Raw genomic sequence first — 144,179 nt, 5'->3', positions numbered from 1 at the left:
CTCGCTCCATATTCGCTGTAGCAGCTGTGATTTCTCTCTCTCTCTCTCTTTCTCCCTCCCTCCTCTCTCTCTGTAATATTAGCAGGCCAGTTGGCTGCAGTGTGATTAATTGGTGGATAGACAGACAGGCTTCTGGTTGTAAACAGAGATGTTGTACCCTCCTGTTTGTTTTCCTGCGTTGGGAGACGAGAACGAATCACAATGCAAACTGAACACTGAGCAGCAGGACACAGAACAGGTACTTCAAGCCATACGCACAGTTGGTTGGGGATTCAATCTGATTGCGCGTGATAGTCAATGCGCCATTTAAAGGTTTAAAGGCACTTTCCGATTGAGCTGACATCTGCAGCTTTTTACCGTGAATGCAATCTCCAGTAATGCGGATGTAACACTGCCTTTATAAGCCACGATCGAGTTGAATCCCATTCTAGGAACACTGGATATACAATAGAAACATTTTGTCTCTCTATGAGAAAAATGATGGCTGTTAATCCTTTCTATTAAGATATACCAAAACAATAAAGGAGTGCCTTTGAATCCAATTACCCTCGAATCCAAAGAGCACCCTCTCTACTACCATCTAACATTATGAGCTAAGTAGCACTTCTACCACCAACCATTCTGTACAGAAACCAGCCACGCTCAGCTCCATGTACAACAGTCAGTTAGTGTATAATGTATTTTAGCCCTGGAGGTGGCCATTATAGACTGCTATCCCAGACTGCAGTGCCAGCAGGCCAGCGGTTGACACAGGTTGTTTTTATTCATGAGTCATGGGCCTGAATATACTGTCAGTCCTGTCTAGTGACTGACTGGCAGGTGGTGTGTGTATCCTGTTTCAAACGGGATCCCATTTACACCAACGCACACAGTACCTAGTCCGAAAACAATACAGTAAGTCAATTAGCAGAAGGGATCCATAGTTTCCTATATATCCATATACGGGCGTATCTTTACATGACACCTGATACTGTCAGAAATTTGATCAGGTGAGGTAATGGACACAGAGAAATGGCAGTAAAATCCTGAAAATATATATTCTGGTAAATATAGACAGTCATACTGTATATAGCCACATGCCTATTAGGACAAGATGTAAGAGGAGAGAGCGAGGAAGATCAGAAAGAGAGAGAAGGAAAGAGAAACAGATAGAAAGATAAAGAGGAGAGAGTAAATATAGAGTGTCTTCCTACTCTGATGGATCAGGGGTACACTGGATTACTGTTGTTGAGTTCCTCTGCGAACATTTGAAGATGTCCCCTCACACAATCCCCCCTCCTGAGGCTCAGTTTGTGGTCCACATGTCATGTGTGAGGAGTTTGGAATGTTGGTTGCGTGGGCCTGCCTGCTTGGCCAAAACGCCCTAGAAAGCCGCCGACCTAGTTGAAGGTAATAACGCTCACCCTTGACCCTAGTGCCGGTCTTGAATGCAATTCTAGACGTTGTTGGAACCTGGAAGGACGTCTAACTTTGACTTCAAACTAGAGTGATCTCCCTGGCATGGGGCATCAGCTCTTCACTGGCACCACAGCAGCTGTAAATGTGTGAGATGTGTGTTTGTTCTCTCTCTCTCTGTGTGTGTGTGTGTGTGTGTGTGCGCATGTTAATGTGAGAGAGGTGCAGAAATAGAGTTGCTGTTGTTGACCAGAGTTGTCCATGAATCACCCTCTGCTCTCCCTTCAGTTTTACATCAAATCTCTCTCTCTCTCTCTCCCTGGAAAAAAGAACCTAAGACACCACTTCACTGCATCATCACATGACAGGGGTAAAATAAGAAGTAGCTGCAGTAGACTGGTCTAGGGTATGGACATGATTGTGTCAGTAACTACCATACACCTCTAAAGACACAAACTCCACATAATTCTCCCTCAGGCAGATTGGTTTCTATATGGTTTACAAGCCTGAAAAGATTGTCTTTGAATTCTTCCAGTGTAGCTCATTTAGTGAAATGGGATTCCAGCCCAGCTGAAAAGCAAGTAGAGTCAATCAGCTATAAACACACAATCTTTCCATAAATTGTATTTCCGTTCTGCTGAGCCCAGGGTCCCATGGCTAATTCATCCAAGCAAGATGGAAGTATCAGTGGCGTTCACTGTATTGATTAAACTGTCTGATAATTACAGCCAAGGACTCTGTGTTTCTGTAGTGCAACTTTATGTATTTCTTATCGTCCAATTTATAGCATGGCTTTGCCGCAGTACCACTTACCAGCGCAAACTGTGTATGGTAACAACATAGTTTACCGACGCAGTATGCAGGGGCGGAACTATGCATCTTTCTCTTTGATGCTACAGCTCCCATATGCTTCACATACTGTGTGTTTATATACTGTTCTGTAGCCTGAGACTCCATTTAACCACTGTGAGTGGAAGAGTGAGTGTGTGTAAGTGTTGTGTTCTGTTGTATACCATCTCCTTTGCTTTACTCTGTACAGAAGGTGGCCATAGGTCACTACAGAGTACAGACTCTGTCTTGAGGAAACACTGGCTAATTAGATCCCCACACAATACAAGCTCAGTCAAGCGTTAATATCAAACACACACGCATGTGCATGCACACAGGCACACGCACACGCATACACAAACACACGTACGCAAACACACACAGACACAAACATATGCACACAGACACACATGTATGTGCACACACACAAACACACATGCACGCACAGTCGCACACACAGACACATACTAGGACACACACGCACAGCCTTATCCATTGCAGGAACTGGAAATTAAGCCTGATTTGACCCTACGTTTCTGGAGGGGTGCTATAAAAGGGAACACTCCTGGAGTTGTTGATGAGATTGCGTAATGTCTGTGATGTCAGCACTCTGCTCGTCACGGTATCCAGTGACGTTGAATGGCAAGAAAAAGCAGAGTGAAACACACACTTAGATGGGGGGAGAGAGAGAGAGAGAGAGAGGGAGAGAGAGCAAGAGAGAGAGTGAGAGTGCCTGTGAGGTAGATCAGTGAGTTGTATATAGCTAAGTCAGTAATCTGTATGGGTTAATGAGCTAAACTGAGCGTGGTTAGCCATGGCTGCTGTTCAGTCTGACTGGCCACTGACACCACAGAGGAAAGCTTCATAGAAAATCCTCAGTGGGACAGTTGAGACACACACAAATAAGAACGTGAACGTCACTGACTCGGCATTCATTATGATCTCTATCTCTCATTCTCTACAACTGTGTTGAAACGACAGTGTCATATACTACATTTAAAACCAACATCTTATCTATGTCATATACATTTTATTGCTGTTATATTAGGCAAAGTGCATACACGTTTCAACTCAGTGTAATTTGTGAAATTGTGTTGTGAAAAGTTGTGAAATTGTGTAAGGTCATTTCCATTGTTTGAGTGCTGTGGAGATCAACATGGGGTCTTATTATGAAAACAGCTCTTTTTTGTTGACTGGTTTTGCACCCGATAAATAATCAAATTCTCACTGTGTCAGGAGAGACAAAGCATGCAGACACGCATAAAGAAATGTGTTGCTAGTCATCCTTTAAAAAACTTCTGACCACAGCCAAGTTACAAGAAACTTGCAGAACATGTTTCATATGTCATATACAGACGTAGGATCTTAATTTGAGCCAGTTTGCTACAGCAGGAAAGTAATCCTGCAGCCTCGGGAAATGTGATCGTTATGTGGATTATACTTAATGGCCATTTTTGTAGGGGTTGATACATTTCAAGTCTTCAAGTGTAGATGACTAACTTCAGAAGCCTTTTTAAACCTCAAATACACTACAAGTTTTAAATGTCCTGCAATGCTGGAATGTTCTCTTGCAACAAGGTTATCGAATTAAGATCCTACTTTTGTACTTATATGACAAATTTGGTGTATATACCAGTATGTCGCAATCCTCTGGTGACCCAGACAGTAGAATTAATCCTTATGATAACTATGTATGCAATATAACCACACAACAAAGCCAGACAAATATGTGAACCAAGTAGCATTGTCATGAAATGGTTTGTGCCAAACAAGTGACGTAATCACTGGGTTGAACACCCTGATGACACCCTGATGACACCCTGATGACAGCTGGTTGAGTAAAATGCCTATTTTCCCTGTGTATGCTCAGTAATCTCTCCATCTCTATACCTCTCCACTCCTCTCCTCTTCCCAATTTTAATGTTTGACTGAAAGCCTAGAGATAAATCCCAAAATAGAAGGGCAGGAGAGGGGGATGAGTGAGTCATCCAGATCATCTGCACTGGGGTGTGTGTGTGTGTGTGTGTGTGTGTGTGTGTGTGTGTGTGTGTGTGTGTCAGGGGGGAGAACACGGTGTACCCTGACAGTTTTCCTGGCCCGTGTTCAACTACAGGAGTCTGCATGCAGCTATGTGCCTCGGGGTCACCGACACTCACATCCTCACCTCTCTCTCCCATCTCTCCCCCTTCCTCTGTCATCCTCCCCATCATTACCCCTTTCAACCCCCTGCTCCCCCTCTCCACCTATGTTTCCATCCCCCTCTACTTACCCCTTCTACTTATCTCGCCTTCTCTCTCCCTCTTTGTCTCTCTATCTCGTTCTCTCTCCGTCGTGTCCTCTAGTATCTGAGTGGTGTAGTGGAATAGGTCATGTGAGGAGAATGTCGTTTGCTGTGCCAAGCTTGCAGGCTGGCGCCGGTAGCACAGAAACAATGCTTAAAACTTTTCCACCAGAACACCACACACGCACGTGCGCACCCACGAACACAATTATGTGAAGACCTGGCATAACCTAAACACTCTCTCTCTCACACACACACACACACACACACACACACACACACACACACACACACACACACACACACACACACACACACACACACACACACACACACACACACAACTTCCACCAGCCAAGGACTCTGTGGGAAGGGAACACACTGTTGTAGTCTAACCAGACTCTAACATGGGAGCATGAGGTGTGTTGGTGAGTACAATCTGTGTACCTTCTGTTATGGCCTTATGAAGCTGTATGGAAGCCCGTATTAACACTTATGAAGGTGAATGGAGGCCAGTATTAACACTTATGAAGGTGAATGGAGGCCAGTATTAACACTTATGAAGATGTATGGAAGCCAGTATTAACACTTATGAAGATGTATGGAGGCCAGAATTAACACTTATGAAGATGTATGGAGGCCAGTATTAACACTTATGAAGCTGTATGGAAGCCAGTATTAACACTTATGAAGATGTATGGAGGCCAGTATTAACACTTATGAAGCTGTATGGAGGCCAGTACTAACACTTAAGAAGATGTATGGAGGCCAGTACTAACACTTATGAAGATGTATGGAGGCCAGTACTAACACTTAAGGTCCAATTCCATGAAACCAGAAGGGTGGTCAATTGTTTGAATAAAGCATCTTTATTTTGTATTAAATTACCTGACAGTCCCAAATTGCCCCTTATTTAAATTCCCTTTTAAACTAGGTTAAAACGGGAAAGAAAAGCCATGAAACAACTAGGATGGAACCTCTAAGCGACGCCCCAAGTTTTTGGTCCATTTTCAGCCCCATTCCACAGTCATGCTTCTGATTCCTCTAAAGTCTCCCACTCTCTGTTCTTCAAAGCCGGCAATACCCTCCTCAGTGTGTGTGTGTGTGTGTGTGTGTGTGTGTGTGTGTGTGTGCGCCTGTGTGGGTCTCTGCTCAGTGTGATCACTCAGAAAGAGGCTGTTCACCTGTTCAGAATTCTTATGTAATTCTACTTCAAAGCTTCTGATCCGAATGCTTCCTCCCTCCTCTGAGCCCACTCTCTGGTCCCTAGACAAGACTAATAGGGAGGGGGGAGGGAGGCCGAGGGGTAGGGTAGTGAGTGATACAGAAAGATAGAGAGAGGGGGGGAGAGGATGAATGATGGATGAACAAGGGAAATCAGGGTTTAAGAGCTTTGCTGTTCTTTAAAGGGAGCAAATTATGCGTAGCCTCAAAACAATGGGAGAGAGGGAGAGAGGGAGAGAGAAAGAAGTCAGCCGAGATGTGACCATGTAGGAATTAATGAAGTTCTCAGACAGACGATACACCAATGAGGGATTTTACAGGCTAAGAGCCGAGCCTGAGCCCCACTCCTATAATTGTATTTGGATAAAAATGTCATATTCCTTTGCCTCGGATCTATTTTGTATTATAATTACTGATTATAAATAATGATTTTTGTCATGCAATTATAACTGTGCAAATCCATAAAAGTTGAGTTATTTAGTTACATAGGTACTAAGGCTCCATTTCTATTACTTATTCATACTTCATTCATACAGAGCCTCAAATCAGACCCTATGAGACTAGACCAAAGATAGCAAATACGCTATATTATACTGTATACCACTAATTCACATTCATTGCCGTCACCCAAAATGAAGAAAGCCAATAAAAAACCAAGAGGGTCAGCCGACACCTACGGTATGCCTGTGCTTCACACATATCAATTCACTTCAGATCTCAAGGAGTCCCTGGAGGTGATACAGTAAACACATAAAACACAAACAAAGCGTTAGGAGAGGATTGTTGTGGTAGCTAGGATGTGCTAGATTTCTCTCCATTCTGAAGCTGGACTGACAGGTAATCAACATAATGAAAATGTTCTCGTCTGAAGAGACAAACAACACATCTGTGAATTCCAAGGAAAGTGATACAGAAGCGATAGAACTGTAAGTAGAGAGACTGGTCTGTATTAGACTGAGCAGGACCTACCACAGGACAGGTAGATTACTGTGTATTAATTGTATCTTCCGTCTCTCTCTCTCTCTGTCCTCCTCCCTCTCTTTATCTTGTGCATCAACACCAACAACTGATAAAGCAGATTGCATAATGCATGGAACAGGAACAGGAGCAGTGGAGATTTAGAGCAAATCTCTCTCTCTTTCCCTCCATCCCCGTCTCTCTCTCTCTCTCTCTCTCTCTCTCTCTCTCTCTCTCTCTCTCTCTCTCTCTCTCTCTCTCTCTCTCTCTCTCTCTCTCTCTCTCTCTCTCTCTCTCTCTCTCTCTCTCTCTCTCTCTCTGTTTGTGATGGAAAGATTACATAAGAGAGGAGTAGAGATGGATTCAGGTCGAGGGGTGGAGTGCTGGTGTGACTGATTAGACCAGACACTCAAATGGACAGGATCCGGCTATGGAAGAAGGGAGCGAGATGAACCTTGTCCTGCCCAGGGCCAGAGGCATGGCTGGTTGTAGGAGCTGTTCGGTCCATTCCACTCTACTGGACTGTTCTATCCTAACCCCTGTGTGCACTGCTCCAAAAATAAACACCATAAAGGAGAGGGAGAGTGCACACACACACACACACACACACACACACAGGAACATATATGCACGCACGCACGCAGGTACATATATATACACACACACACACACACATTTATGCACGCACGCAGGAACATGCACACACATACACACACTTTGTGTTCTATTGAAAATGTATCTTTTGAGGTAGCATCTTCAAGCAAAACTTAAAGCAAAAAATCCCACTAAGAGCCACACTCACACTCTAATTTCTACTGCTCTCATAAACACCCATACTTAAATATTTCCCTGTTACCTCTGTGATGTGTTTATGTAATAGAGCTTACTGTAGCAGCTCTGTTGACGTAGTCCTGGACTGTTCAGTGGATCACCACGCATGCAAGGCCTGCTTTATGAGTCACTCATGCTTGAAAATGCTCTTCAGACGTTGATGAAACGTCACAACTATGACTTTTGACATGCGTTTTGAATGCCTTGGTGTTGCTTTATTAAGCTAGTAGCTTAACTACTTAAGTAAAACCAAACGTCTTGCATGTATTTTAATTCACTGCTTTAGTTGTAATCCTTTTCTGGTTAACTAATGCGGTTGTACAGTCACTTAATGGCATAGGGGCATGTTAAAGTGATGTCCAAATCTCGGACTAAGTTTTCACCAGTCATTGTTTCTAGTACTAAAGGTCGAGGGCAGTTGTGTGTGTGTGTGTGTGTGTCTCCGTAAATGCGTTAGCGTATGTGTCAAGTGTGTGCGCCGTGTGCATGTGTGTATGTATGTGTGAGACAGAGAGTGTTGTTTAGGTTATGCCAAGTCATCACATAATTCCATAATAAGGACAACACCAGTGAAGTGGAAGTGACCATGGGCTCATTAACTTAAAGGGCTTAAATAGTGAGGTCCTTAGGCTGCGTTTACAAAGGCATCCCCATTCGGATTATTTTTTCATTAAGAATTGGGCTGACTGTGTAAACGAAGCCTTATTGGTGTCATCTATCGTCTGTGTACACAGAATACATCAGAATATATCAGTCCTACACTGACACCTAGTGGAGAAAAATCCTCATTGCATTCCTCTACTGTACGTCAGAAAGTTCTGCGTTATAGCTCGATTGAAATGTAAAGGCGATGTTCGCCCGTTGGCGGAGACCACGTTCACAGTAAACCCCGCATATGTCTGCTCAATCTTGAAATTACCTCTACAGTTTAACGAGGATCTTCCGCGATACGGATTGAATCCAGCACTTAGTTGACTTAGGTAATATTGTTAAAATATTCTAGATCATGTTTGATTGCTAATTAAATATACACAGCAAATAAGATACATTTTATGCGTATTTATGGTGAGGGGGGAGGTGGGGGGGTTTGTTCTCTACAAACCAAACTTTTATTCTCAAATTAGGTTTTACGTTTCCCAAAGTTGTATTTGTCCTGTTGTAGATTTTTTTGTTTATCACTCCCAAAATTACAATTGTTCATAGAGAACAACGAGATTGGATGTTCTGAGTCCATGTCAATAGTTAAATAAATCACATCAGAAGGCCTGTTTTTTGTTGGTCTGGAGGAAAACGAACAAATATATATTTGATTGTAATTCCCCTTTAATTGTGCCTCTGGCCTTTAATTGCGAAATGTGCCGTCTAATGTTAGTTCTGTACTGCTGCTGCTAATTTCATGGCAAAGTTTCCAAACACCAAATAATAGATACATATTATATACTTACTCATGATTGCAGTTAACATTTAATTGAGAAGGTATTGGGGAAGTATTTCTGTCTTCCCACCAGACAATTATCACATCAACTGGCTACACACAGAGTGGTTGACAAACGCGCGCACCACAGACCGAGGCAATATTGCTGGACATGAATAGGCAGATATTGTGTTAGGTTTGGCTTTTTTAAGCCAATAGTGGCTAACCAGGGGCGGGATTTGTCAATGTTGCATTGATTATAGTAGCTGGGACCTTGCGGTGTTGGATGCGTGTGAGATTTGTTTTAGATAGTTTGCAATGGAACACATGAAAAATTGCATGTACTTTCGGGAATTGTTTGCCGAGCTACTGATAGAGCTACTGGTAGCTTGCGATCGACCTGCTGGAGACCCCTGCACTAGAGGATGCTAGATGGAAGCAACTCTCTCTATAGTCAGACAACAGCACCAGCAATACATTATACTTAAGCAAAAAGGTCCGAATGGGTGTGGTATATGGTCAATATACCATGGCTAAGGGCTGTTCTTAGCACGACACAACGCGGAGTGCCTGGACACAACCCTTAGCCGTGGTATATTGGCCATATAGCACAACCCCCTTAAGTGCCTAATTGCTATTATAAACTGGTTGCCAACAGAATTAGAACAGTAAAAATACATTTTTTGTCATATCCATGGTATACGGTCTGATATACCATGGCTGTCAGCCAATCAGCATTCAGGGCTCAAACCACCCAGTTTATAATTAAGCATAACCCTAACCCTTTCTTTTGTTCCTCATTGTTCCACCAAATAGGATTAGGAATGGATCCAATTTTTATCTAATTTAAACAGCACCTGAGTAACATTAGCTACTCCACAGTATATTCTCAGTAGACATCATTTTTCTGCACCTTTTCAATATTTCATAATATTGCCATACCAGATGAGTTAACTACAGTATTTTTTCAACAGAATTTGTCAGTAATATGGCCATACCAGATGTAGATGATGAATCTTGGGGGCCAAAACCACCCTGCTAGTTGATCTGTTCTGCAGACACTAACATATCCCAGGGGAGAATGCAGAGGCAGATAGCCATGTCCTCTCTGACCTGTATATTTCTATCAAATCTTCATGACAGGCAATCATGTACATTTTGTTTCATCTTTATCTGTGATGTGCCTCATTAAATTAGAATACAATACAAGTGTATTAATCTCCTGGGGGTAGTGTTCTGTTCTTTCATCTTGGTCCTGTAAGCCCACACAGGGTGTGCAGGCTTTTGTACCAGCCCGCACTAACTAATCTAATTCAGATAGCCTCCACACCCTAGAACTTGGCTGGAACAAAAGCCTCCCTGTGGATTCCCAGGACCAGAATGAAAGAATACTGCTTTAGAAATGTTTGTTTCAGGGCAGGAGCATCTGTTACAGCCACATGGCAATGCACAGATACTTGCAACAACATTGGCTGCGTTTACACAGGCAGCTTAATTCCGATTTTTTTCCCCCACTAATTTGTAAACAGAGTAAAACCCATGGAATCTGATATTTTGACTTCCAATTTATATCACCGCAATATGTGGATCTGAATCTTGATTACAAACCTGATCCTCCATATGTGACCTCTGTCTGGACACTCAGATCAGATTTTTTTGTTCTGTGTTTTTTGTTGTTGTTGCACATGACCTGTTACCATGACAACCACCCCAAAAGGAACAGTGGCAGAAAATGAGCTTTGCATCTGTGTGCCACTTCAGAGGCCACATCAATGTGAATGCTACAAATCTGATAAAGGTCCCATTTTAAAACAGTGTGGACAGTCAGAAAAAAAGATTGGATATAGATTTGGGTTCTAAGGGTGGCTGTGTAAACACAGCCAGTGTGAGTTGCAGTGGGCTTTTGAACCCAATCAACCCAATAAGAGTTGCTAATGATTATTACAAACCTAGCATACCAAAATATAACAATAACTAAATCAGATGTAGAACAAATCACCTGCAGAGAAAATAGTAAAAACTAGGCACTATAAAAACAAGGTTCACACGTGTTCCTCATATGCCGTCCTTTAATTGGAAATAAATAGTGCTATTGTAGATCCAAACCATGCATTTTTGTTTTTGAAAGTGTTGTTTTAATTGACGATTTGGAAAGAGAGAAGGATAAAAACATAATTGGTGGTGGTTTTACAATTGTTCTATCTGGCTCACTGGCTACATTGAACTGGTTTACCCTTCAATAGGTTCCCACAGTGCTCACACTGGTTAAATCAACGTTGTTTCCATGTCACTTCAATTAAATTATGTTGAACCAACATGGAATAGATGTTCAATTCACATCTGTTCCCAGTGGGTTGTTCCCTACATGTTCTCCAAAATTCCCATAAATGCTATATAATTCATTAGTTGGAGACGATCCAACTAAGTTTGGCTTGTTAGCAGATTAAGTATATACACAATAAGTGGTTTCTATAGAATGATATGTATCCTTAAAGAGGTTGCATTTGGGGGAAGGTGGGCAGTGGGGAGGAGGGGGGGCAGGATGGAGAGTTGCTCAATCGATGGTCTAAGTTTGGCAAGTGGGGGAGAAAGAAACTTGTAATGGTGGGAGGGAGGATAGGTGGTTGGCGGGTAGGGCAGAGGGAGGATGGGTGGCGGGTAGGGCGGAGGGAGGATGGGTGGCGGGTAGGGCGGAGGAAGGATGGGTGGCGGGTAGGGCGGAGGAAGGATGGATGGCTGGCGGGTAGGGCGGAGGAAGGATGGCTGGCGGGTAGGGCGGAGGAAGGATGGGTGGTTGGCGGGTAGGGTGGAGGAAGGATGGCTGGCGGGTAGGGCGGAGGAAGGATGGGTGGTTGGCGGGTAGGGGGGAGGAAGGATGGGTGGTTGGCGGGTAGGGCGGAGGAAGGATGGCTGGTGGGTAGGGCGGAGGAAGGATGGGTGGCGGGTATGGCGGAGGAAGGATGGTTGGCGGGTAGGGCGGAGGAAGGATGGGTGGTTGGCGGGTAGGGCGGAGGAAGGATGGCTGGCGGGTAGGGCGGAGGAAGGATGGCTGGCGGGTAGGGCGGAGGAAGGATGGGTGGCGGGTAGCGCGGAGGAAGGATGGGTGGCGGGTAGAGGTGAGGAAGGATGGGTGGCGGGTAGAGGTGAGGGAGGGTGAGTGGTGGGTGGACAGCCAGGAGGGATCTCACTATCTTCCTGGCGGGTGGAAGCTGGAGAGTGGGGGTTGGAATTGGAAGGGATGGGAAGGAAGGTGTTCTTATGGTCTTCCACAATGTTTTTATTTTTCATGCATGCTATGATTAAATTGTACCATTTGAAACATAAAACAATGTACTAAACTTTGCCTTTGTACAGTACCAGTCAAAAGTTTGGACACACCCATTCAAGGGTTTTTCTTTATTTTTACTATTTTCTACAAATACTAAGTCCATAATATGGCAAGAACAGCTCAAATAAGCGAAGAGAAACGACAGTACATCATTACTTTAAGACATGAAGGTCAGTCAATCTGAAACATTTCAAGAACATTGAAAGTTTCTTCAAGTGCAGTCGCAAAAATCATCAAGCGCTATAATGAAACTGGCTCTCATGAGGACCGCCACAGGAAAGGAAGACCCAGAATTACCTCTGCTGCACAAGATAAATTCATTAGAGTTAACTGCACCTCAGATTGCAGCCAAAATAAGTGCTTCACAGAGTTCAAGTAATAGACGCATCTCAACATCAACTGTTCAGAGGAGACTGCATGAATCAAACATTCATGGTTCAATTGCTGCAAATAAATCACTCCTAAAGAACCCCAATAAGAACAAGAGACTTGCGGGCCAAGAAACATGAGCAATGGACATTAGACCGGTGGAAATCTGTCCTTTGGTCTGATGAGTCCAAATTTGAGACCGTTGGTTCCAACCTCTGTGTCTTTGTGAGACACAGACTAGGTGAACGGATGATCTCCGCATGTGTAGTTGCCACCGTGAAGCATGGAGGAGGTGTGATGGTGCTTTGCTGCTGACACTATCTGTGCATACGCCATCCCATCTGGTTTGTCCTTAGTCCCACTATCATTTGTTTTTCAACAGGACAATGACCCAACACACCTCCAGGCTATGGAGGGCTATTTTACCAAGAAGGAGAGTGATGGAGTGCTGCATCAGATGACCTGGCCTCCCCAATCATCCGACCTCAACCTGATTTGAGAACACTTTGGGGTAAGTTGGACTGCAGAGTGAAGGAAAAGCAGCCAACAAGTGCTCAGCATATGTGGGAACTCCTTCAAGACAGTTGGAAAAGCATTCCAGGTGAAGCTGGTTAAGAGAATGCCAAGAGTGTGCAAAGCTGCCATCAAGGCAAAGGTTGGCTACTTTGAACAATTAAACATTTGTTTTAACACTTTTTGGTTACTAGATGATTCCATATGTGTTATTTTTGATGTCTTCATTATTATTCTACAATGTAGAAATAGTCTAAATAAAGACAAGCCCTTGAATGAGTAGGTGTGCCCAAAATGTTGACTGGTACTGTATACTCTGATGTTTGCATAGGAATTACTGAGGTAAAGAGACAGTATATCTTTCAAACATAAGCTGTCTATTATTATATGTACATTTCTCCCTTGGGGAACATGGAATTGTCTGCCAAGACATTCCTCAATGTACAGGCTATCCTTTTCCTGCTTTTGCTGATGGAATTGAGAGATATTTGCCAGAGGGGGGACATTATCATCAAGTAAGTGGTATTTATATTGTCATCTAGATCCAGGTGCTTCTGTAAACTGTGTTTTCAGTGCTCCTGTAGCATCCTTTTATGGCCCCACACAGATTGGTTGTGAAATTCGGATGTACATGCATTTTAATACCAACGCATATCCCAACGTATATCCCAAAGGTGGAGAGGACACTCTATTCTCAACATCCGTTGTAATAAGTCCATACACACACACGGAGAGATTTGTTAGGGCAACAGGTAGCCTAGTGCAGTCTTTCCCAACTCCGGTCCTCGAGTACCCTCAACAGTACATATTTTAGTTGTGGCCCCTGGACAAGCACACCTGATTCTAATTGTAATTTAATCATCAAGCCCTTGACCCATTTGAATCAGGTGTTTTTGTCACTAAAACAAAAATGTGTGCTGTTGGGGGTATTCAAGGATCAGAGTTGGGTAACACTAGCCTAGTGGTTAGAGTGTTGGGCCAGTAACCAAAAGGTCACTGGTTCAAATCCCCAAGGTAAAAATCTGTACAGTAGATGTGGCCTTGAGTAAGGAACTGAGCACTGTACAGAAAGCTGCTGTAGGTCACTACAGAGTACTGACTCTGTCGGGGAAACAATGGCTAATTACAGTGAGTTCCAAAAGTATTGGGACAGTCACACATTGTTTGGGCTCTGTACTCCAGCACTTTCAATTTGAAATGGTGCAGACTGTCAGCTTTAATTTGATGGTATTTTCATCCATATCGAGTGAACCGTTTAGAAATCACAGCACTTCTTGTACATAGTGTGTGTCCCCCCCCCCCCCCCCCCCATTTTAGGGGATCAAAAGTATTGGGACAAATTCACTTGTGTATTGAAGTAGTCAAAAGTTTAGTATTTGGTCCCATATTCCTAACACTCAATAATTACATCAAGTTTGTGACTCTACAAACTTTTTGGTTGCATTTGTTGTTTGTTTTGGTTGTGTTTCAGATTATTTTGTGCCCAATAGAAATGAATGGTAAATAATGTGTGTCCTTTGAGTCACTTAAATAAATAAGAACATAATAGTTTTCTAAACACTTCTACATTAATGTGGATGCTACCATGATTATGGATAGTCCTGAATGTCATACCCCCCCCCCCCAAAAAAATGCAGGACAGAGTAAAAAATAAATAATAATAATCCCTGTCCCAATACTTTTGGAGTTCACTGTATATCACACACACACACACACACACACACACACAACAACAAAAAACAAGCTAGTTAGTTTCTTTGTGACATTTTGTAAAATATTTTAGTTTTGCCAGAACCATTGCACGACTGTTTTTGAGCACACACACTCATCAAAACATTGGTTGTCCAGTTCTGTCAAACTTGTCGTAAATCTGAATTCCAACACCAATGTGTATGGACGGGGTCTATGGAAGTGTACTACAGCCATGCAGAGAGGTCTGGACCTTTATGGCACAAAACATCAGGTAATGTGCTTGTCCTGCCATACTGCTGGCTCAATCTCAGCTCTTTGAGTGGGCTGTGAAAAGTGTGCAGAATAATTATAGAAGGAACCACAAAACAATGTTTTATTAAGTCAATGGTGAGAATGAATAAATAAAGCAACAGGTAATAGATCCTGCATATATCTCTTCCTGATAGATAGCTCTAAAGCTCACCGTCTCCTTGTCCTTCTCTAAACCAACAAAAGCAGTTCCACAGTAGGCCTGAGGTCCCAGGTGATTCAGCCTGTACTGGTGCACCATACCTGGGGATATCTACTGCTTCCCTCCCTCTCTGGGCTCAGAGCTGAGATGGGAGAACCAGAGGAAGGCAGCAGTGGAGGAACACCCTTGTCGAACCCCAGGCCCAGAACAGGCTTCTGGCAGACCATGAAAGACATAACTCCTGAATGGGAGTGGACCTGAGGTTTACGGCTGAGCTGCTCTACCCAATTACACAGGAATTGGAGAGACTAAACAAAACACAGTGGAGTTTTTACTATGCCACTGGGGGCTGTGTGTGTGTTTGAGGGGGAGGGTGGGAGTCGAGGAAAGTGGGCGGAAAGAGGGGCGAAGGAGAGGAGCGACCAGGGTGGGCTTGGGACACGCTATTCCCCTCTCTCTTTCATCACTCCTGTCAGACAAACCACCCAGGTACAGCACTTTTACTGTATAGACGCACGCACGGTCTCTGTTGCTTTACAGTCTGAGTGGCTCATGGCGGTGGAGAAAAAACAACTGGAGAAATGCTGTCTAACTGCTACCTTGTTTCACCTTTACAATGTATGCATGTGGCAGTGTATATATAGAGTACCAGTCAAAAGTTTGGGCACGCCTACTCATTCAAGGGTTTTTCTTTATTTTTACTATTTTCTACATTGTAGAGTAATAGTGAACATATCAAAACTATGAACCAACACTTGAATGAAACATGTACTAACCAAAAAATTGTTAAACAAATCAAAATATATTTTATATTTTAGGTTCTTCAAAGTAGCCACCCTTTGCCTTGATGACAGCTTTGTACACTCTTGGCATTCTCTCAACCAGATTTATGAGGAATGCTTTTCCAACCATCTTGAAGGAGTTCCCACATATGTTGAGCACTTGTTGGCTGCTTTTCCTTCACTCTGCGGTCCAACCCATCCCAAACCATCTCAATTGAGTTGAGGTCGGGTGATTGTGGAGGCCAGGTCATATGATGCAGCACTCCATCATTCTCCTTGGTCAAATAGCCCTTACAAAGCCTGGAGGTGTGTTTTGGGTCATTCTCCTGTTGAAAAACAAATGATAGTCGCACTAAGCGCAAACCAGATGGGATGGTGTATCACTGCAGAATGCTGTGGTAGCCATGCTGGTTAAGTGTGCCGTGAATTCTAAATATATCACAGACAGTGTTACCAGCGAAGCCATCACACCTCCTCCTCCATGCTTCACGTGGGAAACTTCATGGGGAGATCATCTGTTCACCTACTCTGCGTCTCACAAAGACACAGCGGTTGGAACCAAAAATCTCAAATTTGGACTCATCAGACCAAAGGACAGATTTCCACCGGTCTAATGTCCATTGCTCGTGTGTTTCTTGGCCAAAGCAAGTCTCTTCTTATTAGTGGTTTCTTTGCAGCAATTTGACCATGAATGCCTGATTCACACAGTCTCGTCTGAAGAGTTGATGTTGAGATATGTCTGTTACTTGAACTCTGTGAAGCATTTATTTGGGCTGCAATTTCTGAGGCTGGTAACTCTAACTTATACTCTGGGTCATCCTTTCCTGTGTTGGCCCTCATGAGAGCCAGTTTCATCATAGCGCTTGGTGGTTTTTGTGACTGCACTTGAAGAAACTTTCAAAGATCTTGAAATGTTCCGCATTGAATGTCCTTCATGTCTTAAAATAATGATGGACTGTCATTTCTCTTAGCTTATTTGAGCTGTTCTTGACATAATATGGACTTGGCTGCAATTTCTGAGGCTGGTAACTCTAACAAACTTATCCTCTGCAACAGAGGTAACTCTGGGTCTTCCTTTCCTGTGACGGCCCTCCTGAGAGCCAGTTTCATCATAGTATTTTGTGGTTTTTGTAATTGCACTTGAAGAAACTTTCAAAGCTCTTGAAGTTTTCCCGAATGACCGACCGTCTTGTCTTAAAGTATTGGACTGTCAGTTCTATTTGTTTGACACTTTTTTGGTTACTACATGATTCCATATGTGCTAGTTCATAGTTTATGTCTTTACTATTATTCTGCAATGTAGAAATTTTACAGTGGCCTTTTGTCCCCAGCACAATGTGCACTTGTGTCGTGATCATGCTGTTTAATCAGCTTCTTGATATGCCACACCTGTCAGGTGGATGGATTATCTTGGCAAAGGAAAAATGCTCACAAGCAGGGATGTCAACAAACTTGTGCACACAATTTGAGAGAAATAAGCTTTTTTTGTGTGTATGGAACATTTCTGGGATCTTTTATTTCAGCTCATGAAACATGGGACCAACACTTTACATGTTGCGTTTATATTTTTATTCAGTACAATTATAGCTGAAATGTGTGAAGTTATTTCCTCATTCTCTCCTGTAATTTTCCCCTTTACTTCCTGCGGTATATTCCAATAATTTCTTTGTTTATGAAACAGTAAAATATCAAAGTAGAGACAGAATCTAATATTTTATTATATATTTACATGACAACGCAGGGATATGGATATCCCTGTTTGATCTTATACAAGACATCATAAAATATTACACAAAAGACAAACAAGGAACATACGTTCCAACGAGAGAAACAAATGAAGAGAATGTGCTTTGGGAATAGGTATGAAAGCGAGTCAACAGCAGAGCAGAAAGATTACGGTACAATAAATAGCAACATATCAAAGGGAAGCATTAACGTGCCTTATTGTTGATAGATTATTCTGATTCTTGGAAAATGTAGCAATCAACCACTGAGAGAATATATTACAACTTAAATCAGGTGTACTGACAAAACTTAATCACACAGGATATTACACAGACACACTGTCATCGGTTCTACCAGAGAGGTAAGGGAACAGCTTCATCATCCACAGTGACAGATCAATAACACGAAAACAAACATCAAAAACAATCTTAAAGTAAAGTATATACACAAACATCAGAACATGTCGTTTCTGTGCAGTGCTTCCAACGAGCAAAAGTCTGCTTGGTCGATTTCCAGATGCACCAGGAGAGGCGGAGGAGGAAAAGGCCCGAGTCTATAGGGAATGAGACAACTAGAGGGTTTGATGAATGTCTCCTCTGTTCTGATACATGGTTTTTCAATTAGAAGCCAACAGTCAGACCACAACAGAGAGCATTGGGATAAACAGACAGGTTGGCAGGGCGCATCAAGAATGTTTTGTTCAAGTGAAACTCTCAGAACAAGGTACATTATGTACAGAGCTGTGTTACATTTTTTCGGTTTTATTTACTTTCTGCTTTGAACTTTGACGTTGCGTTGAATGCAATCTTGTGGGTAGGAAAAAGGATAAAATATTTAAATTAAAAATAAACGTATGTGTGTGTGCAATTGTCCTCAAAGCACCCCTATCCCTCTCCCCCTGGTCTACTGAATGACGGGGAACTCTTTGAGAATGTCACAGGTGTTCTTAGTAATGACCTCTCTGAGCTTCCGTACCCGGCGTGTGTTCGACGCTCCCACATAGCTGTCCGCCTGCAGCACGGCCATGCCATCCCTCACATCTCCCATGACGATGACCTGACCTTCGCTGATGTTGGGACATTGGCAGTTCCAGTCCATGTTGGTGAAGGTCACCTCCAGAGGCTCCTTGCCAAAGAACCGGAGGCCCATCTTCTCATCCTTCAGGATCTCCTCCACTGTGACTAGGGCTTGGCCCGAGTCCCTCTCCTCCATCAGTCCAGACAACCTCCCCAGGATCACAAAGTCACTCTTACAGAAGCTGGTCACCATCTTGCCTCTGGGTTTACAGGTTTTACAGTGGTGGTTCTTAGGGAAGGGGCACATCTCTTCACAGGCCTCTCTGGACTCAAAGTTGTTGTCGTTGCCACTGCAGCCTCCGTAGATGAAGGACTGGCACTGCCTCTGGCTGCTGCTGTAGGCCCAGCGGGGCTCGTAGGCCTTACAGGGACCCTGCAGGCTGGGCAGGCCACAGGGGGAAGACACCTCCGGACCACAGCACAACATACACACCTCATACGTCTCAAATGGTTTCCTGTTGCTGTTACAGCTGCCATGGGTGAAGGAGAAGCAACTGTTCCTTTTGGGCTCATAGTACCAGCTCACCCTCTCCTTTCCATCACACTCCTCCACCGTGTCAGGGGGCCTCTGGCACTCCTCGGCCGGGCAGCGGGTCATGTTCCTGGGCTCTTCTCTCCTCAGGGGATCCCTGGGCACCACGGTGAGGGCATGGTGGGCATGGGCCGTGCCAGAGGGGTTGTTTGCAGTACAGGTGTAGACACCAGAGTCCTGAGGCTGGGCGTTGTAGATCACCAGCTGGCCAATGTTGGTGACCACCACATTCCCCCTCACATGATTGGGTCTCATCACAACTCTCTCCCTTCCATCTCCCTCCACCTGGTGCTTTTGCCAGCTAATCTCGGGCCGCGGGTGCCCCGTGACGTCACACAGGAAGCTGGCCGTGTCTCCCACGGTAACCAACTGTTGTGATGAGCTGCTGGCCATGACTGGCGGCTGGGGTTCTGTCAGGAGTGGGGGCGTCTCCTGGAGGGGGGCTGTGGTTGGTCGGAGGGTGGTCTCCAGGGGCAACGGGGGGCTGGTGTTGGGCCAGGTGAGGTGGAAGCGACAGGTGACCACAGAGAGGGCGATGCCCTTGGAGCAGGCCTCAGCATCCATGTAGCACTTGTTGTAGTAGGTCATGCCGTCGGAGGCGCAGGTGAAGTGAGGTTCTCTCTCACAGCGGTCCCTGCACTTACACACAGGCTGGCCTTCCCAGATGTCACACTGAGAGCCCTGCTGTGTGCACATGAAGCTGGCACAGGTAGCTTCTTTGGGCATGCCCACTGGACCCTTTTTCCCATTAACGTCCATGTAACGTGCCGCCACGCAGCTCTGGTTTCCACATACGTTGGGACAACACTTCTCAAACTTCTCACACTCCTGTGGGGAGAGGGGAGGGATTAAAATTATTGGTTACTGTAGAATTTTACATGTTAGAGAAGCAATTGTAAAACATATGTATTAAAATGATTAGAATAATAATAATAATGTAATGTTTATTCTCATTTAATACAAAAGCAGATGTTGAGTGACAAATTGCAATGCACTTTTTGAATTATACATCATATAGAATTACAAATTACTCATATTCCATCATTAATTAATTATTTTAAAACCTGTAATTTAACAACTTGAATTAAAACAATATGTTATTTCTCACTGAGTAGAGTAGGACGTGATGACAGGGAACACTCACCTGGTCAGATTCGCACTCCCGCATGCAGGTACTCATGGCGTCTACCCAAAGGTTGGGGTTCATCTCGTTGGGGCAGATGCCGGCATGGGAATAGGCTGCTCCGGCTACAGACATGGCCCTGACCCGCTGGTCCAACCACAGAACCAGGCACTGCCCCAACAAGAACCAGATCCACCGGGGAAACAGCATCCACCACATCGCCAGCGTGTACCAGTTTCAAAGAAAATGTAGAGAGAAAAATGTATGTAGCCTATTTATAGATGCAAAAATATAGATTTTTCAATGTCTCCGCCGATTATTGAGGTTTGAAATTCAAAGTTCAAAAGATTTAAAAAAAACAAGTCTCCAGTAACCTACAAGTTAAATTGAGTGAAATTAATCTGTCGAGTTCCTGTTCGATCAGGTATCTGATCTGTCTTGAGAGATGAAGATGCTCTATTTATACTTCAGAACTTTGCTCCAAAATATCCAATCGGCTTCTTCCCAGGCGATCTCCTGACCACATAACTCGCCCTTGCTCGCAAGTGACAGTTATGAATTGCTTGTGAGATGTTGAAAGAGTGGTAAAGCTGGGCTGGGACTGGCGGGGCACCTGTCTGTTAGAAGGATTGAGCTGGTATCCCCATTTAACCCAGTATGCGCCTTGTATGCACCGGGATACAGACTTGCGCACTGGAGGAAAAAAGACGCACGAGTTACTTGGAGAGATTGAAACTGTAGGCCTACTTCTATAATCTTAACAAAAATCCACTCTGTGAAAAATGTATTTTCTAAATAAAATACATTTTGTTGATACGTTTTGCAGACTATTTGTTCCTTGCGTGTGACTGCTTTTGATGAGTTTTGATGACAGGCAGCCTAAGTCTACATGAAACTACTGTCTGTCATCCCCTCTAACCGTTAATGCCAATACTTCTGCGATATTTGAATAATCAATTATTTTGTATAAAATTATTAGGGGACGAATTCATTTATTCATTTGGATAACAATGACTGTCAATGTGCAATTATGACCTTAGTGTAAATTATCCATTTGAATACAGAACAAATGGACATACTTTTTGCATTACTTGAATCCGTTTTAATGCATCGACTAGGCCTACTGTGATTTATTTTGGTGAGAGAAGAGGGACTAATAGTGCTTGTCATTTATCTAAATGAGGAACCTCAGTGCTTTTCACAGTCATCTCCAAGCCCAGAAGTATGAGGCTGGTGGATATCAGCACTCAAATGTGTGTGGATCAGGTATAGCACTAGGAGCTGGCATTATTAGTACACACACACACACACACACACACCTAAAATGTATTTCCATTCAAAATTTCCCTAATCCCTAAACCAACCCGTAACCCTAATTCTAACCCTAAAATGGACTATACTTAGACCTGGGAAATGTCCCCATGATGGATAATTGTCCTTGTTTTACCATCCTGAGGACTAGTGGAGTCTTCTGGTACATACAACGATAGTAAAACAAGCCAGCTGGAGGAACACAGGCAAAGTTCTGCTGAGGACACTGGATGGTGCCCATACTTGTTACTAATGGATATTCTTTAGACTCTCCTTTTGAAAGGGATTATATGTGCTCTGTACACCATGTCTGTCCTGTCTGTTGCTTTATTGATGGATTGGTTATGATATCCAATCCATGACCTTATAAGGTAATATTGAATGTTTTGTAACTGATGTTTAGCCATGCAAATGATTATGTTCTCCTACAACCTTAATGTCTTAAGTGTCTTATATGTGAATAGAAAGAATCATCATGATCATTTGAGGGGTTTAATTGGAGGTGCGGCTGTGTGCCGTTAAATAGCACTTGTTGTACTGTGTTGTGGGTTTAGTGTCTGCGCCAGATCGTACGTGACTCACGTTGCCCAGCCGTTTGAGATGCAACTCCCTCAAGAACATTGAGCTCCCTCCAATTTGCAGTACACACAACACATCCTCCAAAACCTGCCTTTGTGCCGTGGATCAGGCGTGCATCTAAATAACACCACCCGTCCCTGTTACAGGGGTTCCTGGAACATTACTTGCCCTTAACACCTTTCTGAAAAACAGCTAACTGTACCTCAGAGAGAAAATATAAACTTCTGATCTGTGATGCTCAGAGTTGACACATGGACAGTGACAGCCCAACAACAACCGGTGTTACTATAATCCTATCAGACAGTCTGGTGTCTGCATAATACATATGATCATTCCTACTGTCGGAGTCTAGGTAGAATAGTACTTTGGTAATGTGATTGCCATCAGGTGGGGCTGGAAATGCGATGGACAACTTGCTGAGTTGGATGAACCTCTTTCGTCAGGACAGCTTGATTTACGAACAGGAAGATACGGGGACAATGTTTCTGTCTCTCTCAGTGGAGGAAGTCACAACACAGATATAGATGACCCACAAACCAACAAATGCTTGTCACCAACAATGGCATTGACGTAAAATAAATGTTCTAGGGATGCACATTCAATTCCCTTAGAAGAATCAACTATTCAGGCTGAATTTCTACCCAGTCATGCTAATAAGGATACAGGGGCCACATGAGTGCATTTTACTGCAACAAAAGTAGCCCCTACTGTGTATTTAATCAAGCCTTAGCTGCGTGCCAGTATGAAGAATTATAGTAGGTCTAACCATTTTAATCCTCTCAGATGGATTGTTGTGTTTACAATATGTTTTCAACCAACAAACATATGTTGTTTTTCCCAATTTAGCAATTGACAATTATAATCTACAGTCTGATGTTGGTCACATCATTTCAATGAGTTTGGCCACAGGTACTGTCTAGTCACTGGGTAATCTAACATCTAGCACTGCAGGTTCAAGTTCAGGCCAGAATGGCCTAAAGCAGTGATATGGTACATTTCTGAAGCAAGAGGGTGTGTGTGTGTATGTGTGTGTTTGGATGGGGGGGATAGATGTGCTGAAACACCCACTTTCACCAGTCAAAGCAACTCAAAGTGTGATTGATGGATAAAGAGGAAGGAACAACATAGTACAATCTGTCACGTACCCCACATAGGAAAGATCTCTTACCTTACATGCCCTCCTCCACTCCATCTGTCATTGACAAATGCAATGTTTCATTTGGAGCCGAAATTAATAAACTCCTGTCATACAGGTGAGGATGGATGGATCTTGAGGCTAAAACAGGTATATAATAATAGGGTGATTCTTTATAAGACATGAAAAAGTCAACACAGGCAGCTTTAAAATGGAAAGAAACTCGAAATAGAATAAAAATCATTAGACATCGCTCTAGCAGCTAGAAGAGGTTATTTAAGGTGCTCAGAACTGTGCGTTCGGAAAGTATTCAGACCCCTTCACTTTTTCACATTTTGTTACGCTAAAGCTTTATTCTAAAATCTTTTTATTTATTTTTCTAAGTCGCATCAATCTACACACAATACCCCATAACAACAAAGCAAAATAAGGTTTAGACATTTCTGCAAATGTATTCAAACTAAAAAACAGATACCTTAGTTATATAAGTATTCAGACCCTTTGCTATGAGACTCAAAATAGAGCTCAGGTGCATCCTGTTTCCATTAATCATCCTTGAGATGTTTCTTCAACTTGATTGTAGTCCACCTGTGGTAAATTCAATTGACTGGACATGATTTGGAAAGGCACACATCTGTCTATTTATGGTCCCACAGTTGACAGTGCATGTCAGAGCAAAAACCAAGCCATGAGGTTGAAGGAATTGTCTGTAGAGCTCCGAGACAAGATTGTGTCAAGGCACAGGGAAGGGTACCAAAACATTTCTGCAGCATTGAAGGTTCCCAAGAACAAAGTTGCCACCACCATTCTTAAATTAAAAAAGAGTTTGGAATCACCAAGACTCTTCCTAGAGCTGGCCGCCCAGCCAAACTGAGCTATCAGAGGAGAAGGAATTTGGTCAGGGAGGTGAACAAGAACCGATGGTCACTCTGACAGAGCTCCTCTATGGAGATGGGAGAATCTTCCAGAAGGACAACCATCTCTGCAGCACTCCACCAATCAGGCCTTTATGGTAGAGTGGCCAGACGGAAGCCACTCCTCACTAAAAGGCACATGACAGCCCGCTTGGAGTTTGCCAAAAGGCACCTAAAGGACTCTGGTCAAGATTCTCTGGTCTGATGAAACCAAGATTGAACTCTTTGGCCTGAATGCCAGGCATCACATTTGGAGGAATGCTTGCACCATCCCTATGGTGAAGCAAGGTGGTGGCAGCATCATACTGTGGGTATGTTTTTCAGGGACTGTGAGACTAGTCAGGATCGAGGGGAAGATGAATGGAGCAAAGTATAGAGAGATCCTTGATTAAAAACTTGCTCCAGAACACTCAGGACCTCAAACTGGGGTGATTCAAGTCATAAGTATTTTAAGCATTTCGCTACACACGCAATAACATTTGCTAAACATGTAAATGTGACAAATACAATTTGATTTGAGGATCACCTTCCAACAGGACAATGACCCTAAGCACACAGCCAAGACAATGCAGGAGTGGCTTCGGGACAAGTCTCAATGTCCTTGAGTGGCCCAACAAGAGCCTGGACTTGAACCCGATCGAACATCTCTGGCGAGACCTGAAAATAGCTGTGCAGCGACATTCCCCATCCAACCTGACAGGACTTGAGAGGATCTGCAGAGAAGAATGGGGGAAATTCCCCAAATACAGCTGTGCCAAGCTTGTAGTGTCATACTCAAGAAGACTCAAGGCTGTAATCACTGCAAAATGTGCTTCACCAAAGTACTGAGTAAAGGGTCTGAATACTTATGCAAATATGATATTTCAGTGTTTTTTGTTATGTTTATAACTTTTGCAAAAATTTCAACAAAAACATTTTTTGCTTTGTCATTATGGGGTATTGTGTGTAGATTAATATGAAAACAAACGATTTAATCAATTTTAGAATAAGGCTGTAATGTAACAAAATGTGGAAAAAGTCAAGAGGTCTGAATACTTTCGAAATGCACTTCCATTTGGACAGTGAGGCTATACTTTAAAATGTGGCTCTATATTCCAGTAAAATCTGGATTTCTCTTAATCATGACATTATTAGGATTCATTTAAATGTGTTGAGAAACATCTTATCCACTCAAAGAAAATTACTCCAGTCATCATTCACCATTCAGTTCCTATTGGGCAAAAAAATAACCCAAAACACAATCAAAATAAACTGCAAATACATCCAACAAGTTTGTAGAGTCACAAGCCTGATGAAGTAATTTCTAGGAATATTGGACCAAATACTAAACTTTTGCCTACTTTAATGCACTATAGGCATAGGTGAATTTGTCCAAATACTTAGGACTTTTCAAATGGTGAGAGAACATGCATAAAGTGCTTTTATTTCTAAACGGTAAAACAGATATGTTTAGCAATAGGACATTCTGTACTGTTGCCTCATATCAAACATTTGATTTAAAATCTAAAACGCAATCCTGACAATTTGTTTCTCCCTGAACTAAATTGTTCGATGAATGACAGATTGCCTAGACTAGAGCGTGCATATACCTGGTTTACTAAGTCTCTCAATAAAATAAAATATCAAAATACAGACACTGACTGCGTCCCTTGACAGCGAGAGTTCTACCCAGTACACGTGTGATCTATACTTGGAACACCTGATTAAGTTATCATAGACAATGGTGCACAATTCACTCAATTGTCAAGCTTCTGATAAATACTTGAATCCATCAACTTCCCCTGTGGCAATGTAAGTCCTATCAATATCAGATCCTGCTAAAGAAATATGTCTGCAACTGTCAGTGTCCTTACACCACCACCTCCACCTGGGAGGCTTTCGGAAAGCAGCTCTTTGATCCAAAAGCAGCCCAGAAAATATCTACCGTGCCAAAACTGACATATTGGCATTTCTCTGCTACCACAGACATCCTATATTTGGCAATACACTGACAAAGCAGAGAAATCAAGGCCTTAGAAAAACAAGCTTGGCTTTGTTCGATCCCAGATAAACTTCTTGCTTTGTCACCACTTCACTTGAGTTGTTTTCAATCTTGATCTCACTTCTGACTCTAGTGCCTGAGGTGTAATCTCTGTGGTGGGTAGCGAGGAGTGGAGCTCCAATCCAGCTTCTCTCTCATGTGGTTTTGCCCTATAGGCTGAGACGTTACTCAGCATCCTGATTCCTGGCACCCTGAGCTCATCCATCGTCAGCTAAACCAATCACCTGTCAGCGTTTGGTGCAGCTATTCTGCCCCTAGGCACAGATCTAGGATTAGTTTACTCTCCCCAAATCTTTAGCATAACAATTAGGGGGGGAAGCTCTGGAAGCAACTTCATCCTGAGTGACCACATCAACCACCCATCACACTGCAGCAGTCATGACTAAGGTTAATTATAAAAGAGTAAAAATAGCAGCTGAGCTCTCAGGATGATTGTGGAACAGATTCACTTTCATTGCGCAAATATACTTAATGAAATGCTTGACATTTCAAATTACTAATGTTTATTGGGGTATTTTCTGCATTCAAGACAATACTGCTGCGGAGTCTTTAAAGGGTAAATGTGGTCCTTTGTGGCTCAGTTGGTAAGCACGTGGCACTAGCAACGCCAAGGGGGAACATTTCAGTTGAACGTATTTAGTTGTACAACTGACTAGGTATCCCCCTTCCCTTACTCAGACAACACCAGCTCCCATCAGTACTGAAGCCTGAGTCTGTGAGGAATGATAAAGCGTGATTTAAGATCCCCCTCTAGTGCTTATATGCAGTAACTTTAGCATGAATGTATTTACCTCACCGGGGTCGCCAACCCTGGTTCCGGAGAGCTACAAGGTGAGAAGGCTTGGATAATACCTTTTGACGCAAAAATGTATCAAACTATCAATTATGATGGTGGTTTTGGCACCACTTCCTCACCTTTGAGTGACAACGGCCTCTCACTTTGCTTTTAACAAGGGGTCCATTGTACTAGTCAGTGAGATATTCCATGAAGAAGGTTTATAGGTTCGCTAAAATGTCAATGTTAATCTAGGCCAGGGCTATTCAACTGGCAGCCATTGTACTAGTCGTGGTCAGACCGTTTATTCATTTCGACTGGCCCTTTGATCAATTCTGAACATTACCAAAATATCTGCAAAAAAATCCCAGCCAAAATTCTAAATTCAGTGGCAAAATGATAAGCACTTTGGTTGTCTATACTGTAGCTTTGTGCTTTGCGTTTTCACATGTGGCATGTTGATTATTTTCCTTCATATACATTTGTCTCTAGCGTTTGAACGGTGTAAGCTACAAAATATTATGACCCCCATTTCGGAAAGCTATGACTATCAGGAACATCAGGAGCCTTCTGTTCCTCTCTCTGATGCTCACACGGACTCTTTAGAAGGGAGGTTGACAAAAAAATGCACCTAATGACTGAGGGAAATGAAATCAAAGCATACTTCCTTAAGACTGGACTTTGGCATTACCTGATTTGACATATCTTTGTTATTTATTGAGATGCTTCGTTTTCAGATTATTTTATTACCTAATATCGTAAGAAACTTTTAATAGTTGTTGAAATAATAAATAATGCAAGCTTTGCGCCATTTTCATTTTAAATTATGATAAAATTATGATTTTCGTAAAAACATTCAGCAACATTTAATTTGTAGAAAAGTGATTTATTGGTGTGTTGCTTTTTTATACAGTTCTTCCAAAATAATAATAATCTCTGGCCCACGTAAGAATATAGTTGAATAGATCTAGGCCATACGTTCTATGTATGTATGCTCTGTTGTGTTGTGTTGACAGGCCATATTTATCAAACCTTAATCCACACCATAAATCCTGTTAATTCCTATCATTCAGCTAAATGTTCTACATACTTAATATTGTTTACCTCCTACATTGCTAACTATGTTGCAGTTGTAGCGTAGGCTATAGCAGAGTAGTTAACACGTACTATGATCATAAATGTATATAAAAAAAATAAAATGCTTCACAAAAACATCTAGAAGGCAGTCTTAATGTCTTTCTTTTTTTTAATAAAGGCATTACCATCTCTCATATTTTGGTAGTACAGAATTCAAGTTTTTACAGATTTGGTTCACAAAGGAATCACACATTGAACAGAGCAAACTTCCCAATCAGACAACTCGTAATAATAAAAAGAATAGCTTAAATAATAAAATGATACAGTACAAAAATAGCTGGATTCATCCTGAAACTCACTCGTGGAAATTACAGTGACACAGTTTTTCTGTCTTTTCTTTTTTAGAAAAAGTAACATTTAAAAAAAAAACTAGCGTTTTTATCCTGGTTTTGCCGCGGACTGCAGAGTGTAAAAGGATACATTCACTGGCGCTCTGTGATCTGACACAAGGCACTATAGGTTTTATCTAGGTACAGGACTGTGTGTGTGTGTAGAGGAGAGGTAGTGCTATTGTGCCAGTCCTGCATCTTTAGCCATACCATAGAAGATTCCTCTCCGGAATAAGAGGTTTGTAGGAGTGTCAAATTCAGCAATCTGTCCCTTGTCCAAGACCAGCACTCTGCAAAGAGGTGAAGAGGGGTTAGTAGAATGTCTCATAACTTTATTAGGTTTCTGGAGAGAATAAGACCAAACAACACAATAACATGGCATCTTAGATCAAAATATGTATTTCTATGTCTGTCTGTCGGTTTATGCGTGTGTGCATGTGTTATGTATTGTACATTACCTAGTATAGTCCATGATGGTGTTGAGTCTGTGAGCGATGGTGAAGACGGTGCAGTCCTCAAACTGTGTCCTGATGGTTGACTGGATGAGGTCGTCGGTCTCTAGGTCGATGGCAGCTGTAGCTTCATCCAGGATCAGAATCCTCGTCTTCCTCAGAAGAGCCCTGGCTAAACACACCAGCTGCCTCTGGCCCACACTGAACACACACAAAGGCATTATTATTTTTCAGAAGAGTAAAACATTAAAGATAGAAAAAGCTAAAAATAAATATTCAGAGAAGGAATACGTTACTAAAGAGAAAATCCTAATAAAGACATGTTTGTATTCCACATGTTTTCAGTGTTTAATTCCCACCTGAATATACAGGTAAAAAGCCTTGTACAGGTGCAAACATGTGTGAATGCAAATGGGTATCAAAGCATGCAGTTGTTGAGTGGTTAGGATTAGGTTACCTGAGGTTCTCTCCTCCCTCTGAACACTCCAGCTCCAGTTTAGCCGGCTGGTTGCTGACAAACTTGTTGAGGTGGGACAGTTCCAGAGCCTTCCATACCTCCCCGTCACTGTACCTCTCAAAGGGGTCCAGGTTCATCCTCAGACTGCCAGAGAACAGCACTGGCTCCTGGGGAGGGAGAGAGGGTAGTGAAGGTGGAGGTGAGGACGGTGTAGGGTGTGTGGGGTGTGTGTGTGTGTGGGTGTGTGTGTTTACCTGTGGTATAATGGTGAGTTTAGATCTAAGGTCATGCAGTCCTATCTCTGATATCTTGACCCCGTCGATGGTGATCTCTCCCGCTGCCGCCTCCAGAAGCCGAAACAGGCACAGTGTCATAGAGGACTTACCAGCCCCAGTACGACCCACGATACCTATCTGTAAGGGATACACAAGGCAACTGTTAAATGGCTAATAACTACTGCCCCCCCTCACACCTACGCTTCTGCTATAATGATTATTGATGAGATGTATTACTACCACTACGCTGCTGTCCATCTTTTTCCCATCAGTATCTATTTATCCTGCTACTGGTCACTATTACTCCCATTTACATGTATACAGTGCATTCAGAAAGGATTCAGACCTCTTTACTTTTTCCACATTTTGTTACATTACAGCCTTATTCTAAAAATTGATTACATTGTTTTTTTCCCCTCATCAATCTACACAAAAAACGGAAACATGCCATTTATATTAGTATTCAGACCCTATATTCAGTATTTTGTTGAGCACTTTGGCAGCGATTACAGCCTGGAGTCTTGGGTATGACGCTACAAGCTTGGCACACCTGTATTTGGAGAGTTTCTCTCGTTCTTCTCTGCAGATCCTCTCAAGCTCTGTCAGGTTGGACGGGGAGCGTCGCTGCACAGCTATTTTGTACAGTATATCCGTCTATCCTATCTACACGGTCACTCTTGCACACATACTCACCCACCCACCACTTATGCTGCAGCCATACTGTGTATCCTGATAGACTTTCTCCTAATCCCTGCCTACATGTATATAGCCTCTCCTTTTCTTGCTTTTTCTTTATTATATGTATTTTGTAATAAAAAAAACGTTACACTATTTTGATATGTATTACTGCAACGTTGGGTAGAGATAACAAGTTAAGCCATTCACTGTGCATGTGACAATAAAACTTGAACATTTCCTGCGTGACATCTGCTGGTGTAAAAAGGGCTGTATAAATGCATTTGATTTGAATGAAACCCTGCAAGAACAAAAAAAACTGTACGCTGGAGATGCTCCCATACTCAGTGTTGTTCATCGTAGTTCACCAGTCTCAATTAAAATACTTCTTCCAGATAAATAAAAGGTTAGATCTTTTTTTTTCTTCTGGATATCTGCATGCTCGACACACACATCAGTGCCAGCTCAGATAAACAGAACTTTATCTGTGTATGAAATGTGATGGCAGGCGTACAGCGTTTTCATGGGGGTACATTCTATAAAATAGTGTGTTAAACAAGCATTTAACTTGTTCTGATTGGCATATGAAGCAATGTTTTTCACCCCAAAATGAACATCTGCCAGGTGTTTTCGTGGTGTCAAGTTTCTCTGTTCATTTGTGACTGAAATGAAAGCCTTATTGCAGTATCTGCTGTAGCAGTCAAAAATGTAGACACACCTACTCATTCCAGGATTTTTCTTTATTTAAAAAAAAACAAACTATTTTCTACATTGTAAATATGGAATCATGTAGTAAACAAATCAGAATATATTTTACATTTGAGATTCTTCAAAGTTACCACCCTTTGCCTTGATGACAGCTTTGCACACTCTTGGCATTCTCTCAACCAGCTTCATGAGGTAGTCACCTGGAATGCATTACAATTAACAGGTTTGCCTTGTTAAAAGTCCATTTGTGGAATTTCTGTCCTCCTTAATGCGTTTGAGCCAATCAGTTGTGTTGTGACAAGGTAGGGGTGGTATACAGAAGATAGCCCTATTTGGTAAAAGACCAAGTCCATATTATGGCAAGAACAACTCAAATAAGCAAAGAGAACAGTCCATCATTATTTTAAGACATGACGGTCAGTCAATCTGGAAAATGTCAAGAGCTTTGAAAGTTTCAAGTGCAGTCGCAAAAACCATAAAGTACTATGATGAAACTGGCTCTCAGGAGGACCGTCACAGGAAAGGAAGACCCAGAGTTACCTCTGCTGCAGAGGGTAAGTTGGTTAGAGTTACCAGCCTCAGAAATTGCAGCCCAAAAAAGTGCTTCAGAGTTCAAGTAACAGACACGTCTCAACATCAATTGTTCAGAGAAGACTGCATGAATCAGGCCCTTCATGGTCAAATTTCTGCAAAGAAACCACTATTACAGGACACCCATTAGAAGAAGAGACTTGCTTGGGCCAAGAAACACGAGCAATGGACATTAGACCGGTGGAAATCTGTCCTTTGGTCTGATGAGTCCAAATTTGAGATTTTTGGTTGTTTCAACCGCTATGTCTTTGTGAGACGCAGAGTAGGTGAATGGATGATATCCACATGAGTGGTTCCCACCGTGAAGCATGGAGGTGTGATGCTGTGGGTGTGCTTTGATAGTGTGGGTGTGTTTTGGTGACACGGTCAGTGATTTTTTAAAGGAAAAACAGCCAACAAGTGCTCAGCATATGTGGGCTCTCCTTCAAGACTATTGGAAAAGCATTCCTCATGAAGCTGGTTGAGAGAATGCCAAGAGTGTGCAAAGCTGACATCAAGGCACTGGGGGGCTACTTTGAAGAATCTCAAATCAAAAAAATATTTTAATTTGTTTAACAACACGTTTTTGGTTAATACATGATTCCATATGTGTTATTTAATAGGTTTGATGTCTTCACTATTATTCTACAATGTAGAAAATAGTAAAAATAAAGAAAAACCCTTGAATGAGTAGGTGTGTTTTCAAACTTTTGACTGGTACTGTATGTCATGTTTAATGTGCTTGTTTTCCATCATCAGTCTACAGAATCAAGGCCTGTATGTCTGTTGTGCTCACCTTCTCTCCTCCTTTGACACTGAGGGTGAGGTTCTTAAGGACCAGCTCCAGTCCCTCTCTGTACCTCACACTGTAGTCACTGAACTCTACGTTCCCCTGGGACGGCCAATCAGGCGAAGGCTTCTTGTCCTCCACCTCCCACGGGGCCTAGCAACATACACAATTATACACAACAATAAGCTTGATGCACACTTGAAATTCTGTCCACATCTGCAGAGGTTGAGGAAGGACAGACACATTTCATAAACAAACACACATGCACATACTGTAGCACAGTGTAAGACTATAAACTCAATCACATGATCAGTAAAGAGGGTGGCATATTTGTTGGGTGTAATAAACAAAGTGGTCTGAAATGTACAGTATACTAGTGCCCAGCCGCCCAACATCAAAGGTAGGCCTTATACGGCACATAACATCCAAGATATAGATGCAGTTACTTTTAGTCTTTTATGGGTGTGATTGTGAGTTTGATTTGGCAGCCAAACAGTCAAAGGAATGTGTAAATTCCAGATTTTTTTTTAATGGATTATTTTCCTGGAAAACAGCATGAACAATGTTTCTCTATTAAGAGCAAATAAAACACACTTCAAGTGCCAATTTATGAGAGACAAAAAGGTAGTCAGTAAATAGCAGACAGCAGGCCACAACAACATTTCCACTGTCGCTTTGCCTTGTACTTTATGAGCGATTAGACCTGTTTTATTTCCATATGTAATGTACCAGTCTAGTAAGCACCGTGTGGATGCATTTTCTTTGTACCTCAGTCTTGGTCTCAGAGTACTCCTTGACTCTCTCCACGGCTACGATGTTGCTCTCCAGATCTGACGTCATCCTCACCATCCAGTTCAGTGACATGGTCACCTGTTACAAGGAAAACACAGTAGCATGAGAGATGCTTATGGGGGGGAAACACAGTAGCATGAGAGATGCTTATGGGGGGGGGGGGGGAAACACACACGCCATTAAGCCATCAGTCTGAAGTGTCCCCACTTGCGTTGCTGAATAGCTAGCTTTCGGTGGGTTCGAGCCTCGGTATGAGCTCAATTAGGAAGAAGTGGTAGTCGCCAAGCAAGCAGTGTGACGTCCTTAACACGAGCACTACAGAATCACAGTGGCAAGCAATGGGCACCATTTGCAGCAGACAGTTAAACGGACAGTAGATATGTTGTACTGTACCAGTAGAGCGTAGGACACAGAGAGTCCCACCAGTCCAGGGTTGAGCTTGTCTTTCCCGATCACAGCAAACAGAGCAGCAAACAGTACGATGCAGTTCCCAATGAACTCTATACGCACCCCTAACCACCTACACACACACAAGACACAGTTAGAAACACACTGTGCGTCAGCGCTGCTCTACACAGTAGTTACACTGAACCTGTCTATGTAAATATACTGAAGAAAAAAAATGAAACGCAACATGTAAAGCTCAGGAGGTTGGTGGAACCTTAATTGGGGAGGACGGGCTCGTGGTAATGGCTGGAGAGGAATCAGTGGAATGGTATCAAATACATCAAACATGGTTTCCATGTGATTGGTGCCAATCCATTCGTTCCGTTCCAGATATTATTATGAGCCGTCCTCCACTAATGTAAAGTGTTGGTCCCATATTTATGAGCTGAAATTAAATAGAATTTTCCATATGCCCAAAAATCTTCTCTTTTTTAAATTGTTTACATCCCTGTTAGCATTTCTCCTTTGCCAGGTGTGCAAAACTGCAAATGTGCAGTTTTGTCACAAAACACCACACATGCGTGCAATTGGCATGCTGAGTGCAGGAATGTCCAACAAAGCTGTTTCCAGAGAATTTAATGTTCATGTCTCTACTATAAGCCACCTCCAATGTCTTTTTGAGTATTTGGCAGTACGTGTCCAACCAGCCTCACAACCGCAGACCATGTGTAACCACACCAGCCCAGGACCTCCACATCCGGCTTCTTCACCTGCGGGAACGTCCGAGACCAGCCACTTGGACAGCTGATGAAACTAAAAAATATTTTGGTCTGTAATAAAGCCCTTTAGTGGCGAAAAACTCATTCTGATTGGCTGGGCCTGGCTCCCCAGTGGGTGGGCCTATGCACTCCCAGGCCCACCCATTGCTGCACCCCTACCAGTCATGTAAATTCCATAGATTAGGACCTAATGAATGTATTCCAATTGACTGAGTTCCTTCTATGAACTGTAACTCAGTAAAATTGTTGAAACTGTTGCGTTCATATTTTTGTTCAATATACATTACCATGCAAATACATTGATTAGATACAGTATTAGGAGCACTTATTGTAAAGTGGGACACTCATGTTTTATGTACTTTGCGATGGAATGTGTATGTGTGCCTGTTGAGCATGCTTTCAACATGAGCACCAGTCAGTGGCTATGTTCCAATTCTCAAAATCCAATGGACAGACAAATACTGTACCGTCATTTTGAAAAGAGAACCCTAGCACCCTTGGGACTTTTACCAAGACCCTTCAGAGCAGTAGCCAAAAAAGGGAGCGAGGAAAGGAAGCAAATTAAGAATTTTATATTGGAGCCATTTAGCAGACGCTCTTATCCAGAGAGACTTACAGGAGCAATTAGGGTTAAGTGCCTTGCTCAAGGGCACATCAACATATTTTCCACCTAGTCAGCTCGGGGATTCAAACCAGCGCCCTTTCGGTTACTGACCCAACACTCTTAAGGCAAGGCAACCTGCCGCCCCAAAGACAATTGGAACACAGCCGCTGTCCTCCAGAGTCCATAGTGAATGTACAGTAAGATATAGACACCACCTACCTGTTGGACACTATACCAGGGTAGTAACTCTTCTGGTTCTCATCCACCTTCATGTCACTCATTAGTACAAAGGCATCGTGTCTGCAGTAGGCTCTGATGACACTAGAGCCAGTGACGGTCTCAGAGAAATGGGAGTATATAGGAGACCTGCTGACCGACTCCAGACGCTTTAACTGCCGAGATGTGGCCACATAAAATCTCTACAGCCGTGGGGAAGAGAGACGAACAACGCATTATATAGTAACTGAACACGGGGATACAAGCTGTGACAGTAAGCAACTAGGAAGACCACACTGCAGTAACACACTATATATAGTAAGGTCAGGGTTCACAAAACATCTGCAGAGTTCCTTTGACAGACTAATAGAGTAATAGATTCATTTCATAGTGATAGATATATTTAATAGTCATATTTAGCTAGCGTTTACATTAATTATGATAATGCCAGTTCTTGAACTCTGCGGATACTCTTTCCACCCGGCCCAGTCTACGAAATAAGGTATATTTAATTTGATTATCAAATCAATGTATAAATCATCCAATACTAAACACATTTGATTAGACTTGATAAAATCAACACTTCAATGGCCATTAGTGCTTAAATGCCATCATAATATTGCAGTGTACGTACGGGTTGGCTTTTAAACACTAACACATCATTAAAGGTCAAATTCATACATATAGAATAATTAAAGTCCCAGTGAGTAAGAAACAGCCCTTTTTTCAATGATTGAGAGACAGACGGAGAAGGTAAATAAAAGACAATGCAGATAAATCAAAAAGGAGAAGGAATATATGCGGATGTTAGATCATGGCGACCCAGTCAACAGCGCTGCAGTTCCAGTTAGCGGACATCTCACAGAGGCACATGTGAACACACAGAACCCTGCTCACATTCACTATATGGAGCCCAGCCCGATCAATGTTTTTTTGGGGGTCAGATTCTGATTTATTAGGGGACAAAACATACCGATATGTCTTACTCACTGAATTTGCATAAATTGCCATTCAAAAGTGCAATTGTCCAATAACTATGCTTCAAATGTTGATTTCATACGTTGTGACAAGAATGTATACAAATATGTCACCTCGTTCTGAAAACGGCCACATTTTTCAGAAAGGCATGAGATTTTTAAAAAATCGGTTAACGGTTGAATTATCATCTGATAACGATATAGTGGTAAAAGGCCAATATCGGCCGATAATATTGGTGAACTGATATATCGGTCGGGCTCCAGAAATATATCAGTTTTCCAACTTCTGGAAACTTCTGGAAAGTACAAGCCCCAATGGCCCTCAGCGAAACATCCAAATGCAGATACTACAAACTACGAACTAAACTATTTTTCGCTCGGGATCACGTAGTCTCTTTAGACCTTCTCAATCAAACTGATTGGAAGGTTGAAAGGAGGTGATTGCTTGTCGATTTCTTGAATGAAATCAGTGTGCTGCAGGTGCGTGGACATTTCAAACGGATCAAAATCAGATCAAGAGCAGTCATGTCAATTGATGCTCAACACATTCTATCAGTGACCAGCAATTTGAAGAAGCCTTGTGGCTCCTATCAAGTGTCGTAATTTTGTGGGTCAAATCTCCAGACGAAAACATTTTAAAAAAACACATAACAAAAGCCATAGGGACCTTAAGAAGCCAAATCATCTTAGTGCGTTAGTAGTAGATAGCCAAACAGTTATTCACAACACATGGATGCTAAATGGATGTTGGATGATTTGAAGTTTAACTGATTAGGATGAGTTATAAACGTCGGAATGAACATTCAGGAACCATGATGACACGATAATGCCTATCCCCTCCCACACACACACAACAGTATTCAATACAGATACCGAACGGCTGCTCACCATCTACCCCCGGTTGTTAACCGGCACGGACTCAGTCAAATTCAAAATTCAGTGCATCGAATTATCATAGTGAAGGCAAGTCAATGGAATATCAACAATCTTGGTTCTAATGCCATATGCTGAGGTTCCACATCCAGATACCTTGGGGTGGTGTGAACTAGAAGAACAGCCGTTCCACACAAACCAAACAACTAGAGACTGGAGCCTTAGCCTACACACTAAACCTCCACTCGCTAGTCTGCTACTGTGTCTACCCACCAAGCAAACCCCACTGCAACACTAAGACAACGAGAATGATGGTCACATCTACCACAGCAAACTGTACACACAACAGCAGCAATCTACCAGCCCACACACACACACACACACACGCTGTATTAGAGTTATTAATGAGTTGTGTCCTATTTACCTGGACCCACCAATAGAACACCATTAACGGCACTACGACTAGTAGGAACAGAGGGGTGAGGGCAGAGCATACGATCAGCACATTCACTGTGTACCAGAAAGTGCGCATCCATATATCAATATTGTCTGGGATGTGCGAGTCTATAATGTCCACGTCTTTGCTGAAGCGGTTGAGTACACGCCCCGTGGGGGTGCTCTCGAAGAAGCCCTGGGGTGCCCTCAGCAACCTCTGGAGCATGTGGAGGTGCATGAGTTCGGCTGCCCGCAGCATGCTGTGGGCCTTGGACAGCAGACAGTTGGCCAGCAACAGCACACCTGGGAGAGGGGGGAGGGGCACAGGTGACAACCACACTACTGTTAATTGGATCTCCCTCCCTCCCACTGGTATAGAAGCCTTTGGCAGTATAGAGTAATGAACCAAATATTAACTTCCTGGGTCAAACACTAAAGGCACTGCATGGAAACCCTGCATACCAATAGCCTATAGAGTCGGACAAGAAACAAAAGAACCTCAAACTCTCTAATGTGCGGATGGATACCTGCAGCAGCAGACTACTACTTGCCTTTCCATTCATTCACCGCCAGAGGGCAGCAGCACACCAGAGTTCTCATCTTTCCTGTAAGCACAAACCTAAAACCCTCACCTTTAGATCAGGTCTAGGGGCAACTTCATCCTACACCACTCTAGCCTAAATCTATGTTCTCCAGCTACAATACATTCTCCACTGTGTCCCTGAGAAGGACGTTGGGTGGTAAAGAAAGCACAGTAGTGTTCTGAGCTCTCAGCTTGATCGCCTCAAGAGGACCAGAGTAAACAAACAAACAAGATCAGCTGAACTGAAGCCTCCTTCACTACTGTGTGTACACAGCACCGGCTGTGGGTGAACCAACCCTGCTGTGTGTGTGTCTGCGCGTGTGGGTAAACAGGCTGCAGGCAGGGCAGGAAGTGCTATAGGGCCGCTGAGAGGGAGAGAAAGGATGTGAATGCATAGTTAGGGGAGAGGAGACCGGGAGGAGAGCAAATGCTCAACAGATAACAGGAACACAAAAAGCTGCAGAGAAACAAAAAGCCAAAGGTCACAGAAACTGCTCCAACAATCAGGGTGCTGCATGCTGCATTCAGGAAGGTAAACAACCCACTTTGGAAGAAATTGAAATGAAAAGGAGGGGGGAAAAATAAGTATTACTTGACACCATAAACTCCTGCCCTGGAGAGTAGAGCAACCAACCATTAGCTCTTCAGAACAGAACCAATACCTGGACAAAGATGTATATGAAAGCCAGCGGGGCTATGACCACGGCGAAGATGGGGGTGCTGGCCACTATGACTATCATGGTGGAGAGAGAGGAGAAGAAGGTCCCAAGGAACATGAGAACGGTGGAGGGCAGTGCCTCGTCGATGACGTAGATGTCCTTAGAGAAGCGGTTGATGACCCTGCCTATGGGGGTGGTGTCAAAGAAAGACTGGGGGGTGTGAAACTTGTTGTCCAGGAGGGCATAGTGGAGCTTCCTGGCTGCTCCGATGTTCCCCATGGCCAGGGTGAAGGAGGAGACCATGACCAGGAGCCCTGAGATGGAGGGAGGAGGAAGAGAGGGAGGGAGCGGGGGAGATTAGGGAGGAGGAAGAGAGGGAGGGAGGAGGAAGAGAAGGAGGGAGGAGGAAGAGAGGGAGGGAGGAGGAAGAGATGAGGGAGGAGGAAGAGAGGGAGGGAGGAGGAAGAGAGGGAGGGAGCGGGGAGATGAGGGAGGAGGCAGTGGGTTCTGTACATGTCCGCTCTCATGAATGCAGAGACCCTTTTCAATTTCATTCAAATCAAGCTCAGTGTTACTGGAAAAGGACCTGAGGTGTTGAGGCCAAGGTCCTCACACAAGACCAACCACTCATAGTTAGCATCATACAGTAATAAAGTAAAACATACAATTGTCATATACACAGCAAAATCTACAACGGCACAAATGACCCAAACACCACAGACAAATTGTATTATTGAATATTGAGTACTTTCAGTCATCTTAAGGTGGATAGGTATTGTTATCCTAAAGGTACTGGACAGCAGGTCTCCTCACCTTGTGCTATGCCTAAAGCAGCATACACCCCCACCCTCATGCTGACATTCTCCTGGGTCACGTTCTGAGCTGCGTCATTGGTCCACTGGCTCAGCCAGACGTTGGCTCCGATGGAGGCAGTACTCTGGCAGCCGTACAGGAAACAGATGAAAAGGGACAGCAGAGGCCCTACTGCCTTGACATACTCCCAGAACACCTTGCTCTTCACCTGAGGACAGGGAGGAGACAGAGGTTAAAGGTCAGGGGTAAGAGGCCGTACTCTCTCGGAATACACCCGAAACAACTTCACCTGGGGGTAAGAGAGAGTAGAGTCTACATCTTCAATCAAGTTTACTAAACTATGTATCCCCATAGCTCTACTCACCCTGCCTGTCTCAGCGGTCTCTGCTTGGATGAGTTTCTCCACCTTGGGTAGTTTCTTCTCGGAGTCAGATTCGGCATGCTTCCTCTCGCTGCACAGACGCTTCCGGACAGACCTGCTCTTTGGGTTCTCCAGGTCCCCTGAGATGATGCTGATCTGCCTGCAGGGAGAGAGGAAGTGATTGATCGGTCAATCAATCGTTGTGTATATCATACATTTGAAAAAAGTGCTTGACAGCAACTCAAGTCCAAAGCCCCATAAAATATGACATTTATTTATTAAAAAGAGGTAAAACATACCATAGAACTTTTAGCTAAATAAACAATCCCCTGCATATTAAGCGAGGGCTTGCAATTTGAAACACTGCATTTTTACCAGATAAAATGGTTCAATCAAACAACAGTTCAACAAACTTTTCCCCCTGTCAGCTAGAGTGACCACATGTTCCGGATTGTATGGGACAGTCCTGTATTTTGGCCCTTTGTCCCGCAACCAAACAATCATGTCCTGCATTTTATCAAACAAATTAAAACGCCACTAATTTACAAAAAAAATAGGTTGATTTGGCCCATTTCTCTGTCAGACTTCCCATTCCTTTGATAAGAATTGACATTCCAACCTGTCTCTTTTGCAGTCACATTGCACTTATGACAAGATATATACCATAAGGATGTGGTACTGATGATGTTAAACACTTCTCCAATCTGTGTTGAGATCTGATATTCTGCGCAGTGCAAGATGAGACGCCAATGTGATATCGCCAACCAATCACATTTGTCAAATCTTTTCAGGCTAAATTCCAGCAGACAGTTATAACTACTTACAAAAAGTGTGCCTCTAATAAAGAGCTAAACAAGTAAGTCAATAGCCTTATTAGACAGAAAGATATAAGTTAACTTGTGAGAGTCTCCATGCACATTAGTTGCTCATTCAACATATTTGCTGCTACTTCACTCAATCCCGTTTTAAAAGTCTCCCTTCCTAATTGTTGTACATTCCCTGAGACCAACCAGAAACATTTCCTTGGACAAATATTCCTAGATTTTCATAACAACCACACGTGGTCTCTCATTTCTGCATCACCACATTTCACATGAGGCAAAAAAGGTGCGCTTCAATTCATTCGCTTAGTGCAGCGGGGAGGGGGATTTTTGTCCGGGGGGAGGTGCCCCCGTTGACCCGCATTTGTTTTTTTTAAATGACCCTACTGACACATTTAATAAAAACATTGCAAATTGGCATGCAAAATGTCCGAATTGCCAGAGCAAAATCAGGCATTTTGGCCCGCAACTATCACAAAGAAAAAAACAGAAGAATCCTGGAGGGACTGCCTTATGAACTGTTACAGAGACTTATAAGTACCTTATGAACTGTCTCTTTGCCTCATTGACCACTGGTTCGTTGTCCACCATGTCTGTATGGTTGCTAAGGGCGTCGTCAGGGAAGTTTTCTTCTTCGTCAATCAAAGCCTCTGTGGGTGTTGAGTCACAGCGTTACCGTGTTAATTATGTAGCAGGTGTACACACTCCTATAGGTGTAAGGCAGGGACAGCTAACTCTCCTCCTAGAGAGCTACTGGGTATTTAGGGTTTTGTTCCAACCCAACTAACAAACCTGAAACAGCTAGTAGCTTGCACACCCAGTAGCCTTCAAGGACACATGTTGGCACGTACTGGTGTAAGGGGAACAGTGGAACCCCAAGGGGATTAACATCAATAGAAGCCGCCCTTCTGCTTTAGCCCTCAAATTCAAATCTGGACCATGAAGCCAGTTTCACTGCTTTTCTTCATTCTTCCCCTCTAAATCAGAGACCAATTTAAACCTGGGACCGGGGGACAGGTCGCTGACTAGTGGTGGCAATTCAGCATGATACATGTCCATTGGGGTGGGGGCAGGGTAAAAATGTCCATTGAGGTGGAGGGTTAATATGATAACATATAACGACACATAAGAAAACATTTGAAGTATTCCAAAGACATGTTCTCACACGATTTCAAGTGACCAAAAATGTATGTGGTTTTCCTTTAAGGGACACTAAGTGGGTGCAATTAATTACCAGGTGGCAGTAGAACAGAAAACCAGCAGTGCTACAGACATCGTAGGGTAAGATTCAAATACCCCTGTGCTGTAGTAACAGGTAGTTCTACCTGTTGCCTCGTCCTCCTCGATGATGTCCTCCAGGGAATAGTTCCTGAGGAACTCAGCAAATGCCCCATTCTGTTTGAGCAGCTCTTGGTACGAGCCCATCTCCGACACCCTGCCCTCCACCATCACCACTATGTTATCCACCTGCGGCAGGAAGCTGATGCCGTGCGTCACCAGGATACGCGTCTTGAGAGAAAAGAAAAGAGGATCTGTCATTAAGGCTGGCAATTGCCAGGGACCTCACGATACTTTATTATCGCGATACTTAGGTGCCAATTTCTGTTGCGATTCTATACGCTTCACTATTCTATATGTGTTGCGATTCTATACGCTTCACTATTATATATGTGTTGCGATTCTATACGCTTCACTATTCTATATGTGTTGCAATTCTATACGCTTCACTATTCTATATGTGTTGCGATTCTATACGCTTCACTATTCTATATGTGTTGCGATTCTATACGCTTCACTATTCTATATGTGTTGCGTTTCTATACGCTTCACTATTCTATATTGTTATTGCGATTCGATACTGAGATTTTATTGCAATTCGATGTTCTAATAAATCTGCTTAAAACATGTTGACTCACCATTTAAAAAGAAGATGGATAACAAACTATAGAAGGAGAAATATCTGAGCTAGAGAATTTACATTTGGAGTCATAGAATCTATACAACATCTTCAAAAAGAATAGTGATACTGTCACTTACTGTCATGTTAGTTCAATTATTCTTAGTGTTGCATATGCAGCAGGACAGTGAACATTCAAATATAGGAAGTGACACTCACTATAATAATGAAACAACCAAACACACTACACACCCAAGTCTGTACATAAGTTTCTTATCAGAGCATTAAAGTCGTACATTTGATACTAAACCAACAAGTAGAGGATTGAAAACTATAAACCACAGATAAGAGCTACCATTTCCTCTATTGTAGGCGAGGACTCTTTAAAATGTTGTTTTACTATGTGAACTAGGCAGAATATAGCTCATGTACTTGTCAGTTATGAGGAGATTCCCACTGTTGTCCTTTTTAACATGGCCATGTAGTGCCATACCACCAAATATGGTTGATAATGGACAAGATATCTAACCAGTTAATGTCTCTCTGCTACCACTCAGAATGTGTCTATCTTCTTCTGTAGTGTATGGAGAACAGAGCAGAGTGACTCTTCTACTCACCTTGCCCTGCAGCGCCCCCTCTGGGCCAATGACCTGGTCGAAGATGTGTTTGGCCACGTGGGCGTCCACGGCAGAGAGAGGGTCGTCCAGCAGGTAGACGTCTGCCTCATTGTACAGAGCTCTGGCCAGACTCACCCTTTGTCTCTGACCACCTGAGAGGTTGATTCCCTGAGAGAGAAAGAGAGGAGAAAGAGAGGGGAGAAGAGAAGAGAGAAATAGAGGAGAGAAAGCCAGAGAGAGGAGAGAAAGAGAAAGAGGAGAGAAAGAGAGTGGAGAGAAAGAGAGACAAAGAAGAAAGAAGAGAGAGAAAGAGAGGAGAGAAAGAAAGAGAGGAGAGAGAGAGAGAAAGAGAGGAGAGAGAGAAAGAGATGAGAGAGAGGAGAGAGACAAACACAAGCAAATCACTGATCTCAAAATAAGTTCCTTTTTTGAGACTCAAAGACTCATCTTAGCTCCCAGAACGGATGCCTTTAGTTGTGGGCTAACGTGACCTTTTGCCCCAAAAAACAAACCAGGTTAGATTCGATTCCATCTCCCTACCTTCTCTCCGATCTCAGTCAGGTCTCCTCCAGGTAGTACTTCCAGGTCCTGGGTCAGAGCGCAGGCATCCAGACAACAGCGGTACTTGTGCTCGTTGTAGGCCTTACCAAATAGGATGTTGTCTCTCAGAGTGGCATTCTGGATCCAGGCTTGCTGCGGGACGTAGGCCACCGAACCCTGAAAGGAGAGGAGGGAGAAAACTCAGTACAGCTGGGAGAAGAGGGAGAAAACTCAGTACAGCTGGGAGAAGAGGGAGAAAACTAAGTACAGCTGGGAGAAGAGGGAGAAAACTAAGTACAGCTGGGAGAAGAGGGAGAAAACTAAGTACAGCTGGGAGAAGAGGGAGAAAACTCAGTACAGCTGGGAGAAGAGGGAGAAAACTCAGTACAGCTGGGAGAAGAGGGAGAAAACTCAGTACAGCTGGTAGAAGAGGGAGAAAACTCAGTACAGCTGGTAGAAGAGGGAGAAAACTCAGTACAGCTGGGAGAAGAGGGAGAAAACTCAGTACAGCTGGGAGAAGAGGGAGACAACTCAGTACAGCTGGGAGAAGAGGGAGAAAACTCAGTACAGCTGAAAACTACAACTGGACACAAACAATCTGTCTATCAATCGTTCAATCAATCAATAAAGCAATTGACCCACTAATCAATTACTCAATCGAGCAAATGCCCCAATAAAATCAAATCAACCTTCAGTTAGCATAATTTAATTCAGTGGACATACCTGTATAGAGATGTCTCCCTCCATTTTCTCCATCTCTCCCAATAGAGCTGACACCAGAGAAGACTTTCCACAGCCAACATGTCCTACCACCGCTAGCAGTGAGCCCTGGGGCACCATCAGGTTTATACTGGGACGGACACACACACACACACACACACAGTCAGTGCATTCTTTCCCTTGAATAGTTATTGTCCTTTGCATGATGCAACTTGCCAACATACTTGTGTAGAGCAGGAGGATCTTGTTTTGCCCAGGTGAACTTCCCGTTGACAACAGTCACTGAGCTATCTGAAGGGGAGAATGCATTGCAGTTACAAAAACAGGAACCATGACACAGCATTACCAAACTGGCAAAAACAGAGGGAGTTACAGAAGAAAAAGCAATGACTGTGGAATCCGTCCATCTAAATCCTTTAAGTCACCTCAACTTAAGAGTCTAAAATGTTATTATTACAAAAGCCAAAAGTAATGATGAAATTGATTACATAATCCCTCAGTTTCTATATAAAACCTAACCGCCTACAGTAATGGCAGGCAGTGGTGCCATGGCAACAGGCCCATGTAAGCCTGACTCAGCAGTAACCATAGAACTAGGAATTAGAATAGTAATTTAATAGGATCTCTATGGCAGAAACATAGACAATTAGAATGCCTCAGAGGCCCCGTCCCATTAGCTTTATTCTCTACCATCCTTCATGTCAGTGAAAACCTAAGGGGTATCGGAAGGGCCTAGGGGGTAAAATGAAACCAGCCCAGCCAAGTTTGGTTCAATGTTCACCTGTGGCAGTGTTAGTCCGGTCCACAGACTCTGGGTCCAGCTCATCATGACTCAGGAAGTCCTGGATACGCTTCAGGGACACGCTGGCCTTGGAGTGGCAACAGAGTCAACACACACACAGCGCAAAAGCATGCACAACATCCACAGGAGGAATGACAGAAGGAATAAGAGGAGGAGTGAGAGAAAGAGGAATGAGAGAAGTAGGGGGAAAAGAGGGTGACAGGATGAAAAAAATTGAGAGGAGTGAGAAAAGAAGGAGTAAGAGAATGACAGAGGAGGAGAAGAGCCTACCTGTACGATACTGCTGATGACTTGGGGCAACATATTGAGAGGGAACCGTAAGATGTTGAACAGAGACAAAGATACAAAGGCTTTCTCCGCGTCTAAAATGTTATTTTTATCCACAGTCACATACACTGCAAACGTTGTCAAGGCAACCTGAGGAGACATAAACAATTATTTTAAAAAAGCTTGGAAAAAGATCCTCTGGACAGCTCATTGATTTGCAGCTTTCAGTTGTAAAATATCTAGCTAATAGTCAGAGTTAACCTTCCTTCCTCCATGCAAAGTGATATAGCGCATACAACAGGGATAATATAGGTGTGTGTGTGTGTGTGTGTGCGTGCGTGCCGGAGTGTGTCCCGTACTAGGAAAGGTGCACTGGTCCATGCCATGGTAGACAGAGCACCGAGGTAAGCCGTCTTGCGGAGCACATTGAGCTCTTTCTGTCTGATCTCCAGAACCTTCTCTTTAAAGGAGCTCTCCCAGGCGTACAGCTTCAACACTTTGATCCCGTTCAGAATCTCGTTCATCAGTTTGATGCGAGCGTCCTTGTACTGCATCTGCTCCACCTTTAAGAGACAACAGGAGGGGGGTGGAGAGAGCGAGGGGGGAGAGAGGGAGGTGGGAGGTGGGAGAGAGGGAGGTGGGAGATATCCTCTGTCCATGTCAAAACAATGCTACTTTAGAGATGTTTCGACAGCCAAGCGGTCTACGTTGGTAGATAAATGAATGCGTCGGATCTAACAGAGTGTGCAGCTTTTCCTTTCCTTTTAAAATACTGTATTTTAACACTCATTAAAAAAAAGAGGCTTTGATAGCTGCTCAAAGACAAAAAAGCACAAACATTTCCGAGCAAACTGACACACCACAAACAGAGTTTTTGAAGTACAGTACAAAAAAAAGGTATAGAACATTTCACTCATCTTTCCACCCACAAGACGACTAGTTTAAAGAGCAGCCTGCTGTAGTACAAACTCACAGGAGATCTTTACAGTGCTCTGGTGTTTGATCATGAGCATGTTTTTGTTGTGGTAAAGAGTTGCACACGTTTCTACCTTCACACACTTGGACGAGAAGCCGCTTGTTCAAATCGACGAGACTTCTCAGTCGTCATGTTTTTGTTGTGGTAAAGAGTTGCACACGTTTCTACCTTCACACACTTGGACGAGAAGCCGCTTGTTCAAATCGACGAGACTTCTCAGTCGTAATTACAATCATCATCGACACATCCTTCTAATCGCGATCATCACCATCACCACAACTTTAAACCTTCATACCACAGATATTAAGCCGTTGTAGAAAAGCAGAGGGAGGTGTGCATACCTGGTAGGCTCGTGTCCTCACGGCGATGGCAGCATTTAAGGGGATCAGGAGGATCATCACAGCAACACCAGCCAGCACCGACGGACCCAGGTTCTACAACACAGAGACAAGGCACGACCAATCAGCACCGACGGATCCAGGTTCTACAACACAGATACAAGGCACGACCAATCAGCACCGACGGATCCAGGTTCTACAACACAGAGACAAGGCACGACCAATCAACACAGACACCGACCAAGGTTCTAGAAGAGAGAGACAAGGCACGACCAATCAACACAGGCACCGACCCAGGTTCTACAGCACAGAGACAAGGCACGACCAATCAACACAGACCAAGGTTCTAGAAGAGAGAGACAAGGCACGACCAATCAACACAGGCACCAACCTAGGTTCTACAACACAGAGACAAGGCACGACCAATCAACACAGACACCGACCCAGGTTCTACAAAACAGAGACAAGGCACGACCAATCAACACAGACACTGACCGAGATTCTAGAAGAGAGAGACAAGGCACGGCCAATCAACACAGACACCGACGGACCCAGGTTCCACAACACAGAGCCAAGGCACGACCAATCAACACAGACACCGACCCAGGTTCTACAAAACAGAGACAAGGCACGACCAATCAACACAGACACTGACCAAGGTTCTAGAAGAGAGAGACAAGGCACGACCAATCAACACAGACACCAACCCAGGTTCTGCAACACAGAGACAAGGCTCGACCAATCAACATAGACACCGACCCAGGTTCTACAACACAGAGACAAGGCACGACCAATCAGCACCGACGGACCCAGGTTCTACAACACAGAGACAAGGCACGACCAATCAACACAGACACCGACCCAGGTTCTACAACAGAGACAAGGCACGACCAATCAACACAGACACCGACCAAGGTTCTAGAAGAGAGAGACAAGGCACGACCAATCAGCACAGACACCGACCCAGGTTCTACAACAGAGACAAGGCATGACCAATCAACACAGACTAAGGTTCTAGAAGAGAGAGACAAGGCACGACCAAACAACACAGACCAAGGTTCTAGAAGAGAGAGACAAGGCACGACCAATCAACACAGGCACCGACCCAGGATCTACAACACAGAGACAAGGCACGACCAATCAACACAGATACCGACCAAGGTTCTAGAAGAGAGAGACAGGGTATTAGCAATCAAAATAAAAAACAAGGAAGGATCAAAACAACACAACAGAGATGGACCCCAGAAAGACCACGTAAGACTAATCAACACAACAGAGATGGACCCCAGAAAGACCACGTATGACTAATCAACACAACAGAGATGGACCCCAGAAAGACCACGTAAGACTAATCAACACAACAGAGATGGACCCCAGAAAGACCACATAAGACTAATCAAAGCAGAGAGCAGGGGTGTATTCATTAGTCGGATAAAGTTGCAAAACGTTTAGTCTGTTACAAAATGTTTTGCATCGGAAAAACATTTACCGTTAACTTTAGGAGCCAAACGGAAGCAAACGGAATGAAATGAAACAGAGAGGGACCTAGAAACTCGTTTTTGTTGCTAAATGTTTTCCGTTTTGAAGGAAACGGTTTCCCTTGCAAAACATTTTCTGTTGCAAACAGAATCCCACTAATGAATACACTCCAGGCACAATCATTCTGGATCTCATCTCTTTAGATCTATTCCCCATACAGTGCACTACTTTGGCCATGGTGGACTAATAAACCCACCTCCATGGAAAGAACCCACCCACCTGCCACAGGAAGTATAGTGCCAGTATGATCTGAAGTGGGGCGGACCACAGCATGTTGAGAAAGGTGGTGAGATCCATGAAGCGCTGAGCGTCCACTGACATCAGGTTGACTATCTCTCCCACTGTAGATGTACGCTTGGCCGCGTTAGTGATAATCAGAGACTAGGGAGAGAAAGAAAGGACAGAAGAGAAAGACAAAAATAATTTTTTCACCACTGTGTGTGTGTGTGTGTGTGTGTGTGGTGTGTGCGCGCGTTTGTGTACCTTCCTGTAGATGGCTCCTATGATGGAGGTGCGGAGTCTCATCCCAGTGACGAAGCAGTACTGGAAGTGTTGGTGCAGAATGAGAGTCTGGAGGAAGGCTGCGAAGAACATGAGGAAGGCCAGGGCGTATCCCCACCAGGTGGGAGCTCCCTTCTGCTTCGTGAATGAGATCAATAACCTGGAGGGAGGAGAGAGGAAGATGGGGGGGGGGGGGGGGGCGGAACAGGAGGAGAGAAAAAGATGGGATAGTAAAAACAAAGAAAACCTTGAAGGAGTAGGTGTGTCCAAACCTTTGACTGGTACTGTATATATAAAATACATAGATTCTGTAGACTGATGAGTAAAACAAGCACATTAAACATGACATACAGTACCAGTCAAAAGTTCACACACACCTACTCATTCAAGGGTTTTTCTTTATTTTTACCATTGTAGAATAATGGTGAAGAAATAAAAATAAATTAAATAACACATATGGAATCATGTAGTAACCAAAAAAAGTGTTAAACAAATCAAAATATGTTATATTTGATATTCTTCAAAGTATGCACCATTTGCCTTGAGAGAGTTGTACACTCTTGGCATAGTCCCAACCAGCTTCACCTGGAATGCTTTTCCAATAGTCTTGAAGGAGTTCCCACATATGCAGAGTACTTGTTGGCTGCTTTTCCTTCACTTCACTCTGCAGTCCAACTCATTCCAAACCATCTCAATTGGGTTGAGGTCGGGTGATGGTGGAAGCCAGGTCATCTGATGCAGCACTCAATCACTCTACTTCTTGGTCAAATAGCCCTTACACAGCCTGGAGGTGTGTTGGGTCATTGTCCTGTTGAAAAACAAAATGATAGTGGGACTAAGCGCAAACCAGATGGGATGCCGTATCGCTGCAGAATGGAGGTGGAAGCCATGCTGGTTAAGTGTGCATTGAATTCTAAATAAATTACAGACAGTGTCGCCCCCACACCATCATACCTCCTCCATGCTTCACGGTGGGAACCACACATGCAGATATCATCCGTTCACCTGCTCTGCGTCTCACAAAAGACACGCCGGTTGGAAGCAAAAATCTAAAATTTGGACTCATCAGACCAAAGGGCAGATTTCCACCGGTCTAATGTCCATTGCTTGTGTTTCTTGGCCCAAGCAAGTCTCTTCTTATTGGTGTCCTTGAGTAGTGTTTTCTTTGCAGCAATTTGACCATGAAGGCCTGATTCACACAGTCTCTTCTGAACAGTTGATGTTGAGATGCACCTGTTACTTGAACTCTGTGAAGCATTTATTTGGGCTGCAATTTCTGAGGCTGTTAACTCGAATGAACTTATCCTCTACAGTAGAGGTACCAGAGTCTTCCTTTCCTGTGGCGGTCATCATGAGAGATAGTTTCACCGTAGCGCTTGATGGTTTTTGCGACTGCACTTGAAGAAACTTTCTAAATTCTGGAAATTTTCCGGATTGACTGATCTTCATGTCTTAAAATAATGATGGATTGTCATTTCACTTTGCTTATTTGAGCTGTTCTTGCCATAATATGGACTTGGGCTTTTACCAAATAGATAGGGAGCGGGACAGGAAGAGTTTGTATACCACCCCTACCATGTCACAACACAACTGATTGGCTCAAACACATTAAGGAAAGAAATTTCACAAATGTACTTTTATCAAGGCACACCTGTTAATTGAAATGCATTCCAGGTGACTACCTCATGAAGCTGGTTGAGAGAATGCCAAGAGTATGCAGAGCTGTCATCAAGGCAAAGGGTGGCTACTTAGAAGATTCTAAAATATGAACACTTTTTGGGTTACTACATTCCATGTGTGTTATTTCATAGTTCTGATGTCTTCACTATTATTCTACAAATGTAGAAAATAGTAAAAATAAAGAAAAACCCTTGTAGGCATGCCCAAACTTTTGGCTGGTACTGTAGATGGCTTTATGCTTCACAGAAAGCCTCCCATCATTCAAACACACACTTTCATAACAACCTACACAGGGAACACATTTGCACGTCGGCTTTACATCACAAACAAATAAAACAACTCTTGACAGCCAAGGAGGACCATAAGGACGTAGACCAATCAACATGCAAATAATATTTTTCCTGGAAATAAGAGACCATGACACATGTTCATGTAGGTAAATGTTGTCCTTCCATAAACCACATAGGTGTCCAGGTGAATCCTGTCCAGTGGAAACACTGTGGTAGTGAGAATATTTGTTTAAACATTTGAGTCATTCAGCAGACGCTCTTATACAGAGCGACTTACAGAAGTAATTAGGTTTAAGTGCCTTGCTCAAGGGCACATCAACAGATTTCAACTAGACAGCTCTGGGTTACTGGTCCAACAGCTTCATCGCTAGACTACTACCCAGCCCATGTTGGCAAAAATAATATATTACGTCGGAGCTACTAGAGTGTGCAGCTTTTCCTTATAAAATACTGTATTTTAACACTCATTAAAAAGGGGCTTTGCTAGCTGCTCAAAGACACACCACAAACAAGAACAATATTGTCCTGTCACTCTGTAACGCTGCAAGGAAACAAACACCCCACCCCTATGATGGGTCTGATACAGGAAATACTGCTGCTGTCCTAAATTAGCTTTATATTCTGATCTTTATCTTTACTCAGAACGTTATCTTTATTCAGACCACATTCAGCATGTTCATCTGCATTTGACATAGACTTGGTAAGGCTTCATAAGGGTATATAATGCTGCGTAGTGCTCTATTTACTTCAGGAGCTGTGGGTTGACGAAGGTGATGAGGTCCTGTAGGAGTTTAAATGCAGATCCGATGAGGAAGTAGGGTCCAAAGGCCTTGATGAGGGAACGGAGGAAGGAGGGCTTTTTGGGGTCTTTTTGTTTGGACAGCAACACCTCCACCTCCTCAGGACTGCTTTCCCCCCCTACATGGTTGGACTCTCCCGCTGGCGGAGGTTTGGAGAAATGAGCCTGGGTGGACTGGTCCACAGCACTATGGAGAGAAGGGGTAGAAATAGGTTCCAAGTAGAAGAAGCATTCATCACATCCAGTTTCTACCCTTGAACATGAAGTTAATATATATACTGTATATTTACGCATGATTTTCTCACACAATCGGAATGTGGAGGGGTTGGATTCCAAAAGTCAATGAAACGCAACTCCCCCTCACACCTCTAAACAGGTTTGAGCAATTACAGGCTTAGGTCTCTCTTTCATATCATTTTACTGGTTCTTTTGTTCACTGAAGGAAAACCAGACAGAACTTGGCAGAGAAACTGAAGAGTAGCGAAAGAGCGAGCGAACATGAGAGCGAGCGAGAGCCAAAGAGAACGCTTCGAACAATGACAAGAGGTTAGAGTTCAGCATTCAGCAGACACTCCCAAGCTGGTGTCAAGTGTGTTTGGACAAGATTTATATTGACATTTTGGTAATTTCCCAGACGCTCTTACAGTTAGTGTATTCACCTTAAGGTAGCTACATTCAACAACCACATCTCACAGTTTTCAAAACTTTCCTCAATAAAGCAGCCTTCTGCAAAGTCAGTGCAGGTAAGAAACAACAATTACAACGGTACTGTGGGGCCCATGGCTATGTAGCCTGGAAGATATACACTACCATTCAACCATTTGGGGTCACTGAGAAAAATGTCCTTGTTTTTGAAAGAAAAGCTAATTTTTTGTCCATTAAAATAACATCAAATCGATCATAAATACAGTGTAGACATTCTTAATATTGTAAATTACTACTGTAGCTGGAAGGCCAGAATCCCGGAGTCGCCTCTTCACTGTTGATGTTGAGACTGATGTTTTGCAGGTACTATTTAATGAAGCTGCCAGTTGAGGACTTGTGAGGCGCCTGTTTCTCAAACTAGACACTAATGTACTTGTCTTCTTGCTCAGTTGTGCACCGTGGCCTCCCACTCCTCTCTATTCTGGTTAGAGCCAGTTTGCGCTGTTCTGTGAAGGGAGTAGAACACAGCGCTGTACCCGATCTTCAGGTTCTTGGCAATTTCTCACATGGAACAGCCTTCATTTCTCAGAACATGAATAGAAGAAAGGTCTTTATTTCTGGCCATTTTGAGCCTGTAATCGAACCCACAAATGCTGATGCTCCAGATACTCAACTAGTCTAAAGAAGGCCAGTTTTATTGCTTCTTTAATCAGTACAACAGTTTTCAGCTGTGCTAACATAATTGCAAAATGTTTTTCTAATGATCAATTAGCTTTTTAAAATGATAAACTTGGATTAGCTAACACAACGTGCCATTGAAACACAGGAGTGATGGTTGCTGATAATGGGCCTCTGTACGCCTATGTAGATATTTCATAAAAAATCTGCCGTTTCCAGCTACAATAGTCATTTACAATGTCTACCCTGTACTTCTAATCAATTTGATGTTATTTTAAAAGGACAAAAAATGTGCTTTTCTTTAAAAAACATGGACATTTCTAGGTGACCCCCAAACCTTTGAACAGTAGAGTGTGTGTGTGTGTGTGTGTTATATATAACTCAGCATCGTTGCTTGCAAGCAAGCATTTCACAATAAACTCTACACCGGTTGTATTTTGCATTTTTTTGTACCTTTTATTTTACTAGGCAAGTCAGTTAAGAACAAATTCTCATATTCAATGACGGCCTAGCCCCGGCCAAATCCTAACCCGGATGACGCTGGGACAATTGTGCACCGCCCTCTGTGGGGTTTTGATTTGGTGTTGAAACCACACAGTGAATATCGGAGATAAAAGCTTTGGGAGAGTGAAGTTTCACATTCCATTTAGATGGCTTGTGTGTTTAGATTTTAGGTCTGGAGTGCCCTGTACTTTCCAGTTACGGGCCCAACAGAGAATAAACATTTTGCCGTTTCCAGCTACAATAGTCATTTACAACATTAACAATGTCTATACTGTATTTCTGATCAATTTGATGTTATTTAAAAATCAACAATTTTTTAAAAACTTTTCTTTCAAAAACAAGGAAATTACTAGTGACCCCAAACTTTTGAATGGTAGTGTATGTCCAGTAAGCTGAAGCAGAAAGCAGTTTCAGCTAATAGTTTTTTGCTCTCGAAAGCTTGTTTGACAAGTTTAAGCAGAAGGTTTTTTTTGTGGCAGCCACCTGGTTTGATAAATTAAAGCAGACATTTTCAAAGAGAAACTTTATATAAATCCTATCAATTATTAATATCGTAGGATTGGGATGAATTATAAAAATTGTTGTCTCTTATAAGAGAAAAAGCAGGTACTCTGTGTTCAAGACAGATTTTCACTCCACTGCTTTCCAGTCACATTCCATTTTTTTTTCTTAAATTCACTGCAGCAGCCTGTTGGAATTCTCTGTATGATGTAAACACATCATGTATTATGTAAACACATCAAAACACACAATGTTTCATCTGTGTGTTTGGTAACGATTTCTCGCCAACTCATCTTACTGATCTGTGGTGCTATTTCTGGCTTTGATACTAGCATGTTTGCTTTACTACTGTGTTTTCCACCCAAGACCAGAGATGCAGAGACACTGACTCAACATATTAAATGCTCAAAAGGTGCTGCACAATCCAGTGGCTACTATGCTAACACATTTTTTTTTTAACAGATATGAGCGATACTGGCTGGCGCCACATGAAAAACACACTTTATCTTTCTTACACATACATGCACGTGAACAAACACAAGCGTGCACACTCAGATCCCATAAAGACAACTCCCCCCCCAGCTCTCCACAGTCCTGGGAAAGATGTGAAAGGGCAAACTACTGTTGACTTAGGCGGTGTCATCTGGCTGTGTAACCTTAAACAAGGGAAACCATTCTCTACACAGCCGTACTGCTGGGTCAATGTTGTTGTAACAAGTAAAATAAGGAAATAAGGGTACTGATTTTCAAACTGTGAAAAAATGTATTATAACAAAAAAAAGTTGTGAAAACATTGGAAACCTTTGAGATAAGAAGCACCAAATAGAATATGTCCATTACAGGAAAGATTAAAGGAAATGTGGATGCTGGTCTCAAATCTACATTTCTTAGAAATACACACCGAACAAAAATATAAAACGCAACATGTAAAGTGTTAATGAGCTGAAATAAAAAGATCCCCAGAAATGCTTTCGCTAAAATGTTGTAAACAAATTTGTTTACATCTGTGTTAGTGAGAATTTCTCATTTTCCAAGATAATCCATCCACCTGACAGGTGTGGAATATCAAGAAGTTGATTAAACGGCATGATCATTACACAGGTGCACCTTGTGCTGGGGACAATACAAAGCCACTCTAAAATGTGCAGTTTTAGACCAGCCACCCGAACAGCTGATGACACAGAGGTTGCACAACTGAAGAATTTCTGCCCAAACTGTCAGAAACCGTTTCAGGGAAGCTCATCTGCGTGCTCGTCATCCTCACCAGGGACTTGACCTGACTGCAGTTCAGCGTCGTAACAGACTTCAGTGGGCAAATGCTCACCTTCAATGGCCACTGGCACGCTGGGGAAGTGTGCTCTTTAAAGATGAATCCCGGTTTCAACTGTACCAGGTAGATGGCGTTGTGTAGGCGAGCGGTTTGCTGATGTCAACGTTGTAAACAGAGTGCCCTTTGATGGCGGTGGGGTTATGGTATGGGCAGGTATAAGTTACGGACAACGAACACAACTGTATTCTATCAATGGCAATTTGAATGCACGGTGATACCGTGACAAGATCCTGTTTGTCGTGCCCTTTCTCCGCCGCCATCACCGGTTTCAGCATGATAATGCACGGCCCCATGTTGCAAGGATCTGTACACAATTCCTAGAAGCTGAAAATGTGCCAGTTCTTCCATGGCCTGCATTCCCACCAGACATGTTGACCATTGAGCATATTTGGGATGCTCTGAATCGACGTGTACGGCAGCGTTTTCCAGTTCCGCCAATATCCATCAGATTCGCAGAGCCATTGAAGAGGACTGGACAACATTCCACAACCAACAGCCTGATAAACTCTACGCCAAGGTGATGTGTCGATCTGCACGAGGCAAATTGTGGTCACACAAGATACTGACTGGTTTTTTGATCCACGCCCCTACCTTAAAAAAAAAAAAAGGTATCTGTGACCAATAGATGCATATCTGTATTCCCAGTCATGTGAAATCCATAGATGAGGGCTTAATTGATTTATTTAAATTGACAGATTTCCTTATATGAACTGTAACTCAGTACAAACGTTGAAATCTTTGCATGTTGCATTTATATTTGTGTTCAGTATAATAATAGTTTTTCAGTTTCCTATTCTACCCCCCCACCCTCTTTTGCTCACTCCCTCCCTCCCTACCTGTGAGCCTTGGCCTGCTCCACCTCCCACTCCCGCAGTAGCTTGGGGACGACCACCTCTGAGCTGTCCCTCTTGTTCAGTGACCACAGGTCTTTGGCTTCCAGAGGGTTCTTATAGCCCTTGATGGCCATGCTGGGAAAGAGAGGGACACAACACATTAGTGGAACTTCATGAAGTGCAAGATCCTGGAAAATAATTTATCCGTGTCCAGGAAACCAGGGCACAGAGAGAAGACTTGTTTGCGGTTCCATTGATTATTGATCAAATGTACTGATTACTTGTGGGAATAACATACTTGAACATGAAATAGCTACAAGCCATACAAATGTACAGGATAAGTCAATCCTGCACCAAGGTATAATTGTTGTATGGGGAAAATCATGTTACCTAGTGAACCACCAGAAGGTCATAGTGGAGAGGAAACCAGCAGTTGATTGAGGACAAGGATTCTGAGGAGAAAGAGTAAGAAGAGGTCACTGTCTGTCTGTGTGTCTGGTTGACTCACAGGGTCTGTGTGTCTGTGTGTCTGGTTGACTCACGGGGTCTGTGTCTATGTTGGAGAAAAGTGGAGGTTTCTCATTGAAGCAAGAGAGGATAAGCTCGGCTACGATCAGGCTGAAGTAGAAATAGAATGTGGTGAAACGCAACTTGTCTGAAATCTCACTCTGAAACACAAGAACAGAGAAAGACATTTTGTTATGAAAGCCATTTCTTAAGGAGGCTGACAGACAATGCACTAACTGTCCTAGTCTCCTAAAATGCTCTCTTACATATCGATGATCAGTCCCCCCAAACCCTGCTGAGCTAAAAACAACTAAGTCATCCAAAATCCTTCCTTTGTCTCCCTGACCACAAGCCATTTTAAATAAAATATATAAAACACAACTAGGGGCTAATTGTTAGGATCAATGGGATTGTAAATAACCAGAGCAGACCACAGGACTGATGTTGGCATGGTTTGACCTGGCTTGGCCCCAGTGTAGCTCTGGCTAGCTGTTAGGGCATTTTATTATGTTAAGAGTATTAGACAGCCCTCAGTAGGATAGGTTAGATAAGACGGCTAAGGCCCTGCAGGTCGCTAGGACAACAGACCTACTATTTCTCCTCTCTCTCGCTCTCTTCACCCAACCTGGGCCCTGCCTAAGACCCAAAGGGGGGAGGGAAGAGGAAGAGGGGGGTGGTAACCATGTTTTGAGAGAGGGAAAAGAAGGAGAGAGCTGAGGGAGATGGAGACATCTATACATTTTAAACATCTCCTTCACCTATACAGTACACATTAGGGGAAACCCTGATCTCACCTGATATTTGGCCTGTAGGATCTTGGAGCGGAAAGGCACTATGGCACACAGCACTGACAGGAACCAGAATATAAATAGAATCCCTGAAGACTGGACCCCCCTCAACCTCTCAAACTGTATCAGAAACAAAGCTAGCAGCTGAGAAAGAGAGGAGGGAGAAAGGGAGGGTGAGGGAGCGAGGCGTTAAAGTGATCACGATTTAGATAAGCACAGAAACACACAGGGCATGTAAAGGTGAACATGCATCTCAGCTCTACTCTCTCACTCATGCATAGGGCACGAGAGAGAGAAATGTGAGAAGAAAAAACAACAACTTGTGAACCAGCATAGCAACTGCCTGTGAATAACAGCATGTTCACTAGGCTTATTCTACACCTCAGAGCGTGCAACATACAGTAAAGGTTAATGGAATACAATGACAATCTAATCATCTACAAACACAACAATCAGGCTGGTCTCATAGACTAGACGTAACATAGTAAACACAAATCTGGGACACTCAACTTAGTATATGTTATCTTTGGTATGGTTACATAACAGGGAAGGTTACTGAAGGCAAAAACGGTGGTTGGTCGTTATGGATGGATGAGCGTATAACGCAAATGTCTAGCAACCCAAAGGTTGCGTGTTCGAATCTCATCACGGACAACTTTAGCTGATTAGCAAATACTACTTACTTTTTTTTTTAATCTACTTTACAACTACTTCTTCCCAATAACCCTTTATCATAACTCCTAACCTTAACCCCAACTTAGCTAATGTTAGCCACCTAGAAATTTGTAACATATTGTATTAATTGCAATTCGTAACATGCCATACTAATTGGGACCGTGCTTCCACCCATCCAGTACATCTACTCGAAACGTGGTCGTCACGGAGGCTGTGCTTCCATCCATCCAGAACATTATACAAAATGGTGCCTGAGGAAGGCACGCAGCATCATCAAGGACCCCACACAACCCAGCCACAAGCTGCTCTCTCCCTTACCGTCTAGCAGACGGTATCAGAGCATGAGGTCTGATACCAAAAGGCTCAGAGACAGTTTCTATCTACAAGCCATCAGAGTTGAACTGGACTGACCACCTGCTCTGATTCTCTTCACCTTAGCACACATTACAACTACTGCTACCAGACTCTTATTATACTGCTCAAGTTAAACACTTGCTCTCCATCCCCCCTTCCCCCAAACACATGTAAATATTTTACTATAAATTGTGCCTTCCTGTATTACATTTATACTAAAATTGTTAATCTATTCTACTGCTATTCACTTCATGTTCATATTCCTATTTTTAACTATTTCTTATGGTTGTTGCATTGTCGGGAAGGAACCTGGAAGTAAGCATTTCATTGGACAATGTATACAATGCTTATCCCGAACGACTAATAAAACTTGAATTGTAAATCGTAACTTATCATACAAAATGGATGATGGACATCCACAAATTAATACATATATTACTAATTTGAGTGTCCCAGATTTCCGGTTACTATGTTACGTCTACCCCTGAGTTCAGGTTGCAACAATACATACATGATTGATTGACAAGTTATGGATTCAAAATACTGGTCACTAAGCAACAAGACCCCAAAAATAAGATATTTTTCAGGAAGTGAGTTGAACACTGTACTGTATGACTGTACTGCATGTTTACAACGCCACGCCCTGTTGGTTGTGTACAAGTACCATCGTCATGCCGACCACCAGTGGAGTGACGAAGTAGATGGGTGGCTTTGAGTCCCCCTGCTGCAGCTCATGGAAGGTGCCGAAAAGATCTGTCCAACACACAATCCACAACACCAACCCAAAGACCTAGAGGAGGAAAGGGGGGGGGGCGAGAAAGAGAGAAAGAAATAAACCCAAAACTGAGCAGGAGTAATTTGATCAAAACCCATCTAAACCGTCTGAACCAGCTTGAATGTCTGGTACGTTTCCCAGTACTGGTCATTAGCCTGTCTGATAAACATTTCCACTATTCCCCTATCGTGCATCAACTAACTAATCTAATAAGGGCCACGAAACAGGGTATGTATCTCAGGCAACAAACAGTATTGCATCGAGAGAGAGACGGAGACAGAGAGACAACTGGACATGCATGTCCGCATACAGCAGCCCAGTGCGTGGTGTGGTCCCTCACCGTTTTCACTCTGTTAAGGATGGACATCATGATATAACCCTTGTTGTTCCTCTGGAGGTAGAAGAGGTAGGGAGGGCAAGCAAGCCACAGGTACACACAAGGCAGCCATGACAGCACTGACAGCTGGAAACATTCCGGCAGGTCTGGACTGTCCGTGTGGAGCGTCTGATTGGCTACCTAGAATCAAATAAAGATGGAGACCAATGGGTTGAGACCAATACACTTTAAATGTCAAATCATCAAACACATATCCAGTGGGGCCTGAAATTGCGCCCTATAGTCCCTGTGCAGTGCTTTACTTTTGGACAGAACCCATGACATCAACATGGCCCGAAGTGGTGTCCTATATAGGCCTAGGGAATAGTGTGTCATTATGAACATACTCAGGTCTAGTGTTTGTTCTCACAGAACACCAGCAGTGTATATAAATTAGTACTGAACATTATCAGTAGTCAAGCCGCTTGCTCCTGTCTGACCCCAGGTCATTTGGGGCCGTCTAGCTGTGTGGAATGTCGCATGACATCAGCTGGCTTAGAGGCCGAGAGAGGGACACGCACAGCATAGGTTGTTGCTGTACTTAGCCTAGTTACGTAGAAGGGACAGCGTTCATACTGTAAACTTCCAATGAAAATGCAGAGGAGAAAACCACAGCTTTGGGGGATGAGTTGAATCACAGACACTAAGAACTGAGTAGTGAAACTCGAGAGAGAGAGTGGGAAGCATCTTGTGATACAGAAACAAACTGCACTACTCTCAAACATCATATTTCATAATAAGAATAATTACATTTTTAAAGCACTTCATTATACAAGAATAATCTCAAAGTGCATTAAAGATCAAATATAAATGGTTAAAAAAAAAAAAAATACACTGAGTATACAAAATATTAGGAACACCTGCGTCGGAGAGGGCAGCAGACGTTTTACGTGTCCCCAACCGATTGTGTTTTTTGTTTGTTTATTTGCGTTGTTTGTAACTTTTTTTCCCACTTATTTTGTACATAATGTTGCCGCTGCCGTCTGTTATGACCAAAAATAACTTCTGGACATCGGGCCTGCGATTACTCACCATGGACTGGCAGAATCCTTTTTTTCCCCCTTTAACGAGTCTGACGAGCCCGACGCGAACGATATACTGCTTATCGGGAACAGGCCCAGATCCCTGTGATTTGTGTGAAGAGGTGGTGGAGAAAAAGGGGCCAGAGGGCGGGCTGCATTCTGAGAATTCGTATGCGATCAAATAAACCCCCACTTCCTTCCATTCTGGTAGCAAACTTGCAATCTTTGGAGAATAAATCAATGACCTTCGCGGAAGATTAAATACTAACGGGACATTCAAAACTGTAATATCTTATTCTTCACAGAGTCGTGGCTGAATGACGACACTATCAACATACAGCTGGCTGGTTATACACTGTATCGGCAGGATAGAACAGCGGAGTCTGGTAAGACAAGGGGCGGATGACTATGTATTTTTATAAATAACAGCTGGTGCACGATATCTAAGGAAGTCTTGAGCTATTGCTCGCCTGAGATAGAGTATCTCATGATAAAATGTAGACCCCACAATCTACCTAGAGAGTTTCAGTATTTTTCATAGACGTTTTACGTACCACCACAGTCAGAGGCTGGCACTAAGACAGCATTGAATGAGCTGTATTTTGCCATAAGCAAACAAGAAAATGCTCACCCAGAGGGCGGCACTCCTAGTAGATGGGGACTGTAATGCAGGGAAACTTAAATCCAAATTTCTATCAACATGTTAAATGTGCAACCAGAGAGAAAAAAATAAATAAAATAAAAAAATAAAAACTCTGGACCACATTTACTCCACACACAGCTCTCCCTTGCCCTCCTATTTGGCAAATATGACCATAATGATATCCTCCTGATTCCTGCTTACAAGCAACAATTAAAGCAGGAAGCACCAGTGACTAGATCAATAAAATAAATGATCAGATGAAGCAGATGCTAAGCTACAGGACTGTTTTGCTAGCACAGACTGGAATATGTTCTGGGATACCTCCGAAACCATTGAAGTACATTGAAGTGCATTGATAACATCGTCCCCACAGTGACAGTATGTACATACCCCAACCAGAAGCCATGGATTACAGGAAGCATCCGCACTGAGCTAAAGGCTAGAGCTGCCGCTTTCAAGGAGCGGGACTCGGAAGCTTATAAGAAATCCTGCAATGCCAGCTGACGAACCATGAAACAGGCAAAGCATCAATACAGGACTAAAATCGAATCGTACTACGTGGGCTCTGACGCTCGTCAGATGTGGCAGTGCTTGCAAACCATTACAGACTACAAAAAGGGAAGCACAGCCGAGAGCTGCCCAGTGACACGAGCCTGCCAGACGAGCTAAACTACTTCTATGCTCGCTTCGAGGCAAATAACACTGAAACATGCATGAGAGCACCAGTTGTTCCGGAAGACTGTGTGATCATGCTCTCTGCAGCCGATGTGAGTAAGACTTTGAAAGGCTGGCCATGGCTTATCCCAGAAACCCTAGACCCACTCAAATTTGCATACCGCCCAAACAGATCCACAGATGACGCAATCTCTATTACACGCCACACTGCCCTTTCCCACCTGGACAAAAGGAGCACCTATGAGAATGCTATTCATTGACTACAACTCAGCGTTCAACACCATAGTGCTATCAAAGCCCATCAATAAGCTAAGGACCCTGGGACTAAACACTTCCCTCTGCAACTGGATCCTGGACTTCCTAATGGGCCATCCCCAGGTGGTAAGGGTAGGGAACAACACATCCACCATGCTGATCCTCAACACAGGATCAACTCAACAGCGTTTCACTGTTGTACCTGTTGTATTCGGTGTATGTGACTAATACATGTTATTTGATCTTTCCATGACATCGCTTTCACCTGGTCAGTCTGATCCCTTATTGATGTCACTTGTTAAATCCACTTCAGTCAATGTAGATGAAGGGGAGGAGACAGGTTAAAGAATGATTTTTAAACAATGACAATTCAGACATGGATTGTGTATGTGTGCTATTCAGAGGCTGAATGGGCAAGACAAAATATTTAAGTGCCTTAGAATGGGGTATGATAGTAGGTGCCAGGCGCACCGGTCTGTGTCAAGAGTTTGTGTTTCTCAAGAATGGTCCACCACCCAAAGGCCATCCAGCCAACTTGACACAACGGTGGGAAGCATTGGAATCAACATGGACCAGCATCCCTGTGGAACGCTTTCAACAGTTTATAGAGTCCATACCCCAATGAATTGAGGCTGTTCGGAGGGGGGAAATGGGGGTGCAACTCATTATTAGGAAGGTGTTCCTAATGTTTGGTATACTATATGCCATTTAGCATATATTTATAGCTTATGATCATAGTTTTCTCCATTCTACATCAATAAAGCTAAGTTAAAGGTCCAATGCGCCTCAATATCAAAATAGCTTCTTAGCAAAGAGCCATTTCTCAAGCAAGAATTTGATAGGACTGTCGGAGTGGTCTGAGTAGGAGGGGAGAACTGAAAACTAGCTGTTATTGGCAGAGAGGTTTGGAACTCTTTCTTATTGGTGTATTAACTAATTTACCGCCTGATGTTACCAGGCAGGCCAAAACGCCATCCCACCAAAACAGACTGAAAAGACTGGCTGAAATTACAAACAGCTCTTACACTAAAATGGCATTGTCATTTTAACAATATAATTCCAACCTCATACAGTAGTGTGGAAATATATACAAAACACAGGACCATCTCATTTATGACTGCACTGGAGCTTTCATTTAGCCAGCCAGTGAGACTGGACAGCAAGGCAGGGACTCCTAATGAAGAGAAATGACTGCTAGTTACATTTCTGTTAGGGCATACTTCTTTTAAATCATTTTAGGGCTCAAAAGAGAATATATAATATTCCAGGTTAGCATATGTACAGTACGCAAATAAGGTTATTTCCCATCATAGTCATAAACAGACATTAGCTGTTATAACTCCTAATGACAGCTGCTATGACAGTCTAATGACAGTTAGTGCTATAATGCCTACATGGCACTAACACAACTAAAGTGCTACCAGTTTTGTGAGGCCCGATAACAATCCCAAAAGCCAGTGAGCGTATCTATGGAAGTATTTACCATGAATAGCTAAAGGATGCAGCCATATCTCAACGGCATGAGAGGAAAGTATATCGTATCAAACGTCATATCGGCAGTGTGGCAGGCAGCCAGTAGTGAATGTGCTTTTAAAGGACCGGACCAGGCAGTGGTGGAACAGAGTAGAAGAGGCCCAACCCCAGATACTTGGCTAGATAAACACAGCTGCCCATGTTTCTGCCTGTCGGCACCCATCAGGGGAGTATGTGTGGACGTGTGTGCATGCCGTGTGTCTGTATGATGTGGGGGGGGGGGGGGGGGCTGATCCATCCCATCTGTCAGTTTCCATGTCTGTAATGTACGTGCATAAACATCCCAGGTGTCCTCCTAATAGTCTTCAGAACAACATGGAGAATGTGAGACCACAGCTATACAGCTACATTTATAAAAATGTGTGAATATGATAAGCAAGACATAATTTATTTGTACATATTCACGTTGGCAAACTTGATTAAGGTTAATTTGTTCAGATGCCCTTTTAAAGCCAAATAACTCACATACAGTTAGACACATGAACCATACCATTCCTTCCAATTAAACCAGTATAAATCAGTTGACAACAACAGAGGTGGCACTTTGGTCTTCAGTAGGCCTATAGTTATACATAGAATGACTGGCCTTTACATTTGGCCCATCTGCTTAATGGCCAGGATGAAAGAGCAGAGCATCATGACTGAATCATATTAGTGTGACAGGACACAGGAATACACAGTACGGTTGTGTAAATCAAAAAGGGACTGAACTGAATGAAGTGTGACTAAATAAAGTGAAGGTTTGCCCCTAGCCTGGCTAACAACCCAAACTCTGTATAACCAGGTTACTAGTTTTCCATTAGGCTAGGCGCCTCCCCAGAGTGTTCATTATTTCACTGCATCACTACAGTGGCTCAAATAAATATGACACTAGGGAACAGTCACACACCCTGAGCATTAGAAAACAAAAAACGCATTGGCTTTGCTCTCAGCGAGTCACAAAGCATGGCCTTCGCCTTTCCACTCTACGTGATTAGAACAATGCCCAGGTCTGTGGGTAGGTTGTGGTGTGTAGAGTAGAAGCTACGGTTGGATGGTAGGTTGTGGTGTGTAGAGTAGAAGCTATGGTTGGATGGTAGGTTGTGGTGTGTAGAGTAGAAGCTATGATTGGATGGTAGGTTGTGGTGTGTAGGGTAGAAGCTATGATTGGATGGTAGGTTGTGGTGTGTAGGGTAGAAGCTATGATTGGATGGTAGGTTGTGGTGTGTAACTGGCTGGTCCGTGTGTGATACACACCAGCCATTCCTTTCTGTAGAGTCTGCCTGTCTCATCAACCTTCAGTACAGATGGCGGATGGTTAGCAGCACTAGTCAGTATTTACTGTATGTTTTGCATCTAAAATCAGGCCTGCTGGGTTGTGTTAACCAGTTTGAGGGAGGTAGCTAGCAGCCATCGCTCTGCTAATGACTTTAGCGTCCCTGTCCAGGAGAACAAATATTACATTATGGGGGTGATACTGAATTATGTAAATAAATAGCTGTTTGTCCAAGGAAGGTCACCTTTCTTTGATGCCAGTGACGAGGCTGATTTGAGAATGAATGCAAATGTTTGGCCGGTCATTATGACTCACTTTATCATTGGGACCATTTCTGGAATCAAACTCTTTACATTTTTGTGTAGTAATTAACATTAATAGTCCATTGACATCAACACATCACAATGTCAAGAGTTATAGCTTGGCAGTGTCATGGTGAGTCTATAAAGCTAGCTTATTTTCTCCCATCCCCCTCTAGTGAAATTAATGTATGGAACACCCTCTGTGAGCATGATTGATAACTTTGCATTGCAAAGGCAGTGTATGCAAATAAATCATGGGCTGACAAGTAAAGCAAAGGAGATAGGGAGGAAAAAAGGGTAGCGGTTAGCATTGCTTTTTACGGAGCATGAGTCTCATCTCCCAAATGGCTAGAATGGCGGAAACAGATACGAGTAGTATGCACTCACTATTATAAGTCACTCTGGACAAGAGAATCTGCTAAATATCTCAAATGTGAGAGAGATGGGGAAAATAATCCTGCAGCAACAGCAAATGTGAAAGATTATGTGGATTATTTAAGTGATAATGCCTGAGAAGCCGCTGTTTGGAGGATATTGGCACAGGTGTTATTAGGCCCGAGCTGAAGTCGAGGGTCAGTAAACCATGCCAATATATCCTCCAAACACCGGCTTTGAGGGCATTATCACTTTTATACAACGGGTTACCAACATATTCAAATAATGGTTGACATATTTTCATTAAAAACATTATTTTGATGAATTCATTCATACCATTTCTTCCTTCCACAAGATATAGTTCCGACACAAATCTAGGTTTGGTACCCAAGCTGGCTGGTCGTTCATTCTGTCTGTTGCCAGAGACACGACCCAGTCGTTCAGTCTTTTTGTTCTGTATCTATGGACGCGACCCAGTCATTCGTCATAGACACCGGCTGGAATGTGGTTTTAACCAATCAGCATTCAGGATTAGACCCACTCGTTGTATAAAAATCAAGTATGATTTTGTTAAGTAACTGTCCAGTGTTTCCAGATTTCTATGAAATATTACCTATAATTTACCCATGAGTGTAATAGTTTTCTTTCCATTGAATTAAAAAAAGAAAAAGTTCAATCAAGTACAGGCTTAACTGAATGACAGAGACAGAATGCAATTTTACTGAATAGTTTGGGGAAGGCCTCGTCTCCTAGATGCTGATGACAGATTCCTCCCCCCCCCCCCCCCCTTCTGTGTGGAATGGTGTTGGCGTACCCCAACAACAGAATGGTGTGGGCGTATACCGTGGGAGGGGGGGGGGGTTCTATTAATGTTTTGGCCACAAATGAGTATAGAATGAGTCAACAGCATTATTTTGGTATGAATTAACCAGATGAAGTGAGATTTTGACTGGACAGTTACTTTAAAACTTTGAACCTCAAATACACTACAATTTGCATTTAATGCTGTGCAGGAAAATTCTCTGTGACAGAGTGATCAAATTAAGATGTTATATTTCTAGTTAATTTGTCCCCAACAGGTTAATCGTGTCATGGGATGATGAATAGAGATACAGTAGACTAGTACTAGAAAGGAAGGAATATATGAATGAGTATTCTGTTCTCTCTTGGGCCCATGACTGGAAAGTACAGGGCATTCCAGAACTAATGGATTTCAACTTTAAAATCTAAACACACAAGCTTTTATCTCCGATATTCACTGTGTGGTTTCAACACCAAATCAAAACCCCACAGAGGGCGGTGCACAATTGTCCCAGCGTCATCCGGGTTAGGATTTGGCCGGGGCTAGGCCGTCATTGAATATGAGAATTTGTTCTTAACTGACTTGCCTAGTAAAATAAAAGGTAAAAAAAAAAAGCCAAATACAACAGGTGTAGAGTTTGTTGTGAAATGCTTGCGGAGTAACACACACACACACACACAAAGTTTGGGGGTCACTTGGAAATGTCCTTGTTTTTTAAAGAAAAGCTCATTTTTTGTCCATTAAAATAACATCAAATTGATCAGAAATACAGGGTAGACATTGTTAATGTTGTAAATTACTATTGTAGCTGGAAACGGCATATTTTTAATGGAATATCTACATAGGCATACAGAGGCCCATTATCAGCAACCATCACTCCTGTGTTCCAATGGCACGTTGAGTTAGCTAATCCAAGTTGATCATTTTAAAAAAGGCTAACTCAACACGCCATTGGAACACAGGAGTGATGGTTGCTGATAATGGGCCTCTGTACACTGATAATGGGCCTTTGATAAGTACACTAAAGGTGTTTCATGGGGAGATAAAATGTATTTGAACCTCACAATGACACCACAATCTTCAAAACATGACAAAATAAGTTAAGCATACTGTATAAGCCCAGAAGAAATAGCTATGATCACTGAGCAGTGTGTTTCTCATGTGAACATCCTGAACGAGACCACTTTTCATGGGTAGCTTTTTCATATCTATGAAATGGAAAATACATTCAGGACACAACCACAGTTATTTGAAAAGAGCTCAAAATTGATAGCTGATTCAAATATCCAACTCATCCTCAAGCTTTGACTATTTGAATCCTCTGTGTAGCGTTAGGGCAAAAACCAAAACGTGCTCCATTGGGGGCCCTAGGACCAACTTTGGGAGTGTACGTGCCAAAACCTGAGTAGGCACATGTTATATTTAATTCAACAGTTTTTGTGACAAAACTATTAGTATATTTGAAAATGTGATGGAAAAACATTGAACTTTAGATTTTTATTCAGTACATGAAAACTTAAGCGAATAAGTTAATTTTGTGTGCACTACGTCATAACCCACTGACTTAGGTAGAAACACACTACCGGATGGGGAAATGCGCATTTTCTTCATGCGCATATTCTAAAGTCCGCATTAAGATTAGGGCTGAGCGACATGGCCTAAATATCTTTAAAAAAATGTGAAACGTGCGATTCAGGATATACACACACAAAAGTATGTGGACACCCCTTCAATTTAGTGGATTCAGCTATTTCAGCCACACCCGTTGCTGACAGGTGTATCAAATCGAGCACACAGCTATACAATCACCATAGACAAACATTGGCAGTAGAATGGCCTTAATGAAGAGATCAGTGACTTTCATCATGGCACCATCATAGGATGGTACTTTTCCAACAAGTCTGTTCAAATTTCTGCCCTGCTAGAGCTGCCCTGTCAACTGTAAGTGCTGTTATTGTGAAGTGGAAACGTCTAGGAGCAACAACAGCTCAGCCGCGAAGTAGAAGGTCACAGAACGAGACCGCGAGTGCTGAAGCGGGTAACAAAGGGTCTGTCCTCAGTAGCAACACTCGCTACAGAGTTCCAAACTGCCTCTGAAAGCAACATCAGCACAAGAACTGATCGTTCGGAGCTTCATGAAATGGGTTTACATGGCCGAGCAGCCGTACACAAACCTAAGATCACCATGCGCAATGCCAAGCGTCGGCTGGAGTGGTGTAAAGCTTGCCATCATTGGACTCTGGAGCATTGGAAACGCGTTCTCTGGAGTGATGAATCCCCCTTCACCATCTGGCAGTTCGACGGACAAATCTGGGTTTGGCAGATGCCAGGATAACGCTACCTGACCCAATGCATAATGGCAACTATAAAGTTTGGTGGAGGAGGAATAATGGTCTGGGCCTGTTTTTCCATGGTTCGGGCTAGGCCCCTTAGTTCCAGTGAAGGGAAATATTAACTCTACAGCATACAATGACATTCTAAACGATTGTGTGCTTCCAACTTTGTGGCAACAGTTTGGGGGAAGGCTCTTTCCTGTTTCAGCATGACAATGCCCCCGTGAGCAAAGTGAGATCCATACAGAAAGGGTTTGTTGAGATCAGTGTGGAAGAACTTGACAGGCCTGCACAGAGGCTTGACCTCAACCCAATCAAACACCTTTGGGATTGGACCGCCGACTGCGAGCCAGGGCTAATCCCTCAACCTCAGCACCCGACCTCACTAATGCGCATGTCAGAATGGAAGCAAGTCCCCTCAGCAATGTTCTAACATCTAATGGAAAGCCTTCCCAGAAGAGTGGAGGCTGATATAGCAGCAAAGGGGGGACCAACTCCATATTCATGCCCATGATTTCAGAATGAGATGTTCGATGAGCAGGTGTCCACATACTTTTGGCCATGTAGTGTATATCTCATTTTTTTTTATGTTCTCTCTAAATAAGCATTGTTGTACAATTAAAGGTCACATACACTGCATTTCAAACAGCCAGCAATAATCTAATGAATTCAGGGCTTGTGAAGTTACACCTAGGCTTAATATAAGCATCCCACAACCATAAGACCCACTAATAATTCAATGATTTTATCCAAATAGGTTTAACCTGCATTTCTTTTGTTGCAATAATCGCTGATCTGGCAGTCTGTCTATGAAAATGCCCGTTTGTCTTATAAATTTAACTAGAACCATGCATAATGCACATTCACTAATGATAACTTCTTGTAGCAGGCATTAGGCTATAGAAAATTAACACAGGTTTCATCAAGAATCTCTCAAGCCCATGTGCTAGTGATTAGCCAGTTAATCTTTATATTTCAAGTTTAGCCAACTTGGATCTACAGTATTTTCTAGCTAACAAGGTTGAACAGTTGAATTGTTATGAACACACCCTTCTGTCTGTCTACGACTGTTTGAAAAGCATGTTAGCCTGTCCACTTTGTTCAGATGTTGAAATCAGTTGCCAATTGAAAACAAGTTGCCAATTCCTTACACAAATTGTGCTTTATGCTTATTGCACATTTATAAAACACAAACTAGACAGCTAGTATAACAGTATTTGGTTAAAATGCTGCTAGCAGTACGTCGTATCCCAATGCCCTGAGCGATAAACTGATCATTCCTTTTCCAGAATCAATGTTCATTGATACTCTTGTTTTAGTAGTGTCTGCTCTGAGTGCAACTTGAGTAGTTGACACATAAAAGGGTATCGTTGGAAAGGTTAGCTTCTCCTCCATTACAGTAAAATAATGTCTCAATGTGTTTTGGTGTCCATTTGACCGATTCTGTTGGCCCAAACCTCAAATGCAAACAGCGAGTTGAAACCACTTGTCAGAGAGGAAGATGTGATCTCTCTCAACTTTGTTGGCGAGGGAGGCAGGGGCTTGGTGTGTGTGTGTAAACCATAGAGGAAGAGGCGAAAGATCTAAAAGAGCTCAAATCTGTCCACGATATAAGGCCAATGCGTTTCTATGGGCTAATTTTAGACGTAAACTCATTGCCCGTCTTCCCGCCTTTGGGACAACGACTCCCATTATTAGGGAGGAGACGTGCATCCCTCAATATATACAGATCTCTGCTGTAAAATGGGAAGGTGCACGTAGCAGACGAGTGAAGGAGACGAGACCACAAATAGAACATGAGAACAAGCGGGCATAAACGCCCATAAAAAGAAAAAATAACAAAAACTTGATTCTTACGATAGAGGTATTTGGAATATCGCGCAAAAACATTCAAATATATCAAATTAATTTGATATATCGTCCAGCCCTAATGAAGAGCTGGTCACCAATTGGATGGAAACCTAGCTACTGATCAACATTATTTTTCTCATAGCTATCTCTTATCCCTCTGCCCCAGACATATGGTGAGCAATATTTTTCACAATAAAATCACAGTATCGAACTGCAATACATATGGTACCGGCACTTAAGTATTTTGATAATATCATATTGTGAAATGCCTGGCAATTCCTGCAGTCAAGTTGTGGCAAGTTCCCTACTGTTACTCAATAGCCAATCTGTCACGAAAGCCTTCAATTTTGAACTACATATTCATGTCCACCACCCAAACATCAACATTGTGAAAATTGCGTGTTTATGTTTTGTATTAAAAAAAGATTGAGGGAGATACTGTAAATGTTTCTAATGACATCATTGGTGCGCATCGTGCCAATTTCTTCTACCAATTATGAGTAGGCATTGCCCACTAACTGCCTACTAATTGGTTGATGATGTCATTGGAATGGAAACACTTATCTTCCTCTATCTTTTTTTACTACAAAATATAGAAACAAGCCATTTTCACACATGTCGATGTTGGGGTGGAGTTGGAGATGATGAATATGAAGTGGAACAATTTAGAAATGTCCCTTTAACAGTAGCTGATTTGGTTCTGGGTGTCAAGTTTAAATCAGTGGTTATGGTAAGTGTGCAATTTCCCCATGATGCTTCGAAAAGTAATGAGCTATCTACACCAAGTGTACAAAAAACATTAGGAACACATTCCTAATATTGAGTTGCTCTCCTTTTTGCCCTCAGAACAATACCACCCTGTTCAAAGGCACTTAAATCTCGTCTTGCCCATTCACCCTCTGGATGTCACATACACAATCCATGTCTCAATTGTGTCAAGGTTAAAAAACCCTTCTTTAACCCGTCTCCTCCCCTTCATCTACACTGATTGAAGTGGATTTAACAAGTGAAATCAATAAGCTTTCACCTGGATTCACCTGGTCAGTCTCGTGCAAATACCATGTTTTGTACACTCAGTGTATTTGTTTTGTTGGCATTGGAAGAAAGCATTGATTTGTCTGATATGTGTGTGATTGGAATCTGACGTGAAGAACAGCAAAACGCTGCCTTGTTATCGGCATCTCGGTCTCGACTCAAGTTAAATGTGCCCCTTATGAGTTCTGTCAGAGGGATTGTCTCTACAGCATCTAATGAGCATTCAACATACGTTATGAACAATAGACATCTAATTACTTTGTATGACGTTGCATGAACATAATGATTGGTGTATGAACTTAATGTTGGCATAAAAGTTATCAAAAGGAGCCAGCTTGTCTGTACAGACTATACTCACTCTCCCCCCTCCATACATTATAACCAGATAGTAAGTAAATCTGAGACGTTTTGTTAATCAGATGTTGTGTGGGGGTTCTGTAAGCCCTACCAGATGGTTAGCACTACACCGTAAACACTGACAACCACGGCCAGGTGGAGTTCACAGATTATGTTTTTCAGAGTTTAGAATCAAAGAATGTTGAATCGTGTCTTTAAAGCTCACTTTTCTACTTAAAGTAGAACACGCCAATGGATGTGGTACTCTGGTTCCTTACAGAATTCGTCTGAAGTCATTCATCTAAAAAAGTGGAAGTTTTCAATAATAATAAAGAAATCAAAGAAATGTGAATCATCTCTGAAAGTTCACTTTTCTACTCGTAAGTGGTGTTAGGGGCAACATTCTTTAGGCTGGATGTTATGAAATCGTCTGAGGTTGTAAAAAAATGTTAATGGCAGCATCTGTTCCGTGTTAGACCAGAGAGCTCTCTGCTGGGGAAATGGGCTATTAACTACTAGTTGCCCGTAGACACTGACCTAAGGTCAGTTTTACATTCCATCCCTTAATGGTTAAGGGTAAGACTTGGCTAGGGTAAATTGATCCTAGATCTACAGTTGAAGTCGGAAGTTTACATACACTTAGGTTGGAGATATTGAAACACGTTTTTCAACCACTCCACAAATTTCTTGTTAACAAACTATAGTTTTGGCAAGTCGGTTAGGACATCTATTTTGTGCATGACACAAGTAATTCTCCAATAATTGTTTACATACAGAATATTTTACTTATAATTAATTCACTGTATCATAATTCCAGTGGGTCAGACGTTCACATACACTAAGTTGACTATGCCTTTAAAACAGCTTGGAAAATTCCAGAAAATGATGTCATGGCATTAGAAGCTTCGGATAGGCTAATTGACATCATTTGAGTCAGTTGGAGGTGTACCTGTGGATGTATTTCAAGGCCTACCTTCATACTCCGTGCCTCATTGTTTGACATGGGAAAATCAAAAAGGAATCAGCCAAGACCTCAGGAAAAAAATGGTAGACCTCCACAAGTCTGGTTCATTCTTGGGAGCAATTTCCAAACGCCTGAAGGTACCATGTTCATCTGTACAAACAATAGTACGCAAGTAAACACCATGGGACCATGCAGCCGTCATACCACTCAGGAAGGAGACACGTTCTGTCTCCTAGAGATGAACGTACTTTTGTGCAAAAAGTGCAAATCAATTACAGAACAACAGCAAAGGAACTTGTGAAGATGCTGGAGGAAACAGGTACAAAAGTATTTATATCCACAGTAAAACGAGTCCTGTATCGACATAACCTGAAAGGCCGCTCAGCAAGGAAGAAGCAACTGCTCCAAAACCTCCATAAAAAAGCCAGACTACGGTTTGCAACTGCACATGGGGACAAAGATTGTACCTTTTTGTTTTAATGACCATCGTTATGTTTGGAGGAAAAAGGGGGATGCTTGCATGACGAAGAACACCATCCCAACCGTGAAGCACGGGGGTGGCAGCATCATGTTGTGGTGCACTTCACAAAACAGATGGCATCATGAGGGAGGAAAATTATGTGGATATATTGAAGCAACATCTCAAGACATCTTTAGTTTCGTTTATAAATTTGATCATTTAAAAACATTTCAGGAAGTTAAAGCTTGGTCGCAAATGGTTCTTCCAAATGGACATTGACCCCAAGCATACTTCCAAGGTTGTGGCAAAATGGCTTAAGGACAACAAAGTCAAGGTATTGGAGTGGTCATCGCAAAGTCCTGACCTCAATCCTATAGAAAATTTGTAGGCAGAACTGAAAAAGCATATGCGAGCAAGGAGGCCTACAAACCTGACTCAGTTACACCAGCTCTGTCAGGAGGAATGGGCCAAAATTCACCCAACTTATTGTGGGAAGCTTGTGGAAGGCTACCCGAAACGTTTGACCCAAGTTAAACAATGTAAAAGGCAATGCTACCAAATATTAATTGAGTTTATGAAAACTTTGGACCCACTGGGACTGTGACGAAATAAATAAAAACTGAAATAAATCACTACTGTTATTCTGACATTTCACATTCTTAAAATAAACTGGTGATCCTTACTGACCTAAGACAGGGAATTTTTACTCTGATTAAATGTCAGGAATTGTGAAAAAACTGAGTTTAAATGTATTTGGCTAAGGTGTATGTAAACTTCCGACTTCAACTGTATGTCTAAGGAGGCCCACTATACATAGGCCCTGATAAAAGAGGAAGTGCCTGTCGCCATGCTGCCTGTTTGTATGTTTTGGGTCTGAGAGCTGGCTGCAGGCATGCAGTAGAGGTCGTGGAGAAGTGGCACAACTGCTAGAAGGGCAATTAGGGTTAGACTTAGGGTTAGGGAAACTGGAATTTTGAATAGGAATCAACTGTTTGGTCCCCACAAGGATAGTAAAACGTATGTAAGTGTGTTTCATATTGATTTTCATGAGAAGATGCCTCAGTGAAACTGTGGTCATTCTGGAGGTATGAGTATGACCGTACAGTCAGCAAATCTCATTTCCTGATGTTTTTCCAGATCAGCAGAATCTCAAGAGTTCAGAAAACATTACTATTGAGGAAAGAAAATAAGCCACGGTGAGGAAGTGTAAACTGAGGGGGTAAAAAAGTTAAATTTCAGAAACAGCAAGACTGAAAAGCCAACATTTCTCAACAATAGGAATAAATGTGAAAATATAATTATAGACAATATTAGCGTTTGGACATCAATAGATGACAAAGGAAAAATAGCACACTTACATTACATACAGTGACTGAATGATAATAAGATCCGTACGTAAGGGAAAGGTTAGGAGCTTGGAGCTGGCAGTTATTAGATGAGTCATTGAGCTAACCCAACACAGGGCTGATTTCCTTTCTAGAAAACATCCTTTGTTAGTTTATTATCGGTGCTTTGACTCCCTCACAAGACAGAAACAATGGATGAATTAATTAATGAAAATAACACAAATAAAATATAGATGTGAGCAACATTAACAGGGTCCTAGCGATATAAATATTACCTCTTGGTCCCCATTGTGTAATAAAGGCCAGGTTTACTGGACACAACCATGGATGTTTCACTGGTCATTAATTAACCAAAGAAACATCTATGGTGTACTCTACATGACAAGATGCATCCTTGACAAAATATTTTTATCAAAGTAAGGTGAACATTTGCAAAAGATCTCAACAAATGACCAATTAAAACATCCATGGTGTATTCTTCGGGACGGTTTCCTGGACACAGATTAAGCCTCTATTTATGGACTAAAAACCAGAAACTGGCCCTTCATGACACAATATTTATTTAATAACTCAACAACTACAAATTGCCAGTCAGGACTGAATAATTGGGTCACTTTAGAATTAACAAAGATTACAGTAAGATTGCGGTTATACATAATCTCAATAGACCAGCAGTCTTGCTATACCTGATGAAATGGATGAGTGTCGTAGAAAGAAGGTAAATGTAATATTAGTTGCTGCTCAGAAAACCATTTCCCTCAATGGAGCTGAAACTGTATGGCCTTAAAGTCTCCAGTGTTTCCTGATTTCTATTAAATATGACCTAGAATTTAAGGTCCAATGCAACCGTTTTTATCTCAAAATTAAAGAGATTCTGGGTAACAAGTAGATGCCTTACTGTGATTTTTCATTAATTAAAATGGTCAAACAAAAATAGCTTCTTAGCAAAAAGCAATTTCTCAATCTTCATTATTTTCACAATTTCACAGTATTATTCCAACCTCAGTGTGGAGACACATACATACATACGTACGTACACTTGTGCGCGCACACACACACGTATATGTATATGTATATATATACACACACATATATACGCACTTATTTTCCACCATAATTTGCAAATAAACTCATTAAAAATCCTACATACATATACACACACACGCATGTATGCGTCTCCACACGGAGGTTGGAATAATACTGTGAAATTGTGAAAATAATGATAGTGCTCTTTTAGTGTAGGAGCTGTTTGAATAGACTGCCTGAAATTTCAGTGTATAAACACACATAGATACAGTGCCTTGCGAAAGTATTCGGCCCCCTTGAACTTTGCGACCTTTTGCCACATTTCAGGCTTCAAACATAAAAGATAGAAAACTGTATTTTTTGTGAAGAATCAACAACAAGTGGGACACAATCATGAAGTGGAACGACATTTATTGGATATTTCAAACTTCTTTAACAAATCAAAAACTTAAAAATTGGGCGTGCAAAATTATTCAGCCCCCTTAAGTTAATACTTTGTAGCGCCACCTTTTGCTGCGATTACAGCTGTAAGTCGCTTGGGGTATGTCTCTATCAGTTTTGCACATTGAGAGACTGAACATTTTTCCCATTCCTCCTTGCAAAACAGCTCGAGCTCAGTGAGGTTGGATGGAGAGCATTTGTGAACAGCAGTTTTCAGTTCTTTCCACAGATTCTCGATTGGATTCAGGTCTGGGCTTTGACTTGGCCATTCTAACACCTGGATATGTTTATTTTTGAACCATTCCATTGTAGATTTTGCTTTATGTTTTGGATCATTGTCTTGTTGGAAGACAAATCTCCGTCCCAGTCTCAGGTCTTTTGCAGACTCAGGTTTTCTTCCAGAATGGTCCTGTATTTGGCTCCATCCATCTTCCCATCAATTTTAACCATCTTCCCTGTCCCTGCTGAAGAAAAGCAGGCCCAAACCATGATGCTGCCACCACCATGTTTGACAGTGGGGATGGTGTGTTCAGCTGTGTTGCTTTTACGCCAAACATAACGTTTTGCATTGTTGCCAAAAAGTTCAATTTTGGTTTCATCTGACCAGAGCACATTCTTCCACATGTTTGGTGTGTCTCCCAGGTGGCTTGTGGAAAACTTTAAACAACACTTTTTATGGATATCTTTAAGAAATGGCTTTCTTCTTGCCACTCTTCCATAAAGGCCAGATTTGTGCAATATACGACTGATTGTTGTCCTATGGACAGAGTCTCCCACCTCAGCTGTAGATCTCTGCAGTTCATCCAGAGTGATCATGGGCCTCTTGGCTGCATCTCTGATCAGTCTTCTCCTTGTACGAGCTGAAAGTTTAGAGGGACGGCCAGGTCTTGGTAGATTTGCAGTGGTCTGATACTCCTTCCATTTCAATATTATCGCTTGCACAGTGCTCCTTGGGATGTTTAAAGCTTGGGAAATCTTTTTGTATCCAAATCCGGCTTTAAACTTCTTCACAACAGTATCTCAGACCTGCCTGGTGTGTTCCTTGTTCTTCATGATGCTCTCTGCGCTTTTAACGGACCTCTGAGACTATCACAGTGCAGGTGCATTTATACGGAGACTTGATTACACACAGGTGGATTGTATTTATCATCATTAGTCATTTAGGTCAACATTGGATCATTCAGAGATTCTCACTGAACTTCTGGAGAGAGTTTGCTGCACTGAAAGTAAAGGGGCTGAATAATTTTGCACGCCCAATTTTTCAGTTTTTGATTTGTTAAAAAAGTTTGAAATATCCAATAAATGTCGTTCCACTTCATGATTGTGTCCCACTTGTTGTTGATTCTTCACAAAAATATACAGTTTTATATCTTTATGTTTGAAGCCTGAAATGTGGCAAAAGGTCGCAAAGTTCAAGGGGGCCGAATACTTTCGCAAGGCACTGTATATGATGTATTATGCACACACACACACACACACACCTCAAAAAATAAAGGGAACACTTAAACAACACAATGTAACTCCAAGTCAATCACACTTCTGTGAAATCAAACTGTCCACTTAGGAAGCAACACTGATTGACAATACATTTTACATGCTGTTGTGCAAATGGAATAGACAACAGGTGGAAATTACAGGCAATTAGCAAGACACCCCTAATAAAGGAGTGGTTCTGCAGGTGGTGACCACAGACCACTTCTCAGTTCCTATGCTTCCTGGCTGATGTTTTGGTCACTTTTGAATGGTGGCGGTGCTTTCACTCTAGTGGTAGCATGAGACGGAGTCTACAACCCACACAAGTGGCTCAGGTAGTGCAGCTCATCATGAGACGTGGAGGAGGCCGTAGGAGGGCAACAACCCAGCAGCAAGAGGAGCATTGTCAGAGCCCTGCAAAATGACCTCCAGCAAGCCACAAATGTGCATGTGTCTGCTCAAACGGTCATAAACAGTCTCCATGAGGGTGGTATGAGGGCCCGACATCCACAGATGGGGGTTGTGCTTACAGCCCAACACCGTGCAGGACGTTTGGCATTTGCCAGAGAACACCAAGATTGGCAAATTCGCCACTGGCGCCCTGTGCTCTTCACAGATGAAAGCAGGTTCACACTGAGCACGTGACAGACGTGACAGAGTCTGGAGACGCCGTGGAGAACGTTCTGCTGCCTGCAACATCCTCCAGCATGACCGGTTTGGCGGTGGGTCAGTCATGGTGTGGGGTGGCATTTCTTTGGGGGGCCTCCATGTGCTCGCCAGAGGTAGCCTGACTGCCATTAGGTACCGAGATGAGATCCTCAGACCCTTGTGAGACCATATGCTGGTGTGGTTGGCCCTAGGTTCCTCCTAATGCAAGACAATGCTAGACCTCATGTGGCTGGAGTGTGTCAGCAGTTCCTGCAAGAGGAAGGCATTGATGCTATGGACTGGCCCGCCCGTTCCCCAGACCTGAATCCAATTGAGCACATCTGGGACATCATGTCTCGCTCCATTCAACAACGTCACGTTGCACCACAGACTGTCCAGGAGTTGGCGGATGCTTTAGTCCAGGTCTGGGAGGAGATCCCTCAGGAGACCATCCGCCACCTCATCAGGAGCATGCCCAGGCGTTGTAGGGAGGTCATACAGGCACGTGGAGGCCACACACACTACTGAGCCTCATTTTGACTTGTTTTAAGGACATTACATCAAAGTTGGATCAGCCTGTAGTGTGGTTTTCCACTTTAATTTTGAGTGTGACTCCAAATCCAGACCTCCATGGGTTGATACATTTGATTTCCATTGATAATTTTTGTGTGATTTTGTTGTCAGCACATTCAACTACGTAAAGAAAAAAGTATTTAATAAGAATATTTCATTAATTCAGATCTAGGATGTGTTATTCTAGTGTTCCCTTTATTTTTTTGAGCAGTGTATATAAAATGTGACAGCATTGGGCCTTTAATTACAATACAAGTGAAATTGTTATCCTTCCAAAAACGTATGGATGTTGTGAACTACTTTTTCAAAGTTACTTTACTAAACTGTATTTTTCTTAAGGGTAACTTTAGTGCAGCTTAACTTCTTCCAGTGTGAAGTAATTGGTAGCTTGGTAAATGATATTTTCAGAGTAGCTTCCCCAACACATGTTAAAAAGCAGATTTTCTGTGTTGGAATCAGGGTTTCCGTGAGCTGTCTTTTGTCCCCCCCCAAAAAAATAGAGAAGTCAGATTTCCGAGTTCCCAGTTGTTCTGAACACGGCATCAAACCGCGATGGAAGGCAGGTTTCATCAACACGTCCCAGAACACTTTGCAATTTAATTACATTTTTTAAAGTTTTACCTTTATTTCACTATGCAAGTCAGTTAAGAACAAATTCTTATTTTCAATGACGGCCTAGGAACAGTGGGTTAACTGCCTGTTCAGGGGCAGAATGACAGATTTTTACCTTGTCAGCTCAGGGATTCGATCTTGCAATCTTTCGGTTACAAGTCTAACGCTCTAAACACTTGGCTACCTGCCGCCCCAATGAGCTGGAGGAAGTATGCATTTTGAAACGCATAATCAATTGTTTGAAACCTGGACGTTTTAATACATACGAGGCCTTACCTTGCTTCAATGTTGCCTAATAGAAATGTAGAAAGAGGAGATCTAACGGATATTTGAATCTCTGTCACATGAAACCACTCGCTAACTGCATTATGGAATGAACATTTGCATCAAGCATTTCGCTACACTCACATTAACATCTGCTAACCATGTGTATGTGACCAATAAAATTTGATTTGATCAGGTTACGTACCCAATGCATATCTGTTCGGTAAATTTCTCAAATTCCCGGTAAATTAAAATGTTGCCAGTCAAAACCCTGGTTGGAATGGTGTGGGCGTATACCGGTCATTAAAAATATTAATGTGAGTATACCGCTGATCTGCCAGCTCATCCTCCTCAGGAGGATGACATCATCTTCCTGAGGAAATGGCTAACTAACGGTATGTTTGAGATGGGTTTAAAAAAAGTTCCCCCTCAAATACAAGTATAGGATGAGTCAACAAATTATCTGTGTATGAATTAACAAAATATGAACTTTTAAAAGTGAGATTTTCACTGGACAGTTACTTTAACACTCACAATTTTACAAATTGTGAGATGAGTGAACCAAAGGATTAGCTTTACCGCATGTCAACAGTACACCTGTTGCAGCATATAGGGAATTAAAGTGGTGAAAAACTGAAACCATACTACGTATCTGTAAAATAAAGCTTTAGGGGTGGAGTTACACGCTGTCCTCCTGTGTCAAAGACATTACTGTAATCCTTCCTAGCCTACGAGCCTAAAACCACCTTGAACTCATTTCAAATTAGGCCTTAGCCACTACTGCACTAAAGCCCTTCAGATCTCCCTCTCACACACATGCACTCTATTTATCTTTCTCTCCTCTCCATCTGTCTGTTCTCACAGCATAAGGCGTCTTAAGAACTAGGTTAGTCTACTGAAAAAAAGGAGGTAACATACTGTATATTGACTTTACACACACACACACACAGAGACAGAGAGACAGAGAGACAGAGAGACAGAGAGACAGAGAGACAGAGAGACAGAGAGAGAGACAGAGAGACAGAGAGAGAGACAGAGAGAGAGACAGAGAGAGAGACAGAGAGAGAGACAGAGAGAGAGACAGAGAGAGAGACAGAGAGAGAGAGAGAGAGAGAGAGAGAGAGAGAGACAGAGAGAGAGAGACAGAGAGAGAGAGACAGAGAGAGAGAGAGAGACAGACAGAGACAGAGACAGAGAGAGAGAGAGAGAGAGAGAGAGAGAGAGAGAGAAAAAACGGGGGAGTGGTGGGAGAGAAAACGGGGGAGTGGTGGGAGAGAAAGACATGCTCTGGTCAGACATCATACTTGTTTGTTTGCTGAAAACATCATTGGTATGATGAGCACATGCTACACACTCTGTAGGACTCCATCTAAGATCTGAGATCGATAGAGAGTGAGAGCAGAGAAAGCCGAGAGAAGGAAGCTAAGGGGAGGGGCGCAGGACAGGGGGAACCTTATATGCCCTGTGTGCTTCTGTGTTCATCTAACGCCTCAAACAGACCTACAGCGTTATCGGGCAAAACGGTACGCAGCATCATCTGGATATGGGTGCAAAAAAAGTTCAACATTCACCGTCTGCTACCATTTCTGTCAAGCCGTCTACGCGTACAATTTGACGTATACCTTCGATTTATCCATTCTGAAAGTATTCAGACTCCTTGACCTTTTCCACATTTTGTTACATTACAGCCTTATTCTAAAATTGATTAAATTGTTTGTTTTCCTCATCAATCTACACACAATACCCCATAATGACAAAGCAAAAAGTTTTAGACATGTTTGTAAATATAAAAAAAATGATCAAGTCAAGTATTCAGACCATTTACTCCGTACTTTGTTGAAGAACCTTTGGCAGCGATTACAGCCTTGCGTCTTCTTGGGTATGAAGCTACAAGCTTGGCACACCTGTATTTGGAGAGTTTCTCTCATTCTTCTCTGTAGATCCTCTCAAGAGCTGTCCGGTTGAAAGGGGAGCGTCGCTGCACAGATATTTTCAGGCCTCTCCAGAGATGTTCAATCGGGTTCAAGTTCAGGCTCTGGCTGTGCCACTCAAGAACATTCAAAGACTTGTCCCGAAGCTGCTCCTGCGCTGTCTTGGCTGTGTGCTTAGGGTCGTTGTAAAGTGAACCTTCACCCCAGTCTGAGGTCCTGAGTGCTCTGGAGCAGGTTTGTCAAGGATCTTTCTGTACTTTGCTCCGTCCATCTTCCCTCGATCCAGACTAGTCTCCCAGTCCCTGCCGCTGAAAAACATCCCCACAGGATGATGCTGCCACCACCATGCTTCACCGTAGGGATGGTTCCAGGTTTCCTCCAGACGGGATGCTTGGCATTCAGGCCAAAGAGTTCAATATTGGTTTCATCAGACCAGAGAATCTTGCTTCTCATGGTCTGAGAGTCCTTTAAGTACCCTTTGGCAAACTCCAAGCGGGCTTTCATGTGCCTTTTACTGAGTGGCTAACGAAGGCCCCTCTCCCCCGATTGCTCAGTTTGACTGGGCGGCCAGCTCCTGCCCGAGTCTTGGTGGTTCCAAACTTCTTCCATTTAAGAATGATGGAGGCCACTGTGTTCTGGGGGACTTTCAATGCTTCAGAAATTTTTTGGTACACTTCCCCAGATCTGTGCCTTGACATAATTGTCCGTAGAGCTCAGAGACAGGATTTTCTTAGACCTCGTGGCTTGGTTTTTGCTCTGACTTGCACTGTCAGGTGTGTGCCTTTCCAAATCATGTCCAATTAATTGGAGTCCACCTGTGGTAAATTCCATCAAGTTGTAGAAACATCTCAAGGATGATCAATGGGAACAGGATGCGCCTGAGCTCATTTCGAGTAACGCAGCAAAGGGTGTGAATACGTATGTAAATAAAGTATCTGTTTTTTATTTTTAATACATTTGCAAAAATGTCTTAACCCGTTTAATTTGTCATTATGGGATATTTGTGTGTAGATTGATGAGGGGAAAAAAACTATTGAATCCATTTTAGAACAAGGCAGTAAAGCAACAAAATTGGGAAAAGGTGAAGGGGTCTGAATACTTCCCAAATGCCCTGTATGCACCACACTGAACGCTCTGCAATGTTGCAAGGCAAACGCAGCGTTCCATTGGAAATGAATGTACATCTGGTGTACTTAAACGCAATGATGCTGTATGTGTGATCGAGGCCGAAATCATGTTCTCTAAATCCCTCTCTCTCACTTCCCAGCCAACCCCATCCCGCTTTCACTCTCCTTCTCCCTGTCCGTCAATTCAATTCAAGGGCTTTATTGGCAAAAAACTGTCCCTCAGCACAGTAGTCCAAGAAACGTCAATGCCACTGTCTGTCAGACACACACAGACCAATAAAGAGTCTAAATAGGCTGGGGGTATTTAGGTTGAACTAGCTGAACTTGTAAGGTACAGTATTAGAGTCCTAACCTTGACTGAGACCTCTAAAGTCCACAATCTCTGGACCAGAAATGTGTTGGCCTGTTCTCCTGTTGACTTTGGGGAGCAGAACACTGGCAACCAACTACCAAGACCCAAACATTTTAAGGAACCAAATGTAAGATGGATGTGTCCTTGAATGTGAAGATCTGTTAGTGATGTGTTGCTCTCATACCATGAGAGCTAGACCCTGAGTTCAGAGGGATTACCAAACACTTTTAAGTAACCTAGACCAAGCAAAGTCAGGCAGCACAAATACTTGAGGTCTTCACCTCTCGTGACCTCGTAAACAAGGCATTTTTGTGGAATACGCACCAGAGTGAGGGAAATCAGGTGCCTAGTATAATACCAAAACAGACAAGCACAGTTGACCTATAATGTGCTCATGCGCTGTGAACTTTAAAAAGGTCAGGTTGACTGAGGTCACTGTGTGGTTTCACACAGAGATTAATGGATTTAGAAGGGTAGGTTACATGTTCATCAACATTGTAACAATTACATTTTGATATTCCGCTTTTTGGTCCGCTCTGGACAGGCCTTGATATGAACCTAACATAGACACCTATAATTGGTCCAAATATGTTTGGTTCAAATTTGGTCTTGTTTGGGGGCAGATCCAACTTAAATAATACCCCTGTGCTTTGCAAGTGTTCATTTTTACATTTTGGTCATTTAACAGACGCTTTTATTCAGGCTGATTTACAGTCAATGGATTTAACTCTGGTAGACGAACAACTACATAGGAAGTAAAACATTTCTGTAGCCATTAATGAAAATGTTGTTGTGGTTAAAGTGTTCTGTTTGTGTCAGCAAACTTGGAATATTAACTCCATTTTGCTATTTAAATAGGAAATAAAAAACTGTTGAACGTGAAATAATGCTCTCTTCATTAACATGTACATTAAAGTGAAATTATTTACTGTTGACATTTGGCCCTAGAAACAACGACCAAAGCAAATGTCTGTAAAATACGTATTTTCAAAATACTTTTGCTTACTGGGTAGGCTCAGGGTTGAGTTGATGAAAGCCTCCAGGACCGAATATTTATTTCCTTGTCTTATAATATATATTTTTTTCAGCTGCGCTCGTTGTCATGTTTAAATCGCCAACATGGGGGTATTGTACTCTTAACTGTAGGCTAAAAACCCAAGAACCATGAAACGTTACTAGAATAGTCAACTATACAAAGTGAAACAAATATTCTTATATCTAATGTGAGGAACACAGAGAAAACACTGAGGCCAAGGCAATGGCCTTGTTTCAGATCCTTGTGATATGCACGAGGTGATCACAACCGCGAACTCTACTGACTGCCACCGACAAGCCCTACTTACCCAGAACGGGAGCTTTGGTCCACATAAGCGCTCCATGTCCACGGGGCTTCGGTACAACGAACGAATGATCTTTTCCCGGCGTTAACAGGTCGCTCCCTCTCTTTTACCGTCTTTTGTTATTGCACATACAGAGACTTTCAACAAACACACTAGTGGAGCTCGTAGTTTATTTAATCTGGATTAGTAGTTTGTCCCTGCTTTCGAAGAACCCTCCTCTCTCTCCTCTTCTGCCTCCAGAGAGTTGTAAGAGAGAGGAAAAATTATAAGGAGGTTGTTATGATGATATGACGAGTCCGCCCACTCCCTGGCTGTAGCCTAGGTCCCTCCCATCACACACACACACACACACACACACACACACACACACACACACACACACACACACACACACACACACACACACACACACACACACACACACACACACACACACACACACACACACACACACACACACACACACACACACACACACACACACACACACACGGCTGTTGAAAAGGTAATTGCATAAAAGTAAAGATAACTTTAATAGAAAATGACAGTCACCCAGTAAAATCTTACTTGAGTAAAAGTCTTAAAGTATTTGTTTTTAAATATATTTAAGTATAAAAATTCCTTATATTAAGCAAACCAGACGGCACCATTTTAAAATGTATTTTATTGATGGATAGCCAGGGGCACACACCAACACTCAGACATAATTTACAAACAAAGCATTTGTGTTTAGTGAGTCCACCAGATCAGAGGCAGACCAGGGGTGTTCTCTTGATAAGTGTGTGAATTGGACCATTTTCCTGTCAAAATGTAACGAGTACCACCTACCTATGGGTGCCCTGGAAAATGTATGAAGTAAAAAGTACATTATTTTCTTCAGGAATGTAGTGCAGTAAAAGTACAATTTGGCAAAAATATAAATAGTAAAGTACAGACACCCCAAAAAACTACTTAAGTAGTACTTGAAAGTATTTTAACTTTACATCACTGCACATACACACGCACGCATGCACTCTTCTTGATGCAAGAACTATTGGATATAAAAACGATGACAACTTACCAACATTGCGACCAGGAATACGTCTTTCCAGAAGCTGATCCTTTGTTCGGACCTCCACCCTGGACATGGGATCTTATCCCAGAGGCTGACCCAAAACAACGCGGTCGCCGCAAGAGAGGCAAATGGAGCGGCCTACTGGTCAGACTCAGAAGGCGAGCACACCATCCACCGCTCCCGAGCATATTACTTGCCAATGTCCAATCTCTAGATAACAAGGTGAACGAAATTAGAGCACGAGTTGCCTTCCAGAGAGACATCAGAGATTGTAACATTCTCTGTTTTATGGAAACATGGCTCACCCAGGATATGTTGTCAGAGTCGGTACAGCCACCCGGTTTCTTCATGTATCGAGCCGACAGAAACAACCATCTCTCTGGTAAGAAGAAGTGCGGGGATGTATGACTTATGATTAACGACTCATGGTGTAATCACAACAACATACAATAACTTAAGTCCTTTTGTTCACCTGACCTAGAATTCCTTACAATCAAATGCCGATCGCATTATCTTCCAAGAGAATTCTCTTCGATTATAGTCACACTCATGTATATCTCGTGTATTTTAACAAAGCTAACCTGAGAACGAGACTTCCTAAATTCTATCAGCATATCGAATGCGCGACACGGGCTGCTAGCATTCTGGATCATTGCTACTCTAACCACTGCATAGAAAGCCCTTCCCCGCCCTGCCTTTGGCAAATCTGACCATGACTCAATTTGGTTGCTCCCAGCCTATAGACAGAAACTAAAACTGGAAACGCCCGTGCTCAGGTCCGTCCAACGCTGGTCTGACCAATCAGATTCCACGCTTTAGGATTGCTTCGATCACGTGGACTGGGATGTGTTCCGGATAGCCTCAGACAACAACGTTGATGTATGCGCTGACTCTGTGAGAGAGTTTATAATTTTTGTTATTTAATGAATATATCCAAAACATACAATATACTTGCAGTGAAGCTGCTCAACAACTACACCATACCAGTCATCCAACAGATTCCCATTCAGAGCGACACACAGAAGCATCCAAGTTCAATGCCCTGCTCAAGGACACGTTGACAAATCTACCACCAGGCCAAAAAATGTGAACCCGAACCCTCCAAGATACCCCCCCCCACCACACACACACAGTTCCCCAATAGCTGTCCCTCAACCATTCGAGACCCCTCCCACAGCCCCCCCCCCAAGAAAAATACAATTTAAAAACACAAATAATTCCATTCCTCGCCCCCAAGAACCCCCCAATGCACCAACATCCAAGAGAATGAACTAAAGAGAAGAAAGGAAGACAGAAGTAAACAACAATGCAAAAAATAAATAAAACAAAATAATACATTTAAAACAAAGGACATCAAGGACAATTAAAATCATAACAGCAATGCCAACTGTATATGTTTGTGTGCATGTCTGGCACTATTACATGTATGTGTGTGTTCTTGTATGTGTTTATTTGAATGAATGTGTGTGTATATACAAAACTGAAAGCGCGAACCACCGCTTTTAATCATGGCAAGGTGACTGGAAACATGACCGAATACAAACAGTGCAGCTATTCCCTCCGCAAGGCAATCAAACAAGCAAAGCGTCAGTATAGAGACAAAGTAGAGTCGTAATTCAACGGCTCAAACACTAGGCGTATGTGGCAGGGTCTACAGTCAATCACAGATTACAAAAAGAAAACCAGCCCAGTCGCGGACATCGACATCTTGCTAACAGACAAATAAAACAACTTCTTTGCTCGCTTTGAGGACAATACAGTGCCACTGACACGGCCCGCTACCAAAGCCTGTGGGCTCTCCTTCTCCGTGGCCTCGCAAGGCTGCCGGCAGAGACGGCATCCCTAGCCGCGTCCTCAAAGCATGCGCAGACCAGCTGGCTGGTGTGTTTACGGACATATTCAATCAATCGGCAAGGATCACCACTTTATTTTAAGAATGTGAAATGTCAGAATAATAGTAGGGAGATTAATTTATTTCAGCTTTATTTCTTTCATCACATTCCCAGTGGGTCAGAAGTTTATATACACTCAATTAGTATTTAGTAGCATTGCCTTTTAAATTGTTTAACTTGGGCCAAACTTTTCAGGTAAACTTCCTCAAGCTTCCCACAATAAGTTGGGTGAATTTTGGCCCATTTCTCCTGACAGAGCTGGTGTAACTGAGTCAGGTTTGTAGGCCTCCTTGCTCGCACATGCTTTTTCAGTTCTGCCCACATGTTTTCCAAAGGATTGAGGTCAGGGCTTTGTGATGGCCACTCCAATACCTTGACTTTTTTGTCCTTAAGCCATTTTGCCACAACTTCGGAAGTATGCTTGGGGTCAATGTCCATTTGGAAGACCCATTTGCGACCAAGCTTTAACTTCCTGACTGAAGTCTTGAGATATTGCTTCAATATATCCACATAGTTTTCCTCCTCGTGGTGCCATCTATTTTGTGAAGTGCACCAGTCCCTCCTGCAGCAGAGCACCCCCACAACATGATGCTGCCACCCCCGTGCTTCACGGTTGGGATGGTGTTCTTCGCCTTGCAAGCTTCCCCCTTTTTCCTCCAAACATAACGATGGTCATTATGGCCAAACAGTTCCATTTTTGTTTCATCAGACCAAAGGACGTTTCTCCAAAAAGTACGATCTTTGTCCCCGTGTGCATTTGCAAAACCGTAGTCTGGCTTTTTTATGGCAGTTTTGGATGAGTGGCTTCTTCCTTGCTGAGGTGCCTTTTAGGTTATGTCGATATAGGACTCGTTTTACTTTGTACCTGTTTCCTCCAGCATCTTCACAAGGTCTTTTGCTGTTGTTCTGGGATTGATTTGCACTTTTCTCAGTAAAGTACGTTCATATCTAGGAGACAGAATGCGTCTCCTTCCTAAGTGGTATGACGCCTGCATGGTCCCATGGTGTTTATTGTTTGTACAGATGAACGTGGTACCTTTAGGCGTATGGAAATTGCTCCCAAGGATGAACCAGACTTGTGGAGTTCTACAATTGTTTTTCTGAGGACTTGGCTGATTTCTTTAGATTTTCTCATGATGTCAAGCAAAGAGGCACGGAGTTTGACGGTAGGCCTTGAAATACATCCACAAGTACACCTCCAATTGACTCAAATTATGTAAATTAGCCTATCAGAAGCTTCTAATGCCATGACATCATTTTCGGGAATTTTCCAAGATGTTTAAAAGCACAGTCAACTTAATGTAAACTTCTGACCCACTGGAATTGTGATAAGTGAAATAATCTTTCTGTAAACAATTGTTGAAAAAATTTGTGTCTTGTGTCATGCTCAAAGTAGATGTCCTAACCGACTTGCCAAAACTATATAGTTTGTTAACAAGAAATTTGTGGAGTGGTTGAAAAACGAGTTTCCAACCTAAGTGTATGTAAACTTCTGACTTCAAATCAAATCAAATTTATTTGTCACATACACATGGTTAGCAGATGTTAATGCGAGTGTAGCGAAATGCTTGTGCTTCTAGTTCCGACAATGCAGTAATAACCAACTAGTAATCTAACTAACAATTCCAAAACTACTACGTTATACACAGAAGTGTAAAGGGATAAAGAATATGTACATAAAGATATATGAATGAGTGATGGTACAGAGCGGCATAGGCAAGATGCAGTAGATGGTATCGAGTACAGTATATACGTAAACATATGAGATGAATAATGTAGGGTATGTAAACATTATATTAAGTAGCATTGTTTAAAGTGGCTAGTGATATATTTTACATCAATTCCCATCAATTCCCATTATTACAGTGGCTGGAGTTGAGTCAGTGTGTTGGCAGCAGCCACTCAATGTTAGTGGTGGCTGTTTAACTGTCTGATGGCCTTGAGATAGAAGCTGTTTTTCAGTCTCTCGGTCCCAGCTTTGATGCACCTGTACTGACCTTGCCTTCTGGATGTTAGCGGGGTGAACAGGCAGTGGCTCGGGTGGTTGTTGTCCTTGATGATCTTTATGGCCTTCCTGTGACATCGGGTGGTGTAGGTGTCCTGGAGGGCAGGTAGTTTGCCCCCGGTGATGCGTTGTGCAGACCTCACTACCCTCTGGAGAGCCTTACGGTTGTGGGCGGAGCAGTTGCCGTACCAGGCGGTGATACAGCCCGACAGGATGCTCTCGATTGTGCATCTGTAGAAGTTTGTGAGTGCTTTTGGTGACAAGCCGAATTTCTTCAGCCTCCTGAGGTTGAAGAGGCGCTGCTGCGCCTTCTTCACGATGCTGTCTGTGTGGGTGGACCAATTCAGTTTGTCTGTGATGTGTACGCCAAGGAACTTAAAACTTACTACCCTCTCCACTACTGTTCCATCGATGCGGATAGGGGGGTGTTCCCTCTGCTGTTTCCTGAAGTCCACAATCATCTCCTTAGTTTTGTTGACGTTGAGTGTGAGGTTATTTTCCTGACACCACACTCCGAAGGCCCTCACCTCCTCCCTGTAGGCCGTCTCGTCGTTGTTGGTAATCAAGCCTATCACTGTTGTGTCGTCCGCAAACTTGATGATTGAGTTGGAGGCGTGCGTGGCCACGCAGTCGTGGGTGAACAGGGAGTACAGGAGAGGGCTCAGAACGCACCCTTGTGGGGCCTCAGTGTTGAGGATCAGCGGGGTGGAGATGTTGTTACCTACCCTCACCACCTGGGGGCGGCCCGTCAGGAAGTCCAGTACCCAGTTGCACAGGGTGGGGTCGAGACCCAGGGATTGGAGGGTACTATGGTGTTAAATGCTGAGCTGTAGTCGATAAACAGCATTCTCACATAGGCATTCCTCTTGTCCAGATGGGTTAGGGCAGTGTGCAGTGTGGTTGAGATTGCATCGTCTGTGGACCTATTTGGGCGGTAAGCAAATTGGAGTGGGTCTAGGGTGTCAGGTAGGGTGGAGGTGATATGGTCCTTGACTAGTCTCTCAAAGCACTTCATGATGACGGAAGTGAGTGCTACGGGGCGGTAGTCGTTTAGCTCAGTTACCTTAGCTTTCTTGGGAACAGGAACAATGGTGGCCCTCTTGAAGCATGTGGGAACAGCAGACTGGGATAAGGATTGATTGAATATGTCCGTAAACACACCAGCCAGCTAGTCTGCGCATGCTCTGAGGGCGCGGCTGGGGATGCCGTCTGGGCCTGCAGCCTTGCGAGGGTTAACACGTTTAAATGTTTTACTCACCTCGGCTGCAGTGAAGGAGAGTGAATGTTTTGGTTGCGGGCCGTGTCAGTGGCACTGTATTGTCCTCAAAGCAGGCAAAAAAAGTTATTTAGTCTGCCTGGGAGCAAGACATCCTGGTCCGTGACTGGACTTCAACTGTACACACATAGGCTATGAAAGAGGTGAACTTCTCTTATTATGTCTCTTTGAAAATGTTGTGTAATGTTCTTCATTGTCCTATATTATTGTACAGTAGCTATGTCCTCTCCATTACTGTTGTTTGTAGAGGCTTGTATTCCAGGAAAAAAATACAGTAGGCTATTGACATCAAAGGAAAAGTTTCTCAGAACACTTGTGTGTTGGACGCCACAAATACAGTTAAGTCATGCTCTTATCCAGAGCAATTAGGTTGCTTAAGGCCACATCGACAGATTTTTCGCCTAGTCGGCTCAGGGATTCAAACCAGCAACCTGTCGGTTACTGGCCCAATGGTCTTAACTGCTAGGCTACCTGCCACAGCTAAAAGCTAAATGTTACGAGCTAAATGTCACCATGGTGTCAGCTAATGGGAATCCAAATAAATCGAATCCCAAAATGGCTCTGTCTCGCTCATTCCCATTGTAAACACACTATATCCAGGCCATGAAAACCCCACCTAGGTGAATTTGTTTTATATATAGGCCTTCCTGAGCTGCGCTGTGCTCGCCCCAGGGCTATTCTTCATGATTTGACACACGTTATGTATGAGAGATGAGTAATATAGGACTACAATTGGAGAAGGCTCTCTCCATGGCATTCAATTACATTTATTTTCAGTAGGATGGTATAATTATTTTAAAAATCACAGAAGAAGAAGAAGATGTTCTAGATCTGGAGGTGAATGAATATTGCATTTCTGACATGGAACTTCCCCAAGAAGATGGAAAAATATTATGAGATGGAGTTACGTCGGGATACCACCGGGCCGCTAGCAAAGCTGGGGGGAGAGGAATATTGGGCCAGGGACACGGAAAGGTGGATTTCGGGGGAGGAATGGAGGAGGAAGAAGAGGTCGAAGAGAAGGAGGAAAGAAGAGTTTGAATTTGATGAAGATTTTGATAAAAAGGGAGATGGTGTGTCAAAGAAGACTGTGGTCAGGTAAAAACAGAGTGAGATGTCTGCCAGACTGAGTTCTGAAGGTGAAATGGAAGTGAATGAAGGAGATTTTAATTAAGTGAGGTGTAAGTTGTTGTGAGGAGCTTGGAGCCAGAGCCTTGCATCGATGGATGTGGTTAAGATTAAGATTGACCCAGTGGGAGTGAGATTCTTGGTGAAAATGGATCCAAGCCTTTTGGCTGATCCATCTGTGGTATCAGATTGGATGGAAAAGATGAGTGCTGTTGATGTAACGCTCTGAGTGTGATGGTTGAGAAGTCAGGCGCAGGAAGCCGAGAGTTCAGGGGAGTGCTACTTTAATGCACAAAAAACGGCGAACATAAGCCAACCCCACGAAAACACAGGGCGTATAATACAACAAACGCCCCAAACAGGGGGACTGTCCAGCAAAACCCACGAAATGGGAAAACACGTAACCCATAGACGTGCACACAAGTTTACACAAAACAGAAGGTCACAATAATTAATCCCGCACAAGGAACCAGGCGGGCCGGCTGACTAATAAAGCCTCACTAATTATACCCAACTCAAAACAGGTGCACTCAATAAACACATAAGGAGGGGGAGGAAATAATCAGTGGCAGCTAGTAGGCCGGCGACGACGACCGCCGAGCGCCACCCGAACGGGAAGGGGAGCCACCTTCGGTCGGAGTCGTGACAGTTGAGCCGGTGAAGGTGGACTAGTGGACTTGTGATGTTTGTTGTGTACATTCTGCCCAGAGGGTGCGGGCGCTCCGTGCAACACAACATGGGGCAAGATCTGTATCTTGCTTTGCTCTTAGGAACAGGGCACCATTGAAGGGAGTGATTTCTAGGGTAGCGTTAAGTGTGGAGGTAGAGCAATTGATGTTGAAGATTCCTAGTGTTTGTGACACCTGTTGTTTGGTGCGACGCAGACCCGGTGGGGAGCATGGTGAAACAGAGGTGACACATTCTGTTCTTTTGAGTCTTTACCCAACAAAGTCATGTTACAGTGGGGAGAACATGTATTTGACACACTGCCGATTTTGCAGGTTGTCCTACTTACAAAGCATGTAGAGGTCTGTAATTTTGATCATAGGTACACTTCAACTGTGAGAGACTGAATCTAAAACAAAAATCCAGAAAATCACATTGTATGATTTTTAAGTAATTAATTTGCATTTTATTGCATGACATAAGTATTTGATCACCTACCAACCAGTAAGAATTCCAGATCTCACAGACCTGTTAGTTTTTCTTTAAGAAGCCCTCCTGTTCTCCACTCATTACCTGTATTAACTGCACCTGTTTGAACTCGTTACCTGTATAAAAGACACCTGTCCACACACTCAATCAAGCAGACGCCAACCTCTCCACAATGGCCAAGACCAGAGAGCTGTGTAAGGACATCAGGGATAAAATTGTTGGCCTGCACAAGTCTGGGATGGGCTACAGGACAATAGGCAAGCAGCTCGGTGAGAAGGCAACAACTGTTGGCACAATTATTAGAAAATGGAAGAAGTTCAAGATGACGGTCAATCACCCTCGGTCTGGGGCTCCATGCAAGATCTCACCTCGTGGGGCATCAATGATCATGAGGAAGGTGAGGGATCAGCCCAGAACTACATGGCAGGACCTGGTCAATGACCTGAAGAGAGCTGGGACCACAGTCTCAAAGAAAACCATTAGTAACACACTACGCCGTCATGGATTAAAATCCTGCAGAGCAAGCAAGGTCCCCCAGCTCAAGCCAGCGCATGTCCAGGCCCGTCTGAAGTTTGCCAATGACCATCTGGATGATCCAGAGGAGGAATGGGAGAAGGTCATGTGGTCTGATGAGACAAAAATAGAGCTTTTTGGTCTAAACTCCACTCGCCGTGTTTGGAGGAAGAAGAAGAAGGATGAGTACAACCCCAAGAACACCATCCCAACCGTGAAGCATGGAAGTGGAAACATCATTCTTTGGGGATGCTTTTCTGCAAAGGGGACAAGACGACTGCACCGTATTGAGGGGAGGATGGATGGGGCCATGTATTACGAGATCTTGGCCAACAACCTCCTTCCCTCAGTAAATCAAATAAAATCAAATGTATTTATATAGCCCTTCGTACATCAGCTGATATCCCAAAGTGATGTACAGAAAACCAGCCTATAACCCCAAACAGCAAGCAATGCAGGTATAGAAGCACGGTGGCTAGGAAAAACTCCCTAGAAAGGCCAAAACCTAGGAAGAAACCTAGAGAGGAACCAGGCTATGTGGGGTGGCCAGTCCTCTTCTGGCTGTGCCGGGTGGAGATTATAACAGAACATGGCCAAGATGTTCAAATGTTCATAAATGACCAGCATGGTCCAATAATAATATGGCAGAACAGTTGAAACTGGAGCAGCAGCACGGCCAGGTGGACTGGGGACAGCAAGGAGTCATCATGTCAGGTAGTCCTGAGGCATGGTCCTAGGGCTCAGGTCCTCCGAGAGAGAGAGAGAAAGAGAGAATTAGAGAGCGCACACTTAAATTCACACAGGACACCGAATACTGACCCTAGCCCCCCGACACATAAACTACTGCAGCATAAATACTGGAGGCTGAGACAGGAGGGGTCAGGAGACACTGTGGCCCCATCCGAGGACACCCCCGGACAGGGCCAAACAGGAAGGATATAACCCCACCCACTTTGCCAAAGCACAGCCCCCACACCACTAGAGGGATATCTTCAACTACCAACTTACCATCCTGAGACAAGGCCGAGTATAGCCCACAAAGATCTCCGCCAGACAGGAAGATCACATCAGTGACTCAACCCACTCAAGTGACGCACCCCTCCCAGGGACGGTATGAAAGAGCCCCAATAAGCCAGTGACTCAGCCCCTGTAATAGGGTTAGAGGCAGAGAATCCCAGTGGAAAGAGGGGAACCGGCCAGGCAGAGACAGCAAGGGCGGTTTGCTGCTCCAGAGCCTTTCCGTTGACCTTCCCACTCCTGGGCCAGACTACACTCAATCATATGACCCACTGAAGAGATGAGTCTTCAGTAAAGACTTAAAGGTTGAGACCGAGTTTGCGTCTCTTACATGGGTAGGCAGACCATTCCATAAAAATGGAGCTCTATAGGAGAAAGCCCTGCCTCCAGCTGTTTGCTTAGAAATTCTAGGGACAATTAGCAGGCCTGCGTCTCGTGACCGTAGCGTACGTGTAGGTATGTACGGCAGGACCAAATCAGAGAGATAGGTAGGAGCAAGCCATGTAATGCTTTGTAGGTTAGCAGTAAAACCTTGAAATCAGCCCTTGCCTTGACAGGAAGCCAGTGTAGGGAGGCTAGCACTGGAGTAATATGATCAAATTTTTTGGTTCTAGTCAGGATTCTAGCAGCCGTATTTAGCACTAACTGAAGTTTATTTAGTGCTTTATCCAGGTAGCCGGAAAGTAGAGCATTGCAGTAGTCTAACCTAGAAGTGACAAAAGCATGGATTCATTTTTCTGCATCATTTTTGGACAGAAAGTTTCTGATTTTTGCAATGTTACGCAGATGGAAGAAAGCTGTAAGAGCATTGAAGATGGGTCGTGGCTGGGTCTTCCAGCATGACAATGACCCGAAACACACAGCCAGGGCAACTAAGGAGTGGCTCCGTAAGAAGCATCTCAAGGTCCTGGAGTGGCCTAGCCAGTCTTCAGACCTGAACCCAATAGAAAATCTTTGGAGGGAGCTGAAAGTCCGTATTGCCCAGCGACAGCCCCAAAACCTGAAGGATCTGGAGAAGGTCTGTATGGAGGAGTGAGCCAAAATTCCTGCTGCAGTGTGTGCAAACCTGGTCAAGAACTACAGGAAACGTATGATCTCTGTAATTGCAAAAAAAGGTTTCTGTACCAAATATTAAGTTCGGCTTTTCTGATGTATCAAATACTTATATCATGCAATAAAATGCAAATTAATTACTTAAAAATCATACAATGTGATTTTCTGGATTTTTTTGATTCCGTCTCTCACAGTTGAAGTGTACCTATGATAAAAATTACAGACCTCTACATGCTTTGTATGTAGGAAAACCAGCAAAATCAGCAGTGTATCAAATACTAGTTCTCCCCACTGTATACGTTATCCTGTTTCAGTGGGAAAAGTTGTGTGTTAACTGTAGGGGTGCCCATGTTGCTGGGGATCGGAGGTGTCTGGTGTGAGAGAGGCAGGTTGAGGTGGCCAGGGTCAGAGATGTGCAGAAGGTGTCGTATGTTGAGGCAGTGAAGAAAGTTGAGGAGGATGGATCAAAGGTGAGGGGATTCTGAGAGGATCACTGTGAGTAGTCGATCTGTGCCAGCACAAAGGGATAGGTTGGCTTCTTAACGTTCATAGCAATTATTATCAGCTGTACTGCGGAGATGGAACATGAGTCACAGAAAATATATGTTGAGGTGTCAGCTGCAGAGAAGTACTTGGGTGTACGAGATTTGACTTTAGAAGAGTTACAGGATGTGCTGAGTGGTGGTGTCCTGTCCTCCCAGAACGTTGGCCTGGTGTAGGATCAGAGAGTTAGAATAGTGGAATAGGGCGGTGGGTTTTAATTAGTGTAGGGTTAGTTATCACAAAGTATAAGGGATTTATACTATAGTCCAGTTGGGGGCGGTAATGCCACATATTGGATGCCAACCACCATTAAATCCCAACGAAGAAGAGGTTCAATGTTTCCGGGCTGCCGCCCACGCATGGTGGATAGTTGTCGACATTAGAGTTTATAGCTGAAATGTTTGAGAGCACATGGCAAATTGACTTTGTGCTGTATTACTAAATCGGAGAAAATATGGATACCTGCCTGTTTGCCTGCGTCACTGTCTGTGCCCCTTTGTTTCCTCATGTTGTATGTGTGTCTGATGATTTCAAAAGTTCATATTCTGTTTAACTCACACCCAAATAATGTTGTTGACTCACCCTATACTCATATTTGTGGCCAAACCATAAATATCAAAAAAATCCCCACCTCAACTTGTATCTTGAACATACGTACCATTTAAAAATGCTTTATTTAAAATGCTGTCTACTCACATTCATACTATAATGACCACTATACATCCGCACCATTCTGTTTTTGAGGTATGCCCACACCATTCCAACACAGAAAAGCTGCTTTTTAACATGCTCAATTACTATTGTTTGGAAGGGAAACCATTTCACTCATATTGCAATTAATTATGGTCATATCATAAAAATCTGGAAACACTGGACAGTTCCTCTAAAAGAAAATGGTATAAGCCTCCTGAAATGAAGCATTATAATTGAACTGTGAAAACAATGTGTTTAAACTTGATTGCTGAAACGGTGACAATTGAAAACCAGGCATTACATTTGGAAACTATTTTTGTTGTCTGCCTCTGCTTCACTTTGTCTGCTCAACCCAGACCATAGAACCTGTCACTTTTCCACCTAATGACACTTATAAAACCAAATCCTATATCTTTTAATGAGCCGTGGAACAAAACTCAGTAGTTGTGAATAGCCTTTATGAGCACCAGGTCTTATAATGACAGTAGAGCTTTAGAGCTATAATGGGCTCATTTTTGGAGGGGAACATTTTATTTGTATTCATTTTGGAATAGAATGTCTTACGCATGCCAAGAAGAACCCCCCTGCCCTGGCCCTTTGCAACCTATGCCACCATTGCTAAAAAAAAAAATGAATCCAGGGGGAACACTGCAGTTGCGCTCTAATATATTGGGACTCTTGCGTGATTCTACATTTCATTAAAAAATGTATTCTCAAATAAGTTTAAATTGAAAAAAAAAACAGTGTGATGTTCACACGTGTATTGTTTGATTTATGGGGCATTCACATGCTCGTGGGAAGCTGAGAACTGAGAAGTGGGAAGTCCTGTAGGCCTTCATCATGTGGAAGGGCCAACTAGTCACAGCCTTGCCTGGCATGAACTTATTAACTTTTTATGTGGGTGGGTGTATGATGGGGTGTTATTCTATGTACAGTATGTTCTGTCAATTTAATCTGTATTTATGTGGAAGCAGCAGCAATCTCTATTGTCTAAGTCAAATTTCCCTTAAGGGACAATAAAGTGTATCGTAAGTCATACTTCCAAGAAGATTGTGTTCAAGTGCTTTTGAAGTCAGACATTTTTTAGCTAGCTTCATAAGCTAGCAAACATTGCTAATAATAAAGTTAGCTAGCTTGCTTAACATTGACAATATGGTCACACTAGCTACATTATCCATATTGATAAGGTTGTAATAGTCCAAAACGGATTTGTCGTCATCTTTTTGCTGAAAAGGTCAGTGTGAAATATAAGAAAATTGAAAAGAATAGTAATTATGTCAACCAAACAGCTGGTATCAGGCAAGATTTGGTCTAGACTTCAGGTATTGGAATAACTATTTAGGGTTGTTTCTCTCTCTCTCTCTCTCTCTCTCTCATTGGCTAGCTGTAACATCTTGCAATTCATTCCATTTGACACTTTTTTTTATTTTACCTTTATTTAACTAGGCAAGTCCGTTAAGAACATTCCTATTTACAATGATGGCCTTGGAACAGTGGGATAACTGCCTTGTTCAGAGGCAGAAGGACAGTTTTTTTCCTTGGCAGCTCGGGGATTCGATCTAGTAACCTTTTGGTTGCTAGATCAAAGGCTCCCTGCCACCCGTGACTGCGCTGACCACTAGACTACCTGCCGCCCCATGACTGACTACAAAATTGTCAGTCACGGGTCAATAATATACGGATAGTAGAAGCATGTCTATCTAATACATTTAATGACAAACCATCTAACTACTTAGATAAACATAGTAATTACCTGTTGCATAATGTTTGGCGCTGGTAAATGGTTTGCCATGTTCAGAACATGCGGGCACAGGGGGGAAGATTTGGTGCGTCAGACTGTCTACTTAAGTAGGCAATAGAAAAAAAGCCTGTATCACTTATTTGTCTTTTATTTTTATTTTTTATTAACAACAAATCAATACAGGAAGTACCATCAGTTTCCATCTAGGTTTTTATATAGGTCTATGGTTGCCTAGATTGGTTCTCAATTAGAGGCAGGTGTTTATCGTTGTCTCTGATTGGGAACCATATTTAGGCAGGCATCTTCTTTGGGTATTTCGTGGGTTATTGTTTATGTCTAGTTGCATGTTAGCACATTGTTTATATAGTGGTCACGTTCGTCTTATCGTTTTTTGTTTAAGTGTTCTTCATTAAATAAAGAAGAATGTATTCTAACCACACTGTGCTTAGGTCCACTCCATATGACGATCGTGACAAGAGATGCCTTCAGGCTTGGTTATTAGGACTCTTCCTTTTAAAGATAAGTCCCTCTGTAGCCATAGCTTTAGCTTCTTCTGGGTTTTTTAATAAGAGGGTTAAAATGTAGTAAGCCTCTAGACTTCTGATCCTTAGTAATGGTTATGCCTAAATATGCAAGTTATTCTTTCACTGGAATACCATAATATGAAGGTGTCACACAATCTTTGACAGCCATGAGTTCACATTTATTAATGTTAAGATATAGACCAGACACTTTGGAAGGGATTGTATCACATTGATCGAAATGGGAATTTGGTTAGCATCTTTCAGAAAAAGTGCAGTATCAGCCAGCTGGCTTATAAAAATGTCTTTACCAGCTATGGAAATACCTTGTACAGGACTATTATTTAAATAATCTGTAAGAAGTTGGGTGATTAATAAAAACAGATACGGAGAGATAGGACAACCTTGCCTAATTCCTCTCTTTAACTCAAATCTAGGTGAGGTGCCATACTTCAATTTGATAGAGCTGTTACCATTTGTATAGTCTTAATAGCCTTACAGAAAACATTCCCAAAGCCAACTTTCTCAAGGGAGTGGAAGAGGAACTGATGCTCTACTGTGTCAAATGCTTTATAAAAATCTAAAATTAATATAATGCTATCCTCTGTTATTAGGTCTGAGTGGTCAAGTATGTCTAATACTAGTCTGATATTATTAGACATATGTACAGTTGAAGTCGGAAGTTTACATACACTTAGGTTGGAGTCATTAAAACTTGTTTTCAACCACTCCACAAATTTCATGTTAACAAACTATTTTTGGCAAGTCAGTTAGGACATCTACTTTGTGCATGATGTCATGGCTTTGATGTCATGGCTTTAGAAGCTTCTGATAGGCTAATTGACATAATTTGAGTCAATTGGAGGTGTACCTGTGGATGTATTTCAAGGCCTTCCTTCAAACTCAGTGCCTCGTTGCTTGACTTCATGGGAAAATCAAAAGAAATCAGCGAAGACCTCAGGAAAAAAATTGTAGACCTTCACATGTCTGGTTCATCCTTGGAAGCAATTTCCAAACGCCTGAAGGTACCACGTTCATCTGTACAAACAATAGTACGCAAGTATAAACACCATGGCACCAAGCAGCCATCATACCGCTCAGAAAGGTGACGCATTCTGTCTCCTAGAGATGAACGTACTTTGGTGCGAAAAGTGCAAATCAATCCCAGAACAACAGCAAAGGACCTTGTGAAGATGCTGGAGGAAACAGGTACAAAGGTATCTATATCCACAGTAAAACTAGTTCTATATCGACATAACTTAAAAGGCCGCTCCGTTAAGGTAGACGCAACTGCTCCAAAACCGCCATAAAAAAGCCAGACTACGGTTTGCAACTGCACATGGGGACAAAGATTGTACTTTTTGGAGAAATGTCCTCTGGTCTGATGAAACAAAAATAGAACTGTTTGGCCATAATGACCATCGTTATGTTTGGAGGAAAAAGGGGGAGCTGAAGAACACCATCCGTGAAGCACGGCGGTGGCAGCATCATGTTGTGGGGGTGCTTTGCTGCAGGACCGACTGGTGCACTTCACAAAAGATGGCATCATGAGGAGGAAAATTATGTGGATATATTGAAGCAATATCTCAAGATTAAAGCTTGGTCGCAAATGGGTCTTTCAAATTGACATTGACCCCAAGCATACTTCCAAAGTTGTGGCAAAATGGCTTAAGGACAACAAAGTCAAGGTATTGGAGTGGCCATCACAAAGCCTGGACCTCAATCCTATAGAACATTTGTGGGCAGAACTGAAAAAGAGTGTGTGCGAGCAAGGAGGCCAACAAACCTGACTCAGTTACACCAGCTCTGTCAGGAGGAATGGGCCAAAATTCCCCCAACTTATTGTGGGAATCTTGTGGAAGGCTACCCGACACGTTTAACCCAAGTTAAACAATTTAAAGGCAATGCTACCAAATACTAATTGAGTGTATGTACACTTCTGACCCACTGGGAATGTGATGAAAGAAATAAAAGCTGAAATAAATCATTCCCTCTTCTATTATTCTGACATTTCACATTCTTAAAATAAAGTGGTGATCCTAACTGACCTAAGACAGGGAATTGTTGCTAGGATTAAATGTCAGGAATTGTGAAAAACTGAGTTTAAATGCATCTGGCTAAGGTGTATGTAAACTTCCGACTTCAACTGTATGTTCCTCATAAAGCCAGACTGTTTCATCAATTATTTTTGCAAGTAGTAAGGCAAATTTCGTATAGTCATAATTAAGAAGACAAATTGGAGACCAGTTATCGATGAGCAGCACGTCTTTTTTTAGGCTTTAGGTATCAGTGTTATTAGCCCCTGACTCATTGTAGGAGGGGGAACATTGTTTTTAATACTCTCTAAAAAAGACTTCAAATAGGAAGGGAGCTACTTGGTCAGAAAATAATTTGTAAAATTCTGAAGTAATTCCATCAACACCTGGTATTTATTGTTCTTTAGATGTTTGATAGACTTTATAATCTCTTCACCTTTGATGGGTTCATCACACTGTTTAGATTCTGTAACACTGATAGAGTGAACATTATTCAGTGAGTCAAAAAACATCTGTGTATTCCTGACAGTACGAAGAGCTATACAATTTCCTGTAAAAATTGCTACAGTATTTAGCGATTCATTTTTGGTTATCTGTAATAACACCATCAAAGTTTTACTTATGCATAGTGTTATTTGTGGAGGGAAATTTCTCAAGTCTAAAGAAATAGGATGAATTCTGTTCTCCCTCAATCCATTTTTTCCTAGATCTAATAAAGGCTCCTTCTGCTTTTAATCTATATATATTATCCAGCTTATCTTTATACATTATCCAGTTTATTTCAACTCTATATATTATCCAGTTGATTTAATCTCTATATATTATCCAGTTTATTTAATCTCTATATATTATCCAGTTGATTTAATCTATATATATATGTATTATCCAGTTTATTTCATCTCTATATATTATCCATTTTATTTCATCTCTATAAATTATCCACTTTATTTTGTAAAGTGAAAGGAAAGTTATCTTAATGATCACATTTTCCTCCTCAGCTCTTCTAGTTTTAGCAGGATTACTACCATATTTTCAAAGGTATTTGGACACCTCAAATATAAAGAGCAGATCTGAACCTCAAATTTAACTATATCATTATTTAATAACGAGCTATTTAGCTTCCAGTAGGATGCTCTACCAAGGTTAGTATCAGGGGTAAATATTTAGATATCAATGTAAATGGCCCTATGGTCTGTGAGGGGAGTAGTACAAATATCTGTAGTAACAAACTCACTATCAATACATTTGGATATAAGCCAAAAATCTATTCTGGACTGTCTGGAGCCTGTTTTGTTACTCCAAGTGAACAATCTGTCGGCCGGAAACCTCTCTCTCTCTCCATATATCAATCAGTAAGATCAAACTTTTCCATAAAAAGTATTAAACCCAAATTCTGATTGGATGGCCTACCTGGGGACCATCTAGCTGATGAATTATCTATAGTTATGTTAAAGTCCCTCCTAAGCCTGTCTATCATGTTCATTGATTGGGTTAAGACGAATCGTCACTCCAAAAATAGTGGACCAATGCCGACTCATTGTCTACGCCTCCCTCGAAACCCCGCCCTTCAAGGAAAAATAAAGCCAAAACTCGCAATCGAAAAGACTGTCAGTGAAAGCAAAGAAACAGACATCCGAGTAGCGTAACCAAAAGGTAGTCCATGCAGGCAAGAGCGTAGGCTAAATGTATTCAATAGGATTAAGAAGTTTTACCGAAAACGATTTTTGCATTAATTTTCAAATATTTGTTTTAATCATTTGTCATAGAGTTTTGCTCTCGCTTTAAAATGATTTGCTTACAAGTTTTTGGGTTTTGATTTTGATGTATTATTTTTGTTTACAATTCTATACATTTTGCTTTCAATTGTTTGGTTTTTGATTTCAACATCCATTTTTCAACCGTCCTCAAAACTATAATGTTTACATTCTCAACTTCATTTTTCATGTTCACGATTTATTTGTATTTTGAATTCAATTCATATCTCGTGAAATTGACCCCACAAATAAGGCCCGAGGTAAGGGAAAAGGGATACCTAGTCAGTTGTTATACTGAATGCATTCAACTGAAATGATATACCAAGGCTTTCAGCCAAACAGCATTCAGGGCTCCAACATCCCAGTTTATAAAAATACATACAGTATTACCTTGCTCCAAGCATGCACATTGGAGCACTGGAGGGTTGTATGGAGCCAAATAGGTGCCAAAAGGTTGAACGTACATATCATTAGGATCCATATGTAAAGAAAATCCATATGTAAATTATTAGGATCGTAAGAAAAGCCATGCGTGAAAGGTAAATGTGAAATTTCATCAGCAAATGACATGTTTTTGGAATTCACCTGCAATCAAGAGCTCACTTTCATCAGTGCTGTGGCTAACGTCAGTCACATCCCTGAATATGTTTTAGGACCTTTGATGGAACTGCTAAACCGTGTCAGAGGTTGAGAAGTTGATGTACCTTAAGATGAGCCACTACATCTGGAGCAAGGACGAACCGGCAGGCCCAGACACACTGTACCTTAGAGCCAGCTCCAGGAACTGTTTGCCCAGTTTTTGCCAGTAGAAAGCATTGCACAAGTCCTTGGTGTGTCAGAACGCACTGCTGCCAGACGTATGAGAAAGAACGATCTTTCAGTCCAGGGATAATCCTCTCAATGGCCGACGAGGAGCTAGACAATGTACTGTAGTGTCGGCTATCAAATCCAACATGCCCCATGCAGGCTAGAGAGTTGTGAAGGGAGCTTGCTCGCCCAGGGCCAATGTCCACAGTGGGCAAGGGTAAAGGCATCAATGCATCGAATCGTCACAGCATGGGTTGTGTTGTCCGACGAACATATTCGGTGGCTGGGCCCCAGGAAGTTATGCATATAGACACCAACCACAAACTGATTAGGCAAGTTTTAGAAACAAATCTAACACATTAATGTGTGTCTTTGTTTTAAATGAACTAAATGTTTTTAGAATTAAGGGATATTGTACTGGTGCATAAAAGTCCTTCATTTAAAGATCCAGACGTTTTATTAGACCCAATCCAATGTAAACTTTTAGAAGTCCTTACTATTGAAGAAGTCACCAGTAGACAAGTGTCATATCTTGTACCTAACACGTGAAATTCTGAGACTGAATATGCAGTATACTGAATTCTCTCATGCTGTTGTTTAACATTTTAAATGAGTCAAGTCAATGTGCTTATACATAGCAGCTGATATTTACGTAACATCTGCCCAGTTTGTTGAAAGTGTTATTGCATCAAAGTAGTGGCCCTTTAGTATGTATTTGTTTCTTTCCTTGCCAAATTGATTTCTAATAGTAATAATGACATATTCTACAAGTCTACATTGGCTCAGATCATCAGTAGACAAGTGTAATGATATCTTGCATTTAACATAAGTACTTCTGAGGCTTAATATGCAGTGCACTGAATTCCCACATATGATGCTTTAACATGTTAAACTTGAGTAAACTTTATATGTACTTGTACACTGTTCTCGAAGTGGTGGATGTCAATTAAGGCATCCCTCCGCACCTCTCTGATTCAGAGGGGTTAGATTAAATGCGGAAGACACATTTCAGTTGAATTGCATTCAGTTCTACAACTGACTAGTATCCCCCTTTCCCTTAACGCAGCAGCCCAAACTTGCATAACTTGTCCAGTTTGTTGAATATTATTGCATAAAGATAGTGGCTCTTTTCTGTAGTCTGGCCAATCCAATGTATAGACATCAGCAGTCTAGAGGTGAAATGACATCTTGTATTAAACATACACATTTCTGGGCTAAATATGCAGAGCCCTGGATTCTCACAGGATGCACTGTTTAAAATGTTAAACTCAAGTCAGCATTAAATGTACTAATACATAGCATCTAGGGTCTGATAGCCCATACAGACTATTAATTAGAAGAATGTCATTTTTTTATGCTTACGTATAGATAGCATTCCCTTTGAATTCTAAATCCAGCCATACACCAACTTAACTTTCCTTGACTTGCCCATTCAATGTACACGTTTCAGATAGAATGGAACTGCAATATCAAGAATGGAACTGCAATTTCAAAAAACAACAGCCGCCGTAAGGGTAAGATTTGCAGTCTGTACTAACAAACTGCATGAGGGCTTATTTTATTTATAGTAAAACGTACTATGCTAAAGTTACCTAGCATAGGAACAATGGATGACAAACTGTGGCCAGATAAGCTGGCAGCAAATAACAAATGAAACATTTTAATGCCTCAAACAATTTCACAGTAACCTACTGGATTCAATTTGCCATTTGAAACATTGTGAAACCCTGGGCCACCATAGCAAATTGCCTGTGTGAAAACATGCTTACATTCCTCATAGGTTCTCATGTGTGCAGATGGTAACATGTCAGTTTTTGAGCAAACACAAACTGTTACTAGGGTTGCACACAAGACAGTCATGACCAAACAAGACAGTCATGACCAAAGAGGACGTTGATGATAAAACCACTCCTTTCTCTTGGTCGTAAGGGCACGTGGGCTTGGCCACTCAACCCTGCATGACCGATGGGATGGTTACTTGCTCATATTGTTGTTTGCCTTCTATTGGTCCTGAAAGACCATATTCATTCATTGCTGGCTCATATGCATAGTGTTTACTGTGATGGGTTTTTGTTTTGTCATTATGGGGTATTGTGTGTAGATTAATAAAGGGGATTTTTTTTTTAAATCAATTTTTGAATAAGGTTGTAACATAACAACATGTGGAAAAGTCAAGAGGTCTGAATACTTTCCGAATGCACTGGGTGGATATATATATAATCTACAATCTATCTGCAATATTAAAGCTGATCTACTTCCTAAAAAAATATATATATATATATATATATATACAGTATATTCCAACACTTCATTGTGGCATTGTGCATTGTCAGGCACTTACAGTTGAAAGTTTAGGCTAACACACATGATTGCATAGCCATTGTCACAAATACAGTTACAGTTCTATGAAATGTAATAAAATACAGTTTGAGTTTCAATGAAGGATTAAGGTAATTAGTAAGAGATAAAAAGCTTGAGAGCATACCACAGCCTCTGCATGAAGTTACTGTGAAACAAAGGTAAATAAAAGCCCTTTTTCTCAGTTATACACTCTGAGCAGTTACTGCCTTTTTTGCTTGGTAGGGCAGAATACTCCTGTGCCCTCTGGGAATATTATAACCACATCAATTAATGATTCATAAAATGTTTAATGATTCATTTTCTCCGTATTGAAGAGCTGGATAAGTATCTCCATATTAGAGATTGAAGAGCTGGATGCATGCCATGAAATCACAGTGTGCAAAATATGACCATAGTGCACTTGCTTATTTTCAAAAAACTCTTGTGTCAAAAGCACAGCCTGTCCTGAAAGTGCACTTAATTGCTTGTCTCCAAAGTACACTGGTCCTCAAAGTACACTTCATCGCTTGTCCTGGAAGTGAACTTGATGAAGCCCACTCAGCATTTAGTGATGGTTAGTGTACTAAGTGCAGACACTCGCCTCCATGTCACCTGCTCTCCCTGCCCTGTCGGCATCCTCGTGCTCTCTCTCTCTCTCTCTACACTGAATGCACCAGAGTGAACATGAAATAAATATTATCTGTAAACTAATGATTAGAAAGAATGTTGATACACATATGGAGGTCAACAGGAGTCGTCTGTACATTAGGATTAGACTGTTGTGATGTCATTATTCGTAACCAACTAACTACAGGTCAGTTGCAATGATGGTCCTGGAGCAACATGAATTATGATGTCGTAGGAACAACACTAACACAGCGATATCAGATCGTGCAAATATTGGTGATTAAGACTCTTTAACCACCAATATTTGCACGATCTGATATCGCCGTGTTGGTGTTGTTCCTAAAACATCATAATTAAAGTTGCTCCAGGACCATCATTGCAACTGACCTGTAGTTAGTTGGTTACCCCAGTCCAAAGACAGAATATTCCCCTGCTCCCACCCATTGGGGGGCAGGAGGCCTGTGCCTAAACCTAACCTCAGTGAGGCCTGTGCCTAAACCTAAGCTCAGCTGTGCCAACATTAATTATGATGTGGTAGGAACACCAACACAGTGATATCAGTTCAGTCATCAGTATTTGCTCATTTTCTCACTCACCTCCATTGTCACCTGCTCTCCCTGCCATGTTGGCATCCTCATGCTCTCTCTCTCCCTATTCAGAACGCACCAGAGTGAACATGAAATAAATATTATCAGTAAACAAGTACACCACTTGTTTACTGATAATATTTATTTAATGTTCACTCTTGCCATGATGTTCAGGAATGGATTACTAACCAATAAGCCCGCGTGAGTTACCATTGTTGATCGCTGGGTGAATGTTTGGCTAATGAACTTTCCAAGTGAGTTAGTATGATAGCTAACGTTAGTGATGGTTGATTGATTAGCACTCGCAAATCGGCCCGTTTTTACCAAAAACGTTTGTTTCCACTCCATCCAATTACTGACACTTTTTTGCAAATATTTATTTCCACAATTACAGTCCCGCTCAAAATGACGTGTTGACGTCAAAACTATCAGAATCGACAGTGAAATAGCCTACGTAACCCTCATATTACATTATAGTTTTCCACTTGTTAATACATTTGAAAGTAATGAAATAGAAAGACAGTACAGTGTTTAACATTGATTATATCTACCCACAGTAGTCGAGCAACGGCTTCTGCTGGAGTACGGCAAAACCACTTGGACAAGCCGCACGCAGAATTGCAGTACACCGTAATACTAGAACCGGTAGTAATAATAATGGCAATTTGTTAAGTTATAATTATGATGACATTTGCTAATGATTATTTCAGACGGCGATGCGTCGTAGCATAGCAAAAAAAAAAAGTTTATATTTTTTATATCAAGATGTTGGGGGGGGGGGGGCATTTTGAGCATATTTTAATGAGTAAATAACCTCATGTCACAGTGAGCAAGGTTTACGTACAATTCTAATATATATTGGGGGCCACCCCATATATATTATAATTATGGCCCAGGTGCACGTAAGCATTACTCGCTGTGACATGAGGTTATTTACTCATGTTCATGAGTTTCATGAACACAGAAATTGCACTCCCAGACCACCAGGAGGCAATGTCTGACACAAAATACACTTCTAGAGACGGAGTGACCAAATAATGCATACCAAAAGCAGTTCATTTGCATCCTCTCATGTCTACTAATTACCTAAAAAAACTGCTAACCCAGTCCTGAAAAGCAAGAAAACAAACAGTTCTCATACCACCATGCTGGACTATTGGACCCAGGTGTGGAGGAGACAGTATAAAACATCATACCATTTTTATGACAAAACCTGTTTTTTAGGGCAGATAGAGATTTTAAAAATGGCTACTCTTGTCATCTGAGCTTCATTGATTTGACCTTGGACCGTGTTGTTTTTTCTCTGAGTGAGTTCTCAGATAGCCATCAGGGCTACCAGGGAGGTCTAAATTGAATGTTTTCAGAATGAGTTATTACCTAATGATGAACCTTACCAAGGTTAAGGCCAGTCACTCAGACAGCACAAACACCACTGGTCCTGGAAAGCTGCAGGATGTTTCAGATGGGTCAGAATAGAGAAGAGTACACTTTTGGAATGATCTAGAATTACGCTTTGGTTTGTTCAACCTATTCTATTCAGTTTGTCTGAAATCAAATAAAGAATTTGTCAGATCAATGTGATTTTTGGAATTGAATGAAAGCTTCTTAATTGCTTTCAACACCTCATGTGCATTCAAAAGCGATGGGGGCAATGTAGCGGCAGCAGCCAATCAGAAGAGTTGGGGGCGTGGTTTATTGGGGGCTTGGTTTTCAGTTTGTTCTTTTTTTGTTTGTTGTCATTCCAGTTAATCTGGTCTATTGTATTTGTTTTTCCAATTTAAACCTGAATACTGCCATCTTCTGTAAAGATACTGCCATAAGAGCACAAATTTACTTGTAATCAGTTGAACTATTTTTTGGGGGGGTTGATCCAAATAGTACTTTTTTTTAAGTGCATATCCTTGTCTCTGTCACTCACCCTTGCATCCACCAGAGCCAATCCCAGTCCTCTATCTCCTCTCTGTAGCTCTAGAGTAAACACCTCTTTATCCTCCTGATGCTCAGTCTCTGGTTCAACCAGCTCCAGGCTGTGGGGGGTGTTAGGAGGGGTGAGGAGACAGGAGGGGTCCAGGGCAGACCTCCTCTGGGTGAGGGGGCTTAGGTCTGTCTCTCTGAACTGGAGCTCCAGGCTCTTCAGCTTTTGGGTCAGTAGGGCCCCACAAGAGTTCAAATCACTTGGGGGAGAAGGGCTTTGCTGGGGGGGAAAGGGGGGAGGGTGAAGGGGAGAGGGCGTAGTAGATAATTGAGAGGGGGGTGATGGGGGAGAGTCCAGAGGTAGGACCTTCTCTACGGGGGGGGATTCGAGAGACTCCAGGGAGGCCTTTGGGAGAGTTGCCATTTTTGTCATCTTGGCTTCCGTGGGAACAGCATAATCCTGCGGGATTTCCAGAACTAAGCATATGAGTTCTAAAAGAGTTCTAGAACAAAATAGTTCCACGAAAAAGTAGTAAACCAGTATCATATAGATATAAACCCATGTCTAATTAATTCAAGCAACAGTTGTGAACCAAATGTGTTACCTGTTGCGTGTGCATATGACTGAAATTCTCTGGTGACTCTTTGACAGACAGGTTGCTGATAAACTCCTGCAGCCTCCTGAGCTGTCCAGCCAGGCCTGAGTCTGTCACCTCTCCCCCAAGCCTCAGGCTGAAACCAGAGCTGGGCAGCACCAGGGGAGGGTGGCTGTCAAAACTCTCCAGGATATCAGCTAGTGAGAGGAGGGCAAGAGGGGTTAAGAGAAAGTAAATCAAACGATAGTGTAGCACAAATATCATGTCCTCATCATAGGTTTAATACTGTGTCTATGTTGCTGGTTTGCTTGTCTCAGTTTGAAATGGCAACAGTGAAAAAACAAAGCCACAAAACAAGTCAGATGTTTACTATAGTGGATTAACAGCAGACAATCAACCAACTGACCAGTGTTCTGTGTAGCTAGGTGATCCTCATCAGAAGGGGCCCAGTGTGGGGGCCAGGGTGTGGCTGGGCTGTAGCCTCTCAGCAGGTGGTGGAGCTGGGCTGGACTCAGACTGGGGAACGCACACCGCAGGGACTCCCAGGAGGACTACAGGGAAAATGTGTGTGCTGAGCTTGTGTGTGTCACCTCTCCCCTCTCCCGTGAGTGTGTGTGTGTGTGTGTGTGTGTGCACATGCAGGTGTGTATGAGCGTCTCTGACCTGCATTAGTTGTTCCCTTGGAGTGGCCAGTAGGTTGACAGCAGAGGAGAGTGTGTGGAGATGTTCCACAACCAAGTCACCCAGTCCAGACCCTTGGGCCCAGTTCAGTAGCAGGTCTAGGTTAGCGCTGATATGGACCCCTCTGGACCACTGGTAGAATTCATCCTCTGAACCTTCACTCACAAAACAATCTGTGTTAATGACATAGAAAGAGAATGTGTGTGTGTGTGTGTGTGTCCTCACCTCTCTCCATGAGTGTGTTGAACAGTGAAGCATTGATGAAGTAGAAGAGATAGGCCAGGAGCTGAGAGGAGATCTCATGGTGGAGCTGACAGTCCTGTAGCAGTCTGCTGGTCTCTGTCAGGACCTCCAGGACCTGGTCTGTCTCTCCAGGGACCTGCACACCACCGCTATCCAGGAACGGCTCATTTTGCTCGGGGAGAAGCAGCCCACTGCTCCCCCTGAATGGGTCACTGTCCAGCAAACTAGGCAGAATTGGGTACAGAGTCTAGAGGGGATACAAAGATAAGATACTGTATATACAATATAACAAATTATACCGCTCCCCCTGCAGCAGAATGATTTCGTTGTGAATGTGGGTGTTTGACCAGAGATGAGGTCTGACAGAGAGAGTAGTGGGAGACTAAACTACAGTTAATGTCTGCAGCCACTCTCTCTCTTATTTCTTCTCAGCCAAAAGCCCTCTTTCTTCTGCTCTACAGGGCAGGCTAGCTATGACAATGATGGCTTTGTTCTGGCTAATTGTAGTCAGACAGAACAAGCCCCCCCCCTCACACTCCCTGTCCCTCAGGACTCTCCTCTACCCCACCCCACCCCTCTTTCCAATCTCACTTGGCACTGGGGCACCAGCCAGTGAGCTCCGTGGATTGACATTCCTACAGAGCTGAATATGTATTGTGAAAAAAGCCTGTGAATCTGGCTTGTGTGGGCATGGCATGATAAACTGCTGAGTGGTACAGTACAGAATCTCTGAGTGACTTCCTCTCCTTCACATCCCTTTACAGTATACTACAGCAGTATAGTGACTATATATCTCCATGCTTATTGCTCTGGTTTATTAGCCTATATACTGTACATTCATGAGTTCTAAGCCATTGCACATATCAGCGTAACATTTCCCATGACATCTAAACAGGAGACACAGGAAATGAGGAGAAATAGACCCAAACTATGTGTCCATGTTTTCAGTTGGAAAATGTAGCTCATCACCAGATGCCCAACAAAACAATGACCCCACCCTCAACATGTTCCAATGTTTCACTGTAATGCCACATGTAGCCATGGCACTTATCGTGCCCTGAAGGCTGAAAGTGTGTGTGTGTGTTCGTTCATGCCAGGTCCTCCTCTGGGACCGGCCGATCACCAGAAGAGTCTTTTGTTTTCCAGCCTACACCAGCATCTGTTTCCCCTACACCAGATGGAATGGCACGACATGATCCCAACATAAGCACACACACTTTCATTTCTGTTATTATAGCTTTAGATAGACCATTCAGCTCTGTTTGGTTTACATTCGAATTTGCTCAGAAAACGGTAGCACATGCACAGTACAAGCCCACATGCAACACACCCACACACCTACCCAGACCAGTAGTCTGAGAGCGGCGTGACAAAGGAGAGTATTGAGAGGGAGAATATACATTCTGAGCTCCTGTCTCTTGAACCCCCCCCCACACACACACACTTTGACACACAGTCACACATATAGGCAGTCCTCGATAAACACCCTTTTCCTATCAAAAATAACCCTGGCTGCCATACAAGGATGAATAGAGATCTGTGAAGAAGTGGGGCTTTGAGAAGCTTTCCCCATGAATGTTAGCCTGGCACACACAAACACGCACACACAGCTCGCCCCTGCTGCTAACACATTCCTAGCATTGTTTGGTCCAGTCTAGCTGTCAGAACTAACTGGAGCTATAGTCCTGACATATATGATCGATGAGGAGATCTACATCCAGAGAAACCCACCAACCACACAATCACCAGGACTACAGAGCTATGCACAGCTCTAGGAGCAACACAAGCTTAGAACCACACAATCACCAGGACTACAGAGCTCTGCACAGCTCTAGGAGCAACACAAGCTTAGAACCACACAATCACTAGGACTATACAGCTTGAGTAGGTAGGATCATGAGCTCAAAACAGAGATTAAGGATAGATTTGGAAAAAGGAATCATCAGACACACCAATAAACCACTAGATTTATATGAATTTAGATATAGCAATAAGTATTACATTGTCATCCATGAATGAACATACATGACCTAAACATCTGGAGACCCTCAGGGTCGTGTGACTCAAATGCATCCCAGCACAGCAGAAATGGATACTGAGGCCAGGTAGTTCACAGACTGGACAGACATTTCCTTCTGCATTGTACAGAAATATGTAAACCACAAACTTATCTAGAGTGTTGGGATTGTGTTGCAGAGCATCATGGAAGTTGTGTGTGTTGAGACGACCACGTTTCGGATAAATGGTTGCCCTGTATTTCTGTCTCCCGTCTCATCATTAATGAATTGTTATAAAGATGTGGTTATGAAACCCAGGTGACACAACAAAAGATTGACGACGAGTAAGTCTGAACCTACAGCAACTATTCTGTCCAGAAGATGTTGGTTTTTACAAGTTTAAAACTTATTTTCCATGATACTGGCTCTATGTTACCACAGTGTATTGCCAGCAGAGGCAAGTGAATAGTCGAGCTAGCTAAGAGAGAGAGTTCGTGTCGTCATAAACGGCAGAAAAGGATTCAAGACGGACGTCGTAGAAGGTAAACAAAAATATTAAAATGGGAGGGCTATACAGTAAAGGAAAGAACATTTCTTCAACTGTGAAGACAAACTCTGGAATTAAAAACTGCTAAATGAGCTAACTTGAGGATGAAAAGTCAGTGAGTGAAGTGAATGAAGATCACGTGACTGAGGAAAATGTGGTTGAGGACATTATTTAAGTGAGTGATAATCAGGGGCCTATTGAGAAATGAAAAATGTCCGGAATTGTTTGAAACGTTGGACAGCTTGATGAAAGTGTTGAGCAGTGGAGCTCATAACAAATGGTTTGAATATTTTGTTATCGCAAATTACATTGATGAGGACAGAATTTTGTGTTACGGGGCCGAAGACATTAGTTTACTATGCAGCCTGCTACAGGGGAAAGGGGAAGCACGTGCTTTCATTTCTCTGAATGCCTTCAACTGAAATGTGTCTTCCACATTTAACCTAACCCCTCTGAATCGGAGAGGTGCGGGGGGCTGCCTTAATCGACATCCACGTCTTCGGCGCCCGGGGAACAGTGGGTTAACTGCCTTGCTCAGGGGCAGAACAACAGATTCTTACCTTGTCAGCTCTAACCACTAGGTTACCTGCCGCCCCTACAGCCAGGTAATAAGACGTATGGGGATATTGTGGAAATACTGAAAGGACACTTTTCACCAAAACTACTAGTTGCTTAAAGGTTTCTTCCACAGAAGAAATCCGGAAGAGGGAGAATCAGTGACAATGCTTTGCTGCTGCATTAAATAAACTATCAGAGTTGAATGATGACAACATTAGAGACAGACTAGTATGTGGGCTACAGAGTGAAGCTACACAAAAAAGAGACTATTGACTGAAAGTAATCTGACCTTGTCAAGAGCCATTGAAGGTCAGTGTGTTCATGGAACTAGCTGCTAAAGAGGCTCAGCAGTTGAGTTCATCAGGAAAAGTGCACAGAGTTGGAACTGAAAATCACAGATAGAGAAATGAAGGCACATGCTTCCACTGTGGCACAGGGGGACATCAGGCGCCTTGTATGCTGGTGTAAGGACATGGATTGCCGAGCCTGTGTTAAAAAGGGCCACACTGAGCGAGTGTGCAGAAACATAAAGAGAAAATGTCAAAGACAGAAAAGAAGAAAGAATCATTCCAACAAAAGGAAAAAGAGACATGTTCACGCATTTGAGCAAGAGACCACTGAGATGAATGACTCATCCAACGAGGAAGTTGAACTGAATATACTGACTGTGGCACGACTACTATGTCTCTCAGTTGCTAGAGAGGCAACCAGTGCGTATGGAGATTGACACAAGGGTAGATGTATCACGTGTCAGACACAGTCTACCAAAAGACACGGAAACACTTTCCACTTCAGCCAGTACACATCGCGTAAAAGACTTACACAGGTGAATCTGTCGCATTGAGAGGAGGCATCACTGAGGTCACTGTTTAGTTAAATGGACAAACTGAAAAGTTCCCACTCTACGTCGTGAAAGGGGACTTTTCATCACTGCTGGGCAGTTTATGAATCACACTGGATTGCAATGACACATGGAGACCCAAGCCTACCGTCCATCTTAAATAAACATGTAAAAATCTTTAATGGAGAGCTGGGTAGCATGAAAGACATTACAGCAGGGGTGTCAAACATACTGCCCGTGGTGAGGTTTGAGTAAAAGAAAAAAGATATATATAAGAATACTGAATACTTTCTTTATATATATTTTTTTACTCAAACCTCACCACGGGCAGTATGTTTGACACCCCTAAATATATATTTAATTAATTTTAGAATAAGGCTGTACTGTAACAAAATTTGGAAAAAGAATACTGAATATTTTATATATATATATATATATATATATATATATATATATATATATATATATATATATATATATATATATATATATATATATATACACTGTATATAAATATATATAAAATATTCAGTATTCTTTTTCCAAATTTGGTTACATTACAGCCTTATTCTAAAATGAATGAAATATATATTTTTCTCATCAATCTACAAATGTATGAAAATAAAAAAAAATGACAAATCACATTTACGTAGGTATTCAGACCCTTTACTTAGTACTTTGTTGAAGCACCTTTGGCAGCGATTACAGCCTTGATTCTTCTTGAGTATGACGCTACAAGCTTGGCAGACTTGTATTTGGGGAGTTTCTCCCATTCTTCTCTGCAGATCCTCTCAAGCTCTGTCAGGTTGGATGGGGAGTGTTGATGCACTGCTATTTTCAGGTCTCCCCAGAGATGTTCAATCGGGTTCAAGTCCGGACTCTGGCTGGGCCACTCAAGGACATTCAGAGACTTGTCCCGAAGCCACTCCTGCATTGTGTTGGCTGTTCGCTTAGGGTCATTGTCCTGTTGGAAGCTGAATATTTGCCCCAGTCTGAGGTCTTGAGTGCTAAGGATCAGTTTTACAGCAAGGATCTCTGTACTTTACGCCGTTCATCTTTCCTTCGATCCTGACTAGTCTCCCAGTCCCTGCCGCTGAAAAACATCTCCACAGCATGATGCTGCCACCACAATGCTTCACCGTAGGGATGGTGCCAGGTTTCCTCCAGATGTGACGCTTGGCATTCAGGCCAAAGAGTTCAATCTTGGTTTCATCAGACCAGAGAATCTTGTTTTTCATGCTCTGAGAGTCTTTAAGTGCCTTTTGGCAAACTCCAAGTGGGCTGTCATGTGCCTTTTGGCCACTCTACCCTAAAGGCCTGATTGGTGGAGTGCTGCAGAGATGGTTGTCCTTCTGGAAGGTTTTCCCATCTCCACAGAGACCAAGGCTCTTCTAGCCCAATTGCTCAGTTTGGCCAGGCGGACAGCTCTAGGAAGAGTCTTGGTGGTTCCAAACTTCTTCCATTTAAGAATGAGTAGGCCACTGTGTTCTTGGGGACCTTCGAAGCTGCAGAAATGTTTTGGTACCCTTCCCCAGATCTGTGCCTCAACACAATCCTGTCTCAGAGCTCTCTGGACAATTCCTTCGACCTCATGGATTGGTTTTTGCTCTGACATGCACTGTCAACTGTGGGACCTTATATAGACTGGTGTGTGCCTTTTCAAATCATGTCCTATCAATTGAATTTACCACAGGTGGTCTCCAATCAAGCTGTAGAAACATCTCAAGGATGATCAGTGGAAACTGTATGCACCTGAGCTCAATTTCGAGTCTCATAGCAAAAGGTCTGAATAGTTATGTAAATAAGGTATTTCAGTTATCAGTTGTTGTCTTTTTGCAAACATTTCTAAAAGCCTGTTTTCACTTGGTCATTATGGGATATTGTGTGTAGATTGATGAGGGGGGAAACATTAGGTAATACATTTTAGAATAAGGCTGTAACGTAATAAAATGTGCAAAAATTCAAGGGGCTGAATACTTTATGAATGCACTGAGGTAATTATTAGTCGAGTATAGTTTTCAAACTCGATCTTACCAAAATTAAAAAATAACTGTTGGCCGTCTCTTTGAGTAGGTGAACTAAACGCCTGATGTTTATTAACAGTGAGAATCGCAGAATGGTGAACTTAACTAAACGACGGAGAGTTTTGACTGTGCGATATTAGATGGCTTCTTGTGTAAATATTTTCTGTCTGGATTTTAATGATTTGTGCCTACTGGAGAACTTATTTGTATTGCTTTTAATCTTTTTAAATGAATTTATCTTATTAACACTTTGTTCTAGCTAGCTATTTGTGTAGGTGGCTATCAAGTAAACCCAATGAAGTTGTAATCTTGTTGACCAACGTCTCAACCAAATGTTACCCAATTAAGTTAAAATGACGAAGTGTGCCCAGTGGGCAGTTACGGTTGAGTAAAGCAACACCGACAGAACCACCAGTCATGATGGGTCCAGAACTGTTACTGGGTGACACCCTGACCCAGCCGTCATCACCTAGGGGCTCACAGTCATGTTCTCACGACACTGACTCAGCCGCAACAACACAAGTGTGTGAGGAGACTGTGAGGCTACTCAACTACCTACACCTGTGTCAACGCCTCAGTCTAGAGACATTGTTGTTGAGAGTCAGGTTGACCGCCGTTACCCTACAAGTGTTAGGCTGGAAACTAGATGCTTGGACTTGTAGAACAATTATTGTTGTTCACAATGGGGACAATTTAACTAGGTGGGGAGGAGATGTTGTGTATGTTGTTCTGCAGAGCACCATGGGAGTTATGTGTGTTAAGATGACCATGTCCCAGATAAATGGTTGAAGTGTTTCCAGTCTCCTGTCTCATCATAATGGAATTGTTAAAAAGACGTGGTTATGAAACACAGGGGACATAACAGAGAAGGTTCTGTCTGTTGGATGAATCACTTGTCATTATCTGTAGACTGAGTCAGTTGAAATGCCAATGCACCAATACTGTCATGCGGTTGGGAGCTTCAGTTGAAGACCTGTACAGTTCAATAAGTCACCGCTGCTAACCTGCTAGCCTGCCTATCCCCGAACCCTCTCCAGGAATCTATTCTGTTTCCTCTTTGGATAAATCATAGTGATGATGCTCTTTCCCTCCCACTTCCTTCCTGGACAGGAAACAGATACGGAACGGTGCCATGGCCTCGTCTGCCTCAGTAAGCATACAACTGACTTCCAGTTAGCGTAGCATTTAGCATAGGCTGCACCTAACGCTCAGCTTGAGTTAATTTACCTTGGCTAATGCTAACATGGCTAACGCTTGACGTGGCAACCTGTACATGACTAAGTCATGTTCTCTTGGTTTGGGTGGTACTGTAGTGTGCAGTCACAGGTCACAGGCAGGGTTAGGCAGAGGGTGGTCGAGGTGGGTGAGGACTATCTATGACGTCTGTTTATGATAACAACTATCCCTGACCCTCTCCAAGGAGTGATCAAAAGATGACAAAGCAAACTTCCATTGTGGAATTCTTTGTCAGACCACACACTGACTGATGGTGTGCTGACTGATATAGGGCAACCAGCTGTACCCCAGCTGCCAATAGGTCCTCTCAAACAGTATACACACACACACCTGGCAACACTTCTAAACTCCTTAATGACAAGAGGCCTGACGTGCGCGCACACACACACACACACACACACACACACACACACACACACACACACACACACACACACACACACACACACACACACACACACACACACACACACACACACACACACACACACACACACACACACACACACACACACACACACACACAATACCCCTGCTGTCTGTCTGTGGCCAGCAATAAAGCCCCCAGTGTAGTAATCCAATAAGGCTGCTCTATCAGAAAACCTCTCTCATGGCTCTACTCTAGAGAGGACTAACTAACTGGACTCTTTCTCAGACTAAGAGACACAACAAACCCATCAAGCCCTGAAGGGAAAAGCTAAAGCAAGGTGAGCTAACTAGTACATCAGGGAATATGTAGAGTGTCGCTGAGGAGCTTAGTCCTTTAAAGTTCTGCAGTTGTAGGCCAGAGTTGTGTACCCCTGGTCTAGTCTCTGGTGCTGAACTCACTAAAATGCAGCTGATGGAGTTTAAAGTTCAGGTGTGTGGGATACTGACCTTGGTGAGGTAGTAGACACACTGCTGAAAGGTCAACATGATAACTTCCTCCAGAACCGTCATGGCTTCTTCACTGGCTAACCTCACACACGACAGCCTCATCTCCAACAGGGCTGGCAACAAACAGAAACTAAAGGTAAATGTCTTAATAGATGTTATGGATCCTACGTAAAGTTCTTAGTAGGCTTTCTTTAGACAATTTTAGTCCCCTGGCTAGAAGGTGAAGCTAGGCTAGAAAAGCCCAAAACTGACCCATGCTCTCCTCCTCCCTCTCTTCATCCTCCTTGTCATTGTGTTCCTCTCCCTCTGCCTCCACCCCTTGTTCTCTGTGTGACCTCCAGGCCAGTGTTTGGGGCATCTGTTGTTGGATGTAATACAGCAGCTCCAGGGCATTGGACATCCAGACCACCAGGGTACGCAGGCCTGAGACCAGTTCTGCCAGGTTGAGAGGCTGCTGCTCCTCCGGGTCACTACAGAGACTGGGATACCAAGGAACAGATCTGGAATCAGATCCTATGCCTATAACCATACAGTGGCAAGTACAGTACCAGTCAAAAGTCTGGACACACCTACTCATTCAAGGGGTTTTCTTTATTTGCACTATTTTCTTCATTGTAGAATAATAGTGAAGACATTAAAATTATGAAATAACACATATGGAATCATTAAAACTGTTAAGCAAATCAAAATATATTTTATATTTGAGATTCTTCAAAGTAGCCACCCGTTACCTTGATGAGCGCTTTACACACTTGGTATTCTCTGAACCAGCTTCATGTGGAATGTTTTTCCAACAGTCTTGAAGGAGTTCCCACATGACCACTTGTTGGCTGCTTTTCCTTCACTCTGCGGTCCAACTCACCCCAAACCATCTCAATTGGGTTGAGGTCAGGTGATTGTGGAGGCCAGTTCACAAGTGTGTTGGGTCATTGTCCTGTTGAAAAACTAATTTATAGTCCCACCTGCAAACCAGATGGGATGGCGTATCGCTGCAGAATGCTGTGGTAGACATGCTGGTTAAGTGTGCCTTGAATTCTAAATTAATCACAGGCAGTGTCACAAGCAAAGCACCCCCACACCATCACACCTCCTCCTCCATGCTTCATGGTGGAAACCACGCATGCTGAGATTATCCGTTCACCTACTCTGCGTCTCACAAAGACATAGCGGTTGGAACCCTAAATCTCAAATTTGGACTCATCAGATCAAAGGACAGATTTCCACCGGTCTAATGTCCATTGCTTGTGTTTCTTGGCCCAAGAAAGTCTCTTATTCTTATTGGTGTCCTTTAGTAGTGGTTTCTTTGTGGCAATTCAACCATGAAGGCCTGATTCACACAGTCTCCTCTGAACAGTTGATGTTGAGATGGGTCTGTTACTTGAACTCTGTGAAGCATTTATTTGGGCTGCAATCTGAGGTGCAGTTAACTCTAATGAACTTATCCTCTGCAGCGGAGGTAACTCTGGGTCTTCCTTTCCTGTGGCGGTCCTCATGAGAGCCAGTTTCATCATAGCGCTTTATGTTTTTTGCAACTGCACTTGAAGAAACGTTCAAAGTTCTTGACATTTTCCGCATTGACTGAAATTCATGTCATGAAATTCATGGACTGTCATTTCTCTTTACTTATTTTTACTGTACTTCACATAATATTGACTTGGTCTTTTACCAAATAAGAATCTCAAATATAAAATATATTTTGATTTGTTTAACACTTTTTTGGTTACTACATGATTCCATATGTGTTATTTCATAGTTTTGATGTCTTCACTATTATTCTACAGCGTAGAAAACAGTAAAAATAAAGACAAATCCTGGAATGAGTAGGTGTGTCCAAACGTTTGACTGGTACTGTATAACTCTGTGTAATACAGAGATGGAAATATTTGGCTTTGTGCAGGCACTCACACTTCTGGTTGATTAGCAGCAAGCTCCTTGGTGTGTTCCTGTTACAAAACATGGGGACAAAATGAAATATTAGGCCTACAAACTTTTCTGATCCAAATGTAGTTATATAATTTATGACATACACTTTAAGAGAAAATAAGAGATGATCATTCATACAGCCATATTGACTATAAAGTAACGTACAGTAACGTCACTTACCCACATGGCATTCTGGACCTGGCTGGCTATGAGCAGCAGTAGTCTGCGGAGGTCTGAGGTTTGGAGGTGTGTGGCGGAATGTTCGACACACACACTCAGCAGGAATGCTACAGTCAACGGCGGCTTGTCTCTATGGACACTCCCCATGGCAACGATTTCCTCGACGACGGCATCCTCGTGCTCCACAACGTAGAGTAGGTTCAGGCCGCGACCCTCAGGGTTGTTTAGGCAAGCTGTGGCCCTTCTAGACCTGATGAAGACCATGTCAGTGGAAACGTGTCTAGTTAAAAAATGTTTTAATGGTGTTAAGAATGAACAAAACTTCAGGAGAGGACCAGACTTGAATGCAACACTTTAATTAGTTGCATTGAGCGCAGCTCCCTAGCAACTCAACAAGCATTAGCTGCTACTCATTTCTAATCAGCCTTCCGACCTGTCCTCATTCTCCTTAATCACCACTACCACCCTACTTAAAACTGACCAAACTAACGTTCTTCCTGTTTGTTCTGCAGCGTATCACGTGGCATGATTCTGTGTGTTTACGAGCTTTATCAAGTTTAGCATCCCACCTTCTATCTAGTATCTCTTATGTTCTTCTAAGGATCTCATGGGGAGATTTCCATCACCACAGCAGCCTACTACCACTGCCTGATGATGATGTCTGCCAATAGGTCCTCTCAAACAGAGCCTCCAAGCCAAACTCTACCCTTCTGGATCCTTCATCTGTAGCTCTCGGCTTCATCCAGTCCATTCTCATTCCCCTCCTGAATCCTCATTCTCATTTCCTCAATAAATATTCTAAACCCATTTCAATGTCTGGTCCTTAAACTTGTGAATAGTTTAAAAAAAATGTAATCTTCATAATTTACAATAACGACCTGTATCACTAAAAGCTTGGAGGAAAAGCAACCAGTGAGCAGATGTTACCTTATTTCTCTGGTCCCACTAGCTGAGATACAGGTGTTGCAGAGTGCTGGTTCACTAGTAGCGAGTGTAGTGGCCTGGGGCAGAACCCCGGGAGCAGCAGTAACTGTAGGATCAGGAGAAGAAGTGGGGTCCTTCACCTAAAAACAAAATGCGTCAGAAGTCAAATTTTAACCTTAAAACCTGCCCAGTAAATATCTGTTTTGTAACAAACACAGAGCTAGAACAAAATGGTTAGTTCTAAATGTTTTCATAAGCTAGGTTTCCATACAATTAGAGACTGATTTTCATGCAAATATTCTGGAATCGGCATAAAGAAAATGTAATTTTCCAACCAGTGGTGTGTTTCCACCAAATGGACTTGTTGCAGATCTGTCACAATCTGACCTTAGTTCTGTTATTATATCTTTGTTTTAGTATGGTCAGGGCGTGAGTTGGGTGGGTTGTCTATGTTCGTTTTTCTAATATTTGGGATTTCTGTGTTAGGCCTAGTATGGTTCTCAATCAGAGGCAGCTGTCAATCGTTGTCCCTGATTGAGAATCATACTTAGGTAGCCTGTGTTTCACTTTTGAGTTGTGGGTGTTTGTCTTCCGTGTTCGTACCACACGGGACTGTTTCGTTCATTTCACGTTTATTGTTTTGTATGTCGTAGTGTTCAGTTTATGTATTAAAATAAACATTATGGACACTTACCACGCTGCAGATTGGTCCTCTGATCCTTCTCAGAAGATCAAATTGACACAAAATGTACTTTTTCGCTCAAGTTTTCATAGTGAATAAAAATCTAAAGTTCAATATGTTTCCATTGCATTTTTAACTCTACCATTTTTTTAAATCACAAAAACTGTGTTAAATAGCAAAACTGTGGTATTAGCATGTGTACTCTAGCCAACAGTTCGCAAATAGAGCGCAGGTAGGCTCGTCTACATGATGAAATTATTATGGATAAGCTCAAATATTTGTATTTGTCAAACGGAAGTCAAGCATCGATCATCATGTCACCACATTAAGACCCTCGATATTTATTGGAAAGGAGCATCAAGATCACAGTGCACTTTCATCACCCTGTGAAGTTCCTAACTTATAACTTATCTGTAGTCTAATAAACTGCATGGTTTCCCGAGTCGTAGAGGGATGACCACACAACATATCATCGCGTGACTCCAAGTTTACTTCGATATTATGGTTATTATATCAATATTTGCGCATAAATACTTTCCACTGCCATTTCTCGCATTATTAATTTTCGATCACACGATGTCAAACAAACAAATTAATTGTTGCCATTTATAAAATTGTACCAAAACTCTCTGTTTCCGTCACAGCAGTAGTGATTTTTCTTATACGGTATGACTCTACTCGCATGAAAACTGTGGATGGAAACATGGTTATAGTAACTAAACATATTCACCTTCTGCATAACAACCCAGGCAGTGGGGTCCTTGAACAAGAATAGGTAGTGACGTCCCATCCCGATGACATCACCTGGACTAAGCTCTGCCTCTATGGACAACGTCTCCCCGTTCCGTGTTACCATAGCACTGTGGAAGGGACGGAGGCGGACGGTGGAACCTTTATCGTTGTGCTCATGGCGACATAGGCAGCAGTGAAGAGGCAGGATGTCAGGGGCAGAGAGCGGGAAGTCAACCTTTGACCTCTCCTTGTCGTCGCCACCACATCGACCAATCAAAGTGCTTGAACCGTTCAGCAGGTAGATGACGAAGTCCTGAGGAGAAAAAAGAGAGATAATTTGAATTGTAAAATCCCATTTACTTTATTGGGTCAAAACCCTACAGTACATCAACAGTCAACCATCAGACATCATGCAACACGGCCCTCGTGTGTTCCAGCCTGTAAGAAAAATAGAAGTTTAAAAAGGGTTTAGAAGAACAACTCCAGATCCCCCTGATCATCAACAGAGCCCAACACCCCTTGAAGAACCCATGTATGGATGAAGAGCCTAATGTTCCCCACCAATCTGTAGAATGGCAATTCCACAGTAACGGAATTACACTTTGACTCAGAATTTTCACTTTAAAATGTATGCCGAACAAAAACCATTGATTTCAACATTTTGCTAACCATACAACTCTATGCACAAGGTCTACTTTGAACAATTTACACAGCAAATTTCACAAAACAACACTTACTGAAAGAACTGTGCAGATGCAAAGTTTGGTAATAGAATTTGGGTAAAATCTCCCTCAGTATTTCACATTTTTCAAATCTCTGAAACATCTAATCCAAATTAAGATTCAAAGATGTCTGCAGAAAGAATGGGGTGTCGGCTTTGACATGACATCTTGAGTTAAACATTTATATTTTGGTTATTGAACTACAGTAGGTGAAATGGATTTACATCTGGTAACAGAATTATAATGGATTACATCATGGGCCCCTGATCTGTACAATACAGAAATTCGTAATTATGAATATTATTCTCTTCATGGTGATGTATTCTGAATAGGTACACAAAAGGTAGAAATATGCAATATCCTTATTTAGCATATTTGGGTATTATTCTACACACTGGCTATTATTCTAGTGAGCACCATCCCCAAACAAGACCACATTTGGTCCGGAACAGACCATGTCTGAACCAATCATACACGTCTTTGTTTCACAAGTTTGGACATCACAGCTCAGCACAGTAGAGTAGAGTTCAGTACCATACAGTAGAGCGCAGGAAAGTAGATATGTTCAGCACAGTACAATAAAGTGCAGTATAATTCAGCACATACGGTACTCTAATCTAATGTGCTCTACTGTACAGTACTGAAATTGACACTACTGTACAGTACTTTTCTTTACTTTCTTTACTTCCTGTTGAATGCCGAAAGTTTTGAAAGTGTGTGACAAAGTGTTCTATTGGAAAAGTCTGGTTACCTACACTACCGTTCAAAAGTTTGGGGTCACTGAAACATTTCCTTGTTTTTGAAAGAAAAGCATTTTTTTGTCCATTAAAACAACATCAAATTGGTCAGAAATACAGTGTGGACATTGTTAATGTTGTAAATGACTATTGTAGCTGGAAACGGCAGAGCTGTGCGTAAGTTGACTATGCAAACTATTTGGAATTTTCAGCACATTATTGTTTCTTATAAAAAAGAAGTGATGCAGTCAGTCTCTCCTCAACCAAGAGAGACTGGCATGCGTAGTATTTATATTAGCCCTTTGACTACAATAAAGAGCAAGATGCGCCGCTCTGTTCTGGGCCAGATGCAGCTTAACTAGGTCTTAGTAGCACTTGACCACATGGCTGGACAGTAATCAAGATAAAACAAAACCAGAGCCCTGTGCAGGACTTGCTGTGTTGAGTGTGGTGTCAAAAAAGCAGAGCATCTCTTTATTATGGACAGAATCTTTCCCCATCTTTACAACCATTGAATCTATATGTTTTGACATGACCGTTTACAGTCTAAGGTAACACCAAGTAATTTAGTCTCCCCAACTTATTCAACAGCCAACAGCCATTGCGCATGGTGATCTTAGGTTTGTGTGTGGCTGCTCGGCCATGGAAACTCATTTTGCTCCAACAAACAGTTCTTGTCATCTTGCCGTTTTCCTGTTTAAACTTATTGAGCTGGCAGAGTTGCAAAGAAAAATCCATATCTCAGACTGGCCAATAAAAAAAAAAGATTAAGATGGGCAAAAGAACACAGACACTGGACAGAGGAACTCTACATAGAAGTCCAGCATCCCGGAGTCGCCTCTTCACTGTTGACGTTGAGACTGGTGTTTTGCGGGTACTATTTAATAAAGCTGCCAGTTGAGGACTTGTGAGGTGTCTGTTTCTCAAACTAGACACTAATGTAATTGTCCTCTTGCTCAGTTGTGCACCGGGGCCTCCCACTCCTCTCTATTCTGCTTAGAGCCAGACTACATGAGCCACTACATTCCATATTTGTTATTTCATAGTTTTGATGTCTTCACTATTATTCTACAATGTAGAAAATAGTAAAAATAAAGATAAACCCTTGAATTAGTATGTGTGTTCATCTTTTGACTGGTACAATACCCGACAATGACAGTGTTAAAACATGTTTGACATTTTTGCTAAATTATTGAAAATAAAATAAGTATTCACACCCGTTTGCTGTGACACTCCAAATTGAGCTCAGGTCCCACATTTGACTCTGCATGTCAGAGCAGAAACTATATCATGAAGTCCAAGGAACTTTCCGTAGATCTCAGAGATATAATTGTGATGAGGGATATATCTGGGGCATGGTATATTTCTAGAGTGTTTAACGTTTTCAAGAGTACATTGGTGTCCATCATTGGGAAATTGAAAAAATATGGAACTACCCTGACTCTGCCTATTGCTGGCCATCCGACCAAACTGAGCAACCGGGCATGAAGACCTTGGTCAAGGATGTGACCAAGAACCCCAATGACCACTCTGACAGAAGTACAGAGTTCCTTGGCTGAGATGGGAGAACCTGCCAGAAGGACAACAGTTTCTACAGCACTCTACCAATCTGGGCTTTATGGGAGAATGGCCCGATGGAAGCCACTTCTGAGAAAAAGGCACATGACAGCACACCTGGAGTTGTCAAAAAGGCACATGAAAGACTCAGAGCATAAGGCAAAATAATCTGTGGTCTGATGAGACAAATTTAACTCTTTGGCCTGAATGCATGGAGAAACCAGGCACAGCTCATCACCTGTCTAACACCATCCCTACCGTGAAGCATGCTGGTGGCAGCATCATGCTCTGGGGATGCTCTTCAGCGGTAAGGACTGGGAGAATTTTAAGGATAAGAGGGAACAATGAATGGAGCCAACTAAAGGCAAATCGTTGATGAGAACCTGCTTCAGAGTGCAAACAACCCTTGTCCAGACTGCAAACGTCATTGTCCTGTTGGAAGATTTACAGTCCAACAAGACAATGACCCCAAGCATATAGCCAAGCCAAAGCAATGCTGGAATGGCTTCAGAACAAGAATGTGAAAGTCCTTGAGTAGCCCAGCCAAAGCCCAGACTTGAATCCAATTGGAAATCTGTGGAAATACTTGAAGATTTCTGTTCACCGCCACTCCCCATCTAACTTAACAGAGCTTTAGAAAATCTACAAGGAAGAATGGTAGAAAATCCCCAAATCCAGATGTGCAAAGCTGATCCAGACATACCCAAGACGACTCAAAGTTGTAATCACCACCAAAGGTGCTTCTACAAAGCATTGACTCAGGGGTGTGACTACTTATGTAAATTGAATATATCTGTATTTCATTTACAATAAGTTCTAAAAACAGGGTTTCCCTTGATCATTTTAGGTTATTGTGTGTAAATTGGTGAGAGAAAAAAAAAAAAAATTATTCATCCATTTCAAATTCAGGCTGTAACAACAAAATGTGGAATAAGTCCAGGGGTATGAATATTTTCTGAAGGCCCTGTATGAGCTGAACATAACAGTATGCCAATGGAATGGAGAACAGTAGCAAGTGACCCAACAGTTGTATGTGACTACTATGGTTTCCCATTGTAGCCAATTTAATTGCAGAGAAATATCTTAAAGATATGTGGGTTTTTGGTCATGTAATTACAAGGCATAAGGCAATGTTTCTTAACTCACAGAAGGCACATTATTTCTCCAAAACGAAATATAAATGTTTGTATTAGTTGGCAGGGTTCTTTACTTCAACAAGATTGTGTTTTGATGTATTTCTAATACTTAGAAAAAATCTAGAATATATAAAAACAATTTAAGACCCCTTTTCCATCTGTTTGACCAGAAATCAAAGCCTTTGCTTATTGAAAATTTTTAGGAGGGAAAATGGTTGAAAATGTATATATGCCTTAATTTCTCAGAAATATTGACTCTTAGCTTTTATTTTACACCCAATTTGACATGCTCCTATGAAGTTCACATGTTGGTGCTCATGGGTCCTATTACATAGAAATGACCAGAGAGAGAGAGAGAGAGAGAGAGGGGAAGAGAGAGAAATTAGTTTTAGAATACCTGGCAGAACATACAGTATGAGATGAGTTCAATACCAAAAAACCTAGCATTCAACTCTTCATTCAGCCTCTATCAATATTAAATGTGTGTTACACATGAGTGAGTTTGAAACTATTATATTTGAACGAGATAAGAAATGGTGAGATAACAAATGGATTACTATGGGAACAATAAACAAATACATTGAAAATCCTAGGTGCTGACGTAAGAGTACTTGTGTTGCGTATGTGTGCACATCTTGCATGCGCGTGTGTGCGTGTGCATGTGTGTGTATGTATCACCACCCTGAATCCGTTATAGCCCACTGTAATCAGTCAGGAAGCAGTGCCACTGTTGCACAACTCTGTATCCGGATCTGTGTTTTTACACACGTTTCTGCTCACGCTGGCATTTCCAAGAAGGATTCTCTCCGCTGTTTGTCCCTAACTGTCTCTGTGAATTTTTCCAGTGGGAAAATGGGATTGCTTGCCTGGAATCTCAGATGTTCCAACTGTAATGTTTACTGTGAGCTAGAGATAGCATGTCAGGGGCGGACTGGGACCAGAACTTGGCCTTGGAATTTCTAACACACCGTCCATTTTTTTCCTTGATGCCCCCATTATCAGCCAAATAATGATAAAAAGGCCAACTGGGCAAAAAAATGGACCAGCCCATCTGGCATTTGCCTGAAATTCCAGATGGCCTGTCCACCCCTGCAGCATGTGATGGAGCATCACCAATGTGTGTGTGTGTGTGTGTGTGTGTGTGTGTGCCCAATGTGGTGAGTAAGAGCAGGCAGAGAGTTTGAGGACAAAGTGGAGCCACGAGGGAGAGAATACTGTGATAGATTCTCTGTCCATTGTCCACAGACACCTTGAGAGAATGAGAACATAGTTATCTGTTTCCATAAGGAGCAGCAACCTCAGAAATAGAGGGAGGGAGATAAGGGTGAGGGAGAGAGGAGAGAAAGGGGAGAGAGACAGGGGAGAGAGGTGTTCAAGAGGGGGATTGATGAGACTCAATGTGTGTGGGGTACTCGTGGGGTGAGTGAATGGAGTACTGTGTGTCCTACCTGTCTGTTGCTGTAGCCCTGTAGCAGCAGTAAGTAGGGGCAGTCTTGGGGAGGGTGAATGGAGTAAAGTGTTACGTTATCGTCACTGCTCTCTGTCTCCTCCCTCTCTCTCTCCATCTCAGGGGAAGGACAGAGGGGCTCTGTGTAAGTCTCTGATCCGGGGTCCTCCAGAGGGGGAACATTGGCGTCAACATAGCTCTCTTCATCTCTCTGTTTGAGGTTCTTATCGAGGTTCAATTTGTGATTGTGTTCCACATTCTGTTCATGGTCCTGACTGTGACACTGATTGTGGTTCTCGTCTTGACTGGGAGTGTGGAACTCATTGGGCTTCTGACTAAGGGGCTCAGTGGGGTTCTGTTGGTGTCTCTGTTGAGTTTCTGTGGACTGGGGTGAGAGGTCTGCTTCACTCTGGCTCCTCCACAGACCCGGCCCCCGTTCAGACTTATTCTGGACCCCACATACCCTCCCAACCCTGTCCTTTTGGTTCCAAGCCCCACACACACCCCTCTCTAGGGTAGAGGTCACATACACACTCCTCTCGATCAGGGCAGAGGTGACTCGAGAGCGGCTCTTCTGGAGTTTACGAGCCTGGGCGTTGATGCCTGAGAGACAGGAGAGAGTTTGGATATGTGTGTGTGTGTGTGTCTGCCAAAGTCAACATGCAGAAGCTAACGTGCAGGAAACAGACTGCAGTGGTGGATATGATGGTTGGGAGAGAGAAACGTTCAACATTAAAATGGCAAAACAGTAAAACACAGGCAGGGGGCTATCATAAGAGTTGGTTTAACCATTCATAAGACAAACACATAACAGGATGCACCTCTACGTCATTTTGCTGTCCCTTAGTCCCTTCCCCCTAGCAAAGACACTACCCTGGTATCATATCCCACATGAATCAATCAATTAACTACCAGGGAATAAAGAAAACCACTAGTACTGCAGACCTTGCAGTCTCCCTATCAGTCCTACCAGCAGTGACCGTGTCCTTGTCTCTTGATCTCTTTTCCTCCACACTGGCTCTCCTCTGGATCTCAAACCGCCTCGCCAAACCCTCCCTGGGTTTCCATAGTGACTGCAGGAGGAGGGGCTTCTCATTGTCACCGACGACCCGGAAGCATTCCGTCTTCCACTGGTGGTCACCCACGTAGCCAATGGAGTCGCAGAGAACATACGACTCCGCCTCTTCCTTGTTCAGACCGTACCTGGGCAATTAAGGGAAGTGAAGCTGTTTATAACAAGGATAGTATTTACAACTAACAACTCTTGGAGGACAATGGGAACGGACTTCAGTAGGCTTAGTCTATGTCTGGTAAACCGTCTCTGCATGTGCATTAACACGCCAAGCTCAGAAACCCACCCTGAGTATCTCCATTCTGCTTCTGGTTATAATACAGTATATTAAGTAAGGTGAGAGAGTGAGAGTGAGAGTGAGAGAGGCTCTCAACAGCATGGTTAAATTGGTCAGCCTTCACGGTTTGTGGTTCCCTCTAGGTTGTTCCAAAACGCCCATGTAAACGCTAGATCTGGCACACACACTCAATGCATTATACTGAAAATATAGCCAAAACAAAACATGACACACCACACACACCAGACATGTACAATCAATACACTACACTGCAGTTATACTAAACAACTACCCTTGAGAACAATATATACATTTGTCTGAATTCTATTCCTTGCATAGCATAGGCTCAACACCAGCGTGAAGGATGTGCATTAGTCATCTAATTCACAGTGGCCGCTCTGGCATAGTACTTACAGCTCACAGGCCCCTGACACTGGATAACAAGCTGCACATGGCACGTCTCTAAAACAATTGCCAAACAAGTTTCATATATGATCAAAGACTCTGTATGTCATTACAGTATATTTATGATTCTCCAAGTACAGTTCCAGTCAAAAGTTTGGACACACCTACTCGTTCAAGGGTTTTTCTTTATTTTTACTATTTTCTACATTGTAGAATAATAGTGAAGACATCCAAACGGTGAAATAACACATATGGAATCATTCAGAAAACAAAAAAGTCTTAAATAAATCAAATATATTGTACATTTGAGATTCTTCAAAGTAGCCACCCTTTGCCTTGATGACAGCTTTGCACACACTTGGCATTCTCTCAACCAACTTCATGAGGTAGTCACTTGGAATGCATTTAAATTAACAGGTGTGCCTTGTTAAAAGTTTATTTGTGGAATTTCTTTCCTTCTTTTGAGCCAATCAGTTGTGTTGTGACGAGGTAGGGGTGGTATACAGAAGATAGCCCTATTTGGTAAAAGACCAAGTCCATATTACGGCAAGAACAGCTCAAATAAGCAAAGAGAAACGACAGTCATGAAGATCAGTCAATGCATAAAACTTCAAGTGTAGTTGCAAAAACCATCAAGCGCTATGAGGAAACTGTCTCTCATGAGGATTGCAACAGGAAAGGAAGACCCAGAGTTACCTCTACTGCAGAGGATAAGTTCATTCGAGTTAACAGCCTCAGAAATTGCAGCCCAAATAAATCTTTAAATCTACCCAAAATCTAAGAAATCTAAGACAACATGCATACATACATGCGCACACACACACGCACACTCCTGTACCTCTCCAGTGCCTCTTTGACCAGCTCCTTAGCACTGGAGTGTGTTGTTGCCAGGACGCTCTTGTAGTTTGCCCCCTGGCAGATCTCACTGCCAAAGATCTTCAGAATGCCTGGTGCTGTTATCTGATTGGACAGTTCAGCAGGGTCGTCTGTCATTGATGCATCCCCGGGAGAAACTAGATGGAAACGTCAAGAAGAAAAGTAGTGACTACATCATCAGAACTGGTAAGCAAGTGCACTTAATTTATTTTAGGCTGGGGTCGGGGTTAAGGTTTTAGACTGCTTGCCAGTCAGATGCTTTCTGCTTCAGCCAACTCGTTTGTCATTGTCAAGGTTAGGGTTAATGTTTATAAAAATAAAATTTTGATTAGAAAAAGGCATACTTCTGTCATTCGACTCCTTCCAAGCGTGGCTAGGTAAGCCAGGTAACCCGGGTAAGGCCATGGCGGTGGCGTTATGGGCGGAGCCTCGCTGGAACACAGCAGACAAGCGGTTGGTATGACGGCGGATGCGACTCCTGGATGGCTGTCGGATGACGTCCACGCCCACACTGTCAGCTGACCTGGTACTGGAACCAGAGGAGCCTGACCTGAGGAGGAGGGTGGGGGACACAGATCGAGATAATGAGAAAGAGAGATAAAGGGAGAGAGAAATATAGAGAGAAGTCGCTCTGTCAGTAAGCAATGTTGTCCCACCAATAAGAGTGCTACAAAATGCTAGAATGACATACTATAGAACTCTAATTAAAAAAACCTTCCAGAAAATCTAAATAATAGTAATCTAAATCCACTGTGTCACTTCCTCATATCTCTACCCTCTTTGAGAAAGGTATCAACATTGAGTCTCAACTAGACATTACCATCCATCCATCAACAGTCCCCAATCTTACTTTACTGTGCTATGCTCAGTCTGTTAATGAGATAATATGGTGTTGTTAGACCTATTTCTGCAACAATCCATGTAAGCTTCTTATTTTAATTGCTCAATGCTTCATTGTTAAGGGAATTGGAGTTGTTTCTTTCAGATTAACGTTTATAGAGCCCCACGGTGTATGGGTCATAATACCCATAAAACCTAGTGATTAAAACCAGAAATGGTTCCAACCATTTTCTAACCATTTATTTCTCCCATAGGGGAATTTAGAACCACTTCAAACAAGGCCTCTGTTTCGTGTAGGTTTTCCCTGGCGTGACATTTTAATAACCGTGTAAATCTCTCTCGGACAAGGTGACTTTTATCAATTTATTAGTCTCTATTTACTCTCAGATTCGAAAAAAGCTAATTAGCATCAACATAGACATCATGCAAAACTACAAATCCCTGCAAGCTCTGGCACCTTTGCTGCCAGCTACTACCTACCTTGATCAAAAACGAAATATATATTTGACATTTTCATTTACTCTTCCACATTTGATTTAACTCATATTTGTTGGCTTATTTATGCATTTGGTCTTGTATCTTGTACAGAATACTATCCTAGTAGAAGTCAGATATTTACAATGTGCCATGAATACTAGGCTAGTTAATTGCCAAAAAGCTAGCTAGCAAGCAACCGAGATGACAATAGCAACATACCCTTATTTTACCAGATCCTCTTCTCCTTTAGCCAGTGAAGATCCATATTTAATCCCTTATGTCTGCCAACAATATGAACGAGGTCAATTCACTGTGTCAGAATCGTTCAATATGAACGAGGTCAATTCACTGTGTCAGAATGCACTGGTGTATTAGAGCAAAATAGACGAAAGTTGTCTGTTCTTTCGACCAAATGATTGGTAAACATTTTAAAACGTATATTTTCCATATATAGACTGTGTTTTAATAAAATCAACTATATATATATGCATTGAGCTGGTCTGATGCTTTAAGCGCACTGTTTAATGAAATAAGATAGAGATCAACCATCCTCCTCCCACACCTACCTGGCTTTCGCAGATTCTGCCATTACTCTCCTGAAGTTGGCGGTAATAGGCTACATGAGAAGTCGGCAACTGTTCTCATGTGGAATGCCAATTTAAACCAAAACTTGTTTCTCACAAGTCTAGCATAGGTTGTGAGCTCTGCAAACAACTGGTGGCGTGTATTCATGGATGCCAAGGGAAGCCAGGCTTCCCCAAAAAAATCATAAAGAAAAAAAAAAATATCTATAAAATAATTGATGTTATGACTCTCTGTGTTTCATACATTTCCTTTAATTCGCAAGAGGCTGAATGTATCTCACTGGAGAAAGCATCCGAGCGAGCCAAAATGCACCCCTTTGTCTCTCTACTTGTAGGCCATCTATCTGATTCTGTCTGGACCAAACGGGTATGACATTATTGCCGCCCGTAGCATTGAATGCATTTGGCCTCCCTTGATTCAAAAAATGTAAAATAATAGCCAATCAGCATCGAGCTCAACTGTGAATGGTCCTGGCACACTAAAAAAAAGTGTCAAGGGAAGCCTGTTTGGATTTGGCGTCACTCCTATCAAATCACATTGAGAGCATACTTCATTGACATTAACATGATTCTGGTTCTGATCCAAGCATTCATTCATACATTGTTGTGCCCCTGTTCTGAGAGGATGGAAGTTCAATATGTAGCTAGATGTAAAAGGATCATGTTAACTACCTAATGTTACCGATGAGTGGAAGTTAGTCTAGCGAGCAAGCATTTTAGCCAGGTAGTCTAGGACAACAAAAAATAAAAGCGTGTACAGTATGACAGAGTGATAGACTGTTTCATCAACATGACACACACACACACACACACACACACACACACAGCAATCAGAACCATGGACAGCCACATCATATTTAGCTTACGTTGATTGGATCAAATAGTTTTTGGTGTCTTTTAGTTGTCACTGTATTAGACCAAGCACATGTGATTTTATGATGTTGAAATGTTGAAGTTGAAATGGTGCTGGAATAGTTTTTATTTATTTATTTTACATTTTTTAACTAGGCAAGTCAGTTAAGAACAAATTCTTATCTACAATGACGGCCTATCCCGGCCAAACCCTAACCCAGACGACACTGGGACAATTGTTCGCTGCCCTATGGGACTCCCAATCACGGCCTGAAATCGAACCTGGGTCTGCAGTGATGCCTCTAGCACTGAGATGCAGTACCTTGGACCGCTGCGCTCGGGAGCCCAGTTGAGGCAGTTCCTGTAACTCTCAGTGGTCCGAAAATGGCGGAAACATTACCTTGCTTGACCATGCTGTAGGTTATGTAACTGTCTGTTACCTGTAATATGTTTTGTGGACTTCACCAGACAGAGGTTGCTCTCCGGTTTCGGACGGTGATGCGGTACGGAGCAAGATTTGGCCTCAGCTTGCGTCCGGAGGCTCTGCAATTGCGTCACACCCGCCATACGAAGCCTCCGATCACATTAATGGACCAAGCATAAATTGGCTTTTAGTCTCGGCCTCCGCAATGGGTTAATTCACTGAGATGGGCACGAATAAGACAGGTGTCTTGTCTGCTATGAAAAATATATAGATTTGCTATGACTCGACAAAAAATTACTTGGTCGACCAACAGCCTACCGCCCAAACAATCAACCAGTCGACTAATTGGGGACATCCCTTCTGCTTTTCCATTTTAGGAATTAGACCAGCATAAATAACACAAAATGTAAAACAGCATATTGACCAAGGAGCAGAGTTCATCTTGTCAACCAATCAAACAATGTTTTAATGACAACATCCAAGCTGACAACAACTGGGATCACTGGTCTCTACCCACGGTACCCATATTTTATCGAGGTTCAATTGGCATTTATCACGGCCAGTGTGTAAGTGCCATTACATGTGTTACTGAGTCTAAATGTTATCAAATCAGGAGAAGAACAAGTGAAGGAAGGAGCATAAGTAAAATGGAGAGAAAATAAAATAGAAATTTCCAAATATAGTTCCAGTTTGCTAGGGTAGCTTCAAATCAAGTAGTACTTGAAGTAGGATACCTACCCCTCACCCACAGACACAAACAAACATTATCAAGAATGCCTAGCTTCACCATCTACGCTAGCTAGCTAGTTAACTAGCAAGTGAGACTGTTGGTTTATAAAGGCCAAAGAAAACTATACATTTCTCATGCATGTAAATGGATAGACAAATTGATGGCTAATGTAGCCATCTAGTCAGGCTAGTCTCACTAACTAGCTAACCATGCTAGATAACATGTATTGTGTCAATTTAAAACTTGCTCAAGATAGCTTACATATTTGTCAATTTATAAAATGTAGCCAATGTATTCATTATTAAATTTAGCAAACATTAGATAGTTAATCCAGAGATTCTTAACTTTGCCTTGATTCGGCAATCTCATCCAGATCATCATGGCCCTGGTGAGTGATGTGAAGCTTGAGACTGTCACACCCTGATCTGTTTCACCTGTCTTTGTGATTGTCTCCACCCCTCCTCCAGGTTTTGCCTATCTTCCCCATTATCCCCTGTGTATTTATACCTGTGTTCTCTGTTTGTCTGTTGCCTGTTTTTTGGGGGGTTTTTTGTTCGGAAAACCTACCAGCGTTTGTTTCCCTGCTCCTGCCTGTTTTCCTGCTCCTGTTTTCTAGTCCTTCCCGGTTTTGACCGTTCTGCATGCCCTGACCCTGAGACTGCCTTCCGTTTGTACCTTCCCCCACCGTTTTGGATTATTGACCCCTACCTGCCCTGACCCTGAGACTGCCTGCCGTTCTGGACCGTTTACACCCTTTCTGGATTACTGACCCCTGAGTGCCTTGACCTGTCATTTGCCTGCCCCTGTGGTTGTAATAAACTCTTGTTACTTCTACACTGTCTGCATCTGGGTCTTACCTAAACTTGATAGAGACAGGCATTTGTAGTTCTGTATGATAGCCACATTAGCAGCAAATTATGCGAATATGTTGATAAAAGTCACCTTGTCCGAGAGAGATTTACATGGTTATGGTCAAAATGTCAAGTCTACATGAAACAGTCCTTATTTGAAGTGTTTTTAAAAAATCCCCTATGGGAAAAATGAAAGGTGGAAAACCATTGGAATCATTTCCATGTTTGACCGCTAGGTATTATGTGTATTACAGAGCTGCCAACTCTCACGCATTGGGTGTGAGACACACGCATTTGACCTTCTTCTCATGCTCACCTCTTACATCTCACTCAGTACTGCTTTTCTTTTTCTAATTAGTCAATTGTATAGTCAATGCGTTAACTTTTCAACTGTGCTCCAAATCATTTTGAATCCGGAGCCTCTGCACCTGCAATATAACATCACGAGCGGAACCTCTATCATTGTACTGTCTTGCCACAGCACAGTGAACCGCAGCACATTCTAACATTTGTTTGGTGTACTTATGAAAGGGATCAAGGGGATTGGGTGCATTTTTTTTATTTTTAGAAACGCCCCTCAAGATTAGAGCACTCTCTACTGGGATTGTAAAACTGTAACATGAGCAGCACAGTAGCACTACATTGTATGTACAATGTTGCCAACAAAATTAGGTTTCTGTTACTCCCGTCCCTATTGCAGAATGCAGCCAGTTGAGAGCATGTACTAGAGTCAAATGAATCCACACCTGCATTAGTCTATGGCAGGCTCGTTTGGTGATTGGAATGTAAGCTGTCACAACGAAAAGTCAGCGGAGACCTAAAGTATGTTTTAGCAGGGAAGTTTAGTGGGGTGACATCAGAGGCGACCCCTCATTCAGGGCAGGTGGGGCTTTCCTGTTTTGCATGTTATTTTGGTATTAATACGTGTCACATATCAGTTTGTAAACAATGTCAAAATGATATATATATATATATATATATATATATATAAAATTTAGTTAAAAAAGCATTATACAAACATGATCTCTTTTTTTGTGGAGTAAGGCATTGATTGGACTGATCATGTCAAAATCATACCTTCAAAATCTTGCCTAGCAGTCATCATCATGAATCAAGTCGACAATCTACTGGCAAGTCCTTTTTAATCCTTGTCATATGAAGAGAAATTATAGATAAAACTTATCGGTGTTCATCGGCCATTGGACAAACATTACACAACAAGTTGGAAATAACAAATTCAACAATGAGTGGTTTGGAAGGAATCAGTGGCTAACTGCAAGCATCTCAAAGCAATCATTAGCCTGCTATTCAGTGTAGTGGCTGTGTGGTCCCAAGTCTAAGATTTTTTTTACATTTGTTTTATTATTATATTTTACCTTTATTTCACTAAACAATTTAGTTAAGAACAAATTCTTATTTACAATGACGGCCGACCAAAAGGCCTCCTACGGGGACCTGGGATTAAAATAAATAAATACAATATAAATATCGGACAAAACACATCACAACAAGAGAGACAACACAACACTACATAAAGAGAGACCTTTATGAGAGACCAACACAGCAAGGCAGCAACACATGACAACACAGCATGGTAGTAACACAACATAAAAACAACATGGTAGCATCACAACATGGTAGCAGCACAAAAAATGGTACAAACATTATTGGGCACAAAGGTCAAGAAGGTAGAGACAACAATACATCATGCAAAGCAACTGTCAGTAAGTGTCCATGATTGAGGATTTGAATGAAGAGATTGAGATAAAACTGTCCAGTTTGAGTGTTTGCTGCAGCTCGTTCCAGTCGCTAGTTGCAGTGAACTGAAAAGAGGAGCGACCCAGGGATGTGTGTGCTTTGGGGACCTTTAACAGAATGTGACTGGCAGAACGGGTGTTGTATGTGGAGGGTGAGGGCTGCAGTAGATATCTCAGACAGGGGGGAGTGAGGCCTAAGAGGGTTTTATAAATAAGCATCAACCAGTGGGTCTTGCGACGGGTACACAGAGATGACCAGTTTACAGAGGAGTATAGTGCAGTGATGAGTGCAGTGATGTGTCCTATAAGGAGCATTGGTGGCAAATCTGATGGCCGAATGGTAAAGAACATCTAGCTGCTCGAGAGCACCCTTACCTGCTGATCTATAAACTAAGTTTCCATAATCTAGCATGGGTAGGATGGTCATCTGAATCAGGGTTAGTTTGGCAGCTGGGGTGAAAGAGGAGCGATTACGATAGAGGAAACCAAGTCTAGATTTAACTTTAGCCTGCAGCTTTGATATGTGCTGAGAGAAGGACAGTGCACCGTCTAGCCATACTCCCAAGTACTTGCATGAGGTGAGTACCTCAAGCTCTAAACCCTCAGAGGTAGTAATAACACCTGTGGGAAGAGGGGCATTATTCTTACCAAATCACATGACCTTTGTTTTGGAGGTGTTCAGAACAAGGTTAAGGGTAGAGAAAGCTTGTTGGACACTAAGAAAGCTTTGTTGTAGAGCGTTTAACACAAAATCCGGGGAGGGGCCAGCTGAGTATAAGACTGTATCACCTGCATATAAATGGATGAGAGAGCTTCCTACTGCCTGAGCTGTAGGAAGAAGCAGATGTTCTGACTGTATACACTGCACTCTTTGAGAGAGGTAGTTAGCAAACCAGGCCAAAGACCCCTCAGAGACACCAATACTCCTTAGCCGGCCCACGAGAATGGAATGGTCTACCGTATCAAAAGCTTTGGCCAAGTCAATAAAAATTAAGGGTCTCTTTTCTTAGTTTAAAATGATAAACATTCAACATCGGCCATGCTGTCAATGAAGCATGATTGATGCCTCGCTCAAAACAACTGTTAACTTGGAACTGCAAAATCTGACTTTAGTGAGTTCAAGCAACTGGGAACTCGGGAAAAACGAGCTACGACTGGGAAAATGTGTTTTGAACTTTCATCCAACTCGGAATTGTACATTCGGAACTTGGGCCACTTTCTAGAGCTACGACCTGAAGATCACTGACGCCATCATGATTCTACTTTAATTTGGTATATTTTCACCTATTTATTGCATTTACTGTTCTGACTTGGTGGTGCACATCTAGCCTATAACCTGTTTTTGAGAAATGTAATCATTGAATATTGTAAGAGCTTTCATTGTCTGCTTATATGCCCCTTTAATTTATCATACGGTTCTGACTTGGTGTACAGGGAGAACACTGTAAGAATGGCCCATGTTCTGAATTCTGTTGCTGTACATTTCAAAAGTGCTGAACAAATAGTTATATTGACTACGTCCATCCTAGCTCGCTCATGAATGTCTTAATCGAAATTAAGGATTGCCTCTTATCCGCTTGTCGTTCCCTTATGCAATAGTTTGTACATCTCAATTGTCAGTAGAAACCACAGTTGTTTAAGCAAGTCAGCCATATCAGATATGTTTTTTTAAAAGGCAGTAAATGAGGCTGAATTAACTGTTTTGCTGCCAGACAAGGCTCCGCTGATAGCCTGGTGTAGCAGTGGTAAGGTGTTGGGACTTCTGTTAGGACTCTGCTGCTGTAACAGCTTTATGTAGGTCCTAACAGTTTGTGGGCACACAATTTGAAATTTGATATGCTTACTTGTGTATTTGAAAATTAATGACATGAGGCTATGTATTTTTGCAGCCATTTGTGGGCAGTTTTGAATAAGTCATACAAATACACATTGGATATTAAATGCTCCAGGAATCAAATATAATTTTGCACATTTTAGTATTGTGCACATGCTAGGCAGAGATGTTAAGGGGACTCACAACTTCTGTGTGTGTAGAGTAAGATAATGGCAAGGATCTTAAACTAGTATGTGTAAATCACCTGAATATTGATATTCATTCGATTTTTCTTAAAGGTTGGGTGATTTTGAGAAATTAATTGTTATAACAACACCCAGCACTTGGGAACATAGATCAGGGGTGGCCAGCCCTTCTGGACAGAAAGCAGGACTTTATTCCAGTCCTATTTTAAAGAGATCATTCACCCAAATTACAAAATACAAAATGTTTGTGTTCTTACCTTGAAAGCTGTCTATCGACAAGGAGACTGCAATCTATGATTTGGTTCCCCACTGCCATCAACCATTAATATGAGTATTTCCTCGGTAAAGCCTTGGTGTAGTGGTGACACTCCTGACACGTGTCACATAAAACTTTCCACCTGAGAACAGGATCAATCCCTGCTTCCAACCTTCCTACTGTGTCTCCCATTTGCCTGTCTACCCATTTCATTTCATTATAGTCTGAATAAACTGTAAAACCACCACCCGTCTAGGGGTTGTGCCAGGGGGTAATGGAAATTCAAATAGCAAATCTAACTCCAAAGCTTTTTTTAAAAGTTGACAGCCCTGGTATTATAACTCATACTGTGGTACTCTATTGGAAAAGTTCTAAAACTTCCATAACCTTTAACCCCGTGGATGATATAGCAAATTCCAGGGTACCATGAGCGACATGCACCTACAACCTTGAAACTGTACATCCAAGTATTTTGTATTTATTATGGATCCGCCTAATGCAAAGGCAGCAGCTACTCTTCCTGGGGTCCAGCAAAATTAAGGCCGTTCTACAATTTCTAAAACTTTACAATTCATTCACAACAGATTTCACAACACATTAAGTGTGTGTCATCAGGCCCCTACTCTACTACCACATATCTACAACACAAAATCCATCCATGTTTGTATAGTGCGTATGTTATCGTGTGTTTGGATGTATGTGTCTGGTATGCATGTGTCTGTGACTATATTTGTGTTGCTTCACAGTCCCCACTGTTCCTTAAGGTGTATTTTTATCTGTTTTTTTAAATCAAATTTTACTGCTTGCACGAGTTACTTGATGTGGAATAGAGTTCCGTGTAGTCATTGCTCTATGTAGTACTGTGTGCCTCCCATAGTCTGTTCTGTACTTGGGGACTGTGACGAGACCTCTGGTGGCATGTCTTGTGGGGTATGCATGGGTGTCTGAGCTGTGTGCCAGTAGTTTAGACAGACAGCTCAGTGCTTTCAACATGTCAATACAGCTCACAAATACAAGTAGTGATGAAGTCACTCTCTCCTCCACTTTGAGCCAGGAGAGAATAACAAGCATATTATTAATGTTAGCTCTCTGTGAACATCTAATGGCCAGCCGTGCTGCCCTATTCTGAGTCAACTGCAATTTCCCTAAGTCCCTCTTTGTGGCACTTGACTACATGACTGAACAGTAGTCCAGGTGCGACAAAACTAGGGCCTGTAGGACCTTCCTTGTTGATAATGCTGTTAAGAAGGCAGAGTAGTGCTTTATTATGGACAGACTTCTCCCCATCCTAGCTACTGTTGTATCAATATGTTTTGACCATGACAGTTTACAATCCAGAGTTACTCTAAGCAGTTTAGTCACCTCAACGTGCTCAATTTCCACATGATTCATTTCAAGATTTAGTTGAGGTTTAGGGTTTAGTTAATGATTTGTCCCAAATACAATGCTTTACATTTTTGAAAAGCATTGTAGTACAGTAGGTCTACATGCATTACTTACTGTGAAGAGCCATCACTTGGTTTTCTCCCCAGCTTTATGAAGCGCCGTTTGGGTGAGCAGGCAGGTAAACCCACGGAATGGAGAGAGTTTGTCTTGGGAGGCAGAGGGCTCCGGTCCAAAGTCATCTTTGTGGAGTCCATTCCAAGCTCCCGATCAAGGCTCCAAGAGCGTTAAGCGCGTTGGTCTAAAAATAATATTCGTATTCTTTAAAAAAATATATATATATAATAAATAAGTAACAAACACTTTTGAAATCAAACAACTGTGCAGAGTTGAGGAATTGCTCTTGGTAGTTTAGTTTTCTTTAATTCAACAGCGCATGCAGCTTCGAACGCGCCACTCCACGTTCTGAAGCAGCTTTTCCAGTCCCAGTTGTGCGGAGAAGTTGCCGAGAAATGATCGAGCAATTGCCAACACCCGTTTCAGGAGAACACCGAATGCCTTGTAACACTAATCAGAAAGTGGAAAGTCAGAATCATCACAGTCCAAAAAAACGGAACATCTGTATTTTACCGCACGCAACGCAAGAGCTGCTCCAAATGTACGAGATCGCTACATCTCTGTAGCCATTCAATTTGAGGTCTCAGTGTCAAGAAAGCGACAAGCGGGAAGGCGACGTTGGATGGTGCGCGCTGACAGAATTAATTTCAGAGTGCAACTGCGTGGGAGCGCACGTGCTAAGTGGTCGTCAGCCCACCACTGCCAACCAAAGTTAAGCATCGTAGTAGTTCAGTTCTTCTCTTTTGTTCTCTTTACACGCTCCCCTACAGCCCTATAGGCTAACCATCTTCAGAAAATGGGTTGAACTTGACAGTGAAATTTAATAGGTATTCCCCCGTTCGTCATGGCACTTTGGGTGCAGTGGAATTTAAGATACTCTTCCAATTTGTTTTCATTTTTTTTTTGCGCTGAGAACTCCACCTGGTGGCGAACACGCTTCACATCATAGATAACTTCAGATCCAAATGCCTGCCTCTTTCTCATCAATTATCACATAGTATTTCATCTGTATAGTGTCGTTTTGTTAGGTGAGATCATAATGGATAGTAATTTAGATACACTTCAGTTGTGAAGTAGTGTAAGGTATTCTAGATGACAATGTTTGAGCACTGTGGACAATGGACATCATCATTCGGTCTTAACCAGGGTTGGGAAGTAACGGATTTCATGTCATCTGCTACATGTAAATAATGACAAAAAACTGTAACTGTAATCCGTTACGTTACCAGAAAAAGTATTGTAATCAGATTAGATACTTTTGAAAAACTAGATGATTACTTCGAGGATTACTTTTCAATTCAGAAATGATTTTTGCGGAAAAAATATTTGACACTTCTCTGGTTTAAATCAGCACTGAAAAAAGGCGAAAGTTCAAGTTTGTTCCACCTAAACAAATCTGACCACAAAATTGAGCAGGAATGGGCTTTTGTAGGCTACAGTCCAAGCTATGTCTTCCAATGCTGCGACAGCTGCAATGTATCCCAACAAGTGCTCAGCATATGTGGGAACTCCTTCAGGACAGTTGGAAAAGCATTTCTTGTGAAGCTGGTTGAGAGAATTCCAAGAGTGTGCAAAGCTTTCATCAAGGCAAAGGGTGGCTACTTTGAAGAATCTCAAATAAAAAATCTATTTGGATTTGTTTAACATTGTTTTTGTTACTACATGATTCCATATGTGTTATTTCATAGTTTCGATGTCTTCACTATTATTCTACAATCAAAATAGTAAAAATTAAGAAGAAACCCTCCAATTAGTACAGTGGGTGTGTCCAAACTTTTTACTGGTACTGTATATATATATATATATATATATATATATATACTACCGTTCAAAAGTTTCGGGTCACTTAAAAATGTCCTTGTTTTTTAAAGAAAAGCAGTTTTTGTTGTCCATTAAAATAACATCAAATTGATCAAAAATACAGTGTAGATATTGTTAATGTTGTAAATGACTATTGTAGCTGGAAATGGCAGATTTTTTATGGAATATCTACATAGGCGAATGGAGGCCCATTATCAGCAACCATCACTCTGTCACGCCCTGACCTTAGTTATCTTTGTTTTCTTTATTATTTTGGTTAGGTCAGGGT

General features: G+C 42.4%; 3 protein-coding genes across 4 annotated transcripts; all 3 read right to left on the bottom strand.

The window, feature by feature from the left end:
- Nucleotides 1-17,931: 17,931 nt before the first annotated feature.
- LOC139375630 (WAP, Kazal, immunoglobulin, Kunitz and NTR domain-containing protein 2-like) lies at nucleotides 17,932-20,922 on the bottom strand. Its single transcript, XM_071117425.1, has 2 exons — nucleotides 20,543-20,922; nucleotides 17,932-20,226 (listed from the first exon to the last, which is right to left on the bottom strand). Exons 1-2 carry the CDS (start codon nucleotides 20,738-20,740, stop codon nucleotides 18,694-18,696), a joined length of 1,731 nt encoding a protein of 576 aa, XP_070973526.1. The 5' UTR covers nucleotides 20,741-20,922; the 3' UTR covers nucleotides 17,932-18,693.
- Nucleotides 20,923-28,504: 7,582 nt separating this feature from the next.
- On the bottom strand, nucleotides 28,505-85,180 carry LOC139376675 (ATP-binding cassette, sub-family C (CFTR/MRP), member 3). Of its 2 annotated transcripts, none has more exons than XM_071119522.1 (31): nucleotides 84,879-85,180; nucleotides 59,866-60,042; nucleotides 59,415-59,540; nucleotides 57,728-57,865; nucleotides 56,969-57,094; nucleotides 56,817-56,878; nucleotides 56,430-56,561; nucleotides 51,883-52,122; nucleotides 49,149-49,326; nucleotides 48,885-49,046; nucleotides 47,130-47,222; nucleotides 46,172-46,375; nucleotides 45,816-45,962; nucleotides 45,525-45,612; nucleotides 44,968-45,034; nucleotides 44,747-44,873; nucleotides 44,024-44,200; nucleotides 43,484-43,651; nucleotides 42,295-42,478; nucleotides 41,511-41,619; nucleotides 40,152-40,308; nucleotides 39,788-39,995; nucleotides 38,978-39,288; nucleotides 35,451-35,650; nucleotides 33,855-33,981; nucleotides 33,438-33,539; nucleotides 32,676-32,822; nucleotides 29,906-30,064; nucleotides 29,652-29,818; nucleotides 29,201-29,395; nucleotides 28,505-29,032 (listed from the first exon to the last, which is right to left on the bottom strand). In XM_071119522.1, the coding sequence occupies exons 1-31, from the start codon at nucleotides 84,912-84,914 to the stop codon at nucleotides 28,921-28,923; spliced, it is 4,626 nt and encodes a 1,541-aa protein (XP_070975623.1). In that variant the 5' UTR covers nucleotides 84,915-85,180; the 3' UTR covers nucleotides 28,505-28,920. The 2 variants fall into 2 exon arrangements, with proteins under 2 accessions (XP_070975623.1, XP_070975622.1); XM_071119521.1 differs by lacking the exon at nucleotides 38,978-39,288 and adding an exon at nucleotides 37,722-38,035.
- Nucleotides 85,181-109,331: 24,151 nt separating this feature from the next.
- Nucleotides 109,332-142,673, bottom strand: LOC139375629 (ras-interacting protein 1-like). The gene is made up of 16 exons (XM_071117424.1): nucleotides 142,091-142,673; nucleotides 132,145-132,350; nucleotides 131,763-131,937; nucleotides 130,141-130,373; nucleotides 129,172-129,773; nucleotides 123,570-123,884; nucleotides 122,161-122,297; nucleotides 121,234-121,483; nucleotides 121,036-121,073; nucleotides 119,383-119,609; nucleotides 119,131-119,243; nucleotides 111,034-111,298; nucleotides 110,791-110,963; nucleotides 110,534-110,678; nucleotides 110,137-110,324; nucleotides 109,332-109,991 (listed from the first exon to the last, which is right to left on the bottom strand). The coding sequence occupies exons 1-16, from the start codon at nucleotides 142,228-142,230 to the stop codon at nucleotides 109,467-109,469; spliced, it is 3,732 nt and encodes a 1,243-aa protein (XP_070973525.1). The 5' UTR covers nucleotides 142,231-142,673; the 3' UTR covers nucleotides 109,332-109,466.
- Nucleotides 142,674-144,179: the final 1,506 nt, after the last annotated feature.

The sequence above is a fragment of the Oncorhynchus clarkii genome, chromosome 20 (assembly GCF_045791955.1).
Source record: "Oncorhynchus clarkii lewisi isolate Uvic-CL-2024 chromosome 20, UVic_Ocla_1.0, whole genome shotgun sequence".
NCBI lineage: Eukaryota > Metazoa > Chordata > Actinopteri > Salmoniformes > Salmonidae > Oncorhynchus > Oncorhynchus clarkii.
This window is presented reverse-complemented; position numbering and strand designations above follow the sequence as displayed.

Excerpts from the sequence above, each read along its gene's own strand:
- LOC139376675 (XM_071119521.1), bottom strand. The coding sequence starts at position 84,914 with ATGGAGCGCTTATGTGGACCAAAGCTCCCGTTCTGG. Across the intron at positions 46,376-47,129 it reads TGAGGACACGAGCCTACCAG|GTGGAGCAGATGCAGTACAA; the intron begins GTATGCACACCT and ends TGTCTCTTAAAG. Across the intron at positions 29,396-29,651 it reads GAGGGAGGAGAGAACCTCAG|TGTGGGCCAGAGGCAGCTGG; the intron begins GTAACCTAATCC and ends GTGTGTGTTCAG.
- LOC139375629 (XM_071117424.1), bottom strand. The coding sequence starts at position 142,230 with ATGGACTCCACAAAGATGACTTTGGACCGGAGCCCTCTGCCTCCCAAG. Across the intron at positions 130,374-131,762 it reads GTCAAAGAGGCACTGGAGAG|GTACGGTCTGAACAAGGAAG; the intron begins GTACAGGAGTGT and ends TTAATTGCCCAG. Across the intron at positions 121,484-122,160 it reads AGTGGGACCAGAGAAATAAG|GTCTAGAAGGGCCACAGCTT; the intron begins GTAACATCTGCT and ends GGTCTTCATCAG.
- LOC139375630 (XM_071117425.1), bottom strand. The coding sequence starts at position 20,740 with ATGTGGTGGATGCTGTTTCCCCGGTGGATCTGGTTCTTGTTGGGGCAG. Across the intron at positions 20,227-20,542 it reads GGGAGTGCGAATCTGACCAG|GAGTGTGAGAAGTTTGAGAA; the intron begins GTGAGTGTTCCC and ends CTCTCCCCACAG.